The 144,179-nt window shown below is 37.6% G+C and overlaps 3 protein-coding genes across 6 annotated transcripts in view; 1 reads left to right on the forward strand and 2 right to left on the reverse strand.

Moving 5' to 3' along the window:
• Positions 1–15,174: 15,174 nt before the first annotated feature.
• Positions 15,175–79,581, reverse strand: ENPP3 (ectonucleotide pyrophosphatase/phosphodiesterase 3). The gene is made up of 25 exons (XM_024759074.1): positions 79,430–79,581; positions 75,834–75,909; positions 71,753–71,875; positions 69,863–69,988; positions 66,613–66,673; positions 65,471–65,568; positions 60,569–60,648; positions 58,167–58,286; positions 57,491–57,600; positions 55,823–55,888; positions 55,245–55,317; positions 50,848–50,956; positions 49,355–49,483; positions 48,940–48,971; positions 45,975–46,102; positions 40,383–40,449; positions 38,307–38,394; positions 36,809–36,987; positions 35,068–35,119; positions 33,321–33,475; positions 26,877–27,012; positions 24,264–24,341; positions 23,404–23,536; positions 21,436–21,592; positions 15,175–15,372 (listed from the first exon to the last, which is right to left on the reverse strand). Exons 1-25 carry the CDS (start codon positions 79,505–79,507, stop codon positions 15,202–15,204), a joined length of 2,625 nt encoding a protein of 874 aa, XP_024614842.1. The 5' UTR covers positions 79,508–79,581; the 3' UTR covers positions 15,175–15,201.
• Positions 79,582–96,797: 17,216 nt separating this feature from the next.
• Positions 96,798–137,451, forward strand: MED23 (mediator complex subunit 23). Of its 4 annotated transcripts, none has more exons than XM_024759007.1 (29): positions 96,798–97,023; positions 97,377–97,408; positions 97,567–97,654; positions 100,443–100,567; positions 102,669–102,780; positions 104,221–104,319; positions 104,885–104,986; positions 105,465–105,534; positions 106,812–106,924; positions 108,196–108,291; positions 113,904–114,104; positions 115,731–115,874; positions 117,492–117,637; positions 118,594–118,839; positions 120,450–120,592; positions 121,714–121,888; positions 122,570–122,733; positions 125,387–125,511; positions 126,562–126,767; positions 126,856–127,036; positions 127,985–128,155; positions 128,595–128,811; positions 130,696–130,932; positions 131,908–132,073; positions 132,633–132,705; positions 133,506–133,720; positions 134,379–134,499; positions 135,249–135,380; positions 137,015–137,451. In XM_024759007.1, the coding sequence occupies exons 1-29, from the start codon at positions 96,976–96,978 to the stop codon at positions 137,180–137,182; spliced, it is 4,116 nt and encodes a 1,371-aa protein (XP_024614775.1). In that variant the 5' UTR covers positions 96,798–96,975; the 3' UTR covers positions 137,183–137,451. The 4 variants fall into 4 exon arrangements, 3 of the variants coding, with proteins under 3 accessions (XP_024614775.1, XP_024614774.1, XP_024614773.1); XR_003005091.1 differs by having other exon boundaries at positions 96,817–97,023; positions 134,379–134,488; positions 137,015–137,153; XM_024759005.1 differs by lacking the exon at positions 96,798–97,023 and adding an exon at positions 97,048–97,239 and having other exon boundaries at positions 137,015–137,182.
• Positions 137,452–138,511: 1,060 nt separating this feature from the next.
• Positions 138,512–144,179, reverse strand: part of ARG1 (arginase 1) — a 12,353-nt gene continuing 6,685 nt past the window's right edge. The window contains exons 3-8 of the mRNA XM_024759008.1: positions 143,496–143,670; positions 141,485–141,644; positions 139,936–140,030; positions 139,494–139,598; positions 139,152–139,288; positions 138,512–138,906 (exon numbers count right to left, since the gene is read on the reverse strand). Of these exons, the coding sequence (XP_024614776.1) occupies positions 138,740–138,906; positions 139,152–139,288; positions 139,494–139,598; positions 139,936–140,030; positions 141,485–141,644; positions 143,496–143,670 (839 nt within the window). The 3' untranslated portion in view covers positions 138,512–138,739. The remainder of the gene's footprint in view (positions 138,907–139,151; positions 139,289–139,493; positions 139,599–139,935; positions 140,031–141,484; positions 141,645–143,495; positions 143,671–144,179) is intronic.

The raw sequence follows: 144,179 nt of genomic DNA on the forward strand, positions 1-144,179 counted from the left end.
TCCTCAGTAGATTAGGAGATTTGGATTTGGTCTGGATTTCTTTATATTCCTGAAATCTTCTTGTGGAATTCTTCAACTTAGACCAGTGTCTGGACAGCTAGAATTATGGTGAGCACTGCAACATAGTGACAACAAAGCTTACCTATTTCGTGTGCCATAGGCCACAAATAAATAAGAATGCTCTTTGGAAAACTTCCAAAGGGGTTAATTTCTACCTCTTGGAAGAACCAAGTGCTTCCATTTATGTAAGATTGCATTTATTTCATAGTATAGAAAGAGGTTTAATAAAATATTGTACGTAGAGCACTTAGCTCAGTACTTGGATATAGGAGACAAAGAATAATACACAGAATATGGCCTTATACAAGCAGCACTTGAAGGATATGCATTCAGATATTATCAGTGATTTGCTCTGCTTGGTAGTATTTTGAGTATTATTTCTTTTGCCTCTCTATATTTCTCTGTTTACAGTAAACATTTATAGGTTTATAACAAGTAAAATTTAAAAGTTATTTTTAGCTTTTAAGGTAATATTTTAAATTCCGTGCTAGTGTTTATTAATTCATCTCTCTTTACACCTGAAGTTTCCCTGTTAAGTGGATAGTCCAAAATACCCATTTGCAAAAAGGGTCCTATTAGCATTACGAGTTTAACATGTGTTTAAATTTTTGTTAGTGACGCACAGAGAGAACCATAAAGCATACATGAAAGAAAATACTTTCTCATCAGAAAGAAGTCCTTTTTTGCTTCAACATTCTAGGTTGGAAGACAAGTATTAATAGCAGATAACTTGAAAATCATAACAACATTTTCAATTGAGAGATGGATCACTGCCTGAAAGTCTAAGTAACCCAGGTGTGCCTGAAATTCTGTGGAGGCTTCTGTTCTCACCCTGTGTCTACTCTGAAACTAAACTCAGCTCTTTGCCACATCCCAAAAAGAAATCCGACACTAAAATTCATTCATAAATAATGCCAATTTTACTGAAGATTTCTAGGGGAGATGAAGAAAGGAAATTACATCACATATCACCCAGCAAAACTTAGTAAAGTTAATCTTCACTGTTTGCCCCCTTCTCCCGTGTCAATCAGAAAATCCTCGGTACTGTCCGAAATCCAGCCTTGAGCTGGTTGCCAGCAATACCCTCCACAAACAACAGCCCTCACCATTGGAATAAAACACAGACCAATAACTACTTAGCACGGGTTAAGTCTGGCCCATGGGTGTTTTATGTTCCTTCTCAGGCCGTTTATCAAAATATTCACCCAATGAAACAGGTATGTGTGTGTGTGGGTGGTGATGGAAGTGAAATTTCGTAGCTAAGAGAATATTATTTCCACCAGATGGATAAATACACAAAGTCATTGTATACCCATAAACATATATGAATAAATATACAATATGAAAGTGACAAGGACTCTTTCAATTCTGCTCTCAGCCTGTCCTTGTCCCAAGCTTTGGCTCCTGAGAAGAAAGAGCTGGCCATTCCTGGAGCCCTTGGTGACAGAACTTAACTCCTTAACTTAAGTTCTCTCTACGTGGGAGCCTTCTGTATGCCCTCTCAGAAAACACATTGTGGTGGCTTCCGAGAACACGTGGAGCCTCCCAATGCAAAGTATTTTTTTAAGAAAACTTTTCTAGAAATCTAAAAAAAAATTTCCTCTATACTTTTGTATAACACTTGACAAATCAAGATGAATTTTAACTGGAAATACATAGCAAAATTTGACTTTGCTTCGATAATCATGTGTCCTATTAGTATATAAACTATAACGTGAGGGTAGGAAGACTTACCTTGATAGCTGTCATGACTCCAAATTCAAGCTTTTTTCCAACTATTTACGCCATCACTCAGCAACCATTTAGTAATTGCCCAGTTACTGTTTCCAAGTATGTGGGCTCTGGCTTGTAAAGTCAGAGTGGGAAAGAGGAAAACCCAGCCTACAAAGTTTCCATCAAATAAGTCTAAACTCCAGACGTGTCTTGAGTCACTCTGACTCCGCTTGGTTATTGAAATTCTATGGAAATTTTTCCTCCTCATTGGCACTGCTCAAACCTCCAGACCACTGGTTTCCAGCCTTATGGTGCACTGTGCTGTTTTTCCCTAATTGCTTTTTGAAACATGAGTGTAACTCTTCCACTTTCATCCTTGCTGTTTTGGGGATTTCCAACTTTATGCTCACGTATTATCTACGTTATTCTTATTTTAAAATAAAGACAATCACAATTTTAGGTCTTAATAGCAGACTTCTTCATATGCCATTGCATCTGAAAACCCAAGTTACCCACTCTGTCTGAGGCGGCCACATTCCACAGTTGTCCCAGAAGTACCTAATGAATACAGCTTTCCCACAGCAAATCTGTGAAGGAGGAGAGCATGTTAGCCCTGGGTAGCCTCTGACTCCCCTTTGCTAGTCCTTCCCCATTATCATCAGCATCTTATCCTCCAAACGTTACCTACATCTCAGGCATCTGTCATTTCTTGAGATCCCAGAAAAAAATAAAGAACTGAGTGAGTCAATCTCTTAGGAATATATGCAGTTCAAAAAAGGAGCAAAGGTTTCAGGTGAATTTAGCAAATCTCTGATGGGCATAGTTAAGACTCCAGAAGGAAATTGTCTCAGGGCAGGGCCCTTGATACCAGTTGGTTTCACCCTGTTGGCCACCATATACTCTTCAGAGGGGGGTATCATATTGGACGAGGGACAACACTCTACATTCTCTGAACCTCACTTGCTGCATCTGTACCTACTCTCAGGGTTGTGTAGAAAAATGGTACTGTGTAAATATAAACAAGTAATATTTTATGAGTGCATGTGAAATCTGAATAAGGCCACTGGGCTAGTTAACAATATCATACAATGACATTTCCTGGTTCGGGTATTTTACTATAGTCATGTAAGATGTTACCGCTGGGGAAAGCTGGGTGAAGAGTATACTGGACTCTTGTACTATTTTCTGAACTTCCTGTGAGTCTATACTTATTTCAAAAATAATTTTTGCGTGTGCGTGGAAAAAAAGTGAGAAAGGATTTTAAAGTCTTCCTAGAAAGGTACAGTGCATTAAAGAAATACTAAAGTTTTACCTGCCTCATTTCCAGTATCTTTTATGTCCCTAAGTACTGTGTGCAACATTTTTAAGTAACTAATAATAACTACCCCCTATAAACTCATTAAGCAAGAAGCATCTTTAATTCTCCAAAAAAATTCATTTTGAAAAGCATTAAGGTGATTTTTCTCTTTTGCCTATTTTGAGCACAAGCCGTCATCCTGACTTGCCCAAATGTGGATACGGGTGAAGTGGAGAAATTAATGTTTTGCATTCTTTTATCAAATACCAAAAGAAAAGCTGATGTTCTAATATTCAAAAATAGGACTTTGCATAAAGACAACTAGACCTTTACGGCAGATTATTATTTGGGGAAACGATTGTCTAAATTCCTCCATCTCCCCTTTAACATATTCAGGGACTGACTTGATTGCCAAAACATAGAGTTTCCATTGAGGAAGCTCCAGAAGGAGAAAAGACTGCTCCTTTTGGGCCTCAGTGAACCGCAGAAAGGAGGAGAATAAAGAACGAGTAGAAGAAGCAATCAGATATTTGTAGCAGTTTTTATATCTCTGGCAGCCCAAAACATGTTAGGTTCATGAGGCAATAACTTACGGGGGTACAGGGGAGGTGGTCTTGCATTGTGAACTTGGGGAGGAAGCTATCCTGATCCAATGTAAGGCGCAGTCATAGACACAGAGCAGAGTGGTAGACAGATGGAGCCCCTGAAGTTAGCTTTCCTGAGCTACTCAGTTTCCCTGTGGCCTGGATCCTGAGCTCAGGGCCAGCAGTGTGAGAGAGGAAATCCCACAATAGGGGATAAGACTGGATTTCAGGGCCAGCCAGATAGACGGAGGATGTCGTGAGAGACTCAGAGACTGAGGTGGCCAGGCCAAATGGATGGACCTTGAGATCACCACTTGTAGATTTCAAGCCTGGAGATGAATAGGGCAATTCCATGAAAGGCAGAAAGGAACTTACTTCTGAGGCCAGAAGATGCCAGCCAGCGTATGCTCATGGACAACAGGAGACCAGGGATCTCTCCCCCCAGCCCCACAAGGTCAGAAACTCCACTTCTTTTAAACCCGGACTCCAACCAAGAGAGAAGAAGAGGGGAGACACTATATGAGAACTAAATATTTTCATCCTAGAGTGTCTGAACACTACCCAAAAATATCACTTACATTATAAGGTCACACTAGGTTTTAAACAGGACTGGATTTTGTTAAATTTTTTCCCTGTCAACCAGCATATGGTGACTCCTCTGCATACCTGAATATAATGCAATTAATTATGAGATAAAGTTTTTAGTCTGCTGTCCATGTGTCTTGTAAACTACAGGCAATCTACAGGGTACCTGGGTGGCTAGAGAAAAGAAGAAAGATCAGAATTGAGCAGAATTTGTTCTCACTCAGGTTTAAACATATGGCAGGACAAATCATGTTATTACATCCTTACATCTAAAGTCTCTCTAAGCATAGTTTAGTGTAGCTGACGCTCTTAGCGTTTTTCTAACATAAGCTTAAACGGGTCCGGATAAGTTTAACTTAGCGTTTATTGAGCCCTTCTCAATCAGACACATTGGTAGTTACTGGTACAAAGATGAGGAAGACAAGGTTCTTACTCTCAAATTGCTCACAAGCATCTAAGTAAATCATTGTGATACAATATATGCACTAAAATTACTTTAAGAGACAGTGATGTCATCGTAAGTTCTGAAGTTAAGGTCCATCAGAACAGAACAAAGATCTATCAGCCGGTCTTTCACTAAGACTCTAGTTGACAATGTAACTGAATCTCAATAATGTGTCTAATAGTACCTCTACTGTGGTTTAAAAATTATATTTTAAAATTCATGGGTTGTTTTACACGGTCATTAAAATACATTTCTTTCTGCAATCTAATTTTTAAGCCTAGTCTAAATTCTATCACATTGGGACCTATAGGCTTGCTGTAAATTTTCAGAGCAAGTATCAACCTATAATTGAAGCACTTTTCACTTTTCTAAGCATATTTCATGTGTTATTTCACTTAATCCTTACAACGGGCATTAAATTATCCCATGTTATCAATGAAAATGAACCATACGGAGTTCACGTGACGTGATGCAAGAGTCCGCCTCTGACCACTGTGCGCACTTCCTCTTCCCTGTGCTTTTCCTAAAGTACTTGGCAGGTCTTTCCATGTAGTACTAGTTTATACAAATTGGCTTTGTTGCTCCACATTTACCAAAGTGTATTCTTTAGAACACTAGAACTACATGCATAGGTTGCTGGTACTTTCTCTTTTGATTAAAGTTTTTTTTAAGTAAAACTAATCCTTGAAGCTTCTGATATATTAATGTGTACTGTGTATATTTCCAAAGGACATAATAGTGCTTAGTGCTTTCTAAACATATAGACTATTTTGTAACGGAGTTTTCCAGGTCTATTAGGTTTCTCTAGAGAAACAGAACTAATAAGATATAAATAACATATATAATATATTACATATATATTAAATATATATAATATTTATTGATCTATTGATTTTAAGGATTGGCTCACACAATTTGGAGGCTGGCGAGTCCAAAGTCTGCAGGGTGGGCCAACACTCTAGGGACCCAGGGAGGAGACAATATACAGTTCAAGTCCAAAGAGCTGATGTTGTAAAGGAAGTCTTAAGGAAGTCTTCTGGAGAATTCCCTCTTGCTTGTGGATGGCAGACTTTTGCTCTATTCCGTCGGTCAACTGATTGGATGAGGCCCACCACATTATGAAAAACAATCTGCTTTTCTCAAAGTCCACAGATTTAAATGGGGCAAAAATACCTTCACAGAAATACCCAGAATAGACCCAGACAAACTAATACGTAAAATTAACTGTCACACCAACACGTTAGGATTCCACAGAAATCACCTTAGAAAACACTGCCCTGGCTGGATTATCAGCTCCTTAAAGGCAAGACCTGGGTTTTTAAGTTCTTGTATCCTTCAATATCTTGATTAGTTGATAGTAAAAGACTGTAATTATGATAAAATGGAATGAGCTCTGGACTTAGAATCAAAAAACATGGAGTCCAATCCTGGCTTAACATTCTAGTAACTTTGTGGTCTCAAGGAAATAATTTAATCTCTATTCTTACCAGGTTTGTTACATGTGGACTGAGAGTAATCATAAGTATATCAAATTAAATGAGAAGATATGTGAATGTGTTTGGTACACACACTTATGAATTTTAAAATGTTTCATAAAGCAAACAATTAAAACCCCATGACAATGTCAAAGTATATCTCTGAAAATCAATACACTTCATGTTGTTTTTTTCTGTTATCAATATTTATTCATTTTGTTTTTTAGCCAAAAATGAAACACATGTCATTTTAATGTTACCAAAGTGGGGTATAGGTCAAACCATATGAAATTGTCAATGTTTAGCAGGTTTTGAGTTACAAGAATGGCAATTTCATTTGGTTTATCCTAATACGAATAGGTGGTAAAATGCAGGGCTATACTTGAGGTTATTATAGCTAACAGACTTGTTATTGCTAATTAGGACTTGGTAGGTCCCATTCATTATTGTCTCTGCCTACAAGAAGATCTTATTCTGGGACAGAATGACTCAGAGTGTCAAGAAGAGCTGAAAGAAAAAAATTTGATCACTTTTTTGATTTGGTGGCAACTTTTAAAAAATCTCCTTTATCTAGTTTTTTTTTGTTTGTTTTTTTTTGTTTTGTTTTGTTTGGCGGGACACGGGCCTCTCACTGTTGTGGCCTCTCCCGTTGCGGAGCACAGGCTCTGGACATGCAGGCTCAGCGGCCATGGCTCACAGGCCCAGTCGCTCCGCGCCATGTGGGATTTTCCCGGACCGGGGCACGAACCCGTGTCCCCTGCATCGGCAGGGGGACTCTCAACCACTGCACCACGAGGGAAGCCCTAGTTTTTTATTCTTACTGTGTATCGCAGGAAATGGTTATGAGAGGTCTGAGGGGACAGGTAACTTTTCTTAATAGCCATTCTGGCTTCCTACTGCTCCTTGAACATACCAGGGACATTACTTCATAGCTTCCCCCATGCATCTGCCTGGCTAACACCTCGTGTCCCCCAGTTCTTTATCAGATCTCACCTTCTCAAGGAGACCTACCCTGACCACCTTATATATTATTTTTAGCAAACTATCCTCCACATTTCCACTACCCATTGTCCTGGTACTTTTTTATTCTGCCTTATTTTTCCTTTTTATCCATGGCATTTATCTCTTTCTAACATATATAATTTAATTTTCTTATTTGTTGTACCTATTATTTATTGTTTATCTTCCTCACTAGCATATAAGCTTCTCAAGGGCAGGGATCTTTGTTGATTTTGTTCACTGACCATCCAAAGCCCCTAGAACAGTGTCTGGAACATAGTAGGAACTCAGTAAACATTAGTTGAATAAATAAATTTAATGAGAAGATCTTGAACAGGAAAGACATGTTGTTGAATGACTAGGAAAATGTAGTTGGTTCCAGTCTCAAAGGGACAGCAAGAGAGGACGATATTTTGTATTAAAATAATTGATTACATATTTGATTCTAAATTTCTGTTTTTAATTTGTGGAAAACTCTGCTTAAGTGCTGTAAGAGACTGAAGTCACAATCTGAGGTGATAACTGATGATAAAATCATCAGAATAAGTCCATTTTCTGAGATGACATCCAGACAGATCGGGAGGAAACATATGAATCTACTGCCAAAGCCAGTTGATCAGAGACACTGTGGACAATCTGTTTCCGGTTTTTTCAGTATCCCGGAGTAACAAGATTAAGCATGCCATGGTTGCTTTTTCTTCCCCCTTAAATTGCTAATGTGTGCAAACTGATAAAAATATTCTTGGACCTAACCAATGAATAAGGACTGTAATAGAGGCAGACCAAATTGAAAGATCAGGGTAACCGCAAACCATAATGGAGGATGCTATTAATGTGACTAACTCATCCTAGCAGGAAATATAGGAGTCAAACCTCCAAATCACAGGGCAAAGATCAACCTGACACAATCCACAAATTTGAGTCACTGAAATTGTGCCCAAACCCAAGTGAAGCAGAAACAATTGCCTTGTTCATTCAAGAAGAGTGCTTTCTATGTGATTGAGAGAGGGCAATGCTACCATGGCAGAGCCTCTGTTGCACATATTCTAGATCTGGTAACTTATTGAATCCTCATAACAACTCTATGAGGTAGGTACTAAATGATTCCCCTTTTACAGATGAGAAAACTAAGTTGTAGGTTTAAGAAACTTGCTCCAGGTCACACAGCTAGGAAGCCAGGATTTAAACCCCGGGTGTCTGTAACTTAGGGATTCATGGTCTTATCAATTCACTACCACCTCATAACACAACCAAGAAGAGATGATTCCTTGGGAGACTATTATAAACAAACTTTACAGCTAACACATTAAATAGAGAAGACACTATGCAAATCATTAGGCAAAATTCCTTAATTTCAAGAAATAGGAAAAATTGTTTAAGGTCTTTGTTTATCCCTTAGACATATAAAACATTATACTTTAGTGGAGTGAGCCATATGAGATGGACTAGCTAGCCGCTCCAGATTTCTTCTACACCTATACATCTTTAATTTACACACTGAGAAACATAATATCATAGAATAACAGAACCAGCCTAGGTCTAAATCTGGTGTCATGATTTACTAGTTGTTATTCAGCTACTTTTACAACATGGATTTGGGACAAGTCAGAATTGCATGAATCTCTGTCGTTGGAAGGCTGAGGTTTGTTCCTTTCTTGAAGTTTGTTCAAACGTTGAGTCCACTGATTGAGGGAGTGATTGTGGTCTTCCAAGGGTGCTGTGTAAAAAGGAAGTTATTTCTTCCAACAGCCTTGTTTGTGTTTTTGAAAACTGTTTCAGTTTATGTCCTGTCTCCATTCCCAGGCCCAGCCCTCTCAAAGTAAACAGATGACAAGCAGTAGTGGTAGGGTAGTGGTGATGCAGGGGTGGAGATGGAGGTGGAGAAAGGAAAGAGATGTCCCTAGGGCAAGAAGATTTTCAAAGAATCCAAATGTAATTTGGAAATAAACTCAAGTGCCAAAACCAGATGGGATTTATAGCATCAAGATCAGTCAAATCTATAAGCATAAATATAGACTGAGAGAAATTTCGTGTACTTATTCTAAAACGATCAAACACTGATGGACATTCTTATACTAAATGCCAGCTAAATTAATGGCTAAAGATGAATTCTTGGCACATAAATAGGTACACCTCTTTATCCCCTTCATCTCCACCCATCTGCTTCTACTTGCCCAGAAAACTCATTTGTTTCTGATTATTTTATGGAAGAACAGAATCTGAGCTTCCTTAATTCAGACTATGGCACTAAAAACCATAAAAGGAAAGCAAAGAAGGAAGGAAGGAAGGAAGGAAAGGAGGACGGGAGGGAGGGAGGGGACGGGAGGGAAGAGCAGTGGAAGGGAAGGGAAGAAAGGAAGGAAGGAAGGAAGGAAGGAAGGAAAGAAAGAGAAAGAGACAGAGAGAAAGAAAGGAAGGAAGAAAGAAAGAGGAAGAGATGAAGGAAAGGAAGAAAAAAAAGAGAAGAACAAATGGAGAAAGGCATTGAAAAAATAAATTTCCATAATCTTAACTAAATCTGGAAAATAAGCCAACATTTAAAATTTCCCTTCTTTCCAAGTCTGCTCCCAAGAACTTAGTTGACCCCATTTGGGTTAGAATGTTCTCTTTCTACAAACAAGAATTAATTGTAGTCCTTGATTCAGTAACACTGGAACTCACAAAAATGTCCTTCTTATATGCCTGTCTACCAAAACACGTACAACTAAAAACAGAAGTAATATGAGTTTCCTCTATTTAAAAAGCAGGTAATTCTGTAGTATTAAATTATCATTTATATACAAAGCACTTGTCAAAACTTTCGTTGATCATATACTTTGATGTCAGCAGAGTAAAAAAGGAAAGACAACTGCATCACCTGAGAGATGATATAGTTCTATTGGCCAAAAGACAAAAAATAACTCAAGAAGACTTGGGGTGATGACTGGTCATGGATGCTAACATGGATTCTTACTACACCCACCTAAGGCTCCATTAATTCTCAGCTACACATTTTGGGTACCAATTTGTAAAAAATCAAGGCATTTATTGAAATATCAAGTAGTCATTTCCGGACTTACTCCAATAAGTTAAATTTTCTGATAGAAAGGATTTTTTAAATCCTTAAAACATAAGTATTTTCCTGAAAATTTTGAAATTCACCTGAGAAAAACATTTGACTCTGAACCAAAGTAATGTGGATTGACATTTCTCCAAGTCCTATGTTCAAATATTATATTCAATGGAGAGCTATGCCCAGGGGCCATGAATTAATAGAGTTTAACTGTTATAATCATTGGTTGCTGTGATTATGTGTGATTTTAATAATGTGTAATATATATCATATATTTTTGATATGTAAATGTAGTTTATATATAAAATGTTTATATATGTAGTTAAATAGTATAAATATATACATGCAGCTTAGATAGTGTTACAATGAGTATGTGTTTCTTTTATGATTTAGAAAAAATAAATTATTTCCATTCTTGGTGGGGAAAAACTACATCTCAGTAAATTCAGATTTTGAATATACCAATTTAGGAATTAAAGTTGTGTCAATATAGTACTTCTAGTTTTAAAAAATAATAGTGCCATATATATGTTTACCAACTTCTAGGAATTTCCACAGAAGATACACTTTGAACAAAATTACATATGGATTAGGTTATTCATTGCTATATATTTGTAACTACAAAATATTGGAAACAGTTAAAGGCCCTTACATAGGAGATTGACTTAATTAACTATGGTAGTCAACAGATCTTTGACAGAGGAGTGAAGGCAAAACAATGGAGCAAAGGTAGTCTTTTCAACAAATGGTGCTAGAACAAGTGGACATCCACGTGCAAAGAAAAACAATCTAGACAGAGACCTTACACCCTTCACAAAATTAACTCCAAATGGATCATAGACGTAAATGTAAAACACAAAATTAAAAACTCCTGGAAGAGAGCATAGCAGAAAACCTAGATGGCCTTGGGTATGGTGATGACATTTTAGATACAACACCAAAGGCCTGATCCATGAATGAATAATATAACTACACTGAAGGGGGAAAAATTAATACAAATCATTTTGGAACACAGAATTGTGATTATAAATTTTTAGTCTTGAGACACAAAGAACTAAAAACATCTCTTGAATTCTACTTAGTAGATTTGTTTCTCTCAATGGTCTTGGTTAGTAATTCCTTCATTCTTCATATTATAGGATTGAGCAAATGAGTAAATATGTTGATAATGTTGGGAACCAAGTTTCTCACTGTTGGAGAAGGAAGATACCATTATGAAATGAGAAAGGGTTAGAAAGAACCATGTAGTACTGAATGGTAATTGAACTCATTGCATTTTACACATGTAATTATAAATATAAATAGAGATATAAATAGAGACACATAGACAAAGAGATGTAGCTATAGATTGTACTCTTGTTGACTAAAGGAGCCTAGATACAATGATACGCCAGAAGTAATTAGGGTACCAGCACCCACTAAATGGAACCAAGGCTCCTTGGAGAAATGGCTGATTCCAGAGTTAGCACAGATAAGTACAAGATGAGCTTAAAACATTATTTTTGGTATCAGAAAGTAAGGAAGTTGCTCAGAAAATAATGAGGATACGTCAAAAGGACACAAGAACCCACCTGTAGGAGCTTGCACAGGCCAAATTTGGGGCAATTTGAATACTTAACTAAACAATGATTCCCTGTATTTTAATCAATTGGAATAAAAAAGAATCCATGAGTCTATATAAATAAGAAACAAATAATAGGGCTTCCCTGGTGGCACAGTTGTTAAGAATCCACCTGCCAATACAGGGTACACGGGTTTGAGCCCTGGTCCGGGAAGATCCCACATGCCGCAGAGCAGCTAAGCCCACGCACCACAACTGCTGAGCCTGTGAGCCACAACTTCTGAAGGCCACTGGCCTAGAGCCCGTGCTCCACAATAAGAGAAGCCACTGCAATGAGAAGCCTGCACACCGCAACAAAGAGTATCCCCTACTCACCGCAACCAGAGAAAGCCCGCGCACAGCAACGAAGACCCAACGCAGCCAAAAAAAAACTTCAAAATAAAATTTTAAAAAGAAACAAATAATAAACAAACAAACAAAAATAAGAAGGGAAAGCTTTTCCTTACAGTAGAAAGCTAATAAATGTAGAAGGAATAATGGCAGTTTTTAAAATCACCCTTTTGCAATTGTCATAGTAAAAATTGAATCAGGGAAGAATTATTAATGGATACTAAAGACAGGTGAAAATTTAATGAGAAACAGAATATTTATAGGGGCTCGAGTATCTCCCCACAAATAACCTCTAAATTATAAGGAGAAAGTACTATCTTTGCAGCAGAGAAAACTGGTGAACACCAACTTAACCAACTGACCAAATTTGGCATCAATAATAATGGCAAAATTGAACATCTTGTGCTTCCAGAAGTGAAGCACCGAGGACACACTGTCACTGATGTAGTGCTCCTGCCAAAAATGCAAAACATGGATCCAATCATAAGGACATATCAGACAAACCCAAACTGAAGGACAGCCTACAAAATAAATAGCCTGGACTCTTCAAAACATTGACATTATTTGGTAAAGGCTGAGGAACTGTTGTACCAAAGAGGAAAGAAAACTTAAAGCAATGCATGATTCTGTTTTGCATCCCAGAAAATAAAATATTTTAAAGGACATTATTGAAAATGAGAAAAAATTAAACTTGATCTGGAAATTAAATAATGATATTGTATCAACATCAAACTTCCTGACTGTGGTTGTGTGACTTAATGTCCTTGATCTTAGGAGATACACCTTAAAGTTCTGGGGGGGTAAATGGGCATAATGACTCCAATATACTCTCAGAAAGTTCAGGGAAAAAAATAAAGCTATCCATAAACATACATAGAGAGAATATTAACAATCAGTGAAGATGGGTGAAGGTTATACAGAGTTCTTTATACTATTCTCACAACCTTTCTGTATCTTTGAAGTTCTTTCTAAATAAATATTTTTTAAATGCAACTAACTTTATTATTTACAATTTCAGATTTTAAAAGTAAGACAAGATCATTATTTAAAAAGTAGGCTACAGGGCTTTCCTGGTGGCGCAATGGTTGAGAGTCCGCCTGCCAACGCAGGGAACACGGGTTCCCACGTGCCGCAGAGCGGCTGGGCCCGTGAGCCATGGCCGCTGAGCCTGCGCGTCCGGAGCCTATGCTCCATAACGGGAGAGGCCACAACAGTGAGAGGCCCGCGTACCGTAAAAAAAAAAAAAGTAGGCTACATACTGAAAGTTATAAAGTAACGATTGTAAATCCCCTGTAATTCCATGAATTGTTAAATCAGTGGTGTCTTTCCTTAAGAATGATTTTACACATACATATTTCTTTTTAATGGGATAGATTATACCAAAAAAAAACTTACACAATCTCTATGCAAAATATGCAATTTTAATGTTTCTCTGACTGAAATTTTTATTTCTATGTTGAGCACCCATTTGATCTGATATCAAAAACAATTTAATTGCTTTAAGAGAAACTCAGAAGCAATGAGAACAACCAGAGTTAAACTCAGTTCAAGGTTGTGACCATCCTTCACTTGTCTCTCCCCATAGTGGAGTCTAAATTCCAGGTTATCTTAGCTAGTTTCCAGGCCACAGTGGGGCAGGGGACCACTGATTGGAGGAATTCTGTCTATATACAGGGCATCAACATTTTTGCCACATAGCTGGAAATAGTTTCCAATTTTTGTCTTGTCTTTCAGCTTCTCTGAATTGTACGTTTTAAAACTAACTCTATAAGTAGAGTTAAAAAAAAAAACCAATGGCCCTAAGCTAATATTTAAATTACTTGTAATTAATGACCATAATTCCATTGAAGTCCTAATAGAAATAATTTGTTTTTTTGAAGCTCGTGCCACAAGATTTTTTTCTCACCAGCAAAGCCTGTGTCCCCTGTATGAACTGGTCTATATATATCAGAAATGAATCTGGAACATTGCTATTCTGCAAATCCAAAAATCTGACCAATGATATTGCCTCCCAAATGAGTACTGGGATCTCTTTGCTTAATAATCACATTTTGAAAAATTAAAGAGATACATATAGAGAGAGTTTTTTAAAAATTTTATGCAACGCCAAAAGTCACAAGATAAAAATTTTATCTCCCTCTTAGTATTAATTCCTGCCTCTCTCCACCCTGGCTTTAGTGTACAAATCAAGGTTGACAAACTTCAGACCATGGGCCAACTCTAGCCCCCCATCTACTTTTGTAAATAAAGTTCTGTTGGACACCAGTTACTCCAATTCCTTTTACATATTATCTATGACTACTTCCTTGGTGTAATGGCAGAGTTAAGTAGTTGCAGCAGAGTCTGTACAGCCTGAAAAATTTTATTATCCAACACTTAAAGAGAAGTTTTGCCAGCCCCTGAAAAATGATAGTATACTATACATGCTATTCTACCACTTCTCTTCATTGAACAATAGTCGTACAGTCAATATGTAGATTAACTTCTTTCTTTATAGTAGTGGAATCACATCCCATTGATTGCTTAAATAAACTCCATAATTTGCTCAACAAGTCTTTTAGGTTACCTTCTGGTCTTTGTAAAAGATGATATTTTCATGCATTTCTGCAAAGTATATCTGTTGACACCACTTTTACAAATGAAATTACTGAATAAAGGTAATGTGTACTTTTTATTTTAATAAATATTGCCTGATTGCCAAGTATAAAAAGTTTTATAACAAAACTGATGTAGAACTGATTCAAAAGGGAGACCTACTTCTCCTACTCTCCCTTCTATTTAGATAATGCTGGGAAGAAAAATATAGCCCAGGATTATAAGTGAGATAATAAATATAGTAAGCAAGGAACAACATAGCACAATCTCTGGCAAAAAATGTGCAACTTTAAAATAATATATTTTTATTGAAATGAAGAAGAGAAGAGAATAATGAAAATTATACAACATGGCTTTTAGAGGAGTCAAGGAAAAATAGAAAACTTTTACATTCTTCAGCAGAAAAAATCATTTACAGTTTGCCAAAGTTGTCTTATATATTAAGTTAAATAATGGTTTCAAATGTGGGCAAATATGTCTTTAGTTGCAAAATTTCAGAGACAGTCTGTAATTTTTCCTGATAAAAGTCAAGCCCAGTAAGAAGTTCCACATCACGGACCCGGGCAACATGTGCGTTGAATCTTTCTTCAATCCAAAGAGCTTCTGGTTTATTTTCCTGAAAAAGAAAAACAAAAGACTATTTTCCCTGGGGCATGATTTTTCATTAACAGAAAGATCTTTTATAACTTAGAAGTTGTCCTTTTTCCTGTGTTTTTTTGGTTGTTGTTGTTGCTTTTTTTTTTTTTTTTTTTTGCGGTACTCGGGCCTCTGACTGTTGTGGCCTCTCCCGTTGCGGAGCACAGGCTCCGGACGCGCAGGCTCAGCGGCCATGGCTCACGGGCCCAGCGCCACCAGGGAAGCCCACAGCCATTTTAATATTTACTTCAGATACAATTTTTTTTTAAAAATGAGACATTAAAGATGAAGTTAAGTCCCCACGTTCCTCTACTCAGAGTTAATCGTTATCATGAGTCAGTGTGAATCCAGTTTGTGCTTTTACACCTTTACTGCACATCAGTATACAATATATAGCATTGATTCATGTTTTCAAATTTATAGAAATCATGTAAGTGGCATTCTATAATTACTTTTTCATTCAATATTATGTTTGTAATCTATTCATAATGAAATATCTAGATCTAGTTAAGTCTTGTTTTTAGCTATGGTTTGTGGTAGCACAGTTTATTTTTTTATTGCCATATTGCTAGTATTTTTGGCATTATAAATAATAGTGTCATGATAAATTACCACATGGCTTCTGTGTTCAAGAACATGAGTTTCTAGGATATAGAAATGCAATTGCTGGGTCATAGAGTACATGTAACTTTAACTTCACCAGATATTAAACCTAGCACTCCTCAAAGTGTTTATACCAATATATAGTTCCATTGGCAATGGAGGATAATCCCCATTTCCCCACATCCTTACCAAACCATGATGTGAAATAGTGCTTTATCCCTGTTTAAGTGTTATTACCCTGAGTTATATTGAGTATCTTTTCAGATATTTCTTGGCCATTTGACTTTCAATAGGTTTTTAACTACATATAAAAAACAGTATAGTTTAAAACAGTATAATAAATAGTATAGTAAAAAAATGTTTTATACTATATATACTGTATATATAAAGGTTAGTGCAATAATCTAGAGCCATGGATTTCTGTGAAATTCCTTATTCTTTATTTATTAATTTCCTGATATTCATATGATATTGCTAAATTTCCAGTTAAATTTTTTAAAAGTAAGAAAGTTTACAAGTTTGTTTAATTAGATGAGTCTGCTTAAATGACTTTCAGTTGACTTCAGCATACTGGTTCACTTGTTTTTTAAATATGCAAGATTAAAATAGGCAGCTACTATTTGAGCCAGAGGAAGTATAAGACGAAACCACTGTTTTGAACCTCTGAAGTATTTCTCCATGTGAGATTCATGAGGTGAGTTATTATTTTTTAAAATAAATATGTGATGTACTAATATTAACTCATATTTCTAATGGGAATCCAATTCAGTCTTTTTTTCTTGCTTGCACTATTTCACATTTTAGTAACATTTAATAGTTTTGATGACGTTTTTCATAAAGTTTCCCCCCCATGGCTTTTATAACTCTCTTTTCTCCCAGCTTATTTGGTATCCATCTAACTGAATGTTTAGGGAATACCTGACAGTCTTCGCTTTTTTAAAACTGCAATGAAATGATCTTAATGATCTTAAATGAAATGAAATGTACTTAAATGATCTTAAGTACAACATAATTATAACTAGGCAGGGGTGATACTCAAGCTATTCCATATCAGATAGTTCACCAGCACCAACCAATCTGAACAGAAGCCAGCTGTAGACAGCTGTTCTAGCTGTACCACTGCATCCCAAGAGAATAAAAGCCTTGTGTATATCAAGTTTTTATGAGCCATATTGAAATATATGCTTTTAGATATATTTATATAAAATTTGTTGGTTGATTACATATGTACTAGACCTGTTACATAAAGAGAAGTATTGTATACACCTAAAATACAACTCAATTTGTTAGTTTTTTGAGGCAATACCAGTTTCAGTATTTTTCTCCCCTAACCACCTCCTTAATCTCTTCCTTATTCACTTACAGTCTCGTTATCACTGCCATCACACTGACAAAACCATTTTGTCAAGGATGACCTAACAGTAGAATTTTTGTAGACCTTTCACTTAGCTATTACCCCAAGCTTCTAAAAGTTCCTTCTTTGTCTTCCATAGCTCTGCTTACTTGTTTGATGACACCTTCTGTTTCCTCAGCTGACTTTAGTTTTTTCTATCCTGGAAGAATAGACATTTTCCTCCATCTGATCTTTGGATCTCTTCTCTCTATTTTCTCCCCTTCAGAAATTTTATTTCACTCCCGTGATTTAATACCAAATCTATCTCTATAGTTCTGTTCTCTTCCAAGTTCCATACCTGTATTGTCTACCCCTAATTCTATTTACAGTACAACCGTGTACCCCCAATTGCATTTCCAATATATACTAAGTTACAATAATGATAGTCACTTGGAGTTATGGCAGCATTCTCACTTATCTGACAGGAATTCAGCCATACAAAGTTGAGGGGAAAAAAAGAAAAAGGAGGAGGAAAGAAATGATGGAAGAACAAAGGAAGACGGAAAATATATAAGGAAATAAGAATCTAGTTCGCTACATCAAGTGTGAGGTGGAATCGTGAATCTACCATTTCTACAACTGGCATCTGTTCCCTTAAACATTTTATAGTGCGAGTACCTTCCCCCCACTCAGTGATTAGAATATTTAAAAGTGCAGAATGTTCCTACAACATGACGCTTAAAGAAAGCCTATTTCATTGGGTGCTTAAAGCACAATTACCTCTTCTAATGCTGGTGGAAATGTTGGCTGAATTGCACTTATTAGGGTGCAGCTTGTGTATGTACAGTACTTTGTGGGTGATTTGATTCTGGGTGATTTTATCTGTAAACAATTTCACTTTATGTTGACTTTAGAATGTAATTGCTTAATAAAATGTGATTTCTTTATAATGGCTACCATTTGCTTACTATGTATTTAGAATTCTTAGGGGTTTATATGAAATATTTAATTTTCAAAACAACATCATGAGGGGGTGAGTTTTTTATACATTTGAAGAAAGTGACACTCAGTTGTTTACCCAAAGAGGCCAAATCAGTAACTGAACCCAGATATCCAACTCCAAAACTCATGCATTTGCGTTCTATTCTATACTGCTTCTCACATACCCTCCTAGATATGCAACTAGTTTCTTATTTATTTATTTATTTATTTATTTTGCGGTACGCGGGCCTCTCGCTGTTGTGGCCTCTCACTGCGGAGCACAGGCTCCGGACGCGCAGGCTCAGCGGCCATGGCTCACGGGCCCAGCCGCTCCGCGGCATGTGGGATCTTCCCGGACCAGGGCACGAAGCCGTGTCCCCCGCATCGGCAGGCGGACTCTCAACCACTGCGCCACCAGGGGAGCCCTCAACTAGTTTCTTAATCAGAAGACCACCAACAGCAAATGTATCCTTCCCAAAACAACTGATTGTCTTATATATTTCCTGGCCAATCACACCTAAATTTTCAGTCACCTTTGGCTCTATCCTCTCTTCCCTCCCTATATCTAATTGACAGTCACATCTTATTAAGGTCACAATCTCTCTTATAATTATGCTTGGTTTAAGTTTGTTTCATACTCATCATATTATGCCTCATTGTTATCTTTATAGATATCATAGTCTGATTACTATACTGCCAATTCCTTAAAATTTTGGAATATGTCCAATTTATTAGTGATCATGTCTTATTCAATAGAGATGATGCCCTGTTAATTTTGAGATCATCTCCACATTGGATGTTCAGGGAAAGCTTCATATCATTTGTACTTTACCTTGAGGTGTAGGTGGAATTTTTAGCAGATGGAAAGGAAGGGCATTCTAGAAGAGACAAGAGCGTGGGCAAGCACATGGAGGTAGGGAAAATCAAGGGGTGTTCAAGTAATTTCAAGAACCTCAGTTCGCCTGGAACTTAGGTCTGCAAAGTCAACTGAGGGTAAATGGTGAAGAGCCTTAAGTACAGGCTGGGAGATTTTTGTTTGTTTATTTTTGTAGTTTTATTCAGGGTAGATAGACAATCAAATGGATGAGAAAGGATGTCGTCATGAAAAATTAATTTTAAGATGAGCAACTTGATAGTGAAATACAGAGGTGAAGGAGAGGAGGACAGGAGACAGTAAAACTACTTAAAATTCATTTTCAAAAGTCCTGATAGAAGACAATAAGGGCCTAGACCAGGGATAGCGAATCATTTCTTCTTTTCGCACCCATTCTAACCAATCCAAAATGGCTATCTAGAACCTCTATGATAAAGAACTATTTATTCCTGATTCAGTGGAAAGGAGCACCACACCCTATCAGTCACCAAAGTCTGCCACTGGAAGATGAAGTGAAGAATGATGGCTTCCCCTTGTCTCGACTAAATAAACTTCTGACAGGACAAATAGGAAGAGATTCAACTACACAACATCTCCTGATAGCTTCTTGTTTGGAAACTCTTCCTCATTCTAGGACTATGAGTGACCCACTGCTTAGCCTCTAAACTTTGCCATCCATCTTGAGTCACTGAAAGCAACCATTCAACACTCAAGTTCAAATCCTATCTTCAAGACTCAAGCCTTCCTTACCAGAAAGTATTTTTCTTTTGAAATCCTACTACATTTTATCTGTCCCTCTTTGTGCCACTTATTTTTCTTTCTTTTTTTTACTAGGCTTCTAAGTGATAGACTATGAGCCTTTTCTGCTAGAATTCACGTCTGATTTATCTGTGTATTGCCCATAGCACACAGTATGATGAAGGCAGTTATGTGTTGAACAGATGAAAGAATAGAGATGAATCCCAACCTGGCTTAGAACCTAAGCTTTAACTTCCATCTCTACTAGCTCATGGGATTTTCCATGTGAACACCCATTTCTACAAACCAGATGTACCTACACTTAATTATCCTACCTACCTGCCAAAACAGTTCTCATTCCTAACTTCCCTCTTTTTTTTCCCCTAATTACCTGCATTTAAAATCTCTGATTCAGCTTTGAGTCTCCCTTTTCCTTTGGTTCTTGCATCCAGCCAGTTGCCAAGTCCCTCCCTTCTTCATTTCCTCCACAGAAGAGTCTTCCTAATCCTTTCAATCTGTTCAAATTCTGCCCATTCTTCAGGGCTCAGCCCTACTCCCACCTCAATTTATGTAACCTTTATTTGTTATTCCAGCCAAAAGTGTTTTGAATTTGAAACACTAAATACTTACAACAGTGTTTGACAATGAATCCCAACTTTGTAATGTCTCTTACTTCTAATTTTTAAAATAATTCTTATATGATCGACTGGCCCATTTATGTGTCTGTATCTCATTTATATATCAAAGTTATATATGAACTCCTTGAGGGCAGAGACAATGTATTCTTCCTTGGTGCATTCTAAAAAGCTTCTATTGTGATAATGTTTACTTAATAGGTATTCAATATATTAGCTGAATGACTTCAGTAAAACCCAATTACCAGAATACATATGTTTTTCTATAAAGAACATATATGAAGTTGAAGTAACTATTTACATATAATTTGCTTTGATCCAAAAGGTTTTGAGGTGGCCTAATTCATGATGTTAAAAAAGGAATGTTATTCGAGCTAACTTATTTTGTAAATACATATATGTATATATGTATTTAGGTAAATATATATACACATATATATACATACTATATATATATGTATTTTCAGACCTCATGTTTCAAGTCGATGGAATTTTTATATTTACATATTCATTTAAGAAACATTAATTTAGTGCCAACTTTGGGACAGAACCTTAAGGTTTGCATTCAGAATAAAAAGCCTAATAAGATACAACCCCTTTCCTTATTAGTGAATGTGAATAAAATACATCTAAATAAAATATATGACATGCATATATAAACACATGTTCATGTAAGCATATACATGTTTAAATTGATATTAATTACATAGAGATCAACAGTCTAAGGAAAAGTTCAAAACTGAGGTCATATTTACTACAACTCTAACCCATGAAACACCTAAAAAGTATACTGTAGTCAGAGCCACTTTTATGAAAGCCCAGATGAGCTCTGACTAATCATTTTCTCAGGGCCCAGGGCCTCTCCAGGAGCATACTCACGGGACAGCTCTCCACGTTGGTAGGTCGGTGAGGGATGACAAAGGGTAAGACGTCCAACCACCCAGTGCAGGCGTTGGGGGTTTGGCTCGTATTTTTACAACTGGTCAAGACCACGAAGTAGTGTGTTGGGATGGGAACACGGGTGTTGACTACATATCTAAAAACATAATTGAAAAGATTTGATGTTATTATACTTTTGCTTCTGAAGATTAGAAATGTCTTTTTATATTTTTAAAGAAATGTCAAAGTAAAATTATAGTAAAAGAAAGTAAATAAATAGAAAATACAAAATCTTACCACACATTTTTAAACCTTAATGAGTCTGAATCAAGATTATAGAAGTCCAAGCCTGGTCATTTTAACATCATGGGAAAATATTAAAATACAATGAAAAGCAGAGCATGGTATTCTGCCTCCTAGCTTTGTTGACTTATACATCACAGTGACGTGTCCTAATAGAGTAGGGGCTGGAAATGAAGGAGCTGGGATTTCAATTGTAGCTGCGCACTTCTACTAGTCGTTTGGATGTGTACTAATCCTCTAATAGTCTATGACTTTCTAACTTTCCTCAACTTTAACACGGAGATTTTCTTATGCTACCAACTTCGCAGCATAGACAGGGACAAATCCATACAACTGATACGACGGTCCTTTAGTCTCAGATAACAAACATGAAAGTGCTTTTAAAAGTTTCAAATGCAAATAAAGGTAAGCTATTAGTGTGAGTCCACTAAAAGGAAAATGAACTGGTATAAGTAGTAATGTATTACTGTGATTTAGAATCAGAGCTAGACTGTCTGGGTTCTGGCTTTACTACTTAGCTGTGGAACTTAGACAAGTTAGTTAACCTCTCTGTGCCTCAGTTTCCTTTTCTAAATGGGAACTAATGGAATCTAACATGTGGATGTTTTTCAGATTAAATGAAGTATCTGTAAATTCTTAGAAGCATACCTAGCATGGAGTAAAGTGCTATCAAATTGTTTGCTAGGATTATTAAATGGTGAAAGACAGGGTCAATAAACACTGAAATAAGGACAAGGCAAACAAAATTTAAGGCCACACACTTAGTGATGACGAATGTTATCTTATCAGAAGGTATGAGTATAAATCATTGCTTTACATAATCTAGGCTTAGTACAAGAGTTCAGCACTGTCCATTTTGATAATAAAGAGAAATCATGGATGACACTTCTAAAACTCTCTATTCCTGTGTGCTGAGTTCAAAAGTAATTCTTAGCAACGTGTATGACCAGGTTTAGTCCAAAGATGTACAGTTTAGTAGGACTAGTTTTCTATAGGAAGCCTACACTATCTCCTGGGAGATACTTTTATGAATCATCCACTACCCAAAATATTGGGCAGTATTTTGTTTTTGGGTTTTTTTTGCGGTACGCGGGCCTCTCATTGTTGTGGCCTCTCCCGTTGTGGAGCACAGGCTTCGGATGCGCAGGTTCAGCGGCCATGGCTCACGTGCCCAGCCGCTCCGCGGCATGTGGGATCTTCCCAGACCGGGGCACGAACCCGTGTCCCTTGCATCGGCAGGTGGACTCTCAACCACTGCGCCACCAGGGAAGCCCTGGGCAGTATTTTGAATAGTCACTTCTTGATTTTTTTTATTTATTGCTGAACTGCTTCTCTATTTACTGATAGCACAGTGAGTCTTCCCTACCTCCTTAACCTTGACAAAACCACGTTTTCCCTTTCACATTAGTTTAGAAATTTTCCAAATAAAATTTTTTCTAAACTATTCCTGGACATTTTTTTCTTTGCCTATTAGTTTAAATCTTTGCCATATAAAATTTTTGCTAAATATTTAGATAGACTAGTTGAAAATAGTCAACAGTTGCATCTCTATATAAATATGTTATGTAATGTTTAGAATGCTGAGCTTTAATTTTAAATATTGAGGTTTCCCCTTATGATACCCTATTGCCAAATCAAAAGTCCATTTTGTTTCAAATTACTTACTCTGTAATTTCATCTGGAGCATCAAAATGACCATCGTAATTATAATCAAATATTGGTCCACTAACCACATTGACTCCATTTCTTTCCATGGCATGTTTTACAAGAAGAACACTATGGAAGTAATTCCACATTGCTAAAAATAAAAGAATAAAGCGTTAAAAATGTCTGCCTGTATTGAACATGGAAATATTTTCTATTATAAACAGGTACATTTAAATAGCATCCAATTCTGCTTTAATACTTGTCAGTGGTCATTGAGTAATACTGCAAAGTAGTCTATGCAACAAAAATAAACAGCCACATCCATGATAGCTTTTTGTTGCTGATGTAGTTACAGTCTCGAAATTACAGTTAAATATGTCTCCAAATGCCTCCCTAGGGCTGAGTTGCTTTGGGGACTGTATTAAAAAATGGTCAGAACACACACACTGCCTTATTAATTGTGACTCTAGGGACAAACACTTTTCATTTACTTATGGTGAGTATCAGTAGAATTTTATTTTGTGGTTAGCTCTTTACAGTAAAATTAGGATTAAAAAATTATCAAAATTCTAGCAACAAGTCACCCAAAGTTGAAGTAAGTTAAAAAGAATTTACGTTAGACATCCTTCCTGTTTCCATATTTAAAACATTAGAACAGGGACTTCCCTGGAGGTCCAGTGGTTAATACACCATGCTTCCACTGCAGGGGGCACGGGTTCAATCCCTGGTCGGGGAACTAATATCCCACATGCCACAAGGTGCGGCCAAAAAAAAAATTAGAACAAAATGGCTGATAACAGAAAAAAAGATGTGTTTAGTTTAGAAGTTCAAAGAGTCACTTGGGTATTTTAAGATTCATAATCTAAGTATATACTTACTTTTGAATGCTTCATACATAGGGACCAAATTACTTGTAATTAAAGCATCATATTGACTATCAGAAGTTCTATTGTTTGCTGCAAAACAAATGAATTTTATTAAATCTAGCTATAAGAGAAAGTATGACATTCCACATAGTAGGCCCATTAGTATAACATACTAATGTAAATTTATTAACACACAAAACACAGAGATACAAAGCACTCTCCAGTGGAAGTCATCAATAATGCAGGCAGTTTTATGCATTTGATTGATACCTATAGTGGGCTGGTGACCCTCAAGAAGGTAGGTCCACGTCCTAACTCCCCATTACCTCTGAATGTGATAGGTAGGAAAATAGTGTCTTTGCAGATGTAATTAAAAGTTCAAGATGAGATTATCCTGGATTTAGGGTGGGTTCTAAATCCAGTGACTGGTGTCCTACAAGGAGAAGGAGGATTGAGAAGAGGAGAGACTCAGGGGAGAAAGCTATGCGAAGATGGAGGCAGAGACTGGAGTGATGCAGCTACAAGCCAAGCAACACCTGGAACCCCCAGATGCTGGAAGAGGTAAAGAAGGATTCTACCCTAGATTCTCTCTTGCAAAGGGAGCATGGCCCTGTCAACACCCTGATTTCAGACTTCTGGCCTCTAGAACTTTGAGAGAATAAACCTCTGTTGTTTTAAGCCACCAAGTTTGTGGGTAATTTGTTACAGCAGTCTCTAGAAAACAAATATAATACCGATAGGAAAGCATCATTATTGAATATACATAAAATAATAATGCTATGGGCTTCCCTGGTGGCGCAGTGGTTGGGGGTCCGCCTGCCGATGCAGGGGACGCAGGTTCATGCCCCGGTCCAGGAGGATCCCACATGACACGGAGCGGCTGGGCTCGTGGGCCATGGCTGCTGGGCCTGCACGTCCGGAGCCTGTGCTCTGCAATGGGAGAGGCTGCAACAGTGCGAGGCCCGCGTACCACAAAAATAATAATAATAATAATAATGATGATGATGCTATGATAAATAACTCTTCCAAAGTAAAATCTTCTTAAGAAAGTGGGTTTTAACTCAGTGAAGACTGCTGACAGCACCACAAATGGTATGGTTGGCTTTGAAGACACATGGACTTGCCAGCTAGAGGAGTGTGTGCTGAGCCTGTGTGCTCTGGAACTAGACTGCCCGGGTTGGAATCCCAGCTCCACTGCCCGCCAGCTGACCCACTTGGGCAAAGCGCTATGTCCCTCTGTACTTCATTTGTCTCATGGCATCTCTCTCACTGAAATATTGTGAGGATTTAAACTGCTGCAAGCCTATGAATGTTTATTATAATGTTTTTTACATTTAAACTACTCTTGGCTACCTTAACTAATACCCAAATGAAAGGTCAATGTATGGGAACCAAAAGGCAAGGAGAAGCAAGATTTTTTGTCTTTTTCTTTAAGATTTCACATGCTACTCACGGTCCTCAGATCCTCTACAAGCCTTTTCTACTTGTTAAACTAAACTTTGAAAGTTGTAAAGTCAATGAACATAACATTATCTTCTTTTCAGGAAACATAAGAATCTGCTTATAATGGAAATGCTAACAATTTGTAATGGAGAGTTAGAAGGTGGTTTCATTCAATCCTTAATATTTTTTGAGACAAGCTGTTTAGTTTTTCATTTCATTTCCTTGTCAAGACAAACATTTATAAACCAACCAATATCTTAGGGCTTAACAGATACAATTTTATAATGCCAATTTAACATTTTTTATTAATAAAATGTTGCAACTATTTAAGGTTTATCCTAGGGTTTACATAAATTTGGTGGCGCTCTAATTGTCTCTAGATATTGTAACAAGATATATCAGTTTATTATCCTAATTCTCTGTTAGGAATTTTACATTGATGTGCTACTTGCTTTCACTAGGCCTTTTTTTCCCCACTATAAATCTCAGAACCTCTAAATTATAAATCTCTAAATTGACCTCTTTTGTCATGGCTTCCAGAAAAATGAAGCCAAATATCTGGAGAAAACCCATTCTCAGAAGCTGAAATTGTTGAAAATCTCATGAGTAAATCAAGGAAATTACAATCCCTGCTGAACAGAGAAGAGATTTGGGTTTTAGAAAAATCACACTGGCTTTTTTCCGTTCCCGAGAGAGAAGCTTCCTGAAAAAATATTTCAAGTTTATTCAGCTGCTTAATCCACATAAAGCTGTTGGATATACAGCCTGAGCGAGAGGCCCCAATTCCAGCCTGATTTGTCTTCACAGGCACAGCGGCATTCTCAATGCAAGCCTTAGCTTGGCCAGTTACCAGAAAAAAAAAAAAAAAAAAAAAATGTTTTTTTAGACGCTTGTGTCCCTCTCCAAAGAATCTTCAGTTTTAAAATTAAACTTAAACCTGCCGAACTCTCTGAACATCTGGGCCAGATTAGAGCTGATGTGTGGTTCCCAGTGCAAAATTTATTAGTCTTTATTATAGCTGTTGCACTTCTCCAGGCCAGTCCACAATCACTGGAAGCCTCCTGGGCAGCTAGTTCAGCCCAAGCAGGTAGTTTTGGTGGGGAGCATATGTTTAGGGCACATGCCCACATCCAGCTGATGAGGGCTTTCTAAGCTGCTGCTCTAAAAAAGAGTTATACAAACCAGGAGGATAGAGGAAGCCGTGGGTGATATTCTTGTCTGCTAAAGAGAAGGAACAATTTTGGCTCTCAGAAGGAGCAATCCTGACATCAGCCCGCAGACAGTCTGGGACAGTGGGAGGAAGAGGCGATGTGTCTCCCTGTTGAAAGAGAGAAAAGAAAAAAAAAAAAATGACGCCCACATTGTGGCTCACCCATCGCCTTACTTGGTTTGTAACTTCCCTAGAATGTTTTTCATTTAACCTTTTCTTATTTTGTTAGTGAATCAGGTCTACGCAAGCAATGGAAATGGATGTCTTCAGCAATGTTTTCTTCTGTGGTTCCCTTCTGGTTAGGGACACGGGAAGGGCAAATCAAATACACCTTGGAAAGGAATATTTGCAGGTTAAAACCTGAATTGAGTGCAGAGGGATAATGGGAGCTACTGCTAAAAACCCAAATCTATTTCAGGCTCTAACTTTAGGTGGTGATATATACTGTGTTTGCAAATAAAAATTGAAAATAAAATATAAACTATTTTTAAAATACAGATATGACTTGAGGATCATATTCTTCAGTTGAGCAAGAACTTCTAATTAACCTAAGATTAACTCAAAGAAGCTGTAGTTGTATAAATTTACTTATTTGGGGACTTTAATAAATTTGTAGCCATGCTTTATTCACCTTGAAATATAGGAATATATTTTTATAATTTTCTGTGCAACTTTAAAGACTAATACAATAATTTATTTACTAGCAGGCATCTATAAATGTGCTGCTTAAGTACTTAAGGTAATACAGTATTACATAATCATATTTTGATGAGCATACAATTATGAGTATGTAAACATTTTGCTATTCATTTAATTTTTTCAGAAATTTTGATTTATATGCCCTCTACTGCCCACAACATATATATTTCTTTAAAAATTATTTTATAATTTATAAAAAAGAAGATTAAATTAAATTAGAATGTTCTTCCTCTATGCACTATATTGTGCTAAAAGCAAAAATTAGCTATGGTGTCTAAAACATATGTGGTAATTATTTTATAATAGGTGCACACAGCAAATCATCACACTGTACACGTTGTAAACTTACACAATGTTATATGTCAATTATATCTCAATAAAGCTGGGGAAAAGTAAATAAATAAAATGTACAAGATCAATTCACAAAGGAAAAGGCAGCACACACTGTGTGCTACATTCATAGGCAGGAGAGCTCCGTGATGAGATACAGGACAGGAAGGAGATGAAGATGAGGGGAAACACAAGCAGAGGATGTACGCCTAACATGCTGCAACACTCCGGTTGGAAAACACTATACAGCAGTGGAGTAAATTTCTCAACTTGATTGTACACAAACATTTACCTCTGCTCCCCTCTGAAATCCCATTAAAAGAACAGTAATGATGAAGACACATAAGAGATGATAAGAAATTTTCAGAAACTGGAAGTCAGATAAGCATATGTGTTTACTACTGTAACCTTGACTTGGTAAACCAGTAAACACTGATAACAAAGAGCCTCTGGTTGGGAAAAGCCCAAAGAAACTGATTCCTTCTGTAGAACACCAGAAGCATAGAACTTGGAGTCTCCTAAAGACAGGGAATGTATGTAAAGTTGGAAAGAAGAGGATAGTTTGAAAGTCTGTAAAAGAGGCCAGACAGAAGCTTTACTCACTGGGGAGGTTGATCCAAAGAGACAACCAGACTAAAGGACACAAGGCACCCTGGAAAGCAGGTGAAAGCAATGGAATTAAATTTTAAAATCTATGCACTGAATGGTAAGATTCCCTCCAGTCTCATCACGCCCGTGTATGTTGGTTCACATGAGAAGTGTCCTTTCTTTGAAAAACAAACCAGCCTGAAAAGAAAACTAGATACAATTGGGAGTCCCCAACAAAATGTCTGGCTCTCCTCCTGATTAACCTGTAATGAAGCCTATCAGCTGGCAAGCTCAGCCCTGTAGCTTAGTGCCTCACCCTTAAATTATGAGCTGACAGCCAAGGACCACCAGATATGCATTGGGGTTGGGGAGAGGAACCAAGAAGAAAAAGAGACAATACAGACAGCAGAAGAAAACTCGCTTCTCACAGAGATGAGAGTATGTACGGTATCCATAGAGAAAGAGCAGAAAGCATTTAAAAAGGAAAGAGATAACAGAAAGAGCTCTTGGGATTTAAAAATATGACAGCAGAAATAAAATTTTCAATAAGCTCTAGAAGATGAAATTGCAGATATTTCTCAAAAAGTGAAGTAAAGACAAGAGATGGAAAAAAGGAAGGCACATATAAACACATTAGAAGTCTAATGTCCTATTAATTTTGAAGAAAAACTGTTTCTAAAATTCTAAAGCTAAGCCCTCAATTAAGCATATAGATAGAATAAAAACACTTTGAGATGCATAAAGTCTCCAATATGTATCTTCTCCTCTTCCTTTCTTAGGAAGCTCCTCAGTGATATAGTCACCAAAACAAGGAGTAGACCAAGAAATATGAAGATATTAGTATTAGATGCAGTGTACCCGCTCCCACCATTTATTTCATTCTCCTTCTGGTGCAGATACTAGAAAGCTAAAAACATTTGTTTATATTCTTTCAGAAACATATAGTGAACAATTCTGAATGACCAGGTTTCTTCACTTGGTGTAAAGGGGCACATAGAGACGATGCAAAGTGGGAGAACTAGGGAGATTGACAGCCAACCCAGTCAGCCCTATAGACACCCAGAATATTGTGAGTTGATGTTTCCTGCCACACACCTTACCATTTTACTTCAAGAAATATGTAATATATGAATGCAGCCATTGATGCATTTTCCACAATATAAGGAAAGCGAAGTGCCTATATTCAATAGTTAAAATTATAAAAATCTTAAGGAGGGAAGTTTATTGTAATTTTAATGTGCCTGCAGCTATGGAAGTTGTGCTCAAACAATTCAGTTGGGCAAAATGTTTACTATTTTCTCAAAGTGGCATAGACTTTGGGTTGGGAGAAAAGGACCAGGATGTATTTAGTCAGAAAGTACTAAAAAATAGTTACACGTTTTCTGCTAACTGAAAATCTTAGATGTGTTTCTTATATATCAAACTTGAACCCCCAAATATAAATACATCAAGACTGGGAAAGACAGGATATGGCCTCCTTTATAAAGGTGAGATCATGCAGTAGGCAGCTCTCTAGAAGGATGGAGGGGAGGTATAGTCACATCATTTCTGAATCTTGGGCTCTTGAGAAAAGGCATAGTGAACTACCACCTTACTACCCCACCACTCCCCTACAGAAACACACACACACACACATACACACACACACACACACACACACACACACACACACAAATAGTTTCATCCTTCCATCTGTTCAGAGTTCCTTAGAGTTTTTTAAGCCAGGGGATAGAAAGTCAGGAAAACAATAAATAGAATTCAGACGCTCAGATGAAATCTGAACTCTAGTTCTCAAAATTCTTCAAGGGAAGTAGATGATAAGCACAGACAGGAAAGTGAGATACTTTCATTTCTAGTCTGGCATGGAGACAAAATAGAACTTAAACAAGGGATAAAACTATTTTTATTGAAGTTATATAGACTCTCCTTATCTGTAGACTGAATGTCAAAGATAAAACATATTTATTTGAAGATTGGATAATTGTGATCTTGCCTTATGGTAAGGATAATTATACACGTTTAAATTATTTTTCTGGTTGTGATTTTTTTCTATAGGGAAAAATATTTCTTATAGTTCAAAAAACAAAAAAAACCTTTTGCAATACACAATAATGTTCCTAGTTTTTAAAGATTCACAAAACACATTTGGGTCATAATTTACATTATCAGTGCTAACAAGCTTTAGAAACAAAAAAGACTTTGTAAAAATTTAGTTATGGGAGATTTTTCAAAGTGTACTAGATTTTCTTCTCTGAAAAAGCCCTTCGACTTCATATTCAATTTCTGAATTAGATATGCTAAATAATTGTAATTCTTGCTATTATTTTTAATTTTCCACCTAACAACATAAAAAACAATTCTCATCTTCCTACTGAGGAGGGCCAGAAGCAAAACCCTTATAAAGTCTGATCAACCTTAATGGTTTTGAAGCAACTGCTGTAGGACCATGATCTCAAATCACAGCTACTTCCCCCAAACTCTTCTGAGATAATAACAACAATTAGAAAACCCACCAAAACCACAGAAAAACAAAAGTTCCATAAAACTTAAAGACACAAGCCAATTGGATCCATGCTCCAAAAAGTGCTTATTTAAAGTCTGATTTTTCAGACACAGAGCTGATTTACAACATTTCTCTGTGAATCTCAAAACATCCTTGTATGTAATTTTCTTGAACCACGACATACTAACAGAGCAATTTCTGAATTAGAAAGCAGAAAATTGCTAGAATTCCATCCTCTCACATGGAAGGAGAAATACACAAGTAGTTCTGTGGGATCCTGAAAGGACAGGAACTTTGGGTAACAAAGAAGCTAGTTTTAAAACAATAACAAAAAAAGAATTGTACTAAACTCTTAGTCTGAGACCACTTGAAATCTCTCTGCCTTTGGTTTCCGTTAAAGCTCATATAAATTCAGGAATGCAAGACAGCAGGAGAAAGTATTAAACACATAAACATTCCCCTTAACTCCACATAATCCCTGGTACCTGGACTTTCCAAAATAGAGAATTGAATAATAAAACTGGCCTTGAATATACTGCCGCTCTCAAAATCAAAAACAAAATAGAAATTATTTTAAGGAATAAATAACTTCCTATTATTGTTTCATAGTACGCTTCATAGCATGTTGAAGAAAATCACAGACAACTGAACACTGTGCATATTAAGAAAGTGATGTTGCCATTAACCATACATATGAACTCAGGTAACTTTGTAAAATATTTGCTCACGTTGGAAAACAACATCAGTGCTCTCCTACCACTGACCACAATTAAACCATTGTCAGCGGGAGAGTTGACTTTCAGAACACATAAAGCCATAATTAGTAGTGGGAAAATATGCTTATTCCAGAAATCTTGAATTGGAACAAGAAGAGTAAATGAACTGGATACAACCAATCATTTCCTTTCCATAAAAAGAGATGGAAGATCTGTACCCTTAACAAGAACAGTAATAGGTAGGGGTTTGTCATCAGAATCTTTGTATATAAAATACTAAGATTTTTCTCTACAAAAACAGCTTCCTGATTATTTATTTACCCTTCTGGTTGGAAGTACTGCTTCATCTTTAGTTCTTTAAAAATAATGGTTGGGATTAATTTATCTGATGCATTCACTCAATAACCATTTACTGGGCAGCGGTATTGTGCCGGGGAATACGTTAAATAAAACCATTCCTGCCATGAAGGAGTGTTTGGGCTGATTTTTGGCAGACTTTGATTTTTGCTTTAATTTACATTTCCCTGATTGCTAATAAGTTTCAATTGCTTGGTTCATATCCTTTGCCCATTTATTAACTAAGATGCTTTCCATTCTCTTGTTTATTGGTAGAAATTTACTAGCTATTCCGGATCCTAATTAGTATTCTGTATACTCATCACTTGTTTCTTACATGCAGTGCAAATATATTGTCCCACCCATAACTTCATTTTTTTGGTCACACATTAATGTTAATGTAGTAAATTAATCAGTTTCCTCTATGTAAGTTTTGTTTTTGTTGTTGTTCTGTGTCCTAAGAAATCCTTGTCTATCCTGAGGTCATAAAGATATACACAAAGGAAAATATGGATTTGCTGTTCACATTTAGGTCTATAAATTCACCGTTAATTTAATTTTGTATGTGGTGTGAAGTAGGGATCTAATATTTCTTTTTCTTATGGTAGCCAATTGTCCCGGTGACATTAATTGAAAAGGAGTTTGCCAGAGAGTGAAAGAGGTAAGAGGATTTAAACAATTGGATTCTCAACCTCAATCTGCAGAGACCTGTAACATAGGACACCTATACATGTAAGTCTAGTCTGGCTTCTTAGAGTACTAGATCCTTTAGGGAAGGATTACCTCTTATTCACATTGTATTTACTGTGCCTACCATGGTACACAGCAGATAGTATAGTATTTTAAAGTAATCAAATAAATAACAAAACCCTTTATAACTTAGTTACCATCACCTTTTAGGTGCACCCACCATATACTTGGGAAATACCAAATGAAATGTGTGCCTCTGTACTTCCTGTTGCTTCTCTTTGAAATCTTTTTTTCTACCTGCCATACCAATTAACCAATTGGCCTGTAAACACTCTGCTTTCTCCAGGCAAAACACAATGTATTCCTCTTTTGCACCCATGTAGCACCTACAAGTACTTGTAAGTAAAACCTGGGACATTGTCTTATCAATACAAGCCACAGGTCCATTGAGCTCCCTTTGGGATCTCTACTGCAAATCAAAATTCAACTTTTAGTATAGTAAAGAACTACAATTTCTTTCCAGCCTGCGTGAATCAATGGACACAGGAACTTACCGGTTTAGGGACTGTATATGAACTCCAAAGGGGCATCCTGCTAGTTTTGTCAAATCCACTGACGTATTCCCTGTGATAAAGAAGACAGAGTTCCTTGTTCTTCTGTATAACCCTGGGCCTTCCAAATGGCAAATTTAGTTTCCCTGTTGTTTTTACTAAAATAAAAATAACATAAAATTAAAATGTTTGTGAAAATTAGCAAATGTTTCTATGTATAGTAACTACCCATCTCTGATGGATTATTATTTTCCAGGTACTCTGATAACTATTTTACATATTTAACCTCTTTTAAGTCTTACAACGACCCTATGAGGTAGGTGTTATTATTCCATTCTATAAATTATAAAACTAAGGCTTATATAAATTACTTAGCTAACAGTTCACAAGACATATCCAAAGAGATAAAACTTTAAAATCAAAAGCACATACTTTATAACAAAGATGACTTACTTTCGTAATTGTCCTAGGAAAGAAGTTGGAATTTTATTAAAAGTATGCCTACTGTATTTATTCATTTTTAATTATCTGCCATTCGTCTAAATTCCACCAATTACTGATGGTTAAAAAATGTGCAGGGTATTCATGCCATGGAATAACACTCAGTAGATTATAAGAAGGTTGTCAAAACAGCCAACGTGTTTACTGAACTGTTACTGTGTGCCAGGCACCATTCTAAGTACACACGTATGTTAACTCATTTAGTCTTCATAACAACTCTAAAAGTAGGTATTTCCATTTTACAATGATGAAACAGGCCCAGAGAGCTCAATACAAGAATACTTGAAAGATAACAGGTTGATTGTAGTTAAAAACACAGTATTGCACATTTGAAAGTCACTAAGGGAGTAAATCTTAAAAATCCTCATCACAAGAAAAAGAAAGTTTTTATAACTATGTATGGGACAGACATTAACTAGACTTATTGTGGTGGTCATTTTGCAATATATACAAATATTGAATCATTATATTGTACACTTGAAACTAATAAAATGTTATACATCAATTATACTTCAGTTAAAAAAAATTTTAAGTAAAAAATAAAAGGGATAACAGGTAATAATAATATTGCTCCAGTGCAGACACTGTTCTACAGTCTTTCCATGGGTTAGCTCTTTTTTTTAAATTTTTATTTTATGTCAGAGCATAGTTGATTAACAATGTTGTGTTAGTTTCAGGTGTGCAGCAAAGTGATTCAGTTATACATATATTCATGCATTTATTCTTTTTCAAATTCTTTTCCCATTTAGGTTATTACAGAATATTGAGTAGCATTCCCTGTGCTATACAGTAGGTTCTTATTGGTTATCTATTTTAAATATAGCAGTGTGTACATGTCAAGGATTAACTCTTTCAATCTTTTCAACTACGTGAGGTGAGTACCATTACTATAGAAGAGACTGAGGCACAGAGAGGTTAAGTAATTTGGCCCAGGTTACACAGAGGGGAAGAAGTAGACATAGGACTTAAACCCAGGCAGTTTGTCTCTTCACATCTAAAAAAGTGAATAGGGAACTGTAGACAACGCACCACCATTTCAAGGAATTGTTGAGTGCTTGAGACCATCATAACTATTCCATGCTGCTACTGTTGTTATTAGATCTGGGGCATTTTTCCCTCTTGTGTATTGGCAAGAAAATCTTTATGTTCAAAAGAACCTGTAAGCTTATTTTGGAGAACCTCCAAAAGGCAATATGGTATTCTGTTAGGTCTAAACATCGAAGACTTAACGTGCTTTCTATTGACCTACTTTCAGCTTGGGTGAGATTTAGCATTTGATTCACGCGTTCAAGGTCAGCATTCTGCAAGATAACATGGGAGATGGGGAGAAAGTGAATCATAGTAACAACACATGTTTTAAAAGGTGATCAAGATTATTTCTGCAGTAGTCACGTGAATGTTTTACTACGGAACAAAAAAGCCAGACTAACTTGAGTTTAAATTCCAGTTCTGCCACTACCTCAGAAATATAGAGACATTGCTACTCCCAGGAATACATTTTTTGTGTGGGAGTCTGCAAAGATGTAATTGATGATGGGGCAGATCATTCTGACCGTAGCTGGAATCAATTACTAAGCTGGGATGACAACATCCCAGGGTTTCTCAAGCTTTAATATATATACACACACACACACACACACACACACACACACACACACGAAACTCCCTTGAGAGTCTTGCTGAAATGTACATTCTGATTCAGTGTGAGCCCAAGCTCGGGGGGCCTGAGATTCTGCATCTCCAATGAGCTTGCAAGTGATGCAGATGCTGATCCTGGGACCACACTGAGCAGGAAGGGACCTTCCTTACAAAGAAGAACTTGGGGTTTGCAGTCACATAGACCGAGCTTCTGTGACACTGGACAATTTACCTAACTTTTCGGAGCCCTCTTTATCTCTAAAGTGGGGAAGAAAACACCCACTTTATAATATTTATTATTATTACTTTAAATAGTGGTTCCATTGAGGTTATCTGGAGCAGTAGGAAACCCACACATTTACTCTGATTTTCAGGATGGATTTGATTTTTACTGGGAAGTTTAGACTTTTGCCCCTTTAAATCTTTTTTGGTTGGTAATTTACTTATGCATTTATTTCTGTGATATGATGTTATTTTGAGGATCAGAGAATGGAAAGCCTTCCCTGACCCCTGGCTCTAAGAATTCTTACCTGAGGCAGCTGGTGTTTATTTAGCTTTACAGCCACCCTTGGGACTTGGCATCAAATGCACCTCGACATTAGTTTTAGCTTGATGGAGTCCCGATAGTGGGCTCCAATTCCATTCCGATATCCCAGCCCCACCCATGTGCTTTAATTCTCACAGCGGGGCTTGGTCCTTGCATTCTGAGCTCCTGTTCTGATTGCTTGCCTTTGGGAGACGCCTCCTAGCACTGGAATCTCACCTGGTTGAGAGTCTCCTGGGATCTGAAATCCTGCTGCTGAACTCAGCTGGGCATCTGATCCACTAAAAAGACCTTCCCAATGCTGACTGTCTGTCAGGCAGCCTCCAAGCGTCCTCTCATCAAAGGGTTCTTCACTACTACCCAGAAGAATACCTCCCACTTGAAATGCTAGGCTTCCGGCTGAGCAGACTCCACAGCACCTACCCTAGTGGGTGTGTCAGATGCCAGATCTCAGTCCCTGCCCCCGCGGGCTATTTCTGCTCTGAAATAACCGAGTATGACCGTCTGATTCTTAAGCTGTAAGAAAGATGGTTTATGAGGGAAATCAAAGAGATTCCACTGTTTTGAACGATTACGGACAGTTAGCTCACCGTGGATTAACAATTGCCAAATAGTGCTTTCCAGCTTACAAAACATATTCACATACTTAATCTTACAATGTACCTCTCATTTCCAGATAAGGTTCAGAGAAACCACATATTCTCTTAGTAAATATCTGAGCTAGAACACAAACCTGGTTGTTAGCTACTCTGGTTATAGATGAGTTTGCCCCTTTACATTCTTATGGATACATGAAGTTATTACTTACACTTTGTAGCTCCGGGCATGAACATCCTAGAGTATCTGTGGGCAATGGAACAGTAAAGCCACAAACAGAAAACTTTGACACTTCTTCTGCATGAGATGGTTCATAAAAAGGCGCCTTCAGAAGATAGTTTAAACTACCATGGGTACCATTGTTTGGTGCTGGTTGAATGCGTAGAAGATCTGTTTAAAAATTAAATTCAAAGTAGTTTTAAATTAGAAGGCAACAACATCTATGCAGAAGATGGGAGAAAACAAACACTTAGTGTTCACTTCCTTTAGCAAATTCTGCTGCATTCACCACTCAGTTTAGCAGCTTCCCGCTCCCCTCCCAATTTCCATACCTAGTCTTTCTAGAAAATAGGAACAGTTGCTGTAAATGAGCCACAGGAATGTTTGTGAACTGTTTCTGTTCCTCCGGAGAAAAGCATCTCTGCTTAAATGATCACTTTGTGCCTTAAGTATATCATGGTTTTCTAGCATAAAAAAGCTACACTTTTAGTAAAAACAAGTTTAAAGAACTTAAATAATTTACAATCTTACTTGTAGTATATTTATTTAATTATAGGAAAATACTCTAAGTACAGATACTTTTAAAATATTAAACTAGTGAATTTTGCTTAAAATTTAGAGAACTTTTTATAGTTTTTCCTATAAAAACAGAACATACAAATATTGCACAAACATAACCTTGTAAGTCCCTGCTGAGGACTACCAAAGAGATCTCTCCTAGAACTGCAATCCTAACTAGTTCTTTTTAAATCTTTCCTGGAAAGGGCCAGTAGCCCTGATCATAAACTCAGGCTTGGGAACAAAGAATTTAAGTTAATGCTACAACACCTTATTTTTAAATGGATACTCTTTGGTCTCTAAGTTACATTCAATTACCACAGGCCAGTGGCAAGATGAAGAGTGACAACTGTGAGTGTACTTATGTTCCCAAATTCCTGTAGCTAAAGGTGAAATTGCAACTCAATTCATTGCCTTGCCTAGCTAAATGATGTGTGGTCTGAGGTAAGCACATAGGCAGGAAGGTAGGTTAGATTCCCCAAAACTCTAATTCTTTACTGTTTTTTAACATTGAGTGTAATGTGTCGATCCAAATAGGACTTTTTTACCATCCTTTTATTCCAGAAGCTTTCTCTCTGTAATTACAAGAAAATACTTCTGTTTTTTGCTGTGTTATCCCTGCTCTGAAAAGTTGGAAGTGTAATTTTATTTATCTAAGCTCTATTAAATTAAATTTTCATGTAGTAACTAACAGAAAAGTTGGTCTCCCAGGGTCTAATGTTTATCATTACTAAAACAAAACAAAATGAAAAGAACTCACATTGACCGCTAAATAATTCTGAATAGTAAATAATTCTACCTCATCTTTCCTACTTTCCGTCTCCTTAGGACAGAGCATCTACTTCTGGGATTCAATTTATCACCAGCTTCAAAATTCATATTTTTAAAACTCAATTCATATATGATTGTTGAAGTTATATAGGTATACTTACCACACATTAGGTTATAGATTTCAATATTGTCAAACGGCTCAACTTCAGTCTGCTGTTTAAAACTGGGTCCATGTGCCAGAAAGATAGCCTAGGCAGTAATAGTCCACCTATTACTAGATGCCATGTAATCTCAAAAACAGATGTTGGAAGAGACACAATTTTCTTTTTCTCACAGCTCTTCTATTTGTATCTTAAGCCTCTTTAAGAATTCCTTTCCAGATTTTTTTTAACAGTATGTTTTTTTATTATTGAAGTACATTTGCTGTACGATATTATAGGTTACAGGTGTGCAGTATAGTGACTCACAATTTTTAAATGCTCCATTTATAGTTATTGTAAAATATTGGCGCTTTCCAGATTCGAAAACGATTTTTGCAACATTTCCACCTGAGATGTTGTACCAAGTCCAATCAAATATAATCCATACTGTGTTTACTTCTAACTCCGCCTGCTTCCATAGCACCTCCTATGTCAACAGACTAGGAGAATACAAGCAGCACTGGACAACCAATGCCCGCACAATTCTACAACATCTGGACAACAGAAATTAGAAATTCATCATACAACATCATATATTCTTTTTATACTCCTTTCTTATCATTGTTCACATATGTTACTACTACATGACAAAAACATGCTGACATTTCTAAGCATTAAATATTTTTGCACAACTTATACTTGCTCACTCATTTCTCAAAGACATCTCCCATTTACGTTTAGGATGAAGAGACCTAAATATTTTTATTTATGTTTAAATAATTAAAGGTAACTTTATATTATTTATAACAGATCTAATTTGTTTTAGATTCTAAATATCTAGAAGAACAGTATCAAACACGGATAGGCAATTCTTTTCAGGCTACAGGAATATAAATATACATATATATATTTTCCCAAGATAATCAGCAAAGAATTGGAGGCATAGGTTTTTCTTGCAGTAATTAACTCAATTATCAAATAGTACCCTAATTAATAGAGAAGGATGCTGTCTCCAGAAACTTCTCAAGTATTTACAAAGAGATATAATTCATCATGACAATGTTAAGAGGCAGTATATTCATATAGAGCCTAACACATTTTTCTTTCTTTGGAAAGGGGCGTGTGTGTGTGTGTGTGTGTGTGTGTGTGTGTGTGTGTGTGTGTGTGAGACAAATGGAACTAGATAAGACAATCAGGTTGCAAAATCATGAAGCTTTACTGAGGGGGGAATATTGGCTACACTTTACTCATGGGCTCTTTCAAATAGTTTCCTCCCTGGGCTCCAAGGACAGCACACTCTCCTGGTTTTCTTCTTCCCTCACTGGCTCTACCCCCAGGTCTCTTTGCTAGTAACTCTTTGTCTCCCAATCTCTTCAAGGAAAAGTGCTTAAGGCTCAGTACTTGCTCTTCTTCTCCACCTACGCTCAATCCCTGAGAATGTTACCTAGTCACATATCTTCGAAATAATTTATATACCCAAAACTCAATTTTTTTATCCCTTTAGGTAGACTCTCTAATTGCCTATATGTAACATCTCCACTTGCATGCCTAATAAATACCTTGAATTTAACATATCAAACTAACTCTCCCTCTTTCCTCTCCAATCAGTGGCAGCCATGGTCTAATATCCTAACAGCCTAACAAAAGTTCTCTCACCTCCAACATATCAGACACGTTCCCATCTTAGGCCCTTGACACTGGCTGTTTCTTCTGCCTTGGACACCTGTCCCCTGAATACTTGAAAGGTTAATTCTTGCACCTTCTTCAAGTCTCTGCTCAGCCGTCATCTCAATGAATCTTACCATCTCCATCTTAGTTAAAGTTGCACCCTGCCCCCATGTCACCCCAAAACACCCCCAATTTCCACCTACTCTGCTTTACTTTTTCTTTATTTCCCGTAGCACTTATCTCCTAACATACCAGCCATACATTGCTCTGTTATGTCAATTGTCTATATCCACCTGTTAGAATGAAAACTTCATTAGGGCAGGGGTCTTTATCTGTGTTGTTCACAAAGGTATTCAAGAGTCCTGAACATTGTCCGTCACAAAGTAGGTGCTCAATAAATATTTGTTTAAAAAAAAAGCAGTAAGTTACCTCCATGCTCTTAAACTCATTGTTATAACCATGGTTGCCTCCTCCACAGGATGAAGATGCTTTAGTCCTATAAAGAAATAATATTATTACATTCTGATGAATCTATTAATATGAGACCTTATTGCAAACTGAGCTTTAGTGGATTTTGATGTAGCCTCTCCTTTTATATAAGTAAAATTTTCTGTCAACAACAGCATAAATATATTTATTTTCATGCTCAAATTCAGAGCCACAGAGGAACAAAGAGTGGTAGGAGAGAAGGAAGGAGAATTCCAGCATCTATAAATAGAATTCAAAGTATTTGGCTTTTAAACATTAAGAGGAGGATATACAAAGGCACTGATTTTTAAAAGCTTTGTCTTCGGGCTTACCTGTACATTTACACATTCATGTCTGTGTGATTAAGAGTAGTTTGATGAATATGTTAAGCGTTTCAGTGCTTTAAAAATAAATCTTTGGAACTGGGAAAAAATATCAATTCCTATTTTAGGTCAGAGATATCTAGGGAAATAATATGAAAATATGAATAGAGAATACTCAGGGCAAGTTAATTATAATACTTGGGAAGGAAAAGCCAGTATATTCTGTAAAGTCAGAGTTTAGTTTTAACTTTTGGGATTTTCTTCCATAGGTTGTTGTTCTATTACTTGAAAGACTTTTCAAATTTAATTCGTTTATATTTTGCCTACATTTTCACATTTTAGTCTTTGAATTGAGCAGTATTAGCAATTTTATATGTAGTTAGTTTTTATACTTGAAAACAAAATAGTGATAAAGGAACCTAGATTTTTTTAAAAGCAATAACGTTATACAGGTTCAAATTAGGCCCCTAAAGGGAAAATGACTAATATTTCCAAATGTTGGCCTTAAAAAGTATCTCTCATTTGTTTCCCCAATCCCCAGCTCCCAGCCCCTGGGCAAATACACACACACACACACACACACACACACACACACACACAGGCACAGTTTTTGTTTTTTACATTGTAACCTTAATTGAGAGCAGGACTTTAGTGTCTTAAAAAATCAACTTTTAAAAAATTCATAACTGATTCTCACTCAGCTTAAATAAAAAAATAAATCACAAAATAAAAAATAAATCACAAGGCCACACTCAACTCTACCCAATAGAGGGAAGAAAGAAGAAACTAAGTACCACCTAGAATGGGGAAAGCAAGAGTAGTCCTTTTAATAGGGGGTTTAAGTTCAGTTACTCTGAGGTGCCAGTTCATGTCATCTTAGTTAATGCCAATAAAATTGTTGGTATGAGGTAAAACTTGTTCTAAAAAATATTTTATACTTATTCCATATATATTTGGTTCCCCAAGATTACTGGAGCTATTTGATTGAGTATAATTAAGTTTTAAATTCTGTGTGGGAAGCTAGAGTATTCATTAATGAAAGAAAGGAAAGGTCTTTTGAACTAAGCCATTGGTAAAATTCTCTAAAATTGATCCTTTATCTTTCTGTTTTCAGATAAATCTAGTTTTTGTTGGTTTGTTTTTATATTTCCAACCCCTAACCCATCTTCATTAGAAAACTTTAGTATTACAAAACCATATTTGGAAGCAAAAGATAAAAATATTGCTAGAAAAACCTCTCTTTTTTATTGCTTTCCAAGTGAAAACTTTACAAGTCTGCTTTTCTAATTGCTCACATTCAAGCTTTCCAACCATTAATTTGCCTTTGGAAATTACATATGGAAAAGTGGAAGCTGGCACTTGGAAAAGATGAGTTGATTTTACCTTTCATAATTTAGCTCAACTTCCAAGTACTATCTAAAATCTTTTGGAACAAATTTCTTTTATCTTCTCCATGTCTAATTAATAAAGTCAAAATTAAGGCCCCGTTCCTCTGCCACAGCTGGGACATGACACACATGGGCAATGAGCAAGTCTTCTCTCCTGATACCCAGTTAGTTGCCAAGTCCTATCTTTCTCTGTCGTACCTGTTACATTTCCCTCGCTTTCCTCTACTGCCACCATTCTAAGCTAGATCTGACCTGAATTGGTTATCCTGACTCTGAACTCCAAAATCTTCCCACATAACTCGTACACATACACACACCCCTAATTGTATTTAACCCTATATGTCCCTTCTGGAAATGGAAACATATATTTTAATGAGTACAAATGGAAGACAGAATATAATGAACTGGTACTATTCTGGAAAATCTGGGTCATAAGTTCACCATACTTTCCCAAAAGTGTGCTGACTAGTTTTACCATCCCCTACAGCTCCACAGCCTCCCTTGGGGCTGTCACCATGCTGAAGACTGGGTCACAACACATCTTTCTAACTGGCCTCCCTGCCACTTGCTTGACCATCCTCCTCCATATGGCAGCTGGAGTGAGCTCTCAGAAATGCAAATCCCAATATATTCACCTCCAGCCACCTTGTATCTCCCAGTGGTCTCCTACTCTTTTCACAAAGTCACACTCTTTAGTCCTGACAGATAAGGTCCTTCATGCAGGAGGACCTGAATGAAGGCAGCTTCATTCACTAGGTGCTCTAGCAAAACGGAACTACTTGCAATTCATGGACTCTAGTCCCTCTGCCTGGAAACCTGACCCTCTGTTTCTACCTTTCCTTGCCCCAGAGCTGCTACTGACTTAAAAAAAAAAAAAAGGGACTTCCCTGGTAGCGCAGTGGTTAAGAATCCGCCTGCCAATGCAGGAGTCACGGGTTCGAACCCTGGTCCGGGAAGATCCCACATGCCACGGAGCAACTAAACCTGTGTGCCACAACTACTAAGCCTGTGCTCTACGGCCCGCGAGTCACAACTGCTGAGCCTGTGTGCCACAACTACTGAAGCCCGTGTGCCTAGAGCCCGTGCTCTGCAACAAGAGAAGCCACTGCAATGAGAAGCCTGCGCACAGCAGTGAAGAGCAGCCCCCACTCGCCACAACTAGAGAAAGTCCACATGCAGCAACGAAGACCCAATGCAACCAAAAATAAATATAAAAAAATAATTAAAAAAAAAAAAGGTGATCCACTGCTCTGAGCAGAGAAAGAAGCAAATCTGAGAAGACACAGCCTGGCAGTGCTCAAGGTGTGGCAAGCAGAGGGGTGCCTTCCAGTAAGGAAAAGGGGTCCTTCTCCTCTGCAGACACAGCCTGTCCAGGCTTGGTGAGCTGAACAAGGGTTAGATTCCCGCTCCCACTCGTCTCCTTGGTTGAGTGCCTCTGTACAATGCACAGACTAGACAACTGCACAGGGAGACCCACTTATGTGACAGCATTTAGCCTAACCCATCCTGAGCCTTCAAAACCCAGAGCAGGAATCACACCTACGAGGAAGCGTTCTCTGACATTCTCTGGCATCCGCACCTGGGGTGTGAAATCACTCTTTGTTTCCTTGTGCCTTGTACTTGATCCCAGTGCAACAGTTGTTCACCTGATTATAACTGTTGTCATCCTCCCTCCCTGGGTGAAGATCCTTCGGGTGGGGACTGTGCCTATCTCCATTTCTTAGAAACGTGCCTGGACAAATCGATGATTTGTCAGTTTCCAGTCATAACATAAAAAGCTATTATTCATGTTATCTAAAAGGGAACTTTAACATTACTTCAACTAGTTTCAAGTAATTGGGTTTCCCCAAATTAGTAAAATCTAACACATTTTATAAAGGGCAAAATAAGGAGGAAAATAGATTACACTAAATTTGCTATAATTTGAAAAGGCAATCTAGTTATCAACTATTGAACATTATAACTAAAGATGACATATTTTAACTTAGAAAATAGGCAGCCTGAGACTCATGTGTTAAGGGTTGGAGATAGGATACACCCAGGACTTAATCAGATGAGACTTCCTGTTGCTCTGATTGGGGCTGTAGTCAGCATTTCTTCTGATGTAAGTTAGTTTACGTTGTATATGAATAGCAAGAGAATAGTAAAACCAGGTTCGTCTTGTGTTACAGATGAGACAATTGAAGACCTGAGATATTTATCTGTGCAAGTTCTCACAACAAACTAGGTATGGAGCCGGGACTTGAACTCTGGGGCTGCTGCTCTATGTACATCTGACTGCTAGCTAGTACATGTACAAAGCTCACAATTTGAGACTGAGTATTAATGTGTGAAACCCAGAGGTATCCTGGTGGCTGGGCTCTCCTTCTATAACCCATAGTCCATGTTGTTGAACTGATGGGCACCTTCTCATTTTGCACCATTGGTCTCCTAACTCCTTTGATCTCATACTCAACAGTAAATATTTGGAGAACTCACTCACATTTATATATTACATACACACACTACTAAAACTCTTACATATTTAACGTTAGTAAAGCTTAATTTATCTCACGTAATTTAATCTTCTTTTAGAGAATGCTGTCCTGACCCACAGGACAGCCTACTAAGCCAAAGGGCTATGAAACTCCAATTCCAAGAAGAAAGGTTAGTGTCATCTAGTGGCCACGTGTTAAAACTGCACACTCCCTGGCCTAGCGGTGCCCTGCTTGGCTTTCCTGTTATCTCAGTCAATAGACTCTAGCAAATCTCCATTTCCTCATCCTGCACACATTTATTATGCTAGGAGCCCAACTTCCTCTCTTCCTTTGTCTCCTCTTCCTTTACTAAACATATCTTCTATTTATATCCACTTATGCATATGGAAAAAATACTGGAATAAAATACAAAAGTAGGGAATGTGAGTTAAACTACCAGATAGTGTGTATTTATTTGTTTACTGGCTTATTATCAGGCTTCTCCATTTGACAAGGAGGGCAGGAATAATTCCTGTAGCCCAAATGCCTAGAACAGGGTTTGGTACACACATAGCAAGCATCAATAACATTTTGTTGAGTCAATTAATTAATTGGTTATTTGGGGATAGAATGATTCAGAACGCTTTATATTTTCTCAAAATGGCCTTCTATTTTGCAAATGTTCAATGATCAATATGAATCACAATTATAGCTAGAAAAAAAGAAATGTTACAACTAATTGGTTAGCTTGGCCTTACAGCCATAAGCATGCTCGTTCAGAAAAACCACAAAGATGACCAAGATCTTAAAGAGCTATCTAATCCATTACTCGTTACCAGCCTCTGAGACAACTGATGCCATCTTTATATCCTGTCTGCCACCTAAAGGAGACCACAGTGGTCTCAGTGGTTAAGAGTGTGATGGTTCTGATAATCTCTCGACAGTCAGCCTTCTTCCTCATTCTCGTCTACATTGTAAAGATTAGTAGGCTAAGACGGGCAACCTCGTAACGGTCATTTCAAATACAGAAGTGCTAGATAGCATATCAAAGGTCAAGCAATTGTCATACTCAGGAAAATTCATGTGATCTTAATAGCAGGGTAAGGTCAAGGAAATTTATAATGAAAGATGGCTGTTAAAAGTATTACGAGAGGGCTTCCCTGGTGGCGCAGTGGTTGGGAGTCCGTCTGCCGATGCAGGGGATGCGGGTTCGTGCCCCGGTCCGGGAGGATCCCACATGCCGCGGAGCGGCTGGGTCCGTGAGCCATGGCCGCTGAGCCTGCGCGTCCGGAGCCTGTGCTCCGCAACGGGAGAGGCCACAGCAGTGAGAGGCCCGCGTACCGCAAAAAAAAAAGTATTATGAGATAAGTTAATAGGCACACAGACCTCACAGCCTGCCACTGTCGATCCATCAGAAGATGAGCTTTGTCAATTCTGACATTTTTGGCATAGTGTAGGCGTTTTGGCAAATCAGGAGTCAAATAGGGTGTGAAATGCTGATCAGGTTTTCGGCACTGAAAAAGAGGTAAATTATTTCTTCATGACACCTATAAGATATGCAAACGAATTCAACAATTTCACCTCCTAAGATGATTTGTTAAACACTTTTTAAAAGTAAGAGAGCTGATTCACTTTGTTGTAAAGCAGAAACTGACACACCATTGTAAAGCAATTATACCCCAAAAAAAATGTTAAAAAAAAAAAAAAAAAAAAAGTAAGAGGATTTAAGCCTGGCTAATAAAATAGGAACATTAAACTTCTTATGTGTAGTCACATTCTCTAGTTATATTGTTTTTAATTGTTGCAACAATATTTAAGTTCTAATTTAACATATGATGTAAATTATATTGTTTGCTGTCTGAAGTTTTATTCTTGTGTATATACATTAAACCACCATAAATCTCCCCTCCTTTTTCGACAGAGAATAAATATAAGTTTGTATTTAGAGTAGCAATTACAAATTTGGAGTCTAAATTATACATGAAAAGTCTTATATAGACATTAATAAATATGAGTAAAAACTTTTTAAATTAGTTAAATTGCACCAAAAATCCCTTCACAATTGACTCAATTTACCCTTTAAATAACCTACATTTGCTTAATTTTCAAATCAAGTCAATAGTTTTTGAAATCTAGCCCAGTTCTCCCACTTGTGAAAAATTCATGGGTCTCTTCACAAACTGGAATGAAATTTTATTTCTTAATAATAACTGCTGTTAACTAGATGGCGTATTTAAAAACTCGGTAAAGGTGCAAATCATACTGGTATCTATACATGTAAAAAAAGTGAGCAAATGAGAAATAGAACTACAAAGAACCTTTTTCTCGCTCGACTTTTTTGAGAAACAACAGAAAAAAAAATACAGGTAAGGATAAGGGGAAATGAATTGTTTTCTACTTGCTCAGTTTCTTATTTATTTTAAGCGTCAACAATCTCGTAAATATTTCAAGTCTGTGTCACTATTATCTCATGTTCAATTTGCATAAGAAAAAGAAGAGACACTACAACATTGATTTTAAAAATTTAAAAGAAATATAGAGAGTAGGAGAGTGAAGAGAGTTATAGAATGAAAAAGGGCAGAGAAACTTATTTATTGCACAGATATTTCTGCCAGATATTTTTTTTCTTGCCTACTTTTCCAGTCTTCTTATTTTTCTGCTTTTTCATGTATCATTACTTCTTTCTTAGCCGCTATTTCTGTAACTTCCAGGCAAGCACATTGTGGCAGCTGCCAAGGATGCAGCTTCCTCAAAGGTCCAAGGGACTAGAATGTGCCCTTAAGGACCGCCGATCATTTGATGAGGTGCACTTTGCTGACTGGATGTACAGCCCGAGTAAATCCAGAGAAAACTTGTGGTACACTGCCAACCTCTGAAGAAGTATGGGGTTATTCTTTGCATCTGAGAATTTGAGATGAAGACACTAGAGTTGAGATATAATTTTGGTCCTTTTATCTAAGAACAAAGTTGATGCTGCTGTCTGTCATGCAGCCAGAATGTGTGGAACTTGCCACTTCATGTTTGGTTATGTTTGTCCAATATAAGCTCAATATAGGCCCACAAATCAGCATTCCTGGAAATATTGTACGACCACTTGGAACTTTTCCCTGGGAATAATGGGCTACTTCATAAAATGATAGTCCATTTCCTCAGGGCTCTGCAGCTCCAGGCCTGGTCCTATCTGTGATGCCATGTAATGGATTTCCAAAGCCTGCGATATCCAAGCCCTTTGCGCCCCTAGGATTATTAGACATTTGCCATCATTTCACCAGTAGGACTACAGCTATATGGATCATGAGGTGATGGAAAAAAGGGAAAATGATATGTGGATTTAGAGAGTCCATTTGCTGGAAATTCTCCACTACACTTCCAGTCAGCATGGGCACATTCCAGGTACACCCTTCACCACCTTCACCAGTAGGGAGTGAGATGATCCATCATGCTTACTCCAGATCAGAATATTAGGTATAAGAGACAAAAGGAGTGACTAACACTAAAGAATTTCTGCTCAAGCGTTCATTCTTACTTCAAACTTGCAGTGGGTCCCAGGTTATAGTAACCACTCTTTCCCCAGCGTTTCCTTATTCACATTTTCAGCATTCAATGATTCACATTTTATTCTCACAGTTTTTACTATGTTTGCATATCGCCTATACGTAAATAAATCTAGCCCTATCCCAAGCCATGGTAAACTCATGAATCCATATAATAGATGTATATTTGCAAATATACTTTAAACATAGAACCATTAAAACCACCATAGAAGAATATTTTATTAATATTAAATATTTCATTTAATATAATGGTGGTTTTATACATAATATAAAACAAATAAATATTTCATTTAATATTAAAAATATTAAATATTCTAATATTTCGACCGCTTTAAGCTATCTGGAATTTGTCCTGCTTATTTACTTACAACCTGGGATGCAAGAACCAATCAAAAGCAGTTACAATTATACTTAAGGGAGTTGATTTTTCTGACCTGTACAAAAAGATCTATAATATCTGTGCTTCACTATTTTCCAATATTAAATCATACAAAAAATATGAAAAATGATGCTGCCTGAAGCTCACTAGCCCAGCTCCTTTGAATGAAACATCAGCCCATTCAATTCAGGAGTCAGTGCCTCTGATACCCAAACAAATCTCCAATGGTGGTGTCAACTCCAAAATAAAAACAGCTAAGGTAAAACCAACTGACAGGAATTTAAAATAAAGTTGATGGAGGTTTAAGAAATAAATTATAAATGGCTTGGACTCGAAAATATAGAATACAGCTTTCTTGAAACTTAGATTAAAGACATCCATTAATTTAAACATATGTATTAGAAGACTGTATACTTACACTGAGGTTCCTAACAATTTCTTCAGAATTAACTGTTTCAAAAGAAAAAGAAGTAAATCACATTACAACTGATACCTGACAACTGCAAAAAAATATAAACAATTCAGGTGAATTTGACACAGACATTTATTAATGACTGTGATCTGGTAAAATCAAGTAAAAAAGTACTTTAAGCAAAGAACTATTTTAGCATTTAAGAATGGAGTATATTTTAACTTAACAATATTAGACATTACCATAGACTTTAATGACAGACTGTAATTAAACATGGGATTTTCTCATTTGCTTCTGTGTGGTCTTCCCAAGAGGTGAGAAGAGGGGGCCTGGTAATCCCCGCATCCTCAGAATCAGGAGGCTATGGTTATTTGCTTTCAGTATTACCTTTATTTTTTTATGTGGTCATCTTCATACTTACAAGTAAAAAAATCATGAGGTATATTCAGAGTCCTGATGCGGGGGGCAGGTCCTTCATACATGTAGAAGTTTATTTGGGAAAAATAATTAGTCATATATTCTACTTTGTCACAATAAGTCTGATCCATTCCTGAATTAAAAAAAAAATTATTCACTGAATGTATAAGATGGTAACAATCGGTTGTCTTTGATCAGATCAAATAGGAGATATTTTATGTTACAGATCTCAAACCAAGTTTGACTGAGAACCTTTACAATTTACCCAATTATTTTATTCTAATTAGCAGGCCTTGAAAATCCTGGCAGTGGAAGACAAGGATCATGTTTATAAGAGAAGAACAGATAGGAATTATAAACAGATCATCTGTTCAATGTAGATCTGTTAAAGTAATTTTGAAGAAGAAAGTTCTCTGTAGGAAGCTAATTAAATCTTTATAACATCTGATTTTACATAAAGCAACATGATATATTTTTAAATCAAAAAATAACATGCATTTTTATAAAACAATACATTAAGCAAGAGAACAAAGTCTAGATAATTTTTACTTTTCATAAGTGTATTATTTAAATTTATATAAGAAGCATATGCTTTAAAAAAGAATTGGTAGTTAAACCTTTATTATTTGAAGATTCTTCAGACTCCATCCATATTTTTATTATTTTTACCATTCACTTTATTATTTTTATATTTTATAATTTTTTAACAAAATATACATTAAAATATTTTCTTCTATTTTAAAACAATGGGTCAAAGTATTAGGGAACCATTTTAGAAACTTAAAATAAATGACTATGTCTCACATTATCTTGTTGTAAGATATAAACAATGTCCTGCATACGTGTCCCTTTTCCTCTTCTCACCCCATCTAGATTACCCTGTCTAGAAAAGGTCCACTTCTGCTTTATGTACTTCCTACCACACCACATCAAGGAAAATACTTGGCATTGAGTTAGCACTTAAAAAATATTTGTTGAATGAATGAGTACTTTAAAAGTGAGGTTGCAGAGGGCATGACGCCTGTCTCACTTTTAATATTCAGGTTGACTGAAATGGAGAACTACCCTCAAGCAGAGAAGTGTGGAGTGACAGGACTTTATAGAAGTCTATTCACATGACCAAAAAAATACACAGATCATGGTAAAACTAGCCAATTCAGTAAACTGCAGCCAATCTATATGAATGAATCATTCACTGAAAAGAAGACACTTTTTATGATGACAGCCCAGCCACATCCTTTTTAAGTACTACTAACTCCAAATATATAGAAAATTAAGTGTATGGATAGATTTTTCAGAGTGAATGTTAGAATAATTAAACTAAAAGTATAAATCTTAGTCCTCTATTCATCACAGCCTACTACAAAGCTCATTCTTTGCTCATTTAAGAGCTTCTAGGTCTAGAAATAGACTTAAAAAAATCTCTATTTTTTTTGTATGCTCCCCAAAGCGATAAGATTTAATCAATGATAAAATATGATTTTAAAGAAAGCATACCATGGTCAGCCAAGAGGATTATATTGACACAATTGACTAAGTTTCTCTGCTTTAGGCCTTCCATCAACAATCCAAAAGTGTAATCTACTAACTGTAAGGCTTGAATTACCTAAGGAAAAAAACATTGGAGTTAAGATTATCTTCATGGATTAAGGCTTAATTAACCAAACCATTATCTAATCAAGTAAAAATTAAATAATTTCCTTCTCTGAAATTGTTGGGTTTTGAAATAGGATATCAGAGCCCAGCACCCATACTACATTTACCAAATACCACTTCCCTATAGTTCTATAGACAAAAAAAAAAAAAAAAAAAAAAAATTAAACCATATTCCTTACAAAGGGAAATAGACTACTGGCCAATAAATACCTGAGAAAAAGTATTCAACTTCAACATTATTCAAACATTATTTAACTGCAAAGGTTTTCATGATAATTTCCAGTGCTGGGGAGAAGAGTCCATAGACACTTCTGTAGGAGGCTAAATGGTTACACGTGTTCCAGAGAACAGTGTGACAATGTGTAGCCAGAGAGTTTAAAAGGAGCATACCCTACAACCTAATAATTCTGTTTCTGGGCATTTGTCCAGAAACATACAAGGATATTCATCACATTATTTATTTACAATTTAAATAGAAGAAAAAAATTATACCATATCCTTAAGTAGGTATACTCAATAACCATGAAAAAATATTTAAGCAACCTAAATATCCATCAACAGAGGAATGTATAAAGAAGATGTGGTACATATATACAATGGAATATTACTCAGCCATAAAAAGGAACGAAATTGGGTCATTTGTAGAGACGTGGATGGATCTAGAGACTGTCATACAGAGTGAAGTAAGTCAGAAAGAGAAAAACATATATTGTATATTAACGCATATATGTGGAATCTAGAAAAATGGTACAGATGACCTAATTTGCAAAGCAGAAATAGAGACACAGACGTAGAGAACTAATGTATGGATACCAAGGGGGAAAGGGGGTGGGGATGGGAGGAATTGGGAGACTGGGATTGACATATATACGCTATTGATACTATGTATAAAATAGATAACTAATAAGAACATACTGTATAGCACAGGGAACTCTACTTAATGCACTGTGGTGACCTAAATGGGAAGGAAATCCAAAAAAGAGGGGATAGATGTACATGTATAACTGATTCACTTTGCTGTACAGTAGAAACTAACACAACATTGTAAAGCAATTATACTCCAATAAAAACTAACAAAAAATATTTTTAAAGAACAATGGCATAGGAAGATGATCACAGTACAATGTTAAAGTTAAAAAATTAAAGCCAAACTGTATACACACCCATACATATTGCATAATCCAATTTTGTTTTTAAATATATTCAGCATTTCATAGTAAAGTCACATATATGGAAAACCAAAAGAAAATATATCAAGGTACGGTTAATAGTGATTGTCTCTGAATAATGAGTTGGAGTTCATTTTTATTTTATTGTTTATATTCTTTTGTATTTTTAGACTTTTCTACACTTTATTGATATAGTATATTTAATTGACTTAAGGTTTAAGCGAATAACTTTTAACTAACATAACCTCGTCTTTTTTCAGTGAATAAAAAAATATAATAGCACTTTCCCCACAGGATTGGGAAAAATGTTTAATCTTCTTAGTACTATTATAACAATGATTGCCTTTTGTTTTCTTTTTTGAGAAAGGATTTTACAAGCCAATTACTGTTAAGAGTGTTAGTGCATTATCTCATGAAACCTCTCAGCAAATATTCATGGAAGGTGCTATTGGAATTTCCAGCTATAGAGACCAGGAAACTTGAGGTTTAAAGCAGTTAAGTGACATGCTGCTGATCCCACAGTTACTAAGGGACAGGGCAGGACTTTAACTCAAATCATCTCTATATACTGCTAAATCTATTGTCAACTCCATGACACTTTCCTGACCCTCATTCCCAGGGTGACCACGCACTCTGGTTTGCCAGTGAGAGTCATGGTTTCCACCTGTCATCACAGCATAATTATGTTCCCTTTCACACAGTCCACCTACTCACTCCTCCCGGCTGCACTCAGAGCACTTCCTCCTCTGTCCTCCCCTGGCACCCTGGCATCCCGCTACCTTTGGACTCTCCACAGTTTAGAAATCATCTGTGCCTGTGTCCGTCTCCCCAGGACCATGGGAGCTCCTGCAGGGAAGGGACTGTGCAACCAAACTCATCACCTGCTTCCTAAGCACAGAGATGTTCACAAAGTACACATTCCATAGATGGCACGTTGCACTGAACGTGAAGTGAGTAGATGCCAGCCTCCTAACAATAGCAATAGCAAAGCCATAAAGCCTTCCAGTTTGTGCATCTGTTTGGCCTCTTCTTAAGTTTTAAATGAGGCTTTGTCTTAATCCTTCTAGTTTCACTCTTCACTCTTTCTTTCCTTAGGACATCTCCGCTTCCATGCACCATCTGTATGCTGCCAAATGACCTGATCGCCATCTCCTTTGAGCTTTAAATCCATATTCAGTTGCCTTCTGGACATCTCCATTTGGATGTCACAGGCACCCCAGTCACAACATGATCTTCACCTCCAAGAAGATGCCCTTCAGTGGTCTTATTGGAGAAAACTGCCTGCTTATGCTAGAAACCTGAAAATCACCATTGATTCCCCCACCCCATCACCCATCTCACACCAAGTCATATCAAGTCCATCTCTAAAATGAATCTTAAATATACCTTCTTCCATCCATGATGGTTGCCACTACAACAGTCCAAGTCACTATCATCTCTTTCCTGAAATGTTGTAAAAGCTAACTCATGTCTCCCCACTTTCCCTTGCTCTCTCTAGCCCATTCCTCTTACATGATAAAAGTGATATTTAAATTCACATAGATCTGATCATGTCCTTCCTTGATGAAAATGCCTCAGTGCTTCCCATTGCACGTCTTATGGCCTAGAAGAACTCGCATGGTTTGGCGCTTGCCTACTTCTGTAAGCTTCCTCTTAGCCCTCTCCCCTGGTCCACAGTGCTCCTGACACCAGTGAGAGATAATCCTCATATAGCAATTCAAACAGTACCTGGCACAGAGCAGCACACAATAAGAGTTAGCTGCTATTCTTATTTTTACCATTATCATATTGTCTACTTGTCTAGCTACCTGTCCATTTGTCTGTCCATTTGTTCCTCTAATGTGCTCAGCTCTTCCCTTAATCAGGCCATTTGTGAAATTTTTATCTTTTTTGTTATTCGGAGAACTTTCTAACCATCCCCAACCCAGACTAGGTTAGCCCCTAAAGACCTCTCAGGGCAACCTGATCGTTCCCTTTGCAGCACTTTTCCAAATTACACTTAAAATTTATTTGGGTACTAAACTAGAGCATTGGATAGAAGAAAAAGATATGGCACCTAAAGTCAGCTGTAGGGGTCAGACAAAGGCAGATTAGAGTATCCCCTCTCAGATCATATAAAGCAGGGATAACAATTAAAATGGAAAAGAAGAAATGGTGAATATGCTTTAGATAGTTACTAAGCCATTCACCCTTAGAATAACCTGATTAAGTGTTAGATTCCGTGAGACACTCAAGGGTGGTGTAGGAATATAAAAGAGGACTAATGGGTTCAGAGTGGTCAGACTTGAGCAGGGCTTATATTAGAAATCATTTTGATTTAATGAAAAGGAAGAAGAAGGGCATTTCTGACAAACACCTAAGTCATGCTGCCAGAATGAATATGCTTGCATTGCAACTGGGGAAAACTGTTAAATGAGTTTCCGTGGGGTAAGGAAACGCCATACTCATGGGGACCTTTGCAAATTTATATCATGTCCAAGACAATGCAGCCTTGAGTGGGTTTTAGAAGAGAATCTGCTTTTTTAAAAAAATCATATTTAAGAACTATATTTCTGTAGTAAATACAAAATGGTTTAGATAATGAAGTAACAAGTATTGAAGAGTCTACCTCAATTGTAATGGGGGCCTAGAAGGCAAATAACTCTGCCTGATGCAATAATATATTGTCCATTTATAAGGAACTTCTGATTGGAACTGTGCTTGAATAGACAGCCATATATTCCACGATGGACTTTCAGGTGACATGGCTCGAAATGGGCTACATTAACATGTTAAGTTGACACACGGGATCTAGCCTTGATGTTCTCGTGATGTGAGATAACAATGCTGCATCTAAGTATTCAATAAGTGTTATCAAATTAATCAAGATGTGCTTAATAAGGCAGATATTCTTTTTACACTTTTAACTATTTTGTGGTTATTAAAGCAGATAATCATTTAGACTTTTAACTATTTTTATGTCTTCATGTATATCAAATACACTCGTATTCAGTGGAAATTAAAGAATAACGTTTCACGCTGTGGGTGAAGGCTAGATGATTTTAGGTTTGTTTAAAAAGAAAAACTTACTGCGGCACTGACTGGTCCCTGAGCATGTCCTGCGGAATCAGGTTGTTCCACGTATATGGTATAAAAATCAGGTCTAGGGGTAAAATTGAAACAGAGAAAGACGTTACCCATTTGGAATAAAGGTACAAGTTGGGTGTGGGAGATTTGTAGGTCTGGAACTTTGTGACAGTTTCCTCCTCTTTTTCTCCGGTCTTTCCTTCTCTACAACCAGGCCCAGTGGTTCAGTGGTTCTGCTTGGCTTTGGCAGGGATAGTGGTCTAGCAGGAAGTAAATGAGACCTTCCAGGATGTAAGCACTTGTCTGACTCAGTGCTGAAAATCTCTCTTGTTCTTGCTAAGACCTCTCTTGATGAGCCACAGCCCTCTGTACTTCCTACTTTATGACTTTCTGCTGACTCTTTTCTCTGCCACACTAGTTCTGTCTTTAAATGTCTGGTTTTAAGAATAATTCTTAAAAAATGCCTGTAAAAAGGAAACGCCAAGTTTTTTTCCAAAATGGTAATTTAAACTAAGAAATACTTTCATTTTATGCCCACAAACGTCCCGCTGTGCCAGCACTTCCCTGACACTAGATATTACCGTTCAGCTTTGGGCAGGTCCAGCCACTTTAACAATGTAAAGACCCTTTCTTCATATGTGACACTTCTGAAATGAAAAGTAAAAATAATTTTTAAAAATTAATCATATCAAAATAACTTCATTATATGCCTGCTCAGGAAGGCAGGTTGATATTTTCAGATATTTTGTGTCCATATATTATAAAAGTACTGAAAGGGATTCAGTACTACTCAAAGGGATTCCCGTTTTCAATACCTATATGGAGATACACTCGATGCACTATAAATTCAATGTATATTGTTTTCTTTCCTTCTCATCCATCCTTCCTTCACTGTTCCCCCGATTAAAATAGAAGGCCATTAATTACTATCCATTAGTTCAATTTGTTGATTTTTATTTACTCCATTCATTTATGCATTTATGTGCACTATCTTTTGTCAGACATGATTTGTTCATTTTAAACAGAATTTATCAGTGAGCAAACCAAAGACGACGTCCTTCCTAGAGGTTACATTCTAGTCAAGGAAGACAAACGATAAATAGGCCTAACACATAAATAAATTACAGAGTGTATTGAAAGGTGAAAAATGCTATGGGAAAACAAAAGCAAGACTAGAGCCAGAATAAGGGGCACTGAGAAACTGGAGTGGGAGAATTTGAATTTGAAAGCTTAGTGTGATGAGGCTAAGACAATACTGAGAAGGTAATTTTTGAGCTACAGCCAGAAGGAGGTGAGGGAGTGGGCTGTACAGATACATGGAGTGAGATTGTCTCAGACAGAGGAACAGCCTGTGCAAAGGCCCTACAGCAGAAGCAAGCCTGGTATGTTGGGGTCACTGAAAAGGTCAGTATGGCTCGAGCAGAGTGCCAGAACCCAGGAAAGTAGCTGGAGAGGAGTCTGAGAGGCAGGGGCACAGCAGGGCTCATACCACAAGGGCCTTGTAGGCTTTACTCTTTGCTAAACTGCAAGCCGTTGAAGTTTTTGGTGCACAAGAGTGTCATAATTGGACTTGTTCTTTTAAGTAATTATTCTGGCTAATAAACTGAGAATAGATTATAGGGAACAGAAATAGAAACAGGGAGACGTGTAAAAAGGCAGCTGCAGTAGTGCAGGCAAAAGAGGATGACGGCTCGACCAGAGTGTTAATGCTGGGGGTAATAAAAAGCTCTCAGACTGCATATAATATTTTGAATTAGAGGCACAAGGGTTTGCTGACAGACGGGATGAGGGATGTAAGAGAGAGGAATCAATGTTGACTTCAAGATTGTTTGGCCCAAACAACTGGAAAAATAAAATTACCATCAAGATTAAGACCAAAAAAAAAAAAAAAAAAATTCTAGGGCTTCCCTGGTAGCAACAGTGGTTAAGAATCCGCCTGCCAATGCAGGGGACACGGGTTTGAGCCCTGGTCCGGGACGATCCCGCATGCTGCGGAGCAACTAAGCCCATGTGCCACAACTACTGAAGCCTACGCATCACAACCACCGAAGCCCGCACACCTAGAGTCTGTGTGCCCCAACAAGAGAAGCACTGCAGTGAGAAGCCCGTGCACCGCAACGAAGAGTAGCCTCCCCTCACCGCAACTAGAGAAAGCCCGCGCACAGCAACAAAGACCCAACGCAGCCAAAAAAAAAAAAATTCTAATCATCCCTGCCTAGGCAAGATCACATCTGCAGGTATTTTAGTACCTGTTGTAAATCCTATATATGGAAGGAAAGGTGCCATTTATAGCCACATCTGATCCTGGCCAAAAGTAGGTACCAGCTTTTAAACCCTGATACATAGCTGTCAGCCAGATCTATAAGAAGAGAAAAATTTCAAATAAGTGGAGGTCAAGAGAATAACCAGTTTGAGTAGAAGTGGTGCCATTTATGAGAAACTGAACGGTATTAACAGTTGCAAAATTTATTCAACTATTAAAATGTATTTAAATTATTTAAAATTTGTCTTTGCTGCAGTTTAGAAAAGTAATTATCCAGGCATCTACTTCAAAAATCAAAAAACATAGGACAGTAAGAAAGATCATTTTTCAAATTGGTAAAATTGTACAGTTCTTCTTTCCCTTTTAAAGATTTATAAAACAGAATGAGTAAAAACGTTAACAGATAATCTTTCTGAGTAATTTCCAGGTTGATACGTTTATAATACAACATCCAAGTTTCAACTGAAGACAATTTAACTGAACAACTATACACGTTAAAAAGATTCAAATTATAATTATAAATAGTGGTGAAACACTGTCCCACCCCTAGCCCTTAGAAATTAAAAAGATAATGTAAAACTCAAAGTGGAGAGAGAAGAGAGATCCACTGTCACGTTGGGAAATGAAGGTTACTTTGGAGGCACAAGGAGAATGCTACATACTGGTTGCCCATGCCACCAAACTGGATTATTTTTCTCCTTTGAAGAAAGTGAAAAGTTCTTGTTGAGGTGTACATCATACATTTTATTGTCAATGATGCCATGTGATTCTGGATATAACCCCTAAAATGATAATTTTTTAAAAAGATTTAAGATAAAATAATAAATTAATAAAACATACATTTAAATTGAAATAGCATAAGACCCATAACTCATATTTGAAAAGATGCCATATACCCTTCAATATAAAACCCCTGGATATGAACCCTAATACCAAATATACATACTAGCATTATATATATACTAGTTCCACCGTGGTCTATAGCTGCAAATGAATGACATTAGGCAGATGATTTGGGCTGATGGTTTTAATATAACTCATGTTATTAATAACTGTTTGTTAATTATAGATTCTATATTATAATAATGACTAGCTATTGGTTTTATTGGCAGTAATAGCAAGAAATTTACTACATGGATGCTTTTAAGTATCAGATAGCCTGGCAAATGGGTTAAAATGTGTTACCAGCACTTTAAAAGGAAGCCTGCCAAGTCTCTGTACTTCCTCCCTTCCATCCATCCATCAATCCAGTCATTCCTTCAATTCACATATTTTTATTGAATGCCCATGATACCCTATGCAGTTGTAACTACATTTAGAGAGATTTTTAGGGTCATTATTTCAGAACATTACTATATCTATGAATATGGATACATATGCATATGTAGGAAATTAATAGCACTTATGTATAATCCCTTATTTATATATACATGTATAAGTATTATATATTATGTATGTGTACATATAGTCAATTCTTGCTATTTGCAATAGTTATGCTCTATAAAGTTGCTGCAAACACTGAATTAGTGAATATCGAACCACTGCTCCTAGAGAAAATAAAGGGTTAGGTTCCTGTGAGCCTCTGGTTACAATATTTTTGTCTACTGATCCATATGTAATCTTGTTTTATGTGTGTTTCTGTTTGAAGATCCCTTATTTAATATATATTTTTAGTTCAGTATAACTCATGACTGAACAAAGCTTATCTAACACACATATCTTCTCCATAAGGTACATCACAGACTTCTTGCTCTTAGGAACACTAGAAAGTACTTGAGCATCACACTTGAGGGCCATTGTAAACAGCAAAATATCCAAGAAAAAAACACAAACATGTGAAAAACATGGCACTAAATAGACAGTGGACTTTGAAAACATTTGTTTATAGAATGAGAGCTAAAAACAAGAAGGCAAAGTATTGCCTTGTTAGACCTCAGCTGGAAACATGTGAGCTGGGTAACTCAAATGTTTAGGCGGATCTGCATTTATACATGCACACACACACACGCAAATACACATATATACATATATACATACATATAATTACTTAAGGACTAAAATTTAAATAAGTTGTAATTACTGTTCCATACTAATAAAAGACTAAATGCAATGTAGTAAAGACATAATATCCTTTGGCAATAAAGCCTGAGGCAGAGGACGCCTTAAGATGTATTCTAAATCTATAAATATTAAATAAGTTAATCTTCCTTTGAGTTCATTTCGATCATTTCATGTACGTCTTCTCATACATTGAGGAGAATTCATTTGCTTTACTTGCTTTATCTAAAGAGGTATAGCCAGTTTGGGACTCCCCTGGTGGCGCAGTGGTTAAGAATCCACCTGCCAATGCTGGGGACACGGGTTCGAGCCCTGGTCCCGGAAGATCCCATATGCAGCAGAACAACTAAGCCCATGCTCCACAACTACTGAGCCTGTGCGCCACAACTACTGAAGCCTGTGCGCCTAGAGCCTGTGCTCCACAACAATGAGAAGCCCGCACACGGCAACAAAGAGTGGCCCCTGCTCACTGCAACTAGAGAAAGCCCGTGTGTAACAACAAAGACCCAACGCAGACAAAACTAAATAAATAAATGTTTAAAAATAAATAAATTTATAAAGAGATATAGCCGGTTTGAATTCAATTATGAAACAAGAGACTTTATCAAATTAAATATAATAAAAAAAGACTAGGAAAGAAAGAAATTTCCCACATCAGAGTGGCTGTCCTCATACATAGCCTACCATTCCCAGCAGACCTTCAGATAAATGGAGGTTAATCAACAGATCAGAATAGAGGGTATTTCTCACATCCAAGAGGCTATCCTGGCCTGTCACAGAGGTAAATGAACCTAATGCTGGGACACTCATTCATAGTTAACATCTCACAGCCCTGGACTGACCCCATACTGAGACACTCCTTCCCAGCCTGAATTAGCTGTGACTGCCACCACACATGCTCGTGAAATGTGTGACCTGCGGCTTGGCCAGTTCCGCCTAAGCATGTCTGGTGTGGTCAGTTGCCCTTCCGGGGCCTGTCAGTCTTGCCACTGGGCTAAGCACTTACCGTGACAATGGTGTAATGATTTGGGAAGGTTTTGGTCGGATAGACAGGTCTCAGGTATTTTGAATGAATTCCGCATGTTTCTGCAGCAAAGGATAGTGAGAAATTAAGACGTTGTTTCTTCCTCAGAAGTTGTTTGAATAACTAAAAATCTGAACGTGAAAGTTTCACAGAGAAATAGAAAACTAATTAAGGGGTGAATTAGATGGAAAGAGGTCGAAATTCTGATGCTTAAAATTCCTCCATTCCAAGGAATGACAGTTTTCAGGAGAGGGGTGAGTTAAATCAAGGGTCAGGAAAATTTTTCTATAAAGAACCAGATAATAAATATGTTAGGCTTTGCAAACCCATATGGTCTCTGTTGCAACAGCTCAACTCTGCTATTAAGGCCTCTAAGCATCTACAGACAACATGTAAACAAATGAGCATAGCTGTGTTCTAATAAAACTTTATTTGTAGACATTGAAATTTGAATTTCACATATGTTTTTTGCATGGCACAAAATATTTTTTTCCCCAACCATTTAAGAATGAGAACAATTCTTAGCATTAACAGGCCTTACAAAAACAGGCAGAGTGGGCCAGATTTGGCCTGTAGGCCACAGCTTGCTGACCCCTGAGCTAAATGTACCCTGCTTTACACAGTGCCAGCTTTGTTTGCTTTTGCTGCTCCCCTCTTTCTGACCCAGGTCATTACAACAAGAATTTCTATATAATATCCGCTTCTCAGCTAGTTCTTATACATAAATTATCCAATATAACAAAAGTGAACACGACTATCTAGATAACTGAAAAGGAATTTAACTTGTATAAATGCATAAGCCCATGCCACAAAGCAATGTTACAAGATGAACTAACTTTCCCACTAATTATTTTCACTCAGTACAGTTTCCACCTGATCAGTGGAGTTTCCTGAGATCTCTTTTCCCCAAAGCACGGCATCAAATTTGCTTTCAGTTATTCTGTTGTTTTCGTCTGTGCAATAACTCTGCTCAAGGAGGTCAGAACCACTAAGGCACACTGATATTTCCTCTGCAGCAGTGAAGTATGAGAAGTTTTCCATACCAAAATCCTACCAACTCTAATTCTAAAAGAGAGCTTCACCATTAGAGATGCTATTTAGGTTAAAACAAAAAGTGCAAAGGATTATTGTCCAGAAAGCAACAAACATTGCAACTGGAAATAATGAAGGTTTTCTCAGATAGGCTTGGAACTGGTCTCCTTCCCAGCCTCGAGAACAGTGTTTCCAATAGGATCCAGGAATTTCCTCCTTCAGAAGATTCTTGGATCCAATACCAAGTCTACTAAATAGGACTCTGGTGGGAATGGGAGAGGTTGAAAGGTGGAAGAAAAGGAGCTCAAAAAATCTGCATTTCTAGCAAGCAGACCCCAAGTGGTTCTGATGTACTCGCGTTTGAGGCCTGCTCTAGGACATAACATATAATCAACATTTTTCTTTCTCAGTCAATACCCCCAATAAATAAATCATGTCCTCAATCAGGGAAAGACGCATTTAATATTGTTAAGAAGTCATGTGATAGAAAATAAAATGAGATCTCATCCACTGATAAAAGAATTTAAGTGGGGAAAACAACCATACAATAGAGAGAGATATAAGGTCAGTTTCTGTTTTTATGTCCCTGAAACATGGGTAAATGGGTCAAATTCTTAAATGCCTGAAGGCACAGAGTATAAAATAAAAAACAAAGCTAAGCTACCAGTGATGTAAAAACATGACGCCTTCGTAGTTTTAAACAGGACACATCAGTTGACTATCTACAGATTCAAGCTACCATTTTCGATCACCTGCCTTTGAACCAGAGCTATTATAGAATAACTCATCAAAAGCAAGATCTTCTACCATTGTTTCTTCCAGGTCTTAAGAATCTAAATTATGACTGAACAGAATAATTCTGGAAGGACACACAATAAACCAATAAGAATAGTTGCTTCTACAGAGAAAAATGAGGAAGATCAGGAAAGAGAGTCTGTTGGTTGGTTGGTTGCTTTTTTTGTTTGTTTTTTTACTGTATACCCTTTAATGTCACTTGTCAAAGTTTATCATTTGCATGTTTTACTCCTTAAAAAACATATTTTTAAAAAGAAAGTACCAACCGAAAAAAATTCTGAAAATATAAATGGAATAAATATATATCCATAGTAACTATAAACTATAAGAAATGGAAGACTGAATGGATGAGTAGGTGAAATAGCTGAAGAATGTACAGATGCAGCAAAAGCAGTACTAGGAAAGAAGTTCATAGCAATAAACACCTACATTAAAAAAGAAGAAATTTCACATAAACAACCTAAATTTACACCTTAAGGAGCTAGAAAAAGAACAAACAAAATCAAAAGTTAGTAAAAAAGAAGAAAACAACAAAGATTATAGCAGAAATAAGTGAAATAGAGAATAGAAACACAGTTCCAAAAATCAACAAAATTAAAGTTGGTTTTTTGAAAAGATAAACAAAATTGACAAACCTTTAGCTAGATTAAGGGAAAAAGAGACTCAAATCAATAAAATCAGAAACCAATACCACAGAAATAGAAAGGATTATAAGAGACTGCTAGGAACAATTACACCCCATGAACTGCATAACTTAGAAGAAATGGATAAATTCCTAGAAACATACAACCTTCCAAATCTGAATTATGAAGAAATAGAAAATCTGAACAGACCAAAAACAAGTAATCAAAAACCCCCAAACAAAGAAAAGCCCAAGACAAGATGGCTTCACAGGTTAATTTTACCTAACATTTAAAGAAGAATTAATGTCAATACTTCTCAAACTCTGCCAAAAATTTGAAGAGGCGAGAACACACCCAAACTCATTTCATGAGATCAGCATTACCCTGACACCAAAGCCAGAGAAGGATACTACAATAAAAGAAAATTCCAGGCCAATACCTTCATGAATTTAGATGTAAAAATTCTCAACAAAATACTAGCAAGACAAATTCCACAGCACATTAAAAGGATCATACACCACTTTCAAGTGAGATTTATCCCTGGGATGCAAGGATAGTTACTACTAGTCTTGTCCTATCCCCAGTTTCACATCTAACTTTCCAAGAAATCTGACTTCTAGTTCAAGCTAAATCATTTCTATCTCACCTGACAGTTTGTTGATCCCGGCCCTTCTTTGTCTGCTCGCACCCACGTTAGGACAAGACAACAACCTCATGTTCTCACTAGAGTCCATGACCCCTTAGTAGTCACTGATATAACTCACTGCACTGTGATATTAGTCCATGCTCAGTTTCCAGGCAGCTTGATAAGACACTAGAGATGAGGTTCTAGACTTCCTTAAAGTGATGCCTGCTGTCACATACCTCACCTCAACCCTACCATTCTTGGGAGGTCCTAATCCTAAATCTTTTAACACATCTACTCTTAATTGGACCTCCTAGAAATGAAGAGCCCATTTTGCCTTGGTAGACCTAATTAGTTACGGCTTCACACATTAAAGGATCGAGATGTTGTATAAATGACTTAAAAAATATTTTAAACCTTAGAAAGGAAAGCTCTTAACGGCCCAGTATTTCACTGGTGTCCTTTCCAACTCTCAAAGGGATGAGCAAATAAAATAATTCCACTTCTAAAGGGGTCCAGTTCAGCCTGGCTAGATAAATTCCCTTTTGGACACAGGATTTGATAACCAGACTACCAAGGGAAATGCAGATAAGGAAATAGAAACTGAGAGTTGTTAATGGCTTTTCAGGCTAAAGTAACTCAGCAGTAAGTGACAAATCCTGAATTTGGATCCAGTTCTGTCAGAGACCCAACATCTAAATCTCTTTGCTAAAGATCTGCCTCAGAGAGTGTAGGAAAACCTGAAGAGACAAAGTCCCTTATGCTGTAGGGGAGAAGTAATTGATCTTTCTACAGTCAAGGAATTTTAGTGCTGGGATTAGTAGTAGAAATCATTAGGTCTAATCCTCTCATTTTACAGATGAGGAAACTGAGGCCCAGAAAAGGTGATCACCTTACTCAAAGTCAAAAGCTAGTTTTTAATAATTTGAAAAAAAATAAAAACAGGAAACCAGTAAAATTGTCAGAAATTTTCAGGACCATGGAGGTAAAAGAGGGCCTGGGAGAAGGGGGAAGTAAGATAGGAACTGAAGGGCAGTGAAGACTATGCGCCCTAGAGCCAACCTCTGACACTTCTTAACTTGGTGTCCTCGGGTTCTCCATTCTTCTTTATTATTGACTTTATAAAATTGTGTGAAGTCCAAGTACCCTAACTCAGAAGTACATCATGATAAAGATGCCAATAAAAATAATAATTACAGTAATAACTGAAAATCATCCAATGTACACTATGTCCATGGTCTCACATTATTTCTATGAGGTGGTAAGTGACCATTTTACAGATAAAGAGACTAGGGCCTCAACCGTGGAAGTAAACTTGCCGAAGGTCTCAGAATTAGTAAGTGGTGGAGCCAGGTTCCAGGAACTTTGATTCCAGAACTGGACAGAGATACTGGACTTTTCACTTACTGGAGCCTCGGTATCTGCCGATTCTGTCCAGTCTGCTCAGGCTCCTTCAGGTTCCCATCCTTACTGGTCATATCTACCTTGCTGAGACCCAGAACCCAGGGCTGACAAGTGCCAATTTTGAGAGAGTATCCATGAACAGATTTTCACAGAGCAGAAGTTATATTCAAATATAAAACAAATCAAAATAAACAAACAAAAAGATAAACACGCTGCAGAAGAAGGAAGGAGGAGCCAAGAAGGATGAAAATAGCTGTCGTGTAGTAAACGCATCAAACTCTTGAGAGGACCCAGAACTAAGATAAACCGCTAACATTAAAGGTCAGAAAGAAAAGTGTTAGTTAATCTAGACATTAACTAACTAGGTGTCTATCATCTGCATGTCCCTGATTAGAGGAGACTTACTCAGTTTATTGATATTAGGTATTAGAGAACCCCATGTCTGTAAATATTCAGCTCTAAATCCATCCATGGAAAACAAAATAACTGGTGGCAGGTCAAATCTGAAAATGGAAAATAAGAAATTGTCCATTATTTTGATTTTTTAAAAAAGATACGTTTCTGTACTACTTATAATTCTCTAAATTAGAAAACACTAAGAAAATACAGCCAGAAATATTTCTAAGTCAAGTTTTCCTTTCTCTTTTTAAAAATTATTTCCCTTTACAATCAGTATGTCCAGTACGTTATTAATCCATAGTAAAAATGTACAGTATTTTTAAAAAGGTGTTACATAAATTATCTGGGTCTTTCAACTTGAAGATCTACCACCCTTTGAGTTCTAGAGTTTAAATAATGTTAGCTAACTTTATTTCTGTTTGCTCCTTGGCACTGGCTATCTGTGACACCCAGTTATAACCATACATGAAATTTCTCTAGCCCTGAGTGTTTACAATGACCAGGCAGTGCTCTGTGGAGAAAAAGGAAGGGATTGGCCTCAGAAAAACGAGTTTAATTCTCTGCTTCATTCTTTATGAGCTGTTTAACTGAGCAGTTATTCAACCTCTCAAAACTCAGTCCCAACCCACACACCCAGCACTTTGGAATCATTACAACATGGCGCATTAGTATCATTGCCTCACCTCAAATAAATGTATTTTACAGGGGCAGGTATACATGGAGCTAATTATTTGTAGTTTTACAGTAGAAGTCAGCAGCGTGCAAGCAGAGCACTAATAAAACATCACCAGAAATGAGATTTTATATTAGAGACATTTCAAAATCCCAGCTTTGGGATGTCCTGGCTGGAGTCATTTAGATCTAAGTTCTAATCCTGACCGTAGGACCTTGGGACGTTAGTACAAATATTTCAACCATTTTTTAAGTCATTGTTGTAAAATATGAATATAATAACTTAATGTAAAAATGCTTTTTAAACAATAAAGCAAACGAAAGTACGTTATGAGTTGGAAACCACAAGGAATCTAATCTTTTAACTGTTTTGTTCTAAGATGTAAACAGAGTGGGAGAAATTCCACCCTGCCTCTCAGCTACATTCCTGCGTGCCATCTGTTAAAGGAGAATAAACATGTCGGTTTCCTTCTCACCCTTCTGGGCACTGGGGCTGCTGGGCTGTGCCACACTCTTCTTCAACCCATGAGGTTTCTCCTGAAAAGCATAAGATCAAAATCTTTAGATAAGAAAAGAGAAACCAATGTTCAATGGACATGCTCTTTCCAAACGACTTAATTCATGTTACTGCAATGACAAATTTCTTCTAGAACATGTTAAACGCTACTTCACATGTTGGCAAGGTCAGTGCCTCTAGCGATTTGCACAGATTAGTAATCTACACTAACTGAATACCAGGAAACCCATCTTTACCAAGAAAATAAAGGGAATGCCTTTAACTGGAAAGGGACAATTTCTTTTTTCTTTTTTAAATAATGATTTTTCCCTCAAGGACAGTGTTTTCCCAACTGCTAGGAAAAATGAGTTTAATAAATATAGGTATATAATCTAAAGAAAAATGAAAGCATAAAAAAAAAAAGAGAAATAGCCAATGAGAATAATTTTTTTTTTTTTGCGGTACGCGGGCCTCTCACTGTTGTGGCCTCTCCCGTTGCAGAGCACAGGCTCCGGACGCGCAGGCCTCTCACTGTTGTGGCCTCTCCCGTTGCAGAGCACAGGCTCCGGACGCGCAGGCTCAGTGGCCATGGCTCACGGGCCCAGCCGCTCCGCGGCATGTGGGATCTTCCCGGACCGGGGCACCGAACCCGTGTCCCCTGCATCGGCATGCGGACTCTCAACCACTGCGCCACCAGGGAAGCCCCAATGAGAATAATTGATATTAACATCAAATGGGGGAAATCAAACAAACAAATTTTTAAGATCATAACTAAAAAATTCTCACTCCATGGATGTTTCTGTTTATAAAACATTCCCACTAGTTAATGAAATAGAAATGATAGAATATGAATGTCATCATTTGCAACCCCTAATGGATCTAGGCAATGATCATCAATGGCTAACATGACCAAAAAAGAGACAAGCAGACAAGATGTTCCTCTTGATGGAAGTAACACCACTACCTGTGAAGGGTACATGGTAAACAGGTGGATAGATAGATAGATAGATAGACAGATAGATAGATAGAAAGAAAGGTAAACACCTGAATCTGAACAGTCCTCTAGTTCTAACTACCAATTTGCAGGAAATATAGGGGATGACAAACTGCTTAAGTCACAGAGGATGCAATCTGCAAAACCCAGACTGGAAAATTCTACAGGACAAGTGACTCCATTTATCCAACATGTAAATTGCATGGGGTGGAAAAAAGGAAGGGAGAACCCACTTTTAAAGGACTTGAAATATATCAGCCAGTTGCAATGTATGGATTCTGTTTGGATCCTACTTCAAACAAATATTTTTTTAATATCATAAAACAAAAAAATCTGAACACAGATTGGACATTTGTTAACAATAAATAATTATTGAAGACATTTTAAGATATATTGATGTTATTCTAATTTTGTTAAATCTTCATCTTTTTTAGATACAGACTGAAAATATTTATAGATGAATGACAGTAACCTTGGGATTTGCTCTGTGGTAATCTAAAATTTTCAAAGAGAGGTTGGAGGTATTTTATTAAGAAAAAAGCCCCAAAACTTGAAAATAAGCAAAAGGAGGACTGATCATTAAATTTCATTTTAATGTCATGCTGGGAATTATTCAAAAAGCCCACCTATGGATTATCTAGTTACCTAGGAGTATATACCTTTATCTAGCTTATTCTTTACCACTTATTCATTTTACAACTTAGTAAGGGTAGGAGTTAATTGGTAGAAAACTAATAGCAATGTAACTGATTCTTATCTGATAGCAGATAAATTGTCCTGTAGCAAAGCAAATCATTTGTGTCCCACCACAAGTTACATCTTTAGGGATTTTATTCCAACATCCTCTCAGTTCTAATCTCTTCGATCCTCTGAGCCAGCTTAACATTCATACTGTATTGGTATGAGACAAGATTGGTCATGAGTTGATCACTACTGAAGCAAGGTGATTGACATATGGTTAAACACACTATTCTTTCCATATGTTAGAAATTCATCATATTTCTTTTCAAAATTCTGAACTTAAAATATAAAAGTTAGGGCTTCCCTGGTGGCGCAGTGGTTGAGAGTCCGCCTGCCGATGCAGGGGACACGGCTTCGTGCCCCGGTCCGGGAAGATCCCACATGCCGCGGAGCGGCTGGGCCCGTGAGCCATGGCCGCTGAGCCTGCACATCCAGAGCCTGTGCTCCGCAACGGGAGAGGCCACAACAGTGAGAGGCCCGCATACCGCAAAAAAAATAAAAATAAAAATAAAGAGTTATAAAATTAGGGCAGAAGGCAGGAGACCACAAAGCTCAGAGGCACTATGCTCAATGAACTTATTAGAGAAATAAGCAAACTGCAAACTACACTTGCCTTTGTGAATTTAGGGGGATTTTTAATGACACGATATTCACTATTAAATATCAATTATTATTTAAAAACAGACTTACCATTTCAGGCTTTTACTTTCCTTTCTGGTTGCCCCTTTTAGTGGATTTTCAGTTATATTTTGCATAAAACCTGATTCATCTATTAGTGTAAAACCTATTTTTTACTGAGGGACTATACTTAATAATGTTTCTACTATAACATTTTCCTCTTATTTAAAAAAATCAAAATTCACCTTAATCTCTTTTTTTGTCTAAAAATATTACACATGTAAGTTAGTTAGCTCTACTGGGTGTGGTGTGAGGAAAAAGGGGTTGATAGCTTGAAGCAATCTTGTTGCTATGTGTACATGTACATTTTTCCTAAGTCTCATCAGATGTGCAGAGGGATTGGTGATTTTTTTTAAAATCTACATCACTTATAAAGTGGCAAAGCAGGTGAAATCAGGCATTGAATAACCTAGATTCTAACCTTGGCTCTCTGCATTACCTCCCTGCCAGTCCGAAATCAGTCATTTAACTAACTGCTATTCAGGCCAGAGAATCTCTTCTGTGATGTTTTAACTTTAGGATCTGCCGTCCAGTGTCTCAAACCACAAGAATGTCTAGCATAGTCATTGGACTGAAAAAGACCTTGCTTTACAGAACATGTAGAATGTTAACTTTTCTCTTCTCTTCTATAATATCTTTGCTCTGAGCTCCCTTCCTCTATCATGCACAAAACCCATTTCTTCCCACAGTAAACACATTGGGTCTTTTCTTCCACATAGAATGGCTAAAAATTCTTGGACTTGTTTTAATGTCTGCAGCCTAGGCCAGCTCTAGGGTCACTGAACTCATGGAGGCAAATGGGTCAACACCTGCTTACCTTGGCAAACACTCTTATAGTCAGCACAGCAGTCTTTCTTCTGTAAACAGTCATCTGAACAAGAGCAAAGGCTGGATTCCAGTCTGGTCTCCCCACAACGAAATTTATTGCACGTCCATATTCGAGCTGGAAAATTACACAATTCGATTTTGAGCATACAACTTAATTTAAGCATCCAATAACAAAAATACAAATTCCATGCATTTCTTCTTGTATTATCCTATAGTCAAATTCTTGGTTTATCTCCATTCATAAATGAAAATTCATAATACGAATAAGGGGCAATCCACCAGTTTTCTTCGTTTGGCATGGGTGGCAGAGAGAAATGTAGCTTTATAAGCTGCAGCTCTGGTCTACCTATCAGGTACACCTCTGAGTCTGGAGAAACTCTGAACACCTGTCCTATTTCCACCCAAGGGTAGGAACTTCCAATGGTAAAGAGCTACTAACCTTGAGTGACTGTTGTCACCCAAGAGCAGCCTGCCCAGCCTTATCTAAGGAGAGACAACAAGGAAGTGGCAGTGACAACAGAAGTAACAGGAACGTGGTCAGGTCTGTAGGAATGTAGGCAGGCAGGGTACCTCCCAGCTGAGAGTGAAAGAAAGGTAGATCAGTTCCCCACCATGCCTCTGATATTTTCCCAGGCTAGGCACTTAATGTGAGATCAGTTTCAATAAATCCCAGTGCTAACAACAGCAAGAGGCTGGACTGACGCTGCTTCCTAGGGCCACCTGCCAGGAAACAGTGACTAGAATCAACATCAGCCCCTGTGCTCAAACAAATGCATTGGCTAGGTGACAGCTGTGTGTTTCAGTCATGCACGGAGTTCTGCATTCTTAATTATATACTATGTACTTAGAAAGAAAAGAGTTCTGGAGATGAATTAAAAGGAGTACAGATCTTATCCATACTAGGCTAATACCCTCCTTCTTGCCCTTTTCAGAGAGCATAATTTAAGGAGCTGTACTGTCCTAATCTTCTCTCCTCGAACCACTAGACACCTCCCCCCACCACCTCCTTGATTTCTTAGAAAATTAAATATTGCAAACTGTCTCTTCTGCCTCAAGAACAGTGTTTCTCAAGTTGTGTTCTGTGGACCGCTGGCATCAGAATCGCTAAGAATCACCAGCTTTCCAGTGGAGTCTTATGCATCCTGAAATTTGAGAACCACTAAAAATGAAACTAAATAAGATGATAAGCCATGAGAAAACGCCCTTGAAACTTGTGTAATTTGACAACATTTCATCTACTGGAGACTGTTGTTCCTCAACCTCAGCTAAATAAAGTGTGGGTTCTATCTTTAGTACTGAAAGGGGGGTCAGGATAATACTAGATCCTGAATACAAGGTGTAATGGGCTGAATTGTGTCCCTCCCCTAAAATGTTGAAGTCTTAACTTCAACATGACTGTGAATGTGACCTTATTTAGAAAAGGATTTTGCAGATAACCAAGTTAAAATCAGGTCATTAGAGTGGACCCCAATCCAGTATGACTGGTATTCTTCTTACAACAAGAGGAAATTCAGACGTGGACACACCCAGAGGGAAGACTGTGAGGACGTGGGGAGAAGGCCATCTGCAGACGAAGGCAGAGCTTTGAGTTACGTCTGCCACAAGTGGAGGAACATGCAAGATGGCTGGAGACCCGCCAAAAGCTCCCTCACAGCCTCAGAAGGAACCAACCCTGCCAACCCTGCCAAACCTAGATCTTGGACTTCTAGTTTCCAGAACTGTGAGAAAATGAATTTCTGTTGTTTAAGCCACGCAGTTCGTGGGACTTTGTTATGGCAGCCTGAGCGAACTAATACACAAGGTGAGCATTTGCATGCAAAGGTGCTATCATTAGATAGCACAACCAACATGCTAATAAACTTGCTCTCAGGATTCGTACTTGATCCCACACAGGTGTCTTCAAAGTCCCAGCAGCAGTCGCCTCGGCCTTTACATTGTACATCACACCGGCAGCCCTCTAGTCCTCTATGTGAAGCATCAAAGCATTTTTTCCTGCAGCTGCCTGTAGAGTGAAAGAATAAGGAAATCTGTGCTTAGAAGTTATCCGAAGTCTCATAGCTTGATGGTGCAAGCCCAAGAAGTACCCAGCACAGACTAGGACAGACAATTAGATCATTTTTATTGCACTGTATGACTCATCAATGCAAACTGATAAATAATGAGTGATTTTTCCCCAGGACTCCAGAGAGGTCCCAGACTCAGATACACCAGGGGCCATAAGGAGAGGGTAGGAGGGACAAGCAGAGGCTGAATGTAGTGGAATTGGTTGAAAGTCTGGATATGAAGCAGCAGCTACCCACCCCACCTCCCACTTCAGAATAGAAGGCTCAAAATTTGGAAGAAATTGGGAGGAGTTGCTTTCATCACAGAGACAGCAGACATGCAGGATGGCCATAATGAGAAAAAAAGACGAACAAGTCTTACTCTTAAATGTGAACAGATGATTACCAGACCTTTAAGGATAGCATCCAACATGAAAGACCAAAACAAACAAGAAAAAAAAGAAAAACTTTTGAAGAGGAAATATTGCAAGGAGCAGAAGAGTTAAACACACACAGGATCACGCACACACAAACACACAACTGATATTGAGATGCTCAGAAAAGAAATCGCATCCATTAAATAAGAAAGTAAACTATAATTTTAAAAAGGGAAATCACGTTCAGGGTGCTCTTGGAAATAAAAACATGAGAGCAGTAATGGAAAACTCAGTAGAGGGGTGTGGTAGGCAGAATTACGGTTTTCAAGAAGATTCCATCCCCTAATCCTCGAGACTGTGAATATACTGCCTTACATGGCAGAGGAACTTTGCAGATATAATTAAGGCTACTACTTAGTTGACCTTGAAACAGGGCGGTAGTACTGAAAAGTGAAAACAAAGAAAATGGAAATGATATTATTAAAGAAATCATAATAAAATTTCCCAGAATTGAAGAGTAAACATTATTATGTCAAAGGTGCTCACCAAATTTCACAGCAAAACTCACACCAAGGGATCAATAGGGATAAAGAGATCTGGAAAGCTCCCAGAGATAGATCAGGAGAAATGTATACAGGATCACAAGTCAGAATGATATCAAATTTCCTAAAAGCAACTCTGGGAGAGGGCATAGGTCAAATGGCATGTTGGATACACACCAAAGAGCACTATGTATTAAGTAGATAGGTACATAACAATAAGTGCATGCATGGTAATTGGATAGCTACAAAGTCCAGTGAGAAAGTAAGGGGAAAAGTTTATATGCCATTTACGTAAAACGTCTTTACATTTTTACATTCAGTCCTTTGAAACATTTTCCGCACTTGAACTTCAGGACAAAACAATCACCTGGCTTTCTTCCCACATTCCTGACCCTCCTTCTTAGTCTTCTGTGTTCTCCTTCCTTCATCTTCCAGTCCTTTAAGGTTGGCATACCCTGGTCACATTGCTTTAAATCCCATGTGTGATGCTGGTAACCACCATGTTGCATGTCCAGCCAGAACGTCCCCCAAAAGCCAGCCTTATATATACAACTACTTTTTGACTTTTCTACTTGGACATTTAGTAGGTATTTCAAATTTAACATATCCAAAACTGAGTTCCTGATTATTCTTCCCAAACCAGCTCCTTCTATAGCCTTCCCCATCTGAATTATGGAAATGCCATATTTTCTGATGTTCATGCTGAAAATCTTGAGGTCATTCTTGACTTCTCTGTTTCTCACTCCATAACCAATCTGTTGATAAAATCTATCTATTACATCAAAAGATCTCCAGAATCCAAGTACTTTTCATCAGTTACAATGCTACCACCCTGGTCCAAGACATATGGCTTGTCTATATTATTGCAATAATTTTCTAATTGGTCTCTCTATTTCTCCTGGTGTCGCTCTGCCATTTATTCATAACACAGCAGCCTGAGCGATCATGTTGAAAAGCAAACCACAGCATGTCATGTCATTCCTCTGCTCAAAACCTCCAATCACTCCCCATCACACTCAGAATGAAAGCCAAAAGCCGTATTTTGACCTACCAACCCCTCTGTGATCAACTCCTCTTTGGTTGATCTCATTTTATGACTACCCTCCCTCTGGTCCTCTTAGCTCTAGCTCACTGATCTCCTGTTATTCTTAAAATAGAACATGCCAGATAAGCTCATGCCTTAGGCCTTTGCACTTGCTATTTTCTCTTGCCTGGAATGCTCTTTTCCAAAATATCCTTGTTTCTTCCTCACTTCCTTTAGCTCTTTACTCAAAAGTTATTACGCACACCCCACCCACCCTGACTCAATATTTCATGTTCCCCTTTTCAGTTTTACTTATTCCTTAGCACTTTCCCTTCATATTATATATATATATATATATATATATATATTGCTCAATTTTAATTATCTGTCTTCCATGCTAGAATGTAAACCCTTTGAAGGATTTTTGTCTGTTTCCTTTATCACTATATCCCCAGTAATTAGAATAGTGCCTAGCACAGCGTTAGTGCTCAATTGTTGAAGAACAGGTAAAAATGATGTGCACGTAAAATGAGAAATTTGTCACTCAAACTAGAAAAACTAGTTTAAAAACTCACACTAGAAAAAATATATATTGCCTATGAAAAGTAGGTTAATTGGAGCAGAGAATGGTGAAGACGATCAAGGGTTGGGGTTTAGGAAACAGTTGTGGTGGAAGAATGAGGGGGTGACTATGTTAGGATGCTGGCAAAAAGAAGCTGGCGTTAAACACCAATCCCCTGGGTGGGAGGGAGAGGAGAGTGATGCCACACAAGCCCTGATAGACTGAGATGAAAGGAAGAGAATAAGGAACAATGACTAGGGAGCCAGTCAGTAGCTGTACTAACGTAAGGAAAGGAGGGAAAGAGCTGGAATAATTGGAGATTTTGCTCAGAGATTACCATATGCCTTTTGCAATTAGTTTATGTGATTTGTGGGATGAAATAACCAAGAAATGATGCCCACCTGTGCTCACTAACATCAGAATAATACCACCAAAATGACCTGCCAACATTTGCTAGATCTAGGACTGGTACTGCAGCTCAGAAACACAACAGCCAAGTGACCAAGAAAAGACAGTAATTTTCCAGCCAATCCCCATCTTTTCAGTTCCACTGTGTTCCCATGTTACAGCAGGGGTACTGAGTGTTTGTAAATTACTAAGTGAAAACATAATCGGAAAATTGCCAGTTAACCTCACCAAGAGTCTCCCACTGAAGAAGACTTTCCCCATTGGAGTCAAATTAGAAGTTAATCAACCAGATAAAAAAGGAGAATAAATTATCTAACACTTGACCTCATACTTTCCCTTAGTAAAAGTGTCAAAACAATACATAGTAAGATTATAGAAAGTGCTCTTTATTGAATTGCTTGCAAATGGTTTATTTACTGTTCATACTAATGCAATATGGCAAAAGGGATGGGAGGTGTTTTGATACTTTGAGCCACGGATCTCCTATTTTTTTCTTTGCTTCTTATGAGAAAAAAATGTGAAGCTTTTATTGTGCACTACATTTCAGGAAAGTGGCACTGCCTAACCAAGAAATGGTGACATTTCTGGGATGGGGTAACACTAACGTGATATCAAGGTACAAAAGTGGTGGTAGGAAGTCATGGGAGTGAAGCAACTAAGACTTTCGAAGTCAAGTTTATCATAGGATATTAATGATTAGAGTAGGAGCTGGGAGAGAAGGAATCTTTGATTCAGTTACCAAAGTCCTCTATGAAAGTGAGGAAAAGGGGCAAATACTGGAATGATATGAATCTCAAAGAAGCAGGGAGATGAGGTCAAAGAGGGAAGTCCAGAAGCAGCAGTGGAGAGTGCTAACCACAGATGTGCGCTCCTGACAAGTGGGGCATGGGAGGAAAGGGGAGCCTAGCCTAGCCTAGAAAGGAGGCGAGTCCAGGTTATATAACAGGGAAGGGGAGGAGAAAGAAGAAAGAAGGAAAGTTTCTGAGAAAATGCTGAGGGGAGTACCTTGCTCTTCATGTTGCCTGAGTCCAGCCACCAGGCCTAATGCAAGTGACACAGCCACCAACAAAGTGAGAAGAACCTATTATCAAAAAAATGTGACTTTTACCATTTTGTTAAAATATACAAAGACCCAGATAACCGCCCTCCCTTGGTGATTGTTAAGGGAGCACAGCCTGCTAGCTTTTCGCATTACCAGATCCAACAATGATAAGGGGACAGAATTTTATTTAATGCCTGATTATTTCCAGGCATTAAGTAAGAAAGGTTTGGGAAGAATGTTAAAATACCATTTATTACAGATCTTCAAATTCAAATATGTTAGTCCTAGTTAGTTTAACCCCAAATTGAGTTAAAGTACAAATGAAACCAAGGGACCATTTACCTTTGCCCATTTTCCTTTCTTAACTAGATACATGTTTGGAGATCATTTATTTAAAAGCATTCCAAAACTGTGAAATCGTTAACTACTTCATTCCCAGGAAGCAGGGTTTTTCTCTCCCACTCTGACCATCAGAGAGAATTCCATGAACATCAGATATAAAAATAGTACAGACTTGGGGCTTCCCTGGTGGCGCAGTGGTTGAGAGTCCGCCTGCCGATACAGGGGACACGGTTTCGTGCCCCGGTCCGGGAAGATCCCACATGCCGCGGAGCGGCTGGACCCGTGAGCCATGGCCCCTGAGCCTGCGCGTCCGGAGCCTGTGCTCCGCAACAGGAGAGGCCACAACACTGAGAGGTCCGTGTACCGCAAAAAAATAAAATAAAATAAATAAATATATATATATATAATGTCCAAATAATTAACTAGCAAATTATCTGCTTTGATCTGCAGTGCAAACAAATGTTTTAGGGGTAACCAGGAAGTCATGTGACCAAAGATTGTGTATGTCATTCATTATCACTACTACTAACAAAGCTCTTCAGTGTAATGGACTTTATACTGTTACTGAAGTTAAACTGTGATATAAATTAAACAGAATTCTTCCCACTGACCTCTTTCCCTATCCATTAAGTCCAATGATAAGCATACTGGATGACAGAGCTTAAATAATATGATCACCATAAAGAATACAAATGCAACAGGTACACAGATTAAAGTATTTTACAATACAAATAAACTTTGTTATGTTTCTTTTTTAAAAATCGCTTTTATAAAAGAGAAAAAACCAACATCAAAATTTGCTTAGATAATAAAAACCCTACATAAACTATAGATTTTGTCTGTTTTCCTTCTGAAAATCATCTGGAAATTAACATATCTAATTTTTACAATAGAAGTGAATTCAGTGATCGGGAAAATATGGTTAAAACACTGTGAAAACAATTTTTACATGAAGACTCAAAATTAGCCCAAGGGTCAGTGACCTTCCAGCAGGTATTCATTCAGTGGAGAGGATGGAGAGGGAAAAGTAAACATAAACAGTTATTAAATAACATCATTAGCACTTTTTCCCTTATTACGATGCTCAAGAGCCACAGCTGACTAAGGTTACTAACGTTACAAAGCAACAAGGCACTGGGAAACTTTCCTATGGTAAACCTCATGTGTCATAGATTTACATTTCAGCTATATCTCAGTTTACATCTTATTTTTGGTCCTTTGGCCATTCAAACTTGCTGGAAAAATAGACAACACCTAGCTGTCCTTAGGATGCTTTAAAACTTTTTAATGTTAAATCTTCATGTCTATTTCTTAGTGATTTTGTACTTGTTCCATATATTTATGACTTGCTCTCGCATTATTCTGTAATCTCCTCAAGGATAAAAAGGTTCATTTTCAATTTTGTATAATCATTGACTCTAAGTATGTAATTCTGAATAAGCTTCTTGATAATAAGGTGCAAATATATCTTAAACTATCTTATGCTATCTACAAAATGGAGGGGGAGTGCTTTGGACTACAGAAATCACTGAGAAACCAACATTTGGCTTTAGCTTGACTGAAAAAAGAATGCTAGAAACACAATAGGTACATTAAAAAATTTTAAATAAAACTTGTACTAAAATTTAGAAACAATAGGGTAACTTTGAAGCTATGATTTTAAACTATTGAGCTTCTGTTTACGTCTACTAACAACCCACTAAAAGGATACAACGAAGGGAAATAAACGATGAACAGACTTTGCTCCCGAGGAGTTGATAATTCCCTGAATTAATAAGGTAGGATAAATATAGTAAATGGCATAAGAGCTAAAAGAGAATGCCAAAGTTCCCAGAACAATAAATAAATAGAATATCTTGAGAGTTTCCTTTGTCATAGTCACTGAGCTCAATACGTATACACACTGTTTCATTTACTCCTCCAAACAATGCTTGCGTGACAGAGAGAATGGCAATGACATTAAGAAAAGTAGGGAATTGGGCTTCCCCGGTGGCGCAGTGGTTGAGAGTCCGCCTGCCGATACAGGGGACACGGGCTCGTGCCCCGGTCCGGGAAGATCCCACATTCCGTTGAAGGGCTGGACCCGTGAGCCATGGCCGCTGAGCCTGCGCGCCCGCGTACCGCAAAAAAATAAGAAAGAAATAAAAAAGAAGAAAAGTAGGGAATTTAGGAGAAACTGCAGCAGTATAGGTGTGAGAAAACTATGCAAATGGTTTTAGCTGCAAGGAAGGTGCTGGATGAGGAGCCAGCAAGCAGGCACTTGGAATGGTGTGGTAGACACTCAGCAGGAGGTCAGAACTAGTGGCCGACTTGGAATTCTTGGTGGAGAATATGCTCTTAAAACCATTAAAGAAGGTGAGATTTCCTAAAGAAAGGATCTTTAGATAGGGTTTGGTGAAATGCATAATGAGAAGAAAGATAAATCAGCCAATAAAGCAGGTAAGGAGAAAAGTGATAAAAATGGGAATGTCAATGCCATCATGAAAGCAAGGGGAGAGAAGAATTCAAAATGAGAAATTGCTCCACAATACCTGTGTATTATTGTTAGGAGACTCAGAGGAGAAGGATAGGGGAGAAGGGCTGACTTTTGAGGAGGTGACTTGAGTACAGTAAAAGCAAAGCTAGAGAACAAAAAATGGTTGGGTGGTGAGAAAATTGAGACAATGGCTAGAGCTGAAAGTTTGATGGTAAAAGGAAAAGAGAATGTAATAAAGTCAAGGAAAGTTTTTTATTTTTGTTTTGTTATTGTTGTTGTTTTAGGACAGGGAAGATCTTACCATGTAAGGGAACAAGAAAGAGAAACTAGGAAAAAGAGACCATCTCTAGGAGTGAAGTAAAATAGGATAAAATCAAGAGTCCAACAAAGAATATAAGACACAGTGATTTTAATTCCTCACTCTCTTGTCTTAAAATATTCATGCAAAATAAATAAAAAATGGTGACTTGGGAGATAAATATAATCATGGTAAAATCAGTGCTGCTAAATGTTCTGCCACAGATCCCAACCTTTTAGATCAAATATTAATTTGTTGCTACTCAAATTTCTTATTTGCAAAATGTGATTCACTTTGCTTTAGAGTTGTCATAAGGGATAAAACTGAACACAATTACTTAAAACTTTACATTTAAATAGCAACACAAACAAATACAATCGGGGAGTCATACCCCTACCATTATTCACAAAGCTACAGAGACGAAAATGTTAAAATGTACTTACAATACAAATGATTTTGTACTTCTTAACAGTGTTTCTCATAACAGGTTCTTCCGTTGATAAACTCAGAGCAGAATCCATTGTTCTGTTAGCTGTATAAACCTGTTCTACCAGAAAATGGTAGAACTCCTTCGTTTTTCTAGTCTGGCAAAGAGAAACTGTATGAATTACGGGGCTGTAACTGACTTTTAAATGTTTGGGAAGAGCACAGCTCTTTAGTGATTGGGCAATCAAGAGAGAGGAAAAAATAACAGTGTCGAGAGATAAAAGTTCATTTCTAGTACATTGTAGACAACTGTTCTTTCTCTCCTCATAGTTTCTACTAAATACTAATCAAAATATATGTAACAAGAATAATATAATAATCAAATTTTAATACAATGATCATTGATTTTCTTTAAAAATAACCCAAAACAAAACACCTTGTTACCAAAATTCTAGAAAGTTTCTACATTTATATAAACTTCCTGTCACTGTTGAAAACTAACATATTAACCATGTGCTTTAACCATATAAAAACTCCAACTCTGCTAAATCTGTATAAAGTATTAATCATGTGATAATTATGACTTGCATTTTAGAGTATTCACACTTTGACATGTTTTCGCATGCGTTATCTCATGTCAAACATAACAGAATCCCTTACAAACACTGTATCCCTATTTTGTAAGATGAGTAAAGTAAGGCTCTGATTATTTAAATTATGTGACTTACTTGTCCCAAGTCACATTTACTAGATGCCAGAAGTGGAACTGGAACCCAAGTCTTCTATAGCCCCAAATCCAAGGTAATTTTCACTAACTAATTAAATGGGATCCTTTCTTATTTACATAGACGAGAGGGGGTTACTGATTTCTGATGAAAGAAGCTAAATTAGTAGCAATGTGGCCTAAGAGAGTTCTAATAAATGGTGGGTTTTACACATTTCTATTTTAAACGGCCCTAAGGCAATAATTCTCAAAGTGTGATTCCATGGAACTGATAAATGAAATATTTTCTGCCATGTCAGTAAACGAAGGGTGTCACAGTCATCAACGATTGTAACCCTCCAACGTGAGCCGGTGAGCCCTGAGGAAACCCAGGGCTGAAAAGAATACCTGCCATCTAGCAGCCATCAGACGGCAGCCACTCCCTACCGTGAGCACTGAGGAAACTCAGGATATGAAAACACAGGATACTGGCCCCCAGATAGCTGAGGTGCATATCAAAGGAATGATTTCAGTGAGCCCAGACACTTGCATCTTCACATACATAGAAGAGCACTAAATTCCTTAACTTGAGATACCTGGTTTTCTTTAACAGTAATTTTTTGACGTACAGACTACCTGCCCTTTGTTACAAAACTTCTATATAAACTGGCTCCTCGCCTTGCCTCTTCGGAGCAGTTTCTCAGAAGCATCTGAAACGCCGTCTCCCAGGCCGCAGTCCTCATTTTGCCCCAAATAAAACTTAACTGGCAACTCTCACGTTGTGCATTTTTTTTAAGTCAACAGAACATTAGTCCTATGATAACCTCCTTTATTTAATCAAATAAAGCTTGAAAACTCTCTTTTAGTGTAAAGATTATAAAAATCCTGTAGACTGCAGTACATTCTTTGGAAACCACTATTCAAATTATTACAACCCTAAAGACTGTGAAAAGAAATAAGAAATGAATCTATCCTAATATACAATGACATAAATATTAAGAATATTCCTGAAAATTGTAGCTAAATCCCTTTTTCTGTTATTGAAGTGCACTCCCTTCATGAAAAAATCTGCAGCATAAAAGCCATGTTTCCTTTCGTGGCTTTGAGGATTTGTGCTATTCTTTCCCATCACTTTCTCCATCCACTCTGCCCCCCCACTTCACCAATTCCACCTACAGACCTGCTAGTGGAAGCATCTGCATTTGTTGCAGTAACAGAAGGAATTAAGGTTCAGAGAAAATCTAATTCATGGTCTTGCAGACTTCTTTCCATGGACCACAGCGAACTACCAGGTCTTCAAAAATTCAGAAATGAACAAAAACATATTTGAATACGTTTGGCAAATGGTTCTTTGTACCAGGTAAACTTAGAAGCACCCAAAGTAGTTTTTTAATTTTAAGTTTTTAAATTCTGAAGCCCAGGCTCCACATTGATTGAATTAGAATCTTCTGGACTTTTGGCAAAGGCGGCAGTATTTTTAAGTATCCTTCCACGTGATTTTTTTAATGTAGCCAAGATCAATCTGAGGCAGGAGACAGATGGGCTCCAGGCTAGGCATTTACAACTGGCCTGCTGTTTACATTTCATGGGGTGGGAAAAAGTGGGCTTCAGGACAGACACTTACAAGTAGCTTCCTGTTTGCATTGCCTGAGACAGGAGATAGGTGGGCTCCAGGTTAGGCATTTACAATCAGCCTCCTGTTTACTCTGAAATGGAAGTAACAACAGAGAGAGGGTAAATAGCCAAATAGTGTCTCCTGTGGACACCTTAAGAAACCCTGTTTGAGTAAAGGCTCAAGAGGTAACATATTTCCCCTCTTGGGGCAAGGGAGACACTACACATGCAAAGAAAGATTCTTTGGGGTTCAAAAGTCAGGGGATGCTGGGCCATAATGTCCTGTTTTTTTCTTCCCAGATACCTTTGCATTGAAATCCATCTTGGCTGAGGGGTATGCGTGCACCTAGGGGAGGGTCCTGAGACAAATTAGCCAAGGGGACAAAACAAGACGATTGGCCAGAGGGAAGACAAAGACTGGAAGAACTGACCTGTATAAATGACTTAACTGCCTTTTACGGGGCTCCTCCTAATTGTGGGGGACGCCCGTACCCTTTCTCTCCTGGTGTGTATCTCTGCCTTGCTTCTGTCTTAACTAAACAAACTGTCTCTCTGTGTGCTCTCCCACTTGTTGTTGTGCTGTGTCTCTAATAATCAACTTTGTACCTGTTTTTAAAGTTTTTGCCTCCTTGAGAAATGCATTTTTCAATGGGGGAAAGAGCCAGGGAAAATTTGCTTCTAGCCTCTACCCCTTGCTGGTCTAGTGGCTAGGATTCCTGGTTTTCATCCAGGCTACCCAGGTTCAACTCCTGGGCAGGGAACTAAGATCTCTCTTCAAGCCACCACTCACTGCTGCCTCTCTGAAATCAAGTCTAAACACTTGCTTTGAGTCCTGTATGCGCTTTTGGATTCTCTTCTGCAAACTTTCACTCTGGATTCTAATCAAAATTGATGACTGTACAGATAAAGCTAGAGGACCCGAGGGACTTGATCATCTGCCCAGATCAGCTTGGTGAGCGATCTCTCAGAAACGAGATTCTGCCATGTCTTCAGGCTCCCACTGCAGAGTATTTTGTTGTTATTGTTGTGTTATGACATACTGATTTTATAAAAGATAGATTAAGTCTACATTGCAATTTGCCTCAAAATTAGGAGATTCCTAGGACCTACGGCTTTTGTGTACTCATCTGACTTAAGCCTTCAGTTTTTCTTGGTTTCTGGGTTCTAATTGCCTATTTGCACTTAGGACAATCTATCTAGTCTCCTTGAGTCTGGTTCACAGTGCTCCTGGCTTTATCTACCTCTCTATGGTGGTTTGTTTTATATGTCAACTTGGCTACGCTATCATAACCAGTTGTTTAATCTCCCACACTGTCAGAACACCCCTCCCCTCTTCTTCCACCTTTGTTCCCCAACCCCCTTCAACCTTGAGAACACAAGAAAACGTTAGGTAAGGAAGTCAGGAGGCCTCTGATAAAGTCTTATGTCCGTTACAAGTTAATTGACTCTTGACATTAGATTCTTCATTTTCAAAGTGATCTCAGATTATCTCCATGCTAATAAATGTTGGATATTGTAATGGAGAAATATCTTAATCCTTCAGCTCCTGAGGGTAGTAAACCTCAGACAATCTACCTGGGACATGTACAGGTATGTACAGTAGAGATGTTGGCATTGCCCAGCTTCTAGTCATATTTTCTGCTATAACAATTCCCCTGAGTCCTAAGCTCCAACCTCTTTTGAGTTTCTCAAGTCTTAGAAATTTCTTAACAGTTCTCCTAAACACTGGACACCAGCCAAATCCACAGCTTCCAGGCAATTTAGACTTTGGACTAGACTGCCTGTGTCAACTGAACCTACGTTTTCTAAGTTACTTGAAACTTGGAAGCCTCACTATTCTTCTTCCCTTCAGTTTTAGAACAATCTCCACCTTCCGGGTTCTGAAAGCTTCACTCTGCATATTCTAATGCTTAGAACACTTGGGCTCTGAAAGGCAGCTATCATTACATCCCCCACCAATCATAAATATTTTTTACATTCTACAAGGTCCCCCTGTCCACAGATTCCTGGGAATTTTCTAGAATCACAGAAAGCCCACTTGTTAATGTCTCGGGAAAACCCCAAGGGCCTGCCAACATCAACTTCCTTGGGTCTTATAGAACTGCCCTTGCTGGTTCTCCCACTCGAGCTTGGGTGGTAGTTGGACAAGCCAGACTGGAAAAGGTCAGAGAAACTAGATACTCTGAGGGTGGTGGAGGTGAGGTAGGTATTAGGCTCAGGTCCAGCAGAAAAAGTCCATCAAGACAGGGAGACCTCAAGTAACATAAGAGCAGGGATGCGTGGGCAGGTGGCCAACTTCAAGGAGGGCTTATTACGAAAAAAGGCTAACCAGATAGGCAGGTGGTATAGAAAGGACAGATGCTAGCCCTTGGCAAGTGGAGATCCAATATTGGAGCTGAATCTAGATCAAGCTGTCCAGGTGGGACTGGTGTTAGCAATGCAAAACCAGGACCAAGAGGCAGCAGTATACAGGAAAGGACAAGGCAAAATCTCACCATGGACTATAGGACCCTGGTTCTTGGAACTGAAATACTAATAAAGTGACTGGGTTACTAGACATCCAAACAATGATTGATAAGGTAGAATCAATGCTTGTGGACTGCTATCAGTATTTTGCATACCTACGTGTATGAAAAAACACTTCTCAAGATGAAATACATAAAATCTCATTACCAGTCAGCACAGATGCATATTGAAGACAGGTAACAGTAATTTTGAACCTCAACTAAACAAAAGGTTATCCTCCAACCCTAGGGGAAAAAAAAAGCTCTACTACTTTATTTTTAATTTTATCAATAAAAATTTGTGAAATTTGTTTCCTTTTACTATATAAGTACACACATTTTTAATTCCATACACATGCCTACATAGTATCTTTGGTTATGCCTCTTGGCCCACAAAGCTTAAAATATTCACTAACTGACCCTCTGCAATTTTGGAGGCTGGCACTAATGTACTTAACCAGAGAAACCCACCCCAGCTCATCACTTGAACCCTTGATTACTACCTCTGATGATTCAAAAATTCAGAAACCTGATTTGATGCCTCCAATTGTGGCAACTGTCTTCTACTGAACAGTCAACTTTTCTAAGGTTGTGTCTGGGGTCTGGAGAACTACTTCTCTTTCTTTGCCTCAAGTGCAGATCTGCCCTACTACTGTTAGAATTCTAGTGGCCCGCTCTTGTTCATTTCAAAACCCAGAAATAATTTTATTTCCAAAAAATGTCCAAGCTTTCCTAGGCTCTTGTTGTTTTTAGTGTTTTCAAGGGAGTGTCATTCATGACACAATTTCTAGGGTCATTTCCAGAAGAGACATTCCAAAACTGGAGTCCCGCCATGCTGCCTGAGCTCACCAGTGTCTGGGAGAGCAGCCCCACAAGTGTCAGTTCATGAAGATAAGGGCTGTGAGTTCACTCCACTTCTTTAAACCCTGACAGGCACTGGGCTATTTCCCCAAAACTTGGAATCTCTCTGGCATTCCAGCTCCATTGAGGCAGGGGCTACATTAGTTTAGGCTTGCTATTTTGTTCCATTTTATCTAGCACAATGGCTGGCACCTAGAAAACATTCAATGAACATTTGCTAAAATTATTTAATGGTTTCAGACATGACCTTGGAGGTTTAAGTCATAAATGTCTAATGAAACAAATTGTTATAAATTATGACAACCTTACAGGTATGTGATCCAAAACTTTCTCTACATCTAGCATTTCAGAAATAGCTATTACCTCAAAGGAAGCCTCACCCATGAAATAACGCCATGGGTGCTTTTATTCAATGCAGAGTAACAATAATAACTGAGAACAACCAAGCCCCAGATTTTATGCCAGGTGTTAGGAGATGCAAGAATGTTCCGTTTCTGTATCTCTTCTAAAGAACTTCAGTCTGGTAGAAGAAACAGACATGTTAAACCATAATATAATGTGAGATGTGCTATACTAGTAGTATTAATGAAATTCCAGGGGAATAGAAGAGGAAATAATAAACTTTTTTCAGGGGATTCAGAAAGGTACCTATATTAGTTTGCTAGGGCTGCCATAACAAGGTACCCCAGATTAGGTGATGTAAACAGCAGAAATGTATTCTTTCATAATTTTGGAGGCTAGACGTTTAAGATCAAGTTGTCAGCAGAGTTGCATTTTTCTAAAGCCTCTATCCTTGACTTGCAGATGGCTGTCTTCACACAGTGGTCTCCCTGTGTGCACTTCCCTGATGTCTGTGTCATAATCTTCTCTTCTCATAAGGACACCAACCATCATGGATTGGGACCCACCCTAATGAATTTATTTTAACTTAATTACCTCTTTAAAGACCCTATTCCAAAAACAGTCACATCCTAAGGTACGGAGGATTAGGACTTCAACATATGAATTTGGGGGAAACGAGTCAGCCCATAACAGTACCTTAAGAGGTAACATTTCTAGTAAGCGCTATGTGACTTAAAAAGTAACTCAAGCACTGCTGTTGAGTAGTGAAAACATAAGTCCCATCACCCGTGCCAATTGTACTTACAGCAGAAAACTTTGTGCTTGTCATGTGCTTGCATGGATAGGCTTAAAGGGAAGGTCTGTGGACCACTTGAAATTATGCACAAACTTTATGTGTATATATGTGTAGGTATATGCATAGGTATATGTATGTATTTGTTTTCTATATAGCTTACCTCTGAGTCTCAAAGGCAAGAGCTAAACCTTCTAAACATAACACTTTTAAGGATACAATAGCATACCTACAGAAAACAAAATATGTTTAACCTGAATATAATCATGAGAAATGAGACAAACCCAAATCGAGGGACATTCTGCAAAACAACTGCCCTGGAATCTTCAAAAATGTCAATTTTATGAAAAGTGGGGAAAAGAATGGGTTAATGAGCTCTTTCAGTTAAAGGAGATCACAAAAACCTAACAACTAAATGCAATGCAAGACCCTTGTTTGATTCCTGGATGGGAGAAAAAAAAAAATATGTGAAGGACATTATTGGGACAGTTGAGGAACTGTGAGACGGATGTATTTTAGATAACAGTATTATATTGATGTTAAATTTCCCGAGTGTGCTATGTGTACTGTGGTTATGAAAGTCAGGTCCCACATGCAGGACTTTCAGAAAACACACAATGAAGTATTTAGGAGTGAATTATGACATCTGTAAATAATTCTCACATAGTTCATATAAAGATAATAGATTGATAGGGAGAAGACAAGGGACAGAGAGGAGAGAGACAGAGAGAAATAGCAAATGTGGTAAAATATTTAAAATAACATGTGATGATTGCAAAATTCCTGCCATTTTTCTCTAGGTTTAAATTTTCTCAAAATAAAAAGTTGGGGGGGAAAGAAATAGTCTTTCTGAGGAAATGAATGGAGGATATGATCTCTTCCATCTTCAAACAGGAAAGTAAATTGAGAAAGAGGAAGACATGAAACTGAGCAAACAGAAGATGCATGTAAGAGAGAACAAAAGAGAATCTCCAGGACACTAGACAGGATAGTAGCCAGGGGGCAAGCTTAGAGAGTAGCCAATCCAGACTGGCAGAGGAGGACAGAAGTTCCAGGAGGGATGTCTGCAAGAGGAAGATAAAATTGGTATATACTTTATGTATCTGAACTTCCTGAGAAGAGACAAATATCTCAGATGGAGGTTTCTGGATGAATTACTCATAGGCACATCCCAAACTAAGCAAAGAAAAAACATGGCACAATGATTAACCCCTAAAACAAAACAAAAAAGTGTACAGAAAAGGAAAAAATAATCACAATGCACTGTATTGCATTGTGTAAATAATAAAGTGTAAATAATAGCTACAGAGTCAGAACAATATAAACAGTCTGTAATCTAACGAATAAATTCTGAGACATGAGAAAAAGCGTTGAACAACGCTTTTTAAGTCTTTCATTTATAGACAGTTATTGTCTTACTCTGATGCTTTTACAAAAATGCTTACAGATGACTTGCTTTTATTCTCCAAAACTAAATTAGACTAGGTAGCAAAAGGACTTCCACTTTGTCTGAAGGTTATTTCAGAGAGGCTACTGAAGAAACAGGAATAGGGTCACCTTTAAGTATTTATGTCCCACACCCAGTTGAGTCTCTCCTAAACTCTCACCACATTCAGCACAATTCTGAAAGCCAACAAACTTCTTATGAAGTAATGTTGCTTTCTGCGCCTCGCACCACCTTGGTTTGATGTAATAACATTAATCTTGTAACCTTGCTTCCAGCATCACAGGAAGAAAACAACTACGACTGCGTTTTGTTGACAGATTATCTTCTTGCTCCCTGGAATGACTTACAAGAAGCCCCGTTGATAAGGCTGATCTAATTAGATTTACAGATGGTTCCTACTTAAGGGATGAGCAGGGACTTTACAGGGCTGGAGATGCAATCACATCCGTAGAGGATATAACTGAAAGCTTTTATTTATCAGAAAAAAAGTCAGCACAACAAGCCAAGTGAATTGCCTTAACTCTAGCTTGTCAACTAGCTGAAGACCAGGTGACAAATATTTATAATGATGGTCGCTATTCTTTTGGAGTGGCACAAAACTTTGGAATGCTATGAAAACAATGAGGTTTTTAACCTCTTCAGGACAACCTGTAAAAACTAAAAGAAAAGACAGGTTGCAGGGCTTCCCTGGTGGCGCAGTGGTTGAGAGTCCGCCTGCCGATGCAGGGGACACGGGTTCGTGCCCTGGTCCGCGAAGATCCCACATGCCGCCGAGTGGTTGGGCCCGTGAGTCATGGCCGCTGAGCCTGCGCGTCCGGAGCCCGTGCTCCGCAACGGGAGAGGCCACAACAGTGAGAGGCCCGCGTACCGCAAAAAAAAAAAAAAAAAAAAAAAAAAGACAGGTTGCAGAGTTATTAACTGTTATACAAGTGCCAAAACAGTTAGCAGTTATCAAGACAACAGGGCATTCCACATCTGACACTAGGGAAGCTAAAAGAAACAGCTTGCTGTTGCTGCAGCCCAACAAGCAGCTTTAAATATTCATCCTGTTCAGCCTCGAGAATGCTCACCGTTAACCCTGCTAACCCAGTAAAAGGTTTCTTTCTACAGGCTCAAGAAATTGCCGCTACAAGAAGGGAAGCGGACACGGCAAGAAAAGGGGGGAATTTTGACCCCACCACGCATATATGGTTTAGACCTGATGAAACAAAACGAAACAAAACTTACAGTGTCTAGTGAAGCCAAACTGCCATTACTCCAGCATGTACATTCTTTTTTTTTTTTTAATAAATTTATTTATTTTTGGCTGCGTTGGGTCTTTCTTGCTGCACAAGGGCTTTCTCTAGTTGCAGCGAGCAGGGGCTACCCTCTTGGTTGCAGTGCGCAGGCTTCTCATTGTGGTGGCTTCTCTTTGTTGCGGAGCACGGGCTCTAGGCACGCGGGTGCAGTAGTTGTGGCTCACGGGCTCTAGAGCGCAGGCTCAGTAGTTGTGGCGCATGGACTTAGTTACTCTGCAGCATGTGGGAGCTTCCCGGACCAGGGCTCAAACCCGTGTCCCCTGCATTGGCAGGCGGATTCTTAAACACAGCGCCACCAGGGAAGCCTCCCCAGCACGTACATTCTTTAATCCATTGGGTATCTGAGAAAATGGTTTTCTGGGAAAACAATATTTTGGAAACTTTCACCCACAGTGGTTCAAAGGAAATATATTACTTTATTACCAGGGTCTTATTAAGACACTTTAAAAAAAATTAGTAACTACCTTTACAGCAAACTCCCAAGAAATGAAAAGGATCATAAATTACAACCTAGAGATTCTGTTTATTGGAAAGGACATCAAATAAAAGATTCTTTGCAGCCACAATGGGAAGAACCTTATCAGGTATTAGTAACTAATCCACGCACAGCCAAACTGAAAGACATTAATTCATAATTCACATCTCTCATTTTATAAAGCCTCCTCCGCCTGAATGAACTTTGACCCCTGTTTCTACACCTGGCTTCAACTAAGACAAGCATCACCAGGCTAGGGGGAGAAGAAGATGACAACAGCAGGAGACAACTGACTGGTCTATTCCCATCCTCCTAAGATTCTAAGCTGTTTCATCTCCATCCTCAGCACCTAGGGTTTCCAGCTTTCCATTAGAATTGCTATATCCTATTCCTTAGGGAGGTAGGTGCATCCCCTGATCCTCAAATCTGGCCCAGTATTTCTCCTAAACCAAATGTCTATTTTCTAAGAGACAGAAAGAAAACCAAATTCTCTTTCTGTCTCTTAGCTCACTCCATTATTTACAAGCCCAAAGTGATCATCGCATTAGCTGATGACTCAAACAAACCCATCCTGGCTTTCAGGGCTCCCCAATTCTGAGAGGTACTACCTTGGACTCACTCTCCAGGATGATTCAACTATTTGTCCTAAGACCAGCTCTAACAGCGATCCAAATATACTAGCCATTTTTACAAAGACATCCTGGTTGATCTCACTTTGCCCAACTCCTGCTGGTCACCTTTACCTCTATTTCTGCCTCAGTTTGTTTCTTGAACTTCTGACATATTTCCTGTTCTCAGCACCAAGCCTCCACTATGCAAAATTGCACTGATAAATCACACTGATCTGACCACTAGTATACTTCCTTAGGTACAGTTTTATGTTCACCCTTTTGCTCAATCTGCTGCTCCACATAATTTTTCTTTCTGCTAAAGCTTTGGTCATGTTTGAGGAAAGGTAGGACAGCTCATACTGTATTTATTTCTAAAACTACCCATCTATTAAATCCATGAGTTCATATCAAAATATCCAATTTCAATCAAGCACTGTAGGGTTCATCCTAGTTTTCTCTTTCCACATATGTATTCCCCTTCTCCCACGGTGTGAAACCAGACTTTCACTGAACTTATTATTTCTGCTTATTTGATAAACTCCCCTGTATGCAACCAGCCTCTCAACCTCACCACCACCCCTCCCACGCTTGGATGCCCACGTCACGCCACTTAGGTGCCTACAAGCTCCACCGAGCCACCACACACACACACACCCATCCTGGAGGACAGAGCAAATAATCAAACCGAAAAGGATTATTCTCAAGCCTCAAAATCTAGTGGAAATTGCTCAGCTAGATTTCAGAGTTGCTTGGAACTTGTGACCCCTTTATTCTTTTCAATTTTTCCCTTTTGGAATGGGAATGTATGTCCTAGGCTTGTCCTATCTGTCCTATCATTGTGCTTTGGAAGCAGATCTGGTTTCACAGCCTCATAGCTGAAGGGGAATTTTACCTCAGAATGCCTCACATCTGAAGCACCTATACCTGATTTAGAGGATATTTAGACGAGAGTTTGGACTTGGAACTGATGCTGCAATGGTTAAGATTTGAGAGCTGTTGTAATGGGCTGAATGTATTTTGCATGCTAGAAGGACGTGCATTTGGGGGCCCAGAGGAAGGAGCTTTGAGGCTGAACTGTATGCCTCCAAATTCACATGTTGAAGATGTAATTTATTTGGACAGAGGGTCCAAATAAAGAGGTAATTAAGTTAAAATGAGGTCATAATGGTGGGCCCTAATCCAATATGACTGGTGTCATTATAAGAAGAGGAAATTCGCCACAGACATGCACAGAGGGAAGACCATGTGAAGACACAGGGAGAAGACAGCCTTCTGCAAGCCAAGGAGAAAGGCCTCCGAAGAAACCAACCAACTGATAAATTTATGAATCATAAATATTTCTTATATATTTATCAAAATAAATAATGATAATAATGGATTTTGACTTACTGAGTAAAATAGGAAACCTTGATCTCAAATTTCTAGCACCTTGATCTCAGACCTCTAACCTCCAGAATTGTGAGAAAGTACATTTCTATTGTTTAAGCCAGCCAGTTTCTATTGTTACGGCAGCCCTAGCAAATAATACACTCAGCCTAACTCTTGAAGGTACTCTGCAGCAGGAAATTGGAATTCTTTCATCTCAGGTTGTTAGAAGCTCTTACATGGTAACAAGGGCATATTGTGTTGTATATACATATTACAAATGTTAAGGAACTAAATATCTGCCAGGTCAAAGCCACCCCAGGAGAATTATTAGCTCGTCACCTAGCAAGTGAACGACACGAGTTCAGCTGTACAAGGTATTCCACAGCCTTCAAAAAAAAAAAAAGTTAAAGGGCTTTTGGAGGCCTATGACTCCCAGCAGTTTTCTTCACTAGTTAAAGTTGATTATTCAAAAAAAGGCATGTTTTGTTAGGAGTTGGCGATGATAGTAGCATATGAAAAAAAAAATACAACCTCAATAAAATATTAGCAGATAGAATCCAGAAATATATAGAAAGGATAACATATCATGACCGAATAGTATGTATCCCATGGAAGCAAAACTGGTTTAGCATTTTGATGGGGTTCAGGGCAGGCTGCCCCAAGATGTGCCACTCTGGCATGCTCAAAAGGCTTAGGAAGAACCTTTGAACTTCCACTATTTATTGTCTAAAAGAATTTATGATAGAAGACCTGTCTGAGGAAGGAGTCAACACCATAGATACAACAGTAAAATATGAGCTAGGTGTGGTAGACAGGGAGGAACCTATCAAGGCTAGTTAGATCAAAGTCCTATCTGTGTTCCGCTGTCCCTAGATGGCCTAGCAAACATATGCTTACCAAATATTAATTCTTTTCATCTTCCTGTGAATGCCTTATGTCCCTCTGAAGTCCCAGACCCCTACCTCCTTCTCTCCAGTCCAGAATAATAAATATACCTCATCTTGCCTTACTGTCTTTGGAATTCTTTATGCTTATGAGGGTTCCCTGTATATATGTAATAAATTTGATTTTCTCCTGTTAATCTGCCTTATGTCATTTTAATTGCCATTCAAAAGAACTAAGAGGAAAAAGAGGGGGAAATTCCCTTCTCCCACAATTCAAAACCCCATCAATTAAACCCATCACATTAACAGAGTAAAACTGAAAAATCTCAATAGAGGCAGAGAAACATTTGACAAGGTTCAATATCTATTCATGATAAAAAAAACTTCCAGTAAACTAGGATAGAAAAGAACTTCCTCAATCTGACAAACAGTATCAATGAAATGATAATGAAAATCAGTGAAAAACCTACAGCTAGCATCAGACTTTATGAAAGGCTGTTTTCCCCCTAAGATCAAGAACTTGGCAAAGGTGTGTGTTTTCACCACTTCTATTCAACATTGTACTGATGAAGGTCCTAGCCAATACAGTAAAGCATGAAACAGAAATAAAGGAAGAAGTAAGTTGAAAAGGAAGAAGTAAAACTGTCCTATTTACAGACGACCAACTGTGGACAGAGACGACTCTATGGGTTCTATAAAAAACTACTAGAACTAAAAAGTGAATTGAGCAAGGTCACAGGATTAATGACCAATATCCAAAGAGCAATTGTATTTCCATATGTTAGCAATAAACAACTGGAAAACAGAATTTTTAAAATGCTACTTGAAATACCATCCCTCCAAAATGCATATAAAATACATAAGATTAAATTTAACAGAAGATATGTAATATCTGCACACTGAAAACTATAAAAGATTGCTGAAAGAAATAGAAGAAGACTAAATACATGGAGAGATCAACCCTGTTTGTGGACTAAAAGATTTAATATTGCTTAGGTATCAATTATCTCCAAATTACACTATAGATTCAATTTAATCCCAATAAAAATCTCAGTATTTTTTGATCAAAATGGACAAGCTGATTTTAAAATTTATACGGAAATGTAAAGGATTTAGAATAACCAAAATAAGCTTAAAAAATAAATTTGGAGAACTTAAGCTACCTTACTTCAAGACTTACTAATTAGCTACAGCATTGAGACAATATGATATTGGCATAAGGATAGACAAATAGATCAAAAGAACAGAATAGAGAGTCTAAAAAGAGACCCAGACTAATACAAGGCAATGCAATGAAGAAAGAAGGGTAATTTGAACAAACGGTGATGGAACAAATGGATGAAACTAGAGGTATGATTCATCCTTTGGCAAAATTCCTTTCTATGAACACGTGAAACTACAAAACAAATTATCTGCTTCAAAATACACTGGTGAGACCAGCATTCCTATTCCAAAAGAAGAAGTCAAAAAGAAGGGGTCACATGGGTCCCAGGCGAGTCTGAGACCTGGCAGGGAAAATTCCATTCGATTTTAAGGCTGAAGAATAATTCTCTTTAGCTTGAGGCTCTGTTCTCTAGGCCCATCAGGGTGGCAGCTGAGCAACTCAGCCCTAGGCAGCAGCCATGACCCCTTTGGAAACAAGGAGGAGAGAGCCCTGCCCCACCCTAATGCATACACACACATGCACCCCACCTACAAAAACTAATTAAAGATGAATCATGGATGTAAATACTTGAACTATATATCTACACTATCTATACTAACTATAAAGCTTAGTTCTTAGAAGAAAACATTGGAGGATAGCTCCATGACCTTAGGGTAGACAAAGATTTCATAGGCTACTTAAAACAATAACCATAAAATTTAAACATAATAAATTGGACTTCATCAAAATTAAAATTTTCTGCTAATCAAAGACATCATTTTAAAAATGAAAAAGCAAGCCAAAACAGAGAGAAAATGTTCACCATGCATGGATTTGATAAAAGACTTGTATACAGAATATATAAGTACTCCTACAAATAAATGTGTATATAAGAAATCACCTGATTAATAGCAAGCAAAAGACTTAAACAGACCCTTCATGAGAGATATCTGAATAGCTTATAAGATACACATTTTTTAAAAAATCAACATCATTAGTCACTAGGAAAATCCACACCCATTGGAACGGCTAAAAGTAAAAAGATTGACAACACTAAATGCTGACAAGGATGTAGAGCAATTAGAAACCACACAAATTTGTAGAATCAGAGTGTAAAAAGAGTAAAAACCATTTTGGAGAACTGTTTGCCAACTTCTTATAAAGTTAAGCATATACTTACTATATGACTCCAAAATTCTGCTCTTAGAAAAATAATATATGTCTACAGAGAGACTTGTTTGAGAATGTTCATAGCAACTTTATTTGTAGTAGTCAAAACTGAAAATGTAAATATCCATCAACAGGTGAACCGAAAAATAATCTGTGGTGTATTCATACGATGGAATGATATACATGGATAGATCTCAAAATACAAAGTTGTGTGAAAGAAGTTAGACACAAATAGTAAATACTGTGGGAATCCAATTATATAAACTTTGAGAACTTAAATTAAACTTAATGATAACTTAAATTAAACCAGTGTTTGCCTCTGGGAGGGGGATTGGCTGCAAAAGGACTCTAAGAACTTTCTGGGAAGATAGAAATATTCTATCTCTTGCCTGAGGTAGTAGTTAAACAAGTGTCAACATTTGTCCAAATTCATGGAGCTGTATATTTAAAATATGCATTTCACTGTATACAAATTATACATCAATTTAAAAACATGACTTGAGGGGAAACACTTGAAGAAGGTCTAGAAATGGCTGGTCAACTTTTATTCAATGAATAGAGCATCAGCAAGCAGAATAGAAAAATTACTTTGTATTTGGTTATGACAACTAATTCTTACCTGACCATTTTACCTACTTAATTGTACAAGCCCTGGCCAGTATCAAGAGTAGCTGGCATTTGCTGAGAATATACCGATTTCTCTGAAGAACCTAGGGGCAGGACAGGAATAAAGACGCAGACTAGAGAATGGAGTTGAGGACACGGGGAGGGGGAAGGGTAAACTGGGACGAAGTGAGAGAGTGGCCTGGACATATATACACTACCGAATGTAAAATAGATAGTTAGTGGGAAGCAGCCGCATAGCACAGGGAGATCAGCTCTGCGCTTTGAGACCACCTAGAGAGGTGGGGTAGGGAGGGTGGGAGGGAGATACAAGAGGGAGGAGATATGGGGATATATGTATATGTATAGCAGATTCACTTTGTTATAAAGCAGAAACTAACACACCATTGTAAAGCAATTATACTCCAATAAAGATGTTAAAAAAAAGAGAGAATATACCAATTTCGAAACACAGAGCCGAAACGTGGAAATCTGCTAGTAAATGAAAGCTGTCTTAGAAGTGAATCTGGTTGAAGACAATCCACAATAAAATAATCTGTTTAGCATACAAAAAAGAACAATAGGTTGCTAGGGTACTTGGATTTTAATAATTCTGGTTCTGTCACCCTTCTATAATAGCTCAGATATTCTGCAAAATACACTCTGCAATACAGTTCAGTGAATACCTAACACCATGTCTAGCACTGAGGGAACAGTGGATAAATATTCCATAAATGAAGTCCTCTACTACTTACACACAAAAGTGTTATATGAAGACAAAGAAGAGACACCTAAATCAGCTTGAAGAATGAGAGCAAGTTTCCACAAAAACGTCAACTGATGCTTCAAAGAATACAGCGGTGGGGGGCACACCACTCAGTGTATCTGCTCCGACCATGCCACTGAATCAACCTTCCTCTTTGCCACCCTTCTCCATCCCTACCCACCACCAAAGAGGCTATATGTATTTAGTAATTGATAAATATTATTTTTTGATGATCATAACTGAAAACAGTATATATTATTATTCGATTATTTTAATTAAAAATCAGTAGTGATGCGTTCATTCACCTTTTCAACCTTCACTGAAAGCCTGCTGTGCTTCTGGCACTCTGCAAGGCACTGAGGTTACCATAGTCGAGAAGGCATTGTCCCTGTCGTCTAGAAAAGTGAGCTTTCAACTCCTGGCTCCAGGCTGCTGACGGCGTCCTAGAAGGTCAGTAGCTCGTAGACATCAGGTTGCCCCAGGTCGCAAGAGGAGCATTTCCCGCAGGCTGTAGCCCCTGGGTCTCAAGCTTGTTTTCTTCCCGCCGTGCAAAAGCATCAGCACCAAGCAGGAAGCAATTCCCGCTTCAGCCGTGAAGTGGCGGTCTGCAGCCGACCGGGCCTCGGGGTGACTTAGGCTCGAGGTTCCACTTGGGGGCGCTCTCGTCTGGCTCGCGCGCCGCACTTCTCCACAGGCGGAACCATTTGACTGTGTCCCTGGTTTCTGCGGGTTTCGTAATCAGAGGACACCCAGCGATCCGGCTTCCGTGCAGCTTCCGGTTGTTTGCTGGGCCGTGCAGCTTCCGGTTGTTTGCTGGGCCCTGCAACAAACAGGGGACGGACTCAGCTGGGCGATTGGGGAAGAAACCGACCCCGACGAGCTGAGGTTTCCTACAGGCGTCTCCGGCCTTCTGCCCCTCCATTGCCGGATCTCGGGCCTGACCCGGGCAGCGCGCCTGGTGTCCAAGGAAGGCGGGGGAGATGGTCCAGATGGAGACGCAACTGCAGAGCATTTTTGAGGAGGTGGTGGTGAGTGGAACGGCCAGGGATCCAGGACGATGGCTGGGAGAGGGGGTGGCTCGCGGGCAACGACTCAAGAAACCTGGCCCGGGCAACCTCTCCTCCATCTCTTCTTTGTTGTGAAACCGTGTATGTGTGCAACGGTTGAGCAGTTCTCAAACTGCGGTCCAATTCCAAGTCTCCTTTGAAATCCACAACACCCTTTGTTACAGGCCAAGCAGGCAGGTATTGTTTGTTTCTGCGCGTTGCTGTTTAAGGTGACTTGCCCTTGTTGCATTGTATTATTTTGCTCGGTCACGCCCCTCCCCCTCCCTTTTTTAAAAAACAAAATTCACGTCGTTTACTTTTTTTTTTTTTAACAGAAAACGGAAATTATAGAAGAGGCTTTCCCTGGGTGAGTATATGCATGGCAGATTTTTGTGTTTTTACCTGAGTGTATCTTTGTAAGATTTTATTTAGGTCTGATTTGGAGGTTTTTAAGATCCACTATTCTGATTATGTTGAATTACCTTTTTAAAACTAGTGGCAAATAATGCTGTTTTTGTTTTTTAGCATGTTTATGGACACCCCTGAAGATGAAAAAACAAAGCTAATTAGCTGTCTGGGGGCCTTCAGACAGTTTTGGGGTGGTCTTTCTCAGGTGAGCTCTGCATTTTTAATACACTCAGCTGATGATTTTTGACCCTTTCTTTTTTCACATTTTCTTTGATGTTGCTGTTAAGGTCTTTCTGGAAAAGGAGAAATAAAATTGTCATCATCTTTTACTTGTCAATTCTGATTTCCATTTGTTTCAATTTGTATTCTTCCAGTAGAGAATCTGTATTGAAAAATCAGGTTGACAACAGCACAGTGAGTTGTTTTTATAAATCTCTCCCAAGTTAGATTATATAAAACCATTTTGATCCTATGCTGATTTATTTGTACTTCGAAACAGCTGTGTTAGGGAGTGTAATGGATAAAATTTTCCATTTTTAAGGAACTGGAAACTGGCCCAGCATTCATACAAAGATGCCACAATAAGGATACAAAGATATAATAAAATTGAGGAAAGGAGCAGTAAAACTTAGTAACAGAGAACATTCACCAGAAAATGCAGCCTTGAAAAAGACAAAGTGTGTGATCCTTAAAGAGCTCATAGTCCAGTAGTACCTTATCTTCTCATGGTGCATTTTGGTAGGAAAATGAGAACTGTTTGCACTTGAGCTGCTGGTGGTTAAGACTTGCTACTCAGACATGAATCACAGAGTTTCAGTATATTCATTTTTTTAAATTTCTTTTACTTTTAATTATTTTTTTTCTTTTTATTTATTTATTTATTTTTTGGCTGCGTTGGGTCTTCATTGCTGCATGCGGACTTTCTGTAGTTGCGGCGAGCGGGGGCTACTCTTAGTCGCGGTGCGCGGGCTTCTCATCGCGGTGGCTTCTCTTGTTGCAGAGCACGGGCTCTAGGCGCGCGGCCTTCAGGAGTTGTGGCACACGCGCTCAGTAGTTCTGGCTCGTAAGCTCTAGAGTGCAGGCCCAGTAGTTGTGGCTCACGCACTTACTTGCTCCACAGCTTGTGGGATCTTCTTGGACCAGGGCTCGAACCCGTGTCCCCTGCTTTGGCAGGCGGATTCTTAGCCACTGTGCCACCAGGGAAGCACCCTAATTATTTTCTAATAGATAATATATTCATACGGTACAAAGTACAAAGGGTTGGACCAAAAGTTGGACCCAATGATGAATCTGCCTTCCATCTTTCTTAGCTTAATTGCTTGTTTCTTTTTCTGTCTGCAAACAGCATTCCCAGTTTATGTTTCCTTCTAGAAGTGTTTTTTTTTTTAATACATTAATTTTATTTATTTATTTTTGGCTGCATTGGGTCTTCGTTGCTGCGCGCAGGGTTTCTCTAGTTGCGGTGAGCAGGGGCTACTTTGCGTTGCGGTGCGTGGGCTTCTCATTGCAGTTGCTCCTTTTGTTGCAGAGCACGAGCTCTAGGTGCACAGGCTTCAGTATATGTGGCATGCAGGCTCTAGAGCACAGGCTTAGTAGTTGTGGTGCAGGGGCTTAATTGCTCTGCAGCATGTGGGATCTTCCCCGACCAGGGCTTGAACCCGTGTCTCCTGCATTGGCAGGTGGATTCTTAACCACTGCACCACCAGGGAAGCCCCTAGAAGTGTTTTATGCATAGAATCATTTTTATAGAATGTTCATATGCCGTGTACACTGTTCATTAGCACCTTGCTTTTTTCCTCTTAATATTAAATTCTCAAAGTAATTCTACATCAATCCATTAAGAGTTACTTCTGCCTTCCTTTCTCACTTTCTTATAACAACACAATATTCTGTTATATGGCTGCACCTTCCTTTATTTAACCAGTCTCCTACCAACTGACACGTTGCTTCTTACCTTTTTTCGCTTTAAATAATACTATAATGAACAGTTTTATGCATGGGACACGGAATAAATTTATAGTATTGCTGGGTCAGAGGGTATGTCTATGTGTAGTTTTTATAGAAATTGCCTAATAGCTTTCCATAAGGGTTTTACCAATTTATACTCCCGATAGCAATGCATAAGAGTATCTGTTCCCTAGAGCCTCATAGTAGAATGTTAATCTACTTTTTGATCTTTGAACTTTTTGATCTTTGCCAATCTAAAAACAGGAGCAATTTTATTTCAGTGTGGTTTTATTTTTGCATTTCTCTGAGTGATGTTGAACATCTTTATGACATACTTTAATATTTTAATAATTCGTTAAACATTTTATGAGTTAAGACACAGCCCTTGTCTTCGAAAATTTTATATTCTAATGGAGGAGCTGGGAAGAAAATAAGTATTTCTAAATCAGCATTATATGTTCAACAGTAGAAGTGTGTATCAGGGACAGTGGTAGCACAGAGGAGCAGGACATCTTGAGGATATCCTAGAAGATAATCTGTGATTTGGGTACTACATTTTTGTATCAGATTTAAAGTTTTGCAAGTCTAGAAATTGGATATGTCATTAGATTCATAACTCATTGGGTTCTTAGGAATTAGACTCACGAAATTCTCATGAGGCTGATGTACTAATTCATAGTGGATTTTTCCCCCAGTGACAGGAATATTTATATCTGCCATTAAGGGCACTGCTTACAATGCCGTACACAATCTTTGCTAGAGTTTTCTATTGATCATGAATATGTTAATAAAATTGTACTGTTTTTGGAGGTGCCATGTAGTAAAAATGGTGGAAGCTTATATAATTGTATGATTTTAAGCTTACTATAACTCAAGTACTAAATCTGAATTTTTTCAGGTTTTTTTTTTAGAATTTGTTTTCATCCATGAATTTATAATGGAGTATCTCATTCATAGTCTTGATATACTCCCAGGTACTATTAGCTGTTTGTTAGTTACAAAATGTAAGTTTAGACCTAAAGCATAATCATTTTCTGATATTCCAGGAATCTCACGAACAATGCATCCAGTGGATTGTTAAGTTCATTCACGGCCAGCATAGTCCTAAAAGAATTTCTTTTCTTTATGACTGCTTAGCAATGGCAGTCGAGACTGGTCTCCTTCCACCCAGGTACGTTTAATGGTGAATATGAGCAATCTAAAGAATTTTCTTTCTTTCTTTCTTTCTTTTATAAATTTATTTATTTTATTTTATTTATTTTAATTTTGGCTGCATTGGGTCTTTGTTACTGTGCGTGGGCTTCCTCTAGTTGCGGTGAGTGGGGGCTACTCTTTGTTGCTGTGCGCGGGCTTCTCATTGCGGTGGCTTCTCTTGCTGCGGAGCACGGGCTCTAGGGCGCCCAGGCTTCAGTAGTTGTGGCGCGTGGGCTCAGTAGTTGTGGCTCGCGAGCTCCATAGTTGTGGCTCACGGGCTCTGGAGTGCAGGCTCAGTAGTTGTGGTGCACGGACTTAGTTGCTCCGCTGCATGTGGGATCTTCCCGGACCAGGGCTCGAACCCGTGTCCCCTGTATTGGCAGGAGGATTCTTAACCACTGCGCCACCAGGGAAGCCCAGAATCTACTTTTTTATTAATGTTTAGAAATTGGTTGAGGGAATGAAGAAGGAAGTTGGGCTCAACAAGAAATCCTTTGTAATATCTCATTTTTAATTTCTAGGATGCAGTATTCTTAGAATTGTATACTTACGGTGCTCAAAACCAGGCAGACTTTGCCTTTCAGTCCAGAGACTAAAATCACTCACGTTGATGAGCTTGTTCCAGTTAACTTTTGTTGTTTTTGTTATATTCACTAGTTTGTTTATTGTATTTTTTAGATTCTACATATAAGTGATATCATACAGTGTTTGTCTTTCTCTGTCTGACTTATTTCACTTAGCACAATACCCTTCAAGTCCATCCATGTTGTTGCAGATGACACAGTTTCATTCTTTTTTTATTGATGAGTAGTATTCCACTGTGTGTGTGTGTGTGTGTGTGTGTGTGTGTGTGTGTGTGTATGGCATGTCTTTTTTATCCATCCATCTGTTGAGGGACACTTAGGTTGCTTCCATGTCTTGGCAATTGTAAATAATCCTGCTGTGAACATTGGGGTGCAAGTATCTTTTCAGTTTAGTGTTTTTGTTTTTTTTTTGGCTATATACCCAGGAGTGGAATTGCTCGGTTGGTTCCAGTTTACTTTTGCTGCGTGATGAATTACTTCAATACTTTGTGGCTTAAAACAATAATAATCCTTTTATTATTAACATTCATGATTATTGTGCTTGACTGGGCAAGTAGTATGTAGTTTTTTCTCAGGTCTCGTGATTGCAATCAGCTAGTGGCTACGACTGGAGTCATGACAAAGGTTTCCCCATTCATATCTGGTGGATGATACCTGGCTGTCATCTGAGACATCAGCTGGCACTGTTGGCCAGAACCTACATGTGCCTTCTCCATGTAACCTGGACTTTCTCACAGCATAGTGGAGTCCAAGAGCAAGCATTCATAAGAGGGCTAGGCAGAAGCTTTACCACCTTGCCTTGAAAGTCATACAGCATCCCATTTGCCAGTATTAGGCCTGCCCAGGTTGAGGGGTAGAGAATGACACTGATACTTTTCATGGGAGGAGTATCAATGTCACATTTTAGAAGAGCATGTGGGATCGAAAGTCTTCTTGCAGCCATCTTGGAAAAATACAGTTTGCCACAAACAGGTAAATGGTAAATATTTAACCAATAGCTTTTGGTACATATCTTTCTAGTAAAAACATAATGTAATTAATATTATTTAGTTCTACTTTGTGTTTAGTCTTTCATATAAGTAAAAAATGTAAAATACTATACGTAATTTTTTGAAAGTGTGCTTGAGTAATATGTACCTGTATGAAAAATACTTACTGGAACTTCCCTGGTGGCACAGTGGTTAAGAATCCGCCTGCCAATACAGGGGACATGGGTTCAATCCCTGGTCTGGGAAGATCCCACATGCCATGGAGATCTAAGCCTGTGTGCCTTAGAGCCCGTGCTCTGCAAGAAGAGAAGGCACCGCAATGAGAAGCCTGCTCATCACAACTAGAGAAAACCCGCGCACAGCAATGAAGACCCAACGTGGCCAAAAAAAAAAAAAAAAAAACCTTACTGTGGCAAATATAATATCCAGAGTACACAGACCTTGGCTATTAGAGAACTTGCAAAAATTCTGTCTTGTAATTGGAATGGGTATTCCTTTTTTCTAGGATGGTTTGTGAATCCCTGATAAACTCTGACACACTTGAATGGGAAAGAACACAGCTTTGGGCCTTAACATTTAAACTGGTTCGGAAAATAATTGGAGGAGTGGATTACAAGGTATTTTTTTCCTAATTATTCAATATAAAAAGTAATCGTTAGGTGTGATTACTTTTTCAGTGTACATATCTTAATTTCACATGGGAGAAATGAAGTGGAACCATTTACAAAATCTCCTTTTTTGTTGTATCTCCTGAAGGGATTTAAAATTGCTCAGTGTTTCTCACAGCTTCTCTGCTCCCCTCCCAACATTCTTAAAAATGCAGGTGGCTGGTAAATTTATGTGACAAGTAGGGAAGTCACCAAGCAGACTCTGGGTCCCTTCATGCCACAAATCTTAGGATGTTGGGGCCCCTTTCCAATGAAAGCACAGAGCAGGTGTGTATGGAACTGAGAAGAGATGCAGGCATCAGTTGATGAAGGGAGCAAGTCCTGCTTCACCTTGACCTCCCTTGGACACATTTCCTTCCTTAACTGGTGTCTTCAGCACTCTGCTCTTGACCAAAAACAACAGCATACAGTCTCTAATTGTGTCTCATAATACATCTCAGGAGCTCCATAGCTGCAGAAGCTTCTCCTTCATTCAAGCCACTTTTGTTATTGTCCTTTTTGAAAGACTTGCCAATACCTGACCCTGTGCTTTATGTCTGTATTTTTGCTAATCTAAAATGACTTGACTGATAAGTATTGGCTTGAATCGTGATTTAATACAGAATTAATTCTAAGAAGCTTTTTCTGATTATTTTCTCTGTACTTTATTTCACCTTTCTTAGCATTAATATGTAGTTTTTACCTCCGTACTTATTTGTATAGTGCTTTATAATTGTTTCTGATTTCTTTCATATATATGTTTTGTCTGTCTTTTTTATAAGATTCATCACATTGTTTATACTATGGAATGAAATTTCTTCTCTATGTATCAGATTCTGCTCTGAAATAATGCAACTGGTGATAGATATGGATGACCAGTTAACAGAATGGCCTTATTTGATAAGTTTGAGGGATTAAAGTATGTGATGGATGATGAGAAAGGGGAATAAAGTTAGAATATGCAATGGGAAGGAGTAGAAAAGGTCATCTGCCAGAAAGTTTGTATTATTGTCCATGTTTTCAGAGTATTTTCAAGTTATATTCAAATATATTTCTGTCCGTTAAGCTCAAATTAAACTTTTTGGACCCTCATAGTAATAGAAACTCTTCTAATGTTGTGACGGTCAAAAAAGCTTAGCAGAGTGTGGAAAGTTTAATTTTTATTTATAAGTGACTTTCTTCGTTCATTCATATTGCAAGCCATTCTTTAGAATTCTGCTTTGGAACATGACACTTCTCTTGGGTTAATGTTAGGAGGTTGAACGTTAGCTCTGGTTCAGAAAAAATCAAAAGTGTGACCTTGGGGGTAACATTTTTTTTTCCAAGTGTATAACCTTGAAAACTTTAGATGTTTTAACTAGCACCGGGGACGTTTTTATATTTTAACCTATGACTTTTTTGTTCTATCAGGGTGTTCGAGATCTCTTAAAAGTGATTTTGGAGAAAACCTTAACAATTCCCAATACAGTGAGCTCAGCTGTTGTACAGCAGCTTCTAGCAGCAAGAGAGGTAAACATGTCTGCAATTCATTGATCATATCCTAAAAAAAGTCTAGTTTTACATAGTTCTGTGCTTTTAAAACTTACGGTAGCTTGTAAAACGTTCCATTTCTTTACTTCTACAAAAATCATGTTTTAAAGGTTCTATTTCACTTTCATTGTATTTCAAAGGGAAATTTTATATTTTAATTAATTCATGGTTTTTAACTATGAAAGCAACAATATTGATATTAAAGTATTTTCAACCATTTTAATATCAATGGACCACTTAGAAGATCTTTGTGCTTTGTAACTAATGATGCAAGAATTGTTAGTCTGTCGCCTTCCTATTAGAGTCTACCAATAATTGATGCATTTTCAATGTTTCTTACTATCAGCAGTCATTTTATTATTTATTAATCTTCATTTTTAGATATTCACATATAAACAAAATTTTTATGCTACAGTTTAAGCCCAGTGAATCCATGAAGTAATATCTCTACCTCTTAATACCATAGTTCTTGTTGTTATTGCATTTAAGGGGCTTATCTGTGGGACTAGTCAAAATAATAACATCGCCCTCTTATTTTTCTTAGGTTATAGCATATATCTTGGAAAGAAATGCTTGTTTATTACCAGCATATTTTGCAGTCACAGAGATCAGGAAATTATATCCTGAGGGAAAACTTCCACACTGGGTAAATTTGATGTTTTCTAAAATTTTTAATAGAAAGTTTTATTGAAAATCGTTATACTAATCTGATTTTTTGTGTGCTTATTCTTTAATGATCACTTTATTCTTAGATAATAATGTGATTTTTTGTGTGTGCTTATTCTTTTAACACTTTATCCTTAGATAATACGTAATATGTATTTCTTTCATTTCTCTGCTGTCCTGCTGAGACAGTTTATATATTATGTGATGAAATATACATAGCTTCATCAAATAGCTAAGAACATGGTGGTATGACCTGGCTTAATTCAGGAAGAAATGAACTGGTCAGTAATTGTTTGGAAGGAAGCAAAAGAGAACTAACCTTTGAGTAATTTTATGTGCCAGGAATTGTACTAAATCTTTACATAATCTCACTTTATGTAAATGATTCTTGTATTCAGAGCAATCTTGATTTTATTTTTATACTTATTTGTTTTCTGTTTTGTTTTGTTTTGTTTCAGTTACTTGGAAACCTGGTATCAGACTTTGTGGACACCTTTAGGCCCACAGCAAGGATCAACTCCATTTGCGGTAGGATTATAATTCAAAATATACTAAATAGTACCTGGTCTTTAGTGATCTGACTGTTGAACAAAGTTGATGGATGGTATCTTATACATGTCTTGGTGACTTGTCATTTTAGTATAACTCTAGGAGCTTAGTAATGTCCTTTTACTTGCTTCAGGTACTTTGTGTGTTAAGTACAGGGAAGGAAAAGCAACTGTCTGGACTGGTCTAAGCTTCAGATAGAACCATTCTAGAAGATGTGTTTCCTGGTGATTAGAGGGAACTTTTAGTAGAGCTAGTAAAGCACCATGGAATCTCTAGGCAACTGGAAGTCGCAGTAGATCTGCCCCTCGATTATCTGACTCTCTCAGCCCATTCCAATTTACACTTTTGCTCTGTATTTCATTTATTTTGTTTTCCATTTTTTCATGTTTGTTAGATTCTCAGAATTTTCTTTTAAAAATAAGCACGTGATTTGCAGTTTTTGCAGTACTCATATATATTCCTGAATAATTTCTAGAAATCATGGTGGCCTCAGAACAGCCTGGAATATAGACATTATTTAGTCAATGATGAAGTTTTTAGCACTTTCTGTGAGTCAGGTGCTATTCTGGACACTGGAAATACAAAAACTAAACAGACACTAGACAGATAATTCTTAGGCTTTTAGTTTTTGTAACTGAGTAGATATTGACATCATTTAATGAATTATGGAAGGATTGAGAAGGATGATGATGAATTTAGTTTAAGTTATGTTGAACGAGGTGCCTGTGGGACATCGCAGTGACAGGATTTATCAGGCATTTGGATACATGAACTGATTGGTGGTCATATACTACATCTAAGCCTTCTAGGAGCATCATGTTTAAAGTTACTCAGGTTGACCCTAGATTAAGCGTCTGTAACTTTTTCTATAAATGGTGATATAACAAAATTTTAGGCTTTGTGGGCTATACAGTCTGCTGCAACTACTCAACTCTGCCATTACAGTGCAAAAGCAACAGTGTTCCAGTACAGCTTTACAAAAACAGGCGGATTTTGTCCATGGATTGTAGCTTGCCGACCTCTGTCCCTGGACAAATGCAACATTTGTGAGCTTAGAAGGCCTGTACAAATTGGTCTTTAACCATCTGGGCTAAAAATAATCAAAGAAAATTCCCAAACTTATATCTAATTAAAACATATTTTTAACCAGTGCCTGGTTCAGCATAGATGTTCATTAAATAGTTGTAGAGTGAATGAAGGACCAGGCATTTCTATGTTCACATTTATTTAGAAACATTTTTTTGTAATGCATACAGGCCGTTGCAGCCTTCTGCCAGTTGTAAATAACTCAGGCGCCATTTGTAATTCATGGAAATTGGACCCTGCAACTCTCCGTTTTCCTTTGAAAGGCCTCTTGCCATATGATAAGGTATGTTACTAAATACGATGGAACTTTCTTGATCCGTCTAAGAGTCTTCATCCTGGAGTATTTGATGTGTAATGCTAAACTGTCTCTTCATAGACTGAAGAAGTAAATATTTAATGAAAGATAGTTTATGGTTTATCATATGATTTCAATATCCAAGTACAGCCTGTGGTTTATGATATTGCAGGTGTCTATGTTCCAACGGTTCACTCCTGGCAAAGCACTTGGTGTTAGAAAATTGAAGTTTTTAATTGATTCCTTGTTTTCACTTTTCCTTTACAAAGCAGGGACCAAAAATGAATTTGCAGTGTCCCTATTTGTTAGATTTTTTTCAAAAGGGGAGGACAAAAGTAAGAGTAGAAATTTCTCAAAGGAAAAAAATCCACAAATATCCATAAAATGAAATATGTGATATAGACATAAAGCTATAATGAAATATGACATTTATTATCTTGGGGTTTGGAGTAGTGACAGAGCAGGGTATGGGGAGGGCAAGATAGTTTTCATGTAAATGTTTTCATGTCAAAAATGACATAGACAGTGATTAGGAAACTTCCAAAAGTGAGGAGTGTAAAATAGTGCAACTAAAGTGACAATTCTGGGTTCTTGGCATATTAGTCAGCAAAACTTTAGAAGATGAAAAAGTGGTAAACTAAATGGAATTTGCAATCATGATAGCAGTAATAATGAAAACAGAGGAACTTATTGTGAACTTACTATGTGCCAGGCACTGTTATAAGAGCTTACTTTGCAACAACTTTTATTCTTAACTATCATCTTAATATTTCCATTATCCAGATGATGAAACTGAGACAGTGAGTGGGGTAGTAACTTGACTAAAAGGCCCCACATTTAGGAAATAGTATAGTCAGGATTTGAACTCTTAACCCGTGTGCTATCAAGTCCTCTCCAAATTTGGAAATGATGTCTATGTTTACACTTGTAGGAGAATGATTAGAAAGATTTCTGGGGAAAAAAATCCTTTCCCTACAGTGATGCTTAAGACTTCCACGTGACTGTAGCTGAAGCCATTTCTAACTTTTCCTCTATGACCTTGGGCAAGTCCCTTCACCTCAGTTACATCATTTAGCAAATGAGGGGTGGGAACAGATTAATTGTAAGCACTAAAATCCTATGATTTTTTTCCACTAGATACTGCCTACTCTGTGAAGGTAACAAGTGCCTTTAGAGGATTTTTTGATCCCAATTTCAAATTATTTGAATTAACATTAACTTTGATCTTGAAGCAATAATTTTCTTTATTTTCTTTAAAGGATCTGTTTGAACCACAGACTGCTTTGTTGAGATATGTTTTGGAGCAGCCTTATTCCAGGGATATGGTCTGCAATATGCTAGGTTTAAATAAGCAGGTACTGTACTGTGCTGGAAACCTAGTAAATTCTGCATAGAATCTGCACTATTCTTTTCTCTTTTCTTTGCTATAGCTAACTGAGCAAAACAGTTAAGAACTATTCGGTGATTTTTTTTTTTAATATATGGTTTATTAAACAATGTATTGTTCTTATTTATATATTGCTTTAAGAATATTTAAATTAAGAAGGAGATATTTTAAAAATTGGTTTATTTTGCATTGCTTTTTTTTCTATAAGGCCAGTTTCAAGTATACCTTTTGCCAGAGAAACCTACACATGACGTAACCATAATTTTTGACTTTTTTTGTTGTTTGGGTGTCTATTTTTATAACCCTTGGTATTTTCAGCATGGCCTCAATTGCTGATTTTTTTTTTTTTTCTTTTTGGTGTGTGTTTGTTTTTGGTGGTTTAACATGTGGGAGGGTTTGTGCTGACTCTGGGTTCCTTGAGGCTGGCCTCATAGTCACTGTTTTGTCTTTTCTTTTTTTCTTCCTTTATTTTTGTTCTGTCCTGTCTTGTCCTGCCCATCCTCCAATGCTCTAGACCTTGAACATTGCTCAGGTATGTTCACAACCTTACTGTTGTATTGTGACTAACGATACGCTGGCCGCTTTGTAGCCACTGATTCCATTTAGAGAATACATGTATGGTCGGGGCTTGAAATTGGCAGGACCATGCTGAGACCAAGGCCACTAAAATGAATTTCTTCTTGGGATATGAGAGTTGTTTTTGGTGGATTGTTTTTGTTTTTTGTTTTTGGTGTTTGTTTTTTTTTAATATTCTTTTTTTTTAATCAAATCAAGAGACAACACCTGGCACATGATAAAGCCTGTCACTTTTTTGATGGGTTGTTTTTCCTTCCCACTCCATTTTACTGTTTTTCATACTTTAGGGCTAAAGCTAGCCTGGTGGAATTTTCAGAGATGGAAAGATTTGTGGTGGCCTTTATCTTTCCAGACTATTAAAACATAAACAAACAACAACATCAATAAAAATACTTACGTTGCTTTGCCTAAAAACAAAAACAAATTAAAAACAAAACAAAAGAGAACAAAAGCACTTTAACAGAGATATGTTACTTTTAAAAGTTGGAGTGGTACGCTTTACATGGGGAAGTTTTTTTGGAAACATGGAGATTGACTAAGAAATGTCACACTCTTAGGTGACCCCACACCTGCTTGACAAACACCCTTCTTTGTCAGTCTTTGCCAGAAGTGTCCTCCTCCTGCAGTGAGCGCCTCGCAGCTGAAGTCCACCTGTGGCAGGAGGAACACGAAATGGCCAAACTTTATAAACCAAACTCTTATACAGTCCCAAGTCTGTTCCAGGACTTTGAGATTTTAAGCAAAATAGTGGTTCTCATTATTTTTGTTAAAAATTTTTGAGCCCAACATATTAAAATAGACCAGCTTTTTGATTTTAAAAAGACATTCTTGTCTAGGTTATATAAAATAGCGTTGCTGTTTGCAATACTATAGTGAAGGTTGTGCCAGTGCTTCCATTTATAAAGCCCTATTTTTAAGGACATATAGCTTGGCCATAAAACTTGCTCAGTGTTGAAACTTTGCATGCCAAACCTCACCCTAGTAGCAGTATCTCTTTTATTATTTTAAGTTTTTTCTTCTGAAAAATTTACCAAGTCTCCTTGTTTGGACAAGCCTTTGTTCATGTGAAACTGAAACTGCTTCACACCACAGTATCTGACAGTTAACCTCACATAACCTGTCAATGTAACATCTTAAACACCAAGTCTTTAACTCTGATCAGCTTTCACTTGAGTTAGAGGTAAGTATTCAGTGAACCTTGAAAGAATGCTTCATGCTATGTCTTAAAACTAATTTTTGCAGTGCACTTTAAGGCATACTTGACTCAGTTTCTTTTTGCAGTTTGATGAATAAATGTACCCATGGTAATTTGAGCTGCAAGTACCTTCTTCCCCCAGATATCCTTAGCCATCCTTAGCTTTTTGCTTTTGGGGGGCAGCTCTTCTCAAACTAGAAATTGACAAAATTTAGAGAAGGGTGTTTCTGATCTGATCCTTTCAGTAACAAGTTTCAACCTAAAAAAAGTTTATGACTAAGACATAAATCCGTAAAAAATAAAGTTTATAATGGAAATGCTGACAGAACATTATTAATATTGATCTCACTGTAGTGTAAACATTGTCAAAAGTTCACAATTCATCATTAATTGTTTTGGGAGAAAACTGTAGTGAGCGCACTTGTAAGGTATATGCTGCGTTGACTTGGTATATTATTTTTACCACCTGGAGAGTAGGGTAGACAATGAGAGCACACTGTATAAGAAGCATATGATTAAAAATAAACAAGTTATCTCATCACATCTTTTATCATTACAGAACTATATCCTGCACTATACTTTCTTGTCCTCTCTCTAGCAATGCAATAATTTACTTAAAGCTTTGAAACCTTTTAAGAGCTGTCCATATTGCATTTTCCAGTAGGAATTGGGCTATGGTATTTTATCCTAAAATTGGTTGCATTCAGAAGGTCATAAATAGCCCAGTTCTGTGACCAGCAAGGTAGTGTTCACAGTGTAAGAATCCTGTTTTGTGTATTTGCACAAGAGTTTGTATTCTTTGTACTGAATAAGAGCATTACAGAACAGATTCACTCCTTTTGTGGTGGTATATGAACTCTGGCTGCCCTGAGACGGTGAAGTACTAGACTATCACTCAGTTTATCCTTAAAAGGCACCATTGAAAGTGGTATTAACTGGCGTGGGACTCCAGTTCTGATTGGTAGAGAATATGATAAATGACATACGATGGGATTTTTCTTCCCAACCTGTCCTAAATAGATACTGCTTTAAAATTGATTTCTAGCACTGAAATAATGATTTTAAGTTAACTTACGCCCACCTAAGTACAATATGTTAAAATTGCACCACATAAGCAGTACCAAAACCTATATGAAAATGTCAGGAGCCACTTAATATAGGATATGCTTACTAAGACGGAAAGCCTTATCATTTGCCATTTTAAATAGTGGTGGGAAAAAATCAGGGCATGGGTGGGGCTTAATGTTAATGTTTCTGTTAATTCCTTGTGCCTGATCTTCAGCATTTACCAAAACTGAAAATTTAATACAAATTTCCGATACAGTTTGAGCTGTTATGCAGAAATTGCATTGTTAAAATACTGAATTTAGATTCTTATTGTTAACACAGGCTTTAACTAAACATACATATACATATGATGTAAACTAATTCAATTTGTATGCCTATATCTTAAGACTTAAATTTACGAAAGCTTTCAGCAAGTTGTGAATAGCCATAGACATAGCATCCATTGGCTACAAGAATTATCACACCCTATGACTGATAATTAGCCTTTATTCACAGATCATTAAACTGATTTACGAATTTTCATTTCTTCCACTTTATAAAACTTACGTGGTGGAGAATCTTAATTTTAATGTAATTATCTTTTAGCAGTTGAAAACTAAAGCAAAACTTATTCTAAAGTAGTTAGTAGCACAGATCATTTTATATTCCAGACTTTTCCCTCTTTTTTTTTTTTTTTGGTATTATTAAAATTGGCGAGTAAAAAAAGGAACATGGTGTAAGCTATCCCTAAACTTGGTGTGAGAACTATCCTTGGATTTAACCAAAAACATCTGGGAAATACAGAGTTCATTCTGATAGATGTTCTGCTACCCTCAGACCAACCAGTGCATTTGGTGCCATAGAGATTCCTGACTGATTTGATTGTTAACAGAAAATCTGGGGGTAGTCTTGAGTCATGGTATATACTGAAAGCTTATCAGCTTTGACTGTAAATTTCCTAGTTGTTCTTACTTTGCCAAAATCTTAATATTTTTGGTTTTCCTCTAAATCATTAACTATATGACCATCAATCACTGCAGTACTAAAAATATGTAGGTAAAAATCCAGTTCTCTGAAACAAATAGCTAATACTAATAAGGGAAACTCAAAAATGACCCAGGTGCTAAACACCAATTTTGTTTAGTTTATTCTTTTTTCCTGAAGCAGACTGATGGAAGACCATCATGGATGGAGGAATAGATGACAAATTGGTTAGTTTCCAACTAGCAGCAAATTCCCATCACTGAAGAAAAATTCCTACTGGAAATTCTGGCTTTACTTCTTTTCACAAATTTTTCTGACTCTTGTATACTTTGAATGATCTCGCTCTAAATTTGTGTTGTCTGACACATTTCTTAGGTTGTTGGTGGTTGGCAGAACTAGTGAATTTCAAGCCCTGTACACAGTAGTTGTGCATGCTGATTTAAGAAATAGTTTGTAGTGTTGTCTGTTGCACTTTGCTCTGCTTCATAATGATAATTACATTTGGAGGAAAAGTACTGTAGTCCCAACTGGTGGTGTTAATATTGCTCTTCGTAAACCTGTAATGTGATTGAACTGTGATCATGGCATTGTGTTTTTGGAAAAATTATGAAACAACCATTGATGCTTACTGTTTTGGATAGATGTTTGTTTTATTTGCATGCTTTAAGAAAGTGCAGCTATATTGGAGCTTTACAAGTTTGGAGCTGGCAGAAAGCATGCAAAAGAGGGGATGCTCTTCATTATGTTTTGTTTTTTTCCAAATTTGTCCCCATTTTGCATTTTTCCCCTAAATTTCAGGAAATCATATCCCTTTTTCATGGCAAAAGACTAATAATCACATCTAAAGTTTATAGGGAAAGCATCTATGTTAGTATTGTATCCATTAGAAAGGCCTCCAACTGCCTGGCTATTAAGTCATGTAACATTTTATTAAAAGTATAAAAATGGCTTAAAATATGGCTCAACATATTTCTTTTGGTAAAAGTACATTTTTTAAAATCACTTTAAAAAAGCATAAATCTTTTTGCCTCTAGAAAGGGAAGTTGCATTTTCATTTTTAGTGTTTAAGCTCAATTCTTTTTCTTGTTTTAGATTTTTAAAATAGTCTAATTTAAAATTAAAGCTGCATTATGTTTGGCTTCTAAGAGGGAAGAGCAGAGATTTAACTTTGAGATAGTTTTTTTTTTTTTTTGTAGAGGAAGTTTTCCTTTCAGTATCAGATCAATACCACACGTTGAAAAATAGACATTGAGTAATCTGGAAGCCATTTAGATATACCTCTGTATATAAAGTTAGTGTAAACATGTGGTGATTACTTTTAAATAAATAGATCACACACTGCTTTGTTTGCTCTCCTGTCATAGTATTTAATTCCTGGAAATCCAGGGTTTTCATATTTTGAGCTAGATTGCAAGCTTAATACTGTTATCCCCATTTCATTTGTCTTTTAAATGATCTTTGTTCAAAAAATAAATAACAAAATTTTCTACTGTGTAGTGCCCTTTGTCATATTGGAACACTGATGTCTATAGTGAAAGTCAAAAGTTAATGGGAAGGCTGTTTTGTGTGAGACCTGAAAAATAATTTTTTATGATACTCGTCCTCTATGATAATGTAACATGATGCAGCTTTAACAGACTAAATCTAACCTTAACTTTCTAAGTTCAACTTCATTCCATGCTTCTCAGCCTCTTGTTACGATTAATGCCCATTAACTGGTAACTTCTGAAACTAACCGGGAGGCTTTTGGAATACTGTATTTAATCTCTGCCCTACAGCACAAGCAGCGCTGCCCTGTGCTGGAGGACCAGTTGGTGGATCTGGTGGTTTATGCCATGGAGCGATCGGAGACCGAGGAGAAGTTTGATGATGGGGGAACAAGCCAACTCCTCTGGCAGCATCTCTCGAGTCAGCTCATTTTCTTTGTGCTTTTCCAGTTTGCAAGTTTTCCACATATGGTCCTTTCTCTTCATCAGAAGGTAAGTACCACACCCTTTGTCAGAGCCACTTTACCTGTTGATTAGTATGTTTTAGACTGGTGTGGATGTTACCTAGTGAACGGAAGTTCCGAGCTCTGATTTCTGTTTTGTTCAGTGCCTTTATGGTTTCTTAACTTCTCATTTTCTTGTCACCATAAAAACTGCATTCACTTATTCATTCCACATATTCACAGTGCAAGGACAGGGAGATACAAAATGAAAAGGCACTAGTATAGTACCCTCAAAGAGCTCTTTACTGGTGGGAAGATATAGGTATAAACAATTTGATTATAATATTATAGTTCACAAAATGGAAGCATGTTTCCTTGTGATAGGAATGAGAGAATAGTCCCTATTAAAGACATCAGGAATGGCTTTCTCAAAGGGATCTTGAAACTATTACTTGAAAGGCAAGTAGAAATTTGCCAAGAGGAAAAGATAGGAAAGTGTTTCCATAACAAAAAGATGGTCATTTGGAAAGGGACAAAAGTGTGTGATAGCTGGAAAGAAAAATGTAAAAGGGAAAGTGTTGGTGAGATGAAGAAAGCAGGAAGGTAAGGCCAGACATGGAGAACTTTATATGACCCTGTGTTTGTTCTGAGTTAAATTTACTTTGGGAAGCAAATGAGGAAGGGAATGACATCATCATATACAAGTTGGAAAAATTACTGCTAATGACCACATGTAGGAAGACAGTGATGTAGAGATGGATGGAGCCAAAATCAGAAGCAAAGAAATGAGTAAGGGAGCTGTTGCAGTGGTCTGGGTGAGAGATGCTGAAGACCTAAACCAGGACAGAGAGGAGGAGCCAGAAACCCGGTATGCTGGGAGGTGAATACGACTTGGTGACGATAGGTGACAGGGAGTAACAGGAATCTAGGATCACTCACTGGTGTCTGCTTAGACAGGTGAATGGAAGAGTACAACAGTGAATCCGAAACAGGGAATACGAGTGGAAGAGTAAGTTGTGGAAAGGGTTGGTTTTAGGCATAAGGCTTTGGACACATTGAATGGGAATAAAATAGTGTTGTTGTATCTATAACATCTTGATAGTCTAGATTATTTGGGGGAAATATTTTCATAAGAGTTGTTAAAATCCTTTCAACCACCACTTACCCACCACCCCGATCACCACCACTGGTTTCTGTTATAATCTACAGGAAACCAGGAAAAGTGTGTTGGATAACCAGTCCTTGAGGAGTAAAAACAATAAATTTCATCCTTTTGGTACAATAAAGTACTCCTTGTGTTTTGATGAAATATTTTTCATAATATTCGCAAATTAAACTTGATTCTCATGCATACATTATTGACTTAATCTTGTTTTAAAACATTTAATTTTTGATATGCATAGTTGTTTTGGAGGTCAGGGAGAAAACATATAATATTAAAATAATTTAAAAGGCTTTGCTGGGTGTGCCTTGAGTGGAGAAAAAGTAATTAGTAAATGTAAAAGTTAGATGCTATAAATCACAGCAAGATCCTTTTTGACCCACCTCCTAGAGAAATGGAAATAAAAACAACTAACTTTCTGAGAACAAGGTTTCTCTCTCTTTTTTCTTTAGACTTTACTGTATCTGTTTCTTTAACTGGCTGTGTAGATTTGTATTTAAACATTTTTTACAGTTAGCAGGGCGAGGACTGATTAAAGGCAGAGATCATCTGATGTGGGTTCTCTTGCAATTCATTTCTGGAAGTATTCAGAAAAATGCACTAGCTGATTTTCTCCCTGTCATGAAGCTCTTTGACCTTCTGTACCCAGAAAAAGAAGTAAGTTTTACTAAATAGTTAACAATGTGATTAGAATTATGCCTAATTTATGTTTAAGGATTTTAGTGTGATTTTGTGAAAAGAGCACTGGACTTGAACGCTGGAAACATGGTTCTTTTCCCAGTTTTGTGATTGCTGTGATCATGGGATAGACATTCAGTTTTTCTTGACATTAGTTTACTCCTGTATAAAGTGACGAAATTGAACTAGATTATTTTTGAAGTTTATCTTAAATCACAGTTGAACATCTAGTATGACAAGCTCTTTCTCTACATTCTAAACAGGGTTACAATTTTTAAAAGCATGAAACTGTTTTAATCTATACACATTTGAGTGACCACATAGTATCAGTATCTGTTAATATGGTTTTTTTGGTTGTTTGCCAATTGAGTGTGTCACACTAGTGTTTTATTATATAAGGTATTTGAGTAAAATATGGTATATATTGATGATTGTCATTTTTTAGAAACATTTTATTATGGAAATTTTTAAATGCACAAAAAATGTAGAGTAAGTAGAAAAAGACACTCCTGTCCCATCACCAAGAATATTCTTTTTTTGGCTGCGTTGGCTCTTCATTGCTGTGCGTGGGCTTCTCATTGCAGTGGCTTCTCTTTGCTGCAGAGCGCAGGCTCTAGGTGCACAGGCTTCAGTAGTTGCAGCACACGGGCTTATTTGCTCTACGGCATGTGGGATCTTCCCAGACCAGGGATCGAACCCGTGTCCTCTGCAATGGCAGGTGGATTCTTAACCACTGTGCCACCAGGGAAGTCCAAGAAATATTCTTATTTCATCCTCTTTCCTCATCTTTTTTATTAATGCTGATGATTTTAAAGCAAATTCCAGACATCCGTGTCATTTCACACATCAATAAACAATATGTTTTATGCTACTCATTTAGATCGCATGTCTCTTATATGTTCTTGGAACGCATATATTGTGACTTTTAGAAACTCTGTATTCATATTTATCACACTCAGTAAGATAATGATGTGATTAACTTTTTTCTTAATGATGTTTAATTTTTAAAGAATAAAATTTTTTTTAATAAATTTATTTTTGGCTTCATTGGGTCTTCATTGCTGCACGCGGGCTTTCTCTAGTTGGCGGCGAGTGGGGGCTACTCTTCGTTGCAGTGCGCAGTCTTCTCGTTGCGGTGGCTTCTCTTGCTGTGGAGCACGGGCTCTAGGCGTGCGGGCTTCAGTAGTTGTGGCTTGCGGTCTCTAGAGCGCAGGCTCAGTAGTTGTGGCACATGGGCTTAGTTGCTCTGTGGCTTGTGGGATCTTCCTGGACCAGGGCTCGAACCTGGGTCCCCTGCACTGGCAGGCAGATTCTTAACCACTGTGCCACCAGGGGAGTCCAAGAATAAAAATTTAATGATTATGAATGCTTTGTGGCAGTAGGAAAAGCTTGACTAAGCACCTGTGGATTTCAGTTATTTTCTTGGCAAGTAAAAACAATCTTGTAATAGTTTCAATATCTGATAGCTGTTAGATCTTCTGATTTGTGTTATTGAACAGTTGGAGCTAAATTATGAGATATAGCAGAAATGGATTACTAAAATATATATAATTAGTTAATTCTACTCTTTCTTGTATTTAAATTGTTCTTTTCTAGTTTATCCCAGTTCCTGACATTAACAAACCCCAGTCAACTCATGCCTTTGCAATGACCTGCATTTGGATTCACCTCAATAGAAAAGCCCAAAATGACAACTCCAAGCTACAGATTCCAATACCTCATTCCCTAAAGCTTCACCATGAGTAAGTTGTTTGTAGCTTGACAGTTCATTTTTTTTAATGTAATAAATAGTGGGTTGTAGACCAATATTGGTCTCAGTATTTATGTGAAGTATGGAAATCTTCCCACATCCACTAGAGGTAAGGGTAAATATTTAATGTGTATGTTATAACTAAAGGGAACCTGATCAGTTGCAGCAGAAAGCAACTAGAAGATTAACCAAGCCTGTTTATATGTATGTGGAGATATATATTTTTTTTTAATTTTCAGGTCTAATCTTTGCTTTTACATGTTTTACCTTAGTTAAAATACTTAATTTCCAAAACTGTGTGAAAATGTTTCAAAATTGTTTAAGTACTTGGAATTTGAGCATGATCTGACTGGGATATCTTTCACTCCCTGGGCTGCCAGGATTGATGGAGCTGATCTGGCTGGCATGCTCCCTTACATCATTTCCAAAGCTGCGATTACTCAGAGAAGATGCCCTCTTTTAGATAGGACTGGGCTTCCGTCAAGGGTGTTAGGAATAGCTGAACTTCTGAAAAGGACTGACTGACAGATCTCTTCATAGGAGACTGTAGGGTAGTCAGACTTCACATTTCATTTGGCTTTCATTTTATGAGGTAACCCTTAACCATTTTTCCTTAGTGACATCTGTAATGAAGGTATATTATCGTACTCAAGCAAATAGATAAGTAGGCTAGTTCATGAATCTGTGAGTTATTTCTTCATTATCTGAATCTCAGTGCAGTATATATAGTACATACTTAACAACCATTCAGTGTTCACTTATAATTACATTCTTTCTGAAATGCTTCTCAGTCTTTTATATGTGTTAACACTGTGTTTTGGGCAGAAACTATAATACCTATAGGAATAAATATATAGTTGCATGAAATTAAGCTTTTTTAGAAATGCAAATTACCTTTCTAGAAATTATTTGCATTTTTTTTCTGTTGAATGGAACTTGAAATTTTAGGTTCCTACAGCAGAGTCTTAGAAATAAAAGTTTACAGATGAATGACTATAAGATCGCCCTGCTGTGTAATGCATACTCTACAAATTCAGAATGTTTTACATTACCCATGGGAGCTCTGGTAGAAACTATTTATGGAAATGGAATTATGAGGATACCTCTTCCTGGAACGAGCTGTTTGGCTTCAGGATCTATTACTCCCTTACCAATGAACCTCCTGGATTCACTGACAGTTCATGCCAAGATGAGGTATGTTCTTTTTTATTTATTTCGTCCTATGCCAGGGAATTGATGTCAGTGCAGCAAAGACTTGATTTCATGATTATGTGTGTATATTTTATGGCCAGGTATATTTTTAAAAACCTTTAGGTTTATTTTATTACAGAAATGGTATTGTTTATTATAGGAATTCTAGAATATACAAATAAACCCAAAGAAAATGAAAATAATTGCTATAATCCCTCCATAAGAAATAAGCATTGTAAAATTATATTTATATATATGTATTGAGTCTTTTTTCTATGTTTAAATATATGAATTTATGGGGGTATTTTTGTTTTTTCAAAATGTGTTCTTAACTACAGTACTATTTTATAACCACCTTTTTCTCATATAATCTATTACACACCTGTTTTTTGGTGTTTTTTTTTTTTAATTAAACATGTTTTTAGATCTAGTGCTCTTCAGGAACATCTGTTTTAATTGCTACAAAGAAGTCTTTTGTGTGTCTATGTGTGATTCTTTAGTCAGTTCCACGTAGTTGGATACTGAGATTGCAGTGTCTCAGTGTTATAAAGATGGCTATGAAGATTATCTTTCTGGCTATCTTTGCACTTTCTGGCTGTCTTTGCACCTATCCATAATGCATTTTTATTAAATAATTTGCTGGAAGTAGAATTGCTGAGTCCAGGGATGCAAAAACTGTAATATCTTTCCTATGTTGACTATACATAAGAGTGCTTTTAGAATTGACATATACGGTTTCTAAAAGACAGAAAGGGCTGTGTTGGGTGTGATTCTAGAACCTCAAGTGCCCATAGGAGCCAAGCTGATAATGTAAGTGAGTGATGCCTGCCCGGGGCTGCATGAAGGCGAGTCAGGTTATAGTGTGCACGGAAGCCTGTGTGTATAGAGGGGTTGAGGCTGACTGGAGCGGAGGGGCTCAACTTAACGGTGCTGCCACTTGTGCTAATTTCTGCAGTGTAAGGATGAACATTAGTGTATCTAGTTCTTGGTTTTTTTGGAAAGGGCTTTTATTTCTAGACTCTCAACCATTAAGTGTTGGCTCAAACTTCAAACACTGCCTAGGTCAAAGAGAATGTATGTGTGGACCTCCAGGTGGGGGGTCATTGGTTCTAGAAAAAACATGCTCTTTTTCAAATGGTTAACATTGTGCTAGAATTATACAAGCGCTTTACTGGCATATGTGATGAAATTGAGGAAAGTCCCTTTAGTACCTAACATTTGGGTCTTACCAGTGATTTGTTAAGTAATTCTGTAACAAAAGTTAATTTCTTAAATGGTTTTAGTTACATATTTGAAAAAGAAACAGCCTAAAACCATTCAAGCATGTACCCAAGTTTTGAGTTGGGTACATGAGTTATACCCAAATTTTGCTTTTCCGTGAGCAGAGATCCTGAGGCACGTTGAAAGCAGCGTGGAAACCAGAATCAGTCTCAGGTTGTACAGTGCATCACTACCATGTGTTCTGTACAACCTAAATGATTAAAACAGAGCTGATTCATTTTATATGTTTAAGTTCAGATTTATACCAAGTTCTCTATAAGTAGAATAATTCCTGTGTTTATGTCAAAAATAATGAATGTTCACTTTTATTTTAATATGTTGTTTCTCCTCAGCCTTATCCACAGCATTGCTACCAGAGTGATAAAACTTGCTCATGCAAAGTCCAGTGTGGCCTTGGCTCCAGCCCTAGTGGAAACGTACAGCCGTTTATTGGTCTATATGGAAATAGAGTCTTTGGGCATCAAAGGATTTATCAGTAAGACAGGACTTTCTGGTGTTTTTAACCATTAACGCTTCCATTCATTCAACGTATACTTCTCTAGTTGCTAGGGATATAGCAGTGTACAGAAATCACTGCCATCGTAGAGATTACCTGCTAAATGAGGAAGACAGACAAAAAATGTAAATAATCGAAATATGGAATATGTCAGGTGATAAACCTTACAGAGAAAAATAAAACAAAAAAGAGGGATAGACCCTCACAGAGGGTCAAGGGAGTGGGATGCATGTTTTAAAGTAAAGTTATGGTTAAGAAAGGGGGGCATGTAATTGTGCTAGGTGCTTGGGATGCAGTGAGCAGGACAGACATGATGCCTGTACTCATATAAAAACCAGCAGTCCCATTTGCCTCTCTTTCTGGTTTGCCCGGGGCAGCAATAGGCAGGGGGTGTTCCTGCATTGCAGAAGACATTGTACGATGTCTGTTGGTTGTTATGCAGTTCTAAATAATAGATATTTTCTAATATGGAAGTGTTTTTCTGATTTGAGGTAATTTTAACTTTTTATTAATACAGTATCATTTTAACCATGGTTACTCTTTTTTCCAGATAATTGAAAGTCACATTACACTTTGTTAGCAGGGAGGAGGGGGTGTGATGCAATTTGTGTATTAGAAAGTGATCCTCAAGCTTCAAAAGGTTGGGAACAGTAACGTTATGAAAGTAATTTAAAAGATAACTAAATAAAAATAAAGAAGTGAGGAAGGTTAGAGTAATTTTTTTCCATATCCTCGCTCTTATTTTACCTTTCCAGATGAACTTGAGTATCATTTGTCAAATTCCAGGAAAAAAAAAAGCAAAGTTGGTATTGTTGGGTTGGCCAGAAGGGTCATTTTGTAACAGAAAAACTCGAACGAACTTTTTGGCCAACCCAAAAATAAGGATCTGGATTTTCTTCCTTAACATTAAAGTACAAATTATGGAGAAAATTTGGAAAATATATGAGTATCTATGTGTGCATGTGTATCTGTATGTTTGTATGTGTGTGTGTTCATGATCAGAATCTTTGCATGGATTTTATTCAGTGTGACTTTTCTTCAGGTATCTTTTAATACATAGCTCTTACTGATTGGTGCCTTAAACTGTCTTGTTCCTCAAGGTCAGCTTTTGCCAACTGTTTTCAAGTCTCATGCCTGGGGGATCTTGCACACGCTTCTTGAGATGTTCAGCTACCGGATGCACCACATTCAGCCTCATTACAGAGTTCAGCTCCTGAGTCATCTTCATACTTTGGCTGCAGTTGCACAAACAAACCAGAACCAGCTCCATCTCTGGTGAGCTCATTGGAGACTGTCTTTCCTTGGATTTATTAGAAACTTTGTTGGAGATGGGGAACTTAATCCATTACCTTACAGTATTTTTATTCACTGTCATAAAACCCCAGGGCTTCTGGAGTGTTTTATTTCCAGTATAGAAGAAGTAGAGTCCAGCTTTTTAAATAGAAACCTAGTAAGATAGTTGAATTATTGCCTAGGGATCTTTGGACTGAGAACAAGTACTTCCAAGACCTTTGACATTGTATTCTAACTTAGCCCTTTAGAATACTGGATTCAACTATACTTCAGATTATGGTTAAAGTATCACGTCATTTTGATTTTCTCTAAGTGAAAATACATTTCAAATTTTAAAAGCTGTGCTTTTTCAAATGCTGTGCATCCAGGTGAAATTTTTTAGTCCTGCGGGCTACAAGCTATCTTTTTCAAATGTGTAAAAATGTCAGTTGGTTTTTGCTGTAAAATTTGGCACCTCGGGCTTTTAAAACAAATTAAGGAAAGCTCATTCCCACACAAAAGACGAGTTCATTTGTCTGTTTGTTTTTAACCAAAGAAGGGAAATTTATAGTTTGCAAGTTTTCCCGTTGTGATTAACCTAGAATTAGATTTAATTCTATAGTTCTGAGATTTTTATCTGCAGCTTAATCTTTTAATGATTGTTTTTGTTCTCCCACTTTTCAGTGTTGAGAGCACTGCACTCAGGCTTATAACAGCATTAGGTAGCTCGGAGGTACAGCCACAGTTTACACGCTTCCTTAGCGATCCCAAAACGGTGCTTTCAGCGGAATCTGAAGAACTGAACCGCGCCTTGATATTGACCTTAGCTAGAGCAACTCACGTAACAGGTACAGTGAATATGCAGCCACTACCAACAGACACCGATGAGTCAGAGTGTGCTGTGTCCCTCCTGACTACTAAGGGGCAGGGGGGAGGGTAACCTACTGAAAAGATTCTTCTCACTTGTTTCCAAAAAACCGGTTGTTGTTTTGATATCTTCACCATTTCAGTAATTAATGTAAATTCTTCTCTGTGTAGTACCATTTTAACTAGGTTGAACATCAGTTTTTGGTCATCTAACATCATTTGAAAGTCCTGAGCTTTTTGGTCTCTTTTTGGTCTCTTTTTGGTTCCTGAGCTTTTTGGTCTCAGAACCACTTTATACTCTTAAAAAATAATAATAATAATTGAAATTCCCAAAGATTTTCTGTGATATGGATTACATATATGATATTTACTTTGTCAGATATTAAAGTAGGAGTTTTTTAACTATTTGATTTATTTTAAAATAACAGTAATAAACCTATTGCATGTTAACATACATGATGTAATTTTTATGAAAAATAAACCCTGTCGTCTCCAAAACAAAACTTTAGTGAGAAGTACCATTGTTTTACATGTTTTGCATCTTCCTTTTTTTTTTTTGTAGAGCTGCTTTTATTTATTTGTTTGTTTGTTTATTTTTGGCTGCATTGGGTCTTTGTTGCTGTGCGCGGGCTTTCTCTAGTTGTGGTGAGCAGGGGCTACTCTTCGTTGCAGTGCGCGGCCCTCATTGTGGTGGCCTCCCGTTGCGGAGCAGACTCCAGGCGCACCGGGCTTCAGTAGTAGTGGCATGTGGGCTCAGTAGTTGTGGCTCGTGGGTTCTAGAGCACAGGCTCAGTAGTTGTGGCACACGGGCTTAGTTGCTCTCTGGCATGTGGGATCCTTCCAGACCAGGCCTCAAACCCGTGTCCCCTGCGTTGGCAGGCAGATGCTTAACCAGTGTGCCACCAGGGAAGCCCTTTGCATCTTTCTTTAATGTCTGATGTAAAGGAACATTGCTGGATTCTCTTATTTGCTTCTACATCTCATCTATTGCAAGTGTTATTTTAGTAGAAGTAAGTAAAAAGGAAAAGGCCTCACACAGGTAGGAGGTGGAAAGGGGAAGAGCATTTTAATAGCATTTTCAGCGAATTATGTATATTGTTTGATGTCACACAAAATTGAAAAATTGATAGTTTCTTAAACGGAGTACAAAGTCCTATCAGTGAACTCTTTGTACTCTGTTACCTTATAACCCACTGGTCTATCTTGTACATTTAATGGATTTTGTGTTCATGCATATTTTGTAAATTCATGAATTGTTTTTTTAGAAAACATTGGTTTACTGAGTTCTGTAGATAGAGCTTGTAAATGTTGACACATTTCATTATGTAGTATAAGAAAATTACATTTTTTAATCTCACTACAGATTTCATTAGAAAAATTCTTTAAGTTTTGGAAAACTATTAGGCTTGTGGTAGTGTATATAAGTTTTCCAAAATTCTAATTTTCACTTGAAAGGTCAAATTTTATCATTGGTAAAAGATGCAGTCATTTGTTCTTCTTGAAGTGACAGACTCCCTTTGTTAATTTTCAAGAAGATGTCTGCCTAACGCCCAAATCCAGAAAACTATATGTTCTTTCAAGTAAAATTGGAATTCCATTGAAAAAAAGAACTAATTTGACCCAGTACTCAATCGCACAAGTATTTTTCCTCAAGACACCCATCATACTTTGGTGTGTAGGTGGAACACCTTATGTGTACTTCCATTTTATCACACAGAATATTACAAATAGATGTACTTAAGGGCTGAGATACAATCTTTTTTACTACTTTATCAAGGATATTCTTGGTATAAAGCAGAAACTAACACACCATTGTAAAGCAATTATACCCCAATAAAGATGTTTAAAAAAAAATAAAAAAATAAAAAAAAAAATCCCAAAAAAAAAAAAAAAGGATATTCTTAAGTGAAATGGCACTTTTTTTTTTTCCCTCCTAAGAGTGTTTTGTGGTGAAGATTACAGTGGCTGTTAGTATTGTTTGGTGCCACTGTTTGATTTGTTCTGAGGGCCAGCAGTGTTACCCACCATTGCTTTTGTGCCATCAGTGCACATTTCAACACAGTAAAATGGCCAATGATATCTTAGTAGTAGTATTATTTCAATAGCATTGACCTCATCGAATCCTTGAAAGGATATTGGGGACCCACAGAGTCTACAGACCACACTTTGAGAATGGCTATTTCAAAGAAACAGTTATTGAATTTAGCAACCTCAAATACCTTTGTGTAAACTTTCTTATTTTACATAAATAAACCTCTTTGGTTTAGAGAGTTATAGTCTATAGCTGTTTCAACCACCAGAAAAGATATGTGGTACTTTATTAATTCTATTTCCTTGGCTCAGTAAAGTGCTAATACCTCATTGTCAGAGTGAACTAAATGAGCAGTCGTGATGGGCCTGTACCAATCTTTTATCATTGGTGCTCCGTAATTTAAAAAAAAAAAGATACCAAATGTCTTTTGTCTTCTTTTCACTAGTTACGTTCACATTTACCGATGTGATTACTAGTTAAGTAGTGAATGCACTGCAGTGAAATTCTCTGAGTGTACATACTTGTGACTTTTCTGTGAAATCATTTATGAATTGTGGCCATGATCTTTTATATCTGGGTTACATCTGTTTGCTTGTGTTTAGATTTTTTTACAGGCTCTGATTCAATTCAGGGAACTTGGTGTAAAGACATCCTTCAGACCATCATGAGTTTTACTCCTCATAATTGGGCTTCACACACTCTTAGTTGTTTTCCAGGCCCACTGCAGGTAATTTCATCTTGAATTATATATTGAATATACAGTATATGAAATCATTCTTCCCATTTACTGTGTTATTCTAGAGAGTTTTGATGATACCCAGAGAAAATTAGCTTTTATTTCTTTTTTTTGTAAATCCTTGCTATTACTTCCAAAATCTCTTGAGTTTTTCCTTGTCTTATTATAGGACTGGATATGTTTCTAAAAATTTAATTGTTATGGCTTCATCTTACTAGTGAACAGTTTTAGAATCTTGTGAGATTTAACACATTAACTGAAAAATTCTTTCTCATAGAACAGCAATGGGGAGAAATGCAGTGTAATGGAGCTTCACGGAATACACATCATGTACATTTGACTGATTTTTTAAAATCACACAAAGAGAAAAACTATAAACTTGGCTTTTGTAATATGGAGAAAGGAAAACCTCATCTGTCTTCCACTTTGCAGAGAAAATTTTAGGCATAATGAACATCTGTTTTCTGTAACTTCTAATAGGGCTGGAACAGTGGGTCTTTTCAAACTTATCAGAATCACCTGGAGGGCTTGTTTAGCTAAAGATTGCTGGACCCCAGCTGCGGAGCTTCTGATTCAGTAGGTCTGGGATAAGGCCTGAGAATTTGCGTTTCTTACAGGTCCCAGGTAACACTGATACGGATGGTCTGGGGACCATACTCTGAGAATCACTCGGCTAGTGTAATGATTTTCCTTATAAATATACTAAAATATGTAACCAAAGAGTACTTACATTTCTTTTTCTTTTCCATTTTTTTTTTTTCCAAAGATGAGCAGAAGTATCAACAGATGATTGAAGAAAGTTTGAAATTCAGGCTTGCTTGGAATTTCTGTTTAGAAAATCTAGGAAAGAAATCTTAACAGATAATCCAGTCAAGCCTCTGTATTTTCCCAGTATAGAAATTCAGGCCATGATTACTGAGCTGCTTGAGGTCACCTGGAATTTATTAGTGTTAGAGTCAAGGCTGGAGCTGGTTTCTTGACTCTGTAGCCATAGCCCTTTTTACTACAACCATTGAAATAAACTTCTGTTCTTCCTTGTAGGCATTCTTTAAACAAAATAATGTACCTCAGGAAAGCCGTTTTAATCTGAAAAAAAACGTGGAGGAGGAGTATAGGAAGTGGAAGTCAATGACGAATGAAAATGACATCATTACCCACTTTTCTGCACAGCGCTCTCCTCCTCTCTTCCTTTGTCTTCTCTGGAAAATGCTCCTGGAAACAGATCATATTAATCAGATTGGCTATAGGTAAGCCAGAAACCTAGATCTGCATTCCATTTGGCAATCCATTATACCCTACAGCAATGCAATTTATTTTTTACTCTCTGCTTTCCAGAGTGTTAGAGAGAATTGGAGCTAGGGCCTTGGTAGTCCATGTGAGAACATTTGCAGATTTCCTGGTATATGAGTTCTCTACATCAGCTGGGGGTCAGCAACTCAACAAATGCATTGAAATTCTTAATGACATGGTATGGAAGTACAACATTGTTACATTGGACAGATTAATTCTCTGCCTGGTAAGAATACATTTACTTAAGAACAGATTTCTAAGCAGTCCCATTCTCTTTTGGATCGATGTGTATGGCTAATGGATCTTGTGCTGATCTGTTCTGTGTTGTTTCTAAGGATTTAATAAATTTATACTATAGAACAAGTATTGCTATCAATTTCCTAAGGAACTAGAGATTCCCCAGTTTCTTCATTCATTCAGTAAGCATGTACTGAATATCTACTGTGTTGTATGCACAGAAGGTATAGAAGTAAATAAGACAGATGTGGTCCTGGCCTTGTAATGCCCTGAGTTGATTCTCAAAGGCTCCTACTAGAGGCAGGAAGTAGTAAAAAGTCACTGAATCTTTTTTCAGTACTTATAACCATTTCTGTACACTTTGGTAGCCATAGTCATAACTGAGTGTTTCTTATAGCCACCCAGTATTCCCCAAGCAGTTTTTTCTCCTGATTTTGATGTCTATTTCAGGCCAAATTTTAAGAAAAATCACTGAACCAGGCTGGACAATGCTACATTTTTTTTAATACTATAGTGATGATATTTAGGGAGCTTAAGTGGTTAACATTTACCTCTTAGTTGTAGAGCATAGGTATAAAGATGGTTATAGTCTAGTAAGGGAAATAAGGTAAGTCTATAAATCAGTAAAATAAAAGGATAAGTTAGAGGTGTAGGGAAAATATTGCCAGGCAACAAAGAGATTACATCTACCTAGGTGGTGGATCTTAAAAGGTAGGTTAAATTTCAAAAAATAAAGATGGACATTCTAGGTGAGAGCCAAAAATAGGCAAGAAAGGGTCAGATGTTGGAGGAATGCTGAACAGTTGTTTTGGGGTAGACTAGACATATAATGAAATTCTAATAATCGTGAGTTTTACTGTTTTCAAATTTAGACTCTAGAGCCATGCTTTTGCACAGGTTGGGCATTTTCATTTAATTTTTCTGTTCTTCTCCAAAGGCCATGCGTAGTCATGAAGGGAATGAAGCCCAGGTTTGTTATTTCATAATTCAGTTGCTGTTGCTCAAACCAAATGATTTTAGAAATCGAGTAAGTGACTTTGTGAAGGAAAATTCCCCAGAGCACTGGCTGCAGAATGACTGGCACACCAAGCACATGAATTATCACAAGGTACTAATTAAAAGTAGTGCTTCAGTTCATCTCTTTTAAGGCCAAACTTTAGGTATTTGGCTAATTGACTTGTCTGTTTTCTCTGCAGCTCTGCTCTTTTCTCTCTGGTCTGTATAGAAGTGAATTAGCTCCCTAAACTTTCTCAAGGTTCTAGAGTATCTCTAATGTTAAGAATAAATTGAAACTACAGTTTTAGGAGACATGGGTACTTACAATACAAAATGAAAAGAGTTATTACCAATCCTTTCATATGTAAATCTCTTTTGGTATATCTTTGGGATAATAGAGATTTTGGGTGAGTAAAGGACTCTAGATTTCATTGCATTGCAGGAACAAACACAGTTTCATACTCTTCGAAAAATGACAGGTTTATTTAGCTCCTTTTTTAAGAAAATTACAAAAGATCCCATAAACATTTACCATTTCCTCACTTCCACAGAAATACCCGGAGAAGCTCTATTTTGAGGGCCTGGCAGAGCAGGTCGATCCTCCGGTGCCGATCCAGTCTCCGTATCTACCCATCTATTTTGGAAATGTGTGTCTCCGTTTCCTTCCAGTATTTGATATAGTAATCCACAGATTTTTAGAGTTGCTCCCAGTATCCAAGTCATTGGAGACTCTACTAGATCACCTGGGAGGCTTATATAAATTTCATGGTGAGCTTTTTCAAATTTTAATTCCATCTAATAGCTCTGTAGACAAAACTAAGCTGGGCATGACCATTTGGGTAATAGTAGTTCTAAAGGTTTTATTTTAATAATTTTTAATAAAAATGTTTTTGAGGGGCAGTGCTATGTGATGATGCCATGAAGTATAAAATAGAAAACATAAAAATATCAATAGTTAAATCATAGCCAAAAAAAAAGTAATATACTAGAGATCCCTTATTTTATATATTGTGTGATTAATTACCAAATCAGTATAGGAGGGAAGTATGAGTTCAGAACAGACTAATGTTACTATGAGCTAAACAGATCTTGGCAGGCTTCTTGGATGGATAGTGTTTGAACTATGATGTATGTGATTTGTATAAAGAGAAAGGAGAAGAGAGCATGATAAGCAGAAAGAATCCTTTGGAAAAATCATGGAGGTGTTAAAAAAACAAGGCATTTTGAAAACAATGGGCTAAATTGTACCTGGTGGTAGATCACCATAAATGCCAGGCTGAGAAGTTGGGATTTTATAACCTGCAGATATTCAAGAGTTAACTAGAAGTTACTGAGTAAAGTCATGGTATGGAAAGCATTCTTTTAGGAAGGTGAGTCCAGTTCTAGCCACAGCATGTCTTGGAAGGAGGAAGCCATTTCAAAGACTTACGTCAAGACGTTCGGGTGTATGATTAGCACCTAAACAAGTATGGTGGCATTGAAAATGAGAAAGAAGGGTCAGATAGCCAAGGAAGTAGGAATTGGGCTTGATTGACCAGTTATGGGGAAAATATCAAAAGAAAGAAATCGGGGACAACTCTAAAGTTTTGAGCCTGGTAACTGGAGCTTGGTGAGGTCAGTGACAGAGCACAGAAGTCCTGGAGCAGCCACTGTGGGGACAGGGCGTATTTATCTGGGGGCAGTTTTGCTTAGTCCTTGATCTGAGATGTCTCCCTTCAAAGCAGAAGTCTGAATTGCGTTTTAGCACTGCAGAGTAGGTATGAAGTTCAAGGGAGCATTCCTTTAAAAATGCTTTTCTTGGGGCTTCCCTGGTGGTGCAGTGGTTGAGAGTCTGCCTGCCGATGCAGGGGACACGGGTTCGTGCCCCGGTCTGGGAAGATCCCACATGCCGCGGAGTGGCTGGGCCCGTGAGCCACGGCCGCTGAGCCTGTGCGTCCGGAGCCTGTGCTCCACAACGGGAGAGGCCACAAGAGTGAGAGGCCCGCCTACCACCAAAAAAAAAAAAAAAAAAAAATGCTTTTCTTCTGTACTGGGTAATGTATGCACATGATGCAGTGGAAAGTAGTTAGTCCCATCCCTGTCCTCCAGCTAGGCAGTTTCTTTCCCTGTTGGCAATCACTATTACCGGTTTCTTGTGTATCCTACCTTAAATACTCTGGCGTTGGTAGTTTATTTTTTTTCACACATATTATGTAATATACACATTGTTCTGCACCTTATTTTTTTTAACCTTTATAATGTATTAGGGTTGATTATTTTGTATCAGTACGTACAAAGCTGCTTCATAGATGCCATCATTGACCTAACCAGTCCCCTGTTTTTCACCATTTACACTGTTCTAATCTTTTGCTAGTATAAACAGGGCTGCAGCAACATTGCTTATACATTAGTCATTTTTGCAGGATAAATTTCCAGGACTGGAATTGCTGTGTCAGAATGTGATGAATATCCTTCAGTAGAAGCTGTGTATATTGTTAGAAGCCTTCTGCGTTGTCCTAGAATAAAAATATTCATTGTATGCAATTGCCCAACATGTGAAATAGTTTTATAACCTTCTGAGCTGTTTCTTGGTAATCTTGAAAATGAGGATTAATTTTTTCACAGTTGTCAGTAACCAGGTAACATTGTAATGATCTGTTTTCTATTTGGCAGATCGTCCAGTGACCTATTTGTATAACACTCTGCACTATTATGAAATGCACCTGAGAAATCGCGAAAGTCTCAAACGGAAACTTGTCCATGCAATCATTGGGTCACTCAAGGATAATCGACCACAGGGCTGGTGTCTAAGTGACACTTACCTGAAATGCGCTATGAATGCACGAGAAGACAATCCCTGGGTCCCAGATGACTCCTACTATTGCAAATTGATTGGCAGACTAGTAGATAATATCCTTTTTACTGTGATTTTTCCAGACTCTTCAGAAATAACTATATGTTGATTTGTGTGAACATATATTGTCTTTAAATATTCCAAGATTTTGATATATTCTAAGATTTCAATTTTTTAAGATCATTTTATTTGAAATGTTTTGAAGGTTTTGAAATCTTAAATTAGCAGCATTGTGCCAGATAGGCAGAAATTTACTCCATTAAAATTTATATTTCAAAAAAGACCTTGAGAAGAGATCTGTTTTCAAGAAAAAAAATCCTATTCCTAAATAAATGTACTATGTGTTATAGAACATACATCTTGTTTGCCACTGGAGAACATAGAATTTGGTTGCTTTAAATAAATCCCTGAATGTTTTTTAAAACATTAATAGATAACAATAAAACCTTATTTTTTTTTTTTAGTGAAAGAGATTCTATATTGGTATTTTTATTTCTTCACGTTTATGTTGTTTTAAATTATTAGCACACTGTGCTTAATATGTCTATACCTCATGCCACTATTTACTAGATAGAGCAATTTTACATAAATGGGCATGATTTCTTTTCGTATGCAAGGAATTATTTCCTGAAGTAAAAGAATTACTCATGAGAAAGTAATGTTCTTGTTAACTTTCCTATAACTATTAAAAGAAAATAGGTTGATAAAGCCTACAGATACCTTGGTTGCATCTATAGCTATCATGTCACAATTACAAGAGCCCACTTATATGAGACCAATTGTTTATACCTGTGGTTGACCACATGGTTGCTATCAGTACACTTCGGTCATGTCAAATTTATTTGTATTTGGTTTGTATTGTTTGCCTCTCAAGCTCTCCAATAAATCACTTCTTGAGACCTCATAATCAGATGAATTGGTAATCGAATGAGATGTTTACATGTGAAACATTTGAAAACTGTAAAGCATTATACAAATGTGAGCCTTTAATCTCAAAATAATCAAATAGTTATTGCTTTAATCATCTGCACCAATGGCTGGCAAATCTCCTGGTCCATTCCCAAACTGTGACTGGAGATTCAATGAGTTTCCCAACCCCGCTGCCCACGCACTGCATGTTACTTGTGTGGAGCTCATGGCCTTGGCTGTTTCAGGCCAAGATGTTGGAAATGCTCTTCTAAATGTTGTCCTGAAAAGGTGTGTATCCTGTTTCCTGCAATAAGATTCATTGTTTATTTGTAGAGAATGATATTTTATTTGGAGCTGTTTGACAAACCTGTTGTCCCAAGGCCAATGCACGTTGAATAGTGACTGTCTTTTGGATCCAGATCTTGTCTTTGTAATATAGATGAAATGGAATGAGCCCTGAACAGGGTCAGAAGACCTGGGTTTGTTCCCACTTCTACTCTTTATTAGCTGTTTGACGTTTAATTTAGGAATAATGTTAACTTCTCACTAAAGATAGTCTTTCAAGATTCCCTTCTTAAAGACCAATGTAAAGTAGGGGATAATGATTGGAGAAGAAGTATACATAAGTGAAATAGTCTTTTAGCTTAGCAGCCATTGTTAAAGGAGACGAGCAAAAAAAGAAGAAAAACCTTATTTAGATTTTGTTTATATTTTTACTCGCTAAACATCCATTGTAGTTTTATTGAAATAGGTCAGTTGTCACCCCCCAAATGATATATGTTCTCAAAATAAGATCCATTGTCACTTTTATAATTTCACTCTTTTATTCTTTTTCCCCCACTAATAGTCAGCCTTTAGTGCCAAGAGAGAACATTACAGCATGGATGAATGCAATTGGATTGATCATCACTGCCCTACCAGTGAGTTAATCATTGTGATTTGTATAAGCTCGTCATGCAGTTAATGAAATGTTTCATATTTTTTAAGCTTTCACGTTGTTATTGCTTCAGAAATCTACAGTGACTATTTTGTTTGCATTTTGCATCAAATCTAAATAAATCTACCTGACTTATGGGTCCCTGCATCTCTGGTCCCACCTTACCTATCCAGCCTTAGTTTTCCCATTAAAATCTGATCTACTTTCAACCCCCATAATGTGTTATGTATCTAGAGCCTTTGCTCCTGCAATAATGCTTGTTGAGACATGTTTCAGGTACTTCTGCCATGTAAGGGAATATATCAGAACCTTATTCCTTCCGTCACCTTCTCTAAAGCTTACTCATTCTCTGCTGGCTTAGGGCTTGCTTCTTCAGTGAAGTCTTCCATGAGTTCTCCGCCCATGTGAAGTCTCCCTTCTGTGACCGCCACACGTGTCTAGTCAGCACCACACAGTTGTCTAACATCTTTGAATGTCAGTAATATTGTCTAAACCTGAGCTTTCCACACTTGTTTTTTATGCACCTTTATGAATCACTTTTTCCTTACACTCCCTCCAAAATATATATATACACACACACATAGTTATGAACTATAAATGTGTACCAGTGTTATCTGTATAATAAACTAGGCAAAGTCAATTTACCATGTAGTAAATATCAGATACTAAATGAACTGGACATGAGAAAGTGCTATTATTTTAAGCTTTGGAGTAGAATACTGGATATGGGGTGGAATACTGGATAAATGCTATTTTTCACGAGGCTTTCTCCTGGTTTTAAAGGAGCCGTATTGGATCGTCCTTCATGATCGAATTGTGAGTGTTATCAGCAGTCCCAGCCTGACGTCTGAGACAGAGTGGGTCGGCTATCCTTTCCGCCTCTTTGATTTCACTGCTTGTCATCAGTCCTACTCTGAGATGAGCTGCAGCTACACGTTAGCTCTGGCACATGCGGTGTGGCACCATTCTAGCATCGGGCAACTTTCTCTCATTCCCAAGTAGGTATTATGATTTCTTAAAGACATTTGATTTATCATTTTGTTTTTGTTTTATAATCTCATTTATGCATGAGGTATATATCTCATTCAACAGAACAACTTAGAAGTAGAAGTCTTAAGTAGATTCTAGGTATCAGGAAGCCTCCTTTATTTCAGAATTGTTTGAATGAAATTAATTTGTATATACAAGTAACAATCTGGTATCTTGTTTTCCATTACCATTTTGGGAGGCTTAGTCAAATGCATTCTTTTTCCAGAATATATCCCAAAAGTTGGCTTTTGAACTACATAACTAATATTAGGCTATCTGCTGATTTTTTTTTGACTGTATAATTGGTATTAATTAGATTCACATTTCTTGAGAATGGCCTTTATATTAGGTTGGTTATTCTCTTTTTATTTCAAATAATTCACATTCTGTCATTCAGTAATTTTACTATTAGGAATGACTTCTAAATCTGAAGTAATTTATTTCAATAATCAAATGAAAATAAGAGCCAGTGAGAGATGTGAGATTAATTTAAAATGTTACCAAAATTAAAGGAAACGTTTTTAAGAAGATTACAAATTTTGCAAATACTCGGGTAGGCTGTATTAACAAAGTTCAAACAATTTAACTGATTTCAAGTAACAATAAATTTTTATTTTTAAATTTTAGGTTTCTTACTGAAGTACTTCTTCCTATAGTGAAGACTGAGTTCCAGTTGCTTTATGTGTACCATCTCGTGGGACCATTTTTACAAAGATTTCAGCAAGAGAGAACTCGATGTATGATAGAGGTAGAATAAAATCTGGGTTTTCCGATAAGATTAAGTTCTAAAAGATATATTAAGATTTCTTTCCCAGTGTTTTTCAAACTGCATATCATTACCATTAGTAGGAAAATCATTTTAGTGGGATCTAAGAGCAATTTTTGAGGCCTTAGTGTCCCCATAACTTAGTATGCCTATAACGAGTTTGATGTGTGATGTGTTGAACTGGAGATGCAGGGGAAAATATCTTGTCATCAAGGTTGAAAAGAAAGTTAAGGACAGAGAAGTGCATTTGAGAACATTCTCTATAGTACAGAGGAATTCATTAAAATGATGGGGATGGTTGAAGTCAATCACCTATAGCAAGAGTATAGATAAAAGGAAATGAGCCAGGAGTAGACCCTTAAAGTGTGAGCCACCAAATGGAACTAAGAAGGTCCAGTATAAAGGCTCCTCCCCGAGATTGCAGATATCCCAGAAATTGAGAGGTCGTTTCTAGAAAAGGGATTGTCTAGCTCTTAAGTTTAAGAGAATACTATTAGAGAGAGAAGTTGCCTGTAAGCTCTGTTAGGAGGCAGTTTGTAGCACTCTGGATTCCATTATAAATGCAGGCAGTGTCATATTACCCTGTGCACAGAGGTCTGTCTGATAGTGACAGTTCCTCAACAAACGTGTTATCCTCTGTGCTGATCTTGTAATGGAGTCCAGCTGCATCAAGCTGAGTTATTGAACCATTTTCTTACCATTTAAGTAGTTCTGTGCTGTTTGTTGAATAGATTGGTGTGGCATTTTATGACATGTTGCTGAACGTAGACCAGTGTAGCACCCACTTAAACTACATGGATCCCATCTGTGACTTCCTGTATCATATGAAGTACATGTTTACTGGTGACAGCGTGAAAGAGCAAGTAAGTTCACTTTAATTATTTTTTAATGACATTTAGTTTAGAAAACTTAAATATATGGCGGATAGACTTTTTTGTTTGGGTGAGTGGGGTTTTTGGTTAATTTTTTTCTTTTAAGGGGACAAGGTTAATAGACCTTTTTAGGCTACGTGGCCTATTACTCTGGACATAGTGTTAAAGTAAATACCTATTATAATTTCTCACACTTTTCCCCTTGATATTTGCAGCAAAACATCTGAAAAAGACCTGGGGGTTTATTAACAGTAAACTCATTAGGAAGAAACAGTACGGTATGGCTACTGAAAAGATCAGAGAGGCCTTGTGTTATAAGTGAAGCAGGGCCTAGTTTTCCCCACAGTGATTAGGGTACACTGTGAGGATGTGAGACAAATCGCAGCATGACGAGAAGACTAAAACCGGGAGGGTCAGGAGAATAACTAGTGAAGGGTATTTGAATTACCCTTCAAATTAACTTGAATTTTTAAAGTCCTGGGGAATTAATTGTATTCTTACTATTTGGGTGTTGCCATTTGGAATAGGTATTAAATTTGTTCTGTGTCACTTTAAAAGGTACACAAACTGGTGAAGTTAAAAGGGAGGCACGTTGTAACTCAGCATATAAAGAGCCTTTCCCTGGGAGAGCTGTCTCAAAGTGGAAGGGTCCTCCTTAAATCATAACTGAGTTTCCTGTCAGTGGAAACCAGGATCTCAGCTGTTTTAGAAGGGTGGAGAGAGGGCAGATAGGTGGAATTAAGTGACCTCCCCTCCATACTTCAATGTTATTTCTCTCTAAAATGGGAAAGGAACATAAATTGATAGACGTAAACATATGACTCCTAGTCTGAGGGATTCATTCCTTGGAGCTGGCGACATGGGGTGGGGAGGGTGTTGCCTCCTTCATGCCTCAGCAGGTTTGTCAAGTGGGAACCAATTCAGAAATGTTCTTGTTAGCATATTCCCTATATTTGGGCCTAAGAAACTTTGACACAAGGGGAATACAAAAAGGAAGAATTATTAATGGGCTGATCTTTCCTAGTAAGATCCAAAAACATTTGAGTAAAGCTAAGAAAGCTATGGAACTGCTTGATGTATTTATTTCTTTAAAGTTTTTTAAGTCAGAGTAGATCTAATATTATTTAGTTTGAATTCCAAGTGTAAATCAAAACCAAAAAGTTAGCTTCATAGATAAATGTTATGAACGTAAGTTATTCAGAGAACTTAGACATATAATCGTGCTTTATGCTTCCCTTACGTAACACCTTATGTGAAGATGGTATCTTAAAAGGATGATCCCCTTGGTGGGTATGTAGAATTCCCAGTGTAAACTCTACTAGCTGCCGTCAGTGGGACGACTGGCTAGCTAGGTAAATGAGTATGTTTTTGTAAGTGTATGCATACATAGATAGACGCACATATATATACATATATGTGTGTGTGTGTGAGGGACAACACATGTTTTTTCTCATGTAAGAGAGAAGGAGTTTTATCTGCTTTTGTTAAAACATGCAGAGAAACATCTCAGCCACCTGTTCCACTCCCTAGTTTATTGTCTCAGGGTATGTGTAAATTGCTTCTTTAAAGGTTGGAAATTGAAGTTCTCTGGTTAAAATACTTTTTAATGTGTTTTCATTTTCTAGGTAGAGAAGATTATCTGTAATTTAAAACCAGCTTTAAAACTTCGTCTTCGATTCATCACTCACATTAGCAAGATGGAACCAGCTGCAGTGCCTCCACAAGCCATCAATAGTGGGTCTCCAGCACCTCAGTCTAATCAGGTGCCAGTGTCCCTACCAGTGACTCAGTGAAGTCAGGGTGTGCTGTGGTGAGAACGGACTTGAATCTGTTAAATCTGAACTTGATCCTGCTACATAGTGGTGGAGTAGAGGCAGTGATGTTCAGATTGTTTTATTCTGATTCAAATGGTGAATCTGTTGACTTCCAACTCCCATCTCCCTATGTTTTTGTCTCTAAGAGATAAAGTAAGCTACACGTTGTTCATATCCACAACAATGTACTAGAGCTACCTAGGAATGGGGACATAATCTGATTAAATGACTTTTACTAGGCACTCTCAGTCTTTCCTATCTTGGCCATTGTTTTTATTTTTTAGTATTAATGACTTATTCAGTCTTCAAATACACTGGTTTAAAGGCACCACACATGTAAAATAGTTACTACAAATCCTTTTATACATAAATCTCTTTCGGTGTATCTGGGATAAGAGATTTTTGTCAAGTAAAGGACTCTAGATTTCATTGCATTACTGGAGCAAATAGGTTCATATTTGCTTAAAATGGCTTAAGTTTTTTATCATAGATTTCCAAGTAAATGGGCTAATATTTCTAGTGTAGATTGGCAAGTTTTTGCCTTTGCCATGGACTTGAACTTACTATATGAAATGAGTTGGAAGTCATGTAAGAAAATAACATAGCTAGGGCTTCCTTAGTGGCGCAGTGGTTGAGAAACTGCCTGCTAATGCAGGGGACACGGGTTCGAGCCCTGGTCTGGGAGGATCCCACGTGCCGCGGAACAACTAGGCCCGTGAGCCACAACTACTGAGCCTGCGCGTCTGGAGCCCGTGCTCCACAACAAGCGAGGCCGCGATAGTGAGAGGCCCGCGCACCGTGATGAAGAGTGGCCCCCGCTTGCCACAACTAGAGAAAGCCCTTGCACAGAAACGAAGACCCAACACAGCAAAAATAAATAAATAAATAAATTACTAAACTCCTACCCCCAACATCTTCTTTAAAAAAAAAGAAAGAAAATAACATAGCTAGAAATGCATAAGCTTAATAAAATCATCCTTAAGTGGTGATTCTTTAATCTCTGTTTTTAAAAATAAATCAGTTGCTTTTCCAGGTTGACACTCTCACCTGTGTGTGTGTGTTTTGCATGTATTTAGAAACCTGTGTAGCAGTGACAGAACCTTAGAAAGAGATAAAGAGAAAAGAAGTTTCTAGGGATTACAGCTTTGAACAACATGGAAATATGGTCCCTTTTCAGGTTGGGTAGCTTTATCTCCTGAAATCAAGAGTTCCATTCTATGTGCGGGGGCTGATATAGGTGTTTATTTTTAATGCCAGCATATTTTTATTTGGAAATGAATGTGTATTTCTCTAACGATAAGGCCTTTGCCAAAATGGGAATATAAGCTTTTTAATTTCACAAAAGTTAGCATTTCCATATCTTGAATTTCATACCAAGAGGGAATTGATACAGTTTATGCTAATTGTACTAACTTTTACCAAGGCAGAACATTTTTTCTGAAAGACCAAACCTTTGGGAGGATAACTAGAAGTTTAAACTAGTCGATTTGCTAATTATGTCATTAACTGTGAGATTTTTATATGACGTTTCCATGTTTACTTAGGCGGGTTAAGGTAATCAGTAGGCTTATGGTTACCCTCCCGAGCAACTCCAAAGCAAGCCAAGGTTATTGCTACTGCTGTGTTCACTGTCCGAGTTACTTCTTCTGGTGTCTTCCCCAGAGATGGATTCACTTCCATTATATCTAATCCTGACAGTAGCCCTACAACAACAAATGGAAATAATGTAATTTATTAAATAGTTGACATTTTTAATTTAGTACAGACTGACTTGAAATATTATCTGGGAATAGAAAGGGGTGTAATAACTGAAAACATTTCAGTCATTGCATCATGCAGTGGACATTTAGGAAGTGTCTGTTGGGGCTCGATCTTCAGATTTGGGAGCTATCAATATATATTGGCCGGGTGTACACTTCCTTCTTTATTCACTCAGATTTTTACATACCTGTTTTGTAAATTTCTTCTGTGATGTAGAGACCTTCTCTGTAAGACAGACCTCCCTGGACTGGTGTGCCAGTAGCTGGTGTGAAAGACGGGTCCAGTCCATCAACATCAAAGCTCAAATGAATTGGCCTTTTCTTTCTTTTAAGAGGTGGGAAAGGAATTCAGTTTAAAGTTGGTAGTTTAATATTTCGTAGAAAAATACAGTTCTTACTTTATAAAAGTTCCATGATTGTACTTCCTTGCTTTATTAATAACTTACATTGACCAGTGTCAGTAGCAAGTCCTTTTCATAATATTTATGTTACACACATACAAACACATACACACACACAAAGTATCATACCTTCCTAGTAGATAGCTGAATGCTTCTTCCATCACCTTGCCAATTCCCAGTTTATCCACTTCAGTCATTGAAAAGTATTTAATTCCCAGAATTTTCAAAATGTAGCTATGAAAGAGGATATATTAATCTACAATTTATAAGGAGACTGACCCTATGCCCTCTTGTTTCCTTTTAAAGAAAAGATCAGTGTGGTGAGATTTAAAAAAATATTTAAGTTTGGTGAACTGTATGTATATATCAATATATTTCTAAATAGCAAGTCAACGTAAAAATCACCTGAATACATACATGTATACGTATGTACGTGTATACATATAAATATGTGTAGATATAGATAAATAGACTTGGTGCTGAAAATAATTTTTTCTCATTGGCTCGACCAGCACACCTAGCAAGAGAAAGGACAAAAAGGAAGAAAAGTCACATCAAGGAATAAACTTACTGTTCCCCAGGGTCCACGTCTCTCAGGCCAATATACACAATATCTTTGGCAGATAGGCAGGGAGTCACCCAGGAGAATCCTGGGACATCGGGAATCTAGAATTGCAATGGTTCCATTGGGTTATATGTGCTTCTCTTGAGCAAATCTTACATTGAAACTTAAGGACACTTGTTAGATTGCGTGTGTCTGGTTTAGAACATAAATCTCAGGGAAATCATTAAAATATAATACAAAATGAAGAATGAAGTGCCTGCCCGCCTGTGCTACCCTTGTTTGCTTTGGCCTTACCCAGCTTCAACCCTGTGGCCCACACCTAACCTGAATCACTTGTCAGCGTTTACCTGCCCTGCGCCCCATTTCCACTCTGCCCTGCTCTCCTGGAACTCTTCTGTAAAGAAATCAGTGTGCTTCCATTACTTTCGTAGCTTTCTTCTTTTCTTCTCTTTCTCAGTAAAGACTTAATCCAGAGGGTGGTTGAGAGTAGCTAAGGGAAATTTTCGATCAGACCTTTGGTTTGACCATATCTTCAGATGTCCTGGAGCCATGCCTGGCTCTTCCCATGAGCCGGCTACGCATTTTGCAAGCCTATCACTTTGGTCATCTGTTCGGAAGACATTGCTGCCGACATTTAACATTAAGGAGATTTTGATCCCCAAGTATCATCACAACGGCCAATTTGCTAAGGTTGAATCAATAAAAATTGTTTTATTGATATGCTACAGCATATCAATAAAATTATGAACTACAATGTTAAATCTCATTCTGGAATTTCATCTTAACGTCTTTTAGAAAAGAAGTTTCCAAGGAGGAGGAAGTTCTTCCTCTTGTGGTTTAGATATATGCTTCTCATAGTAAAGATGCTAAATAATAAACCACCATAATCCTCATTTTAAAACTCCATGTTTGGGCTTCCCTGGTGGCGCAGTGGTTGAGAGTCCGCCTGCCGATGCAGGGGACACGGGTTCGTGCCCCGGTCCGGGAAGATCCCACATGCCGCGGAGCGACTGGGCCCGTGAGCCATGGCCGCTGAGCCTGCGCGTCCGGAGCCTATGCTCCGCAATGGGAGAGGCCACAACAGTGAGAGGCCCGCGTACCGCAAAAAAAAAAAAAAAAAAAAAAAAAAAAACTCCATGTTTGAAAAGGCCCTATGATGTGGAGGGGACACTTGGTAAGAATGAGAGGCTATGGGGTTTGTAGTAGAAGGAGGAGGTGCCGGGAGACCAGTTCTGGTCCTTGCTGCACATTTGGTATGTCTGTTAACCTCTGTTAACTTGTTTATAGAGGATTCCTCTCTGCCCCACCTACTAAAAAGGGTAGTTTAAGAATCAGAAGGGAAGCTACATACGAAGTCAGTTTGCAAACTATCAAGTAAGGTAGAGGTACAGAGCCTCACCACCTCTATCCGCCCACCCATTGCTTATTGGCTGCCCAGAAAAAAAGTTTGAGAAGTTAATCAAGAAGATGGCACAGGGGTTCTTACTTCCCTTCCGCCTCCTGAACTTCTGCTAAAGATAATTCTTTTGTAACAAAATACCAACCAGCTGTTTACCTTTCCCTTTAGTTCCTTCAGGAGGAAAGATACAGGTTGTCCATGTAAGTTCCCAGTTGTGGTTGTCAGTGGAGTGTTGATGTCGGTGTGAGCATCCACCCAAATGACACAGAGATCTGGGTGGACCCTGGCATGGCCAGAGATGCTGCCAATTGCCAAACTTGAGAGGAAAAGAAGTTTGTATGGACATCAGGTTTGCAGTATCATTACATACATCATATCATAAATGCAACATCCTCACCTGATTTTCCCTTAAGTCAAAGTGGCTAATATTTCTGAGAGGTTTTAAACTGGAGATGCCAATTAAACAATGATAACAATAAAGTATAGCTTATACTTAATATTTACTAACGAGTTATATTTATTCACTTCAATGGCATTACTAATAAATTTGTAATTTTTTTCAAAACCACCTTCTAATAAAATTGCAAATTATAGTTTAACTAAAAATTAACTGTGTGAAAAGACAGTAGCCACACAAGAAATGTTTTAGCATGAGACACCACTCAACTCTCAGGGTTAACTCAGGCTCGTTTTCTGTACTCTCATCTCTCTTGGTAAATACTAATTCTCCCAAGTGAATTATGACAGAGTCCTTCCATTTTTCTTAAAATCCGATTCTTTTACATTTGGGGAGCATCACTCGGAAGTCCTTACATCCACTTCAGCCAGAGTATCCTGGGAGCTCACTCACTCAGATCCTCTGCTGGAACTTCCTAGTCTCCTGCTATGTATTTAAGGACCGGCTCTTAGCCAGATCCAGAACCCTCAAAGTTCATCTCAAACATTCCAAGCTCCAGAAAACTTGCCGGAATGAAAATGCTAAGTAATATCTTACACAAAAGTTAAAAGATCAGGATTTGCCATGCAATGCTTGCATTCTCCCACTTGTGAATGTTCAGGAATCCTCCAGAGAATCGTGAACTTTCAGATTCTCAAAGTGGAAGCAGTCGTTTCTTGATGTTCAGGTATTGATGATTCAGCTTGATGTTTGTCTTTCCCTACAGGTTTCTTTTCCTTTGGCCATTAGCCACTCTTAAAATTTCCACTTACAAATTTTTCCGCTTAGAAAAGAAAGTGAGCTCCAGTTTCTCAATGGCAGTTTCGTCACAGAAGCCCTGGTAACTCTTTGGCTTTAGGGGAGAAAACGGAGGGGGATGAGGTAACTGACCCTTGCATCAAGAGCTATTGTAATGTTTGTACTTTTTATCTAATTATACTTCTTCTGATAACATCGTGGGACCTTGAGAGTAAACATGGAAAGACTTGCACACAAAAATTATCTTTGCCACATTATTTATAATGGTAAAAATTTGAAAATAATCTGAATATCTGAAAATATGGATATATATAGTGATATCATACCTTGATGAAAAATTAAGCAACAATAAACAATTATGCTTGCATATATCATGAAGTAACATAAGGAAATTGGTAGTGTAGATTAAGAACAAAACAGGATAATACACAATTGTTAAAATCATACACAAGGAAAAAATTGTGGCAGGAAGGAAGTGTGCCAGATTTTCAAAATTCCAGTAGAAACGGTTGTTAGAGAATTATAACTGCCATTGTTTTTTCCCTTTTATATATGTGTGTGTATTTCAAATTTTTTACAATTATTAACTTTTATAACGGGAAAACACATGCTTTAGTTGTTGACCTAAATGAATTGTTTCTATTATCAGTAATCAAGTACAGTAAACTGACTATGAATTTCCTCAGTGCTCATTTATTTAGAAATGTAAGCCTGAATATTTTGCCTAAATCCATTCACATGTCATGTATCTTCTGCTGTTATACAGATAATGCAAGCCTTCAAACAGAGCTAAATTTATGTTTCCAAAATAAAGTAGTAACCAATAAATTTAAAAGAAAAAAGACAGAAAATTTGGTGTAAAATATTGATCAATGCTCTCCCTTCCTTATTTTCTCTCTTCTCATGGTTTTGGTGATACTTCCTTTACAGTATTTGTGCCAGACTTCCATAGAGATAATCATTAAAAAAGACCTGTGGTCTCCGCCCAGTACAAGACTGGTCCTTCCGTTCCTCTTGATTTCTGCCACCACATCAGCCAGCTGTTCACTTGCTTTTCCCACAGACCTTGGATTCTTCACGATTTGGAAGGGACTGTCATTAGGGACATCAGCAAAGGTCAGGGCCCCATAATCTTTCACATCACAGTCTATAATTAAAATTAAAAGTTTCAGGTTACTAAGTAAAAAAAGAGATTACAAAACAGCCTGTAGGATGATTCTAATTTTACCAAATAGGTGTATTTGCAAAAAAAAAAAAAAGTCTGGAATGGCTGTAAAAACTTGTGAAGGTAAAAAATCTTGTCCACTGTTGCCTGACAGCATCATCCCACCTTTGCTGTACACCTGTGCCTGCTGTATACTGGGTTCTCTGCAAATATCGATACTTCTTGAATCGAGCCAGTTAGGCTAGACACGAAAGTGTGACAGTGATAAGCTGGTTCGCTCTTAATGGGTGGCATCACTGTCTTGGTCTCTGTCTCTGTTTATGTGCTGTCTACTTTACTACAATAAGCGTGTTTTGTATATGTAATGAAGAAATTGTTTTTAAAAGAATATGTATACATATATATTTATGCCCAGAAGAAAATACACCAATATTTTCTAAATTTTCTCACACTATATTAACAGCCCATGGTTTCAGTCCAATCTGTCACCA

This window comes from Neophocaena asiaeorientalis, unplaced genomic scaffold, assembly GCF_003031525.2.
Source record: "Neophocaena asiaeorientalis asiaeorientalis breed wild unplaced genomic scaffold, Neophocaena_asiaeorientalis_V1.1 scaffold5, whole genome shotgun sequence".
Classification (NCBI taxonomy): Eukaryota; Metazoa; Chordata; class Mammalia; order Artiodactyla; family Phocoenidae; genus Neophocaena; species Neophocaena asiaeorientalis.

Coding starts and splice junctions, on each gene's coding strand:
- MED23 (XM_024759007.1), top strand. CDS start 96,976: ATGGTCCAGATGGAGACGCAACTGCAGAGCATTTTTGAGGAGGTGGTG. Junction 102,781..104,220: donor TTGGAGGAGTGGATTACAAG/GTATTTTTTTCC, acceptor TTGTTCTATCAG/GGTGTTCGAGATCTCTTAAA. Junction 118,840..120,449: donor ACAGTTCATGCCAAGATGAG/GTATGTTCTTTT, acceptor GTTTCTCCTCAG/CCTTATCCACAGCATTGCTA.
- ENPP3 (XM_024759074.1), bottom strand. CDS start 79,507: ATGGATTCTGCTCTGAGTTTATCAACGGAAGAACCTGTTATGAGAAAC. Junction 69,989..71,752: donor AGACACCTGTGTGGGATCAA/GTACGAATCCTG, acceptor GTAATTTTCCAG/CTCGAATATGGACGTGCAAT. Junction 33,476..35,067: donor AAATCTCACCCAAGCTGAAA/GTAGGTCAATAG, acceptor TTTTTATTTTAG/TAAAAACAACAGGGAAACTA.